The following is a 118,322-nucleotide window of genomic DNA, read 5'->3' as shown; positions in this document are numbered from 1 at the left end:
CCCCATCCCCCTTTGCCACGGCCGCTCTGCTCCTGACGGGCATGAAAGCCAAGGGTGGCAGGAGGGAGCCCAGGGCTTGGCCTCAGGCAGGACACCAGCTGAGCGGAGTCTCCTACCTCTCCACCCTCAGCTTTCTCACCTGTAAGAGGGAAAGAACAATAGTAAACAGCACCTTCCTCAGAGGGGCTTGCAGAGCTCAGAGAGACGATGCATGTGAAGTGCCGGGCAAGGCACCCGGCACAGAGCCGGTGCCCATTCATTGGTTATTCTTTTTGCTGGGAAGCCACTTTACCTCTCTGTCGTGTTACTTTCCTCCTCTGTACAATGCGGAGGCTATAAGGATTAAGTGTGACCGCCAGGTGAAGCCCCCAGCGCAGTGCCTGGAACAGACCCTCCGCGAACTGGAGGATTCCAGCTCCGGGTCTGAATGGATGGATGATGCCCTTTCTCTCTCTGCCGGGGCTCGGCGCGTGCGTGCGGGCCTGTGGTGAGCCCCAGGAAATGGTTGTGGAATTACTGGATATGCCACCTCTCTGTCCTTGTCTCTGCGTGTCTATTGTTTGAGTCTGAAGCAGGAAATCCCCAAGCTCGAGGCCACAGAACCGACACTCTCCCTTTACAGACGAGGTCACGGAAGCCCGGAGAGGGGCAAGCACTTGTCCTGCGCCCCGCAGCCAGGCAGGGTCGGAGCTGGGCTGGGACGGTTTCCTTCCTCCATGCAGTGTCCACAAAACCCCCCTTCTGTCCGCTTTCAAACCTCCGTTCACTCGTGCCCATCTGAACTCCTCTCTCAGTCTCTGCCTCTTTAGCAACCAGAGCCCAGGAACCGGTGACCAGCCCCAGTCCCCCCCAAGCGCACAGACCGCCTACTGGGGGGTGACGGTGGGAGCTGAGAATGCCGGCTGCTCTGGCCCCGGGGCCTGGGTCGGGCTGCCCACAGAAGAGCCAGTGTGCCCAGACATTGGGGCTCTGTGAGCTCAGAGGTCCGTGAGGGGACGTTGTTCTTGTTGACCTGAGATTGTTTCAGGTTGACTGAAGGGCGGCGTCTTAGCGCCCAGGCGCCAGTCCTTTGGAGCTGGTTGGGGTCTTGAGGAGAGGATGGAGGGGGTGCCCTAGTCTGCGGCAAGAAAGGGCAGTGGCTGCCTGGGTGCCGCCCCGCTCCATGAACACCGGTCCCCGCGGGCAAAGCTACAGAAGAAGAGTGAGCGAGTCTCGAGGGGCGGCACCAGGACAGGAGGGAGGAGAGAGCAAGCGCCCGTGCATCTTGGGACCTGAGCAGAGGGGCCTGGCCAGAATGAGGATGGACAGAGGCAGGACAGGAGCATCCAGACGTTGGGACAGACCCGCTGGGAGGCTGGGAGCTCCAAGGACCCAGCCGTCGAATGTTAGTCCACGAAGGAAGACCCGGGAGACTCGTAGGGGACAGGAGGGCCTTGGGAGGCCTTGGAGGCTGGCCATCCGGGGCTGGGTGGGGTGGGCCATGCTCACAGCTGTCCAGATGTGGGTGAGAGATAACTCTGTTTACTGGGCATCCAGCAGGAGCGGGGCAGGGGGGTGGAAGGGGCTCCCAGGGCCCATGGGGCGGGCAGATTAGGAGGCGGGGGCATGAGTCAGGGGTTTGGGAGCTGCCCCAGGGGCGCGGGAGCGAGGACCAAGTGTGGTTAGAGTGGGTGTGAGCTCAGCTGGTCGTAGAGGCCACCGGCGGCTGCAGGAGTTCGCCGAGGGACCTGGAGGCTCGTGAGCAGGTGAGCAGGGCGGGGAGGGGCTGGGGTGCTCCTGAGGTGCCTGTCCTGAGGTTTTCTGCAGGTGCCCAACCTGAATCTGTGCCCGTGGGCATGGGTGCTGGACCTGCGAGAGGGGTGCTGGTGGGTGGGATGAGAACGTTACAACGTGTGTTGTTGCCCCTAAGGGCACAGGCCCGTTGGCCCCTGCAGCTGGGAAGAGTGGGGCGGCAGGTATTGGGAAGAAAAGGCTGGCACGTGGCAACAGACGTGGGTGAGCTGGCCGGGTGAGTGTGTGTGGAGTGGCAAATCTGATTCCCCTCCAGGTGTGGGTCCTTGTCAGGCTCCTATTTACCAGCCCCCGAGTCGAACTGGCTTGGGTCTCACCCCCCAGCCTCCTCTTTCCTCCGCGGCTGGGGATCCCCAGGCCACCCCGTCTCCCTCGTAAGAGGAGAATTGCCAGCTGACACTGCTTCTCATTTTGAAACACTTCCAGGGAATCTAACCAGGGAGACGTGGCACTGTCCCCATCCTTAGGGGGTGTTTGGAGGGAAAGGAGGAGTCCCCCACCACCTGCGGATCTCAAAACACTTAGGTTAATTCCATGGTAATGGAAAGAAAATCAGAGGGGGATGGAGATAGCAAGTCTGTACTTGACCCCCAGTAGCAGTGGTAACGACAGCAAACGTTTACATAGAGCTCTTTTGTGCCAGGCATTCGTCTAAGTGCTTTATATACGTGAACTTACTTAACGCTACAACAGGTCTATGGGGTAGATGTCATTATGATTATCCCCATGTTACAGATGAGAAAACTGAGGCACAGAGAGTTTGAGGCACTTGCCTAAGGTCACACAGTAAGTGGCAGGGCTGGGATTGGAAGCCAGGCAGCCGGATTGCAGGGTCCATGCTCTTAGTCACTGATACTAAACCAGCTAATAGCTATTTTCTCTTCTGGGAGACAACTCAGGGCAATGGTTAGAGGTGTAGCTAGAGTCAGATAGGGCAGGGTTTAATCCTGCCTCTGCTACCTACCTGCTAGGGCACCGAAGCGGGTAAACCTCTCTGAACCTCAGCCTTCTCATCTGTAACGCGAGGCTAATGACGTTACCCTCCTCACAGAGTGGTTTGGGGAGAGATAAAACGGCACAGCCACGTATGGTGTCGGGGTGATTACACAAAGTTGGCGCTATGCCAACTGGTCCACGCCCCCGCCCAGCCTCTTCCAGCTGTGCTCCACTTCCTGGGCTCCAGATGCCCTGCTCCCCCTTATCTGCCTGGCCCTGGCTGGCGGGCTGGCCAGGTGTTTGGTGTGCTTCCAGGTGTTTGGTGCCATCAGGGTCCAGGCTCTTATCAGTGCCAGCAGAGCAGGGCCTGCAGCTGGGGGACGGCTGGGCCTGGTGGCGGCTACAATCTGGGTTACGGGTGCACCCTCTGAGGCCCCAGCAGAGCTCGAGACACCTCTGTTCTCCCCTCTCCTCTCTCACTGATATCTCAGAACCCCAGTAGGAAGGCCTCCCGTTGTACAGACGGGGGGACTGAGCCCTAGAGAGAGGCGGGGAGCTGCCAGTCAGTGGCGGAGAGGCAGCCTGGATGTCTGGGTTCTCAGGCTCTGAAGGGACCCTCTGACCCTCTCCCCTCTCACATGGGAAACTAAGACCACGGCCCCAGTCCCGTGGCGTATGTTTAGCACGTCAGGCAACAAGGCCAGAGAAGGGAGAAAGAATACAAGTGGGAGAAGAGGAAGGCAGGGGAACCTGGGGAGAAGGGGACACGGAGGGACAGAAGAGGGAGAGAAAAAAGGTGCATGACCAGACTCCTCAAAGGGCAAAGTCCCCGGCAGTAGGGACACCCCATCCTCAGGCTTTGGCAACCGCCCTCCCAAGGCCATCACTTGCCCTACAACCCCCCAAGGAAGGAACCCCTGCCTTTCTCAGTGTAGGTCAGGGGCTCACTCATGCCCCTCTCTCTATCTTTAAGGACTTCAGGGCCATCCATTCCTCACAATGGTTCTTTCCGTATATACTCCCTGCCCTGTTCCCTCCCACAGCGCCCAGCCCTGTCTTGCATGGTCCTCTCTCTGCATCTGGCACCCGGGCTAGCCCTCCCCACCTCTCAGCCCTTCACATCCCACCCGTGCTTCTGGACCCCGCACCAGTGTCCCCTCCACCAGAGACACTCCGCTTGCAGCCCCACCGCGAGTCCTACTTCCCCCACGACAGGCATCCTCGGCGCCCAGCATGGTCTGCTCACTGCTTGTGTTTGTCTGGGGCACGTGTTTTCTCCTGAACGCCTTAGCCTGTCACGTGTTCCCAGCTTGTCTTCCCAGTCAGGGTTGCGAGCTTCTGGAGAGTAGAACAAGTGTCTTGTTCATCTCAGCTTCCCAGGCTCCATGCCAGGGACAGAGTGGGCACGTTTGTCAACCTGACCCAAATCCCTGTTGCTACAATGCGCTCTGCTGCCACGGGTAAGGCGGAGAAGGATGTCCCTCCACACCCAGCCTGGGGCCGCGCCAGGGCACCCCTGTGCTCTCCTTGGGCTGGTCCTCACATTCCTGCGGTGGGCATCCTTCCTCCCCACTAGAGACACAACTGAGAAAACGGAGGCGCAGGGCTCCACTGCCTCCTGGCTGGGTCCTAGTCATCCTGGCTCCCCAACCCCAGAGCCCCAAGCCTGCAAGGGGGAGCCATTCTTACATTCTTTCAACACATATTTATTGAGCGCCTACTATGTGGCAACCACTCTGCTAGGAGTGGGAGATCCAGTGAGGATTGAGACGTGCAGGATCTTAGCACACATGTGGTTTCCTTTCTAGAGGCGCCCTCAGACCATATATCCACAAATGAATTAAGAAACCAGAAAATGGGCTTCCCTGGTGGCGCAGTGGTTGAGAGTCCGCCTGCCGATGCAGGGGACGTGGGTTCGTGCCCCGGTCCGGGAATATCCCACATGCCGCGGAGCGGCTGGGTCCGTGAGCCATAGCCACTGAGCTTGCGCGTCCGGAGCCTGTGCTCCGCAACGGCACAGGCCACAACAGTGAGAGGCCCGCGTACCACACACACACACACACACACACACACACACACACACACCACACACAAAGAAACCAGAAAATGACAGATTGGGTTAGTGACTGTTAGGGTGTTCAAGAAGGGAATCTGAAGAGGTAGCATATGAGCTGAGATGTGGGAAGGGCTGAAGTGTGGGAGTAGGGGCATCCAGGATGTGGCCAGCTACATGTGCAAAGGCCCTGGGGCAGGAAAGGGCTTGGTAAGGAGGCCAATGGAATAGGTGGTGAGACAGCAAGAGAGAGGGAGTTCAAGATGGAGTAGGGGAGAGAAGCAAGGCCATATCATCCAGGACCTGTGAGCCACTCCTAAGGATACTGCAGCCCCATGCCCAGGAGGAGGCAGCCATTTCTGGGAGAAGAGGGTATTCTGTGGAGACTCTCAGCTAAGCTCCCTGAAGGAAGGACAGGTCATGTTCCTGGAGCTGGTGATTCCTGGGGATGGGCAGAAAAGGAAGCCAGGTGAGGACTGGTGGATGCAGGAAGGAGTCGGATTGGAAGAACCCCCCCCTCCCATCCTTCCAACATCCTTAGGTTGGTGCCAGCTAAGTTTCATTTCCCCTGCTCTGCCCTGTCTGTCCGGCCCCTGCACACCTGCCCTCAGACCTACAAATCCAACCCCCAACTCCCACTTCTTTCCTCTGACCCCACTGTCTCCCAACACCTGGGATCCCCCTTCACTCAAATACCGCCCCCTGTGGGGACGAATGGGAGACCCCAGGCTGCCCTGTGCCTCACTCGGCCTGTGACTTTTCCCTGCAGGGACCCGCAGTGTGGGTTATGCTGGGGGCTCAGATCACTGCAGACAATTGAACAATCAGGACAGCGCCATGGGGGATTCACAGGTGAGTCTTGGGTGGCAGGTCTCCTAATCCCGGACTCCTACCTTCACGGAGGTCTGTGGAGCCCCCTCCACAGCCCAGCCCTGATGGCAACTTCTCACAGGAGAATGAAGATAAGCTGGAGGAGTTTCTAGAACAGAAGGAATATGAAGACCTTGGATTCCCCACGCTCCAGGAGGAGGAAGCAGAAGGTGAGCCCCAACTCCCTCTCTCCTGCCGGAATGAGCTGCTGAGCCCCATTAGACACAGGTGGGGAACTTGTCCTCCCCTTCTCCCCGCTCCCCACCCGCCCAGCCCCAGGGCCAGTTCTCCCACAATCCTGGCTGATTGAAGGATAAACAGTTTTGTTTGAAATGATCACAGGAGGTGACTGGGGGTGGCGCCTGGAGGCAGGACCAGTCACCCATCACTGTGCCCCTTAGACTTGTAAGAGGGCAGCCAGGCCTGTCGAGGACGAGGGCATGAGCTCTCATGCCACCCGTGCCCATCCAACACCAGCTTCCAGGCCAGGCACTGGGCCTGTTCTGGGAACATCGTTCTGTTTGGGGGTCCAGAAATCCTGAGAAATGGGGGGGGGCCGTGGGGACCCTCAGGGCGGAGAAACATCAGGAAACCTTCCTGGGCCTGCCCAAGGTCTCGGTGGGGGAGCCCCGGGAAGGGACCTGTTTACTGTCAACAGGACTTAAGTGCTGGCAATTGGTATTGGAGATAAGAGGCCCTTCTGGGAAATGAGGGCTGGGGATGTAGGGGCCAATAATATAAGGGCGGACCCCACGGGGCACCCAAGCTCCACTTGGAGGCAGCGAGAAGCTACTGGCTGGTGGGATTGTTGAGGCAGGTGGGAAGAAAGAAGGGAACCTGGTCCCAGAAGGTAGCAGGAGAGGGAAGAGAACTGCCATTCAGGACTCCCCAATCCCCTTGGAGATGACCCTCCTTGTAACCACTGACGATGAGCCCCAGGGGTCCTCCACAGAGCTCAGATGGGGAGTGACAGGGCCAGGCTGGGCGGCCAAGAACAAGCGTGGGGGGCCACAGCCCACTGAGCAGCGGGGGCAGGGTCCCAGCCAGGGGCAAGCGGAGGGAGAGCGGCGTCAGTCCTCCCGTGTGGTGGCCGAGGCTCATGCTGGGTGGTGCAGGAAAGTCTTGCGGGAATTGTCTGGGGCCAGTGCTAACCGGCCTCTTGATTCTCAGCTCAGCTCACAGAGCCCACAGCCACAGACTACCACACCGCGTTGCGCCGCCCCCCAGACATCCTCGAGGTGAGCACCCCAGCCCCCCCCCCCCCGATTCTCTTTCCTGTGCTGCCCTTGGGATCCATCATTCTACCAGGGGAGGGGAGGGGCAGACAGTTTCAGGATGGGGGAGGCCCCACAAACAGGGAGAGAAGCAACGCGCATCCTGGGAAATAGGTGAAGGACATCTCCCGGTGAGGCGGGGGGCCCGGGGCCCCCTTCCACTGATGGGGGAGCTCCCTGGACAGAGATGCAGCTGGAGGTCTGAGCCACCAGGTCCGCTGGCCCTGGCTGGGCTGTCAGTTACTCCCGGGGGAAGCACAGAATTAAATACATGCTCTCCTCAGCCCAGTGACCCCAGGCCCCCCACGTCCTTGCTGGACTCCAGCAAGGTTAGAAAATCGGGTCTGCCCTCAGCTAGGGCCCTGGGACTGGCCATCTGGCCCCACGGAACCTCAAGGGCATGCTGAGCCCACGCGACAATCTTGGAGGCAGGAGGCTGACCCAGTGACCCCAAAGGCTTCCCTCTTCTTTCCTTTCCTGCCCACTCTAGCAGCCCTTTTGGCCCAGAGTTTCTTCAAATGCCTCTGAAATGGGGTGAGGGGCCTGGTCAGGAAGTTGGGGAACAGAGCCAGAGGTGGGGGACCCTCAATCGTCTCCTCACATGTCACAGCTCACTCTGCAGCCTGAGGAGGTAGCTCCTGACGGCCCCTTCTGAGCTCAGGCTCTGCCCTGAGCGCTCCAGGAGCCCTGCGCCTCTGACAGACATCTCTCAGAGCCTGCTAAGTGCCCACCGTGCCCTGGGCTTCCAGCCTCCCCATAGCCCTGCCCGGGGCCAGGGGGACTAACTCAGGCCCGTGGGGCTGCAGGTCCTCGTGGAGCTGCGGGAACTGGTGATGGATGAAAAGAACCAGGAGCTACAATGGATGGAGACGGCGCGCTGGGTGCGGCTAGAGGAGAACCTGGGGAAGGACGGGATCTGGGGCCGCCCACACCTGTCTTACCTCACCTTTTGGAGCCTCTTAGAGCTGCAGAAAGCCTTTGCCAAGGGTGAGTGAGCCGCCCTCTGTGCCCCTCTGCGTGTGACCCCTGCATGGGAAGCTGCTAGGGAGGAGGAGGGCCAGGGCCAGCCAGCCCGTTCACCCCTCCCCTGCCTGCAGGTACTGTCCTCCTGGACCTGCCAGAGAGATCCCTGGCCGGGGTGGCCAGCCAGCTGCTGGACAGGTTTATCTTCGAGGGGCAGATCCAGCCTCAGGACCGAGAAAATCTGTTCCGGGTCCTGCTGCTCAAACACAGGTGCCCCTGCCTGCCAGGCCCTGGATTCCACACCCACAGGGCCCGTCTCCCCGGCCCGCCTGCCCCAAGCTCTCCCTGGGGGTCCAGAGGGCCCCTCTCTACCAGGCTGGGTCCCACTTTTCTTCCACAATGTCTCCTGCTTCCAGCACCTCTCGAGCGGTAACCATGCCTCCATGCTCAGGGCTGGGGGCCACTGGTCCCCGGGAGGGCGGACCCTCAAGCTCCCTCTCTCCGCCCATTCTTCTGGCTCCACCCTAGTCGCCCCAGACAGAGGCCGCCCGCTTCCATCCACAGTGTCCTTCAGAGGAGGCTGATTCTCCTTCCGCCCTGGGCCTCTCTAGTCTGGTCACTGGCAAGTCCCATGTCCCTCCTACCACCGGTCTCCACTCTGCTGGCAGCCCAGGCTGAGAAGCTTACTCAGCCCATGCCTGCTGTGTGTCGTCCTGCAGTCACGCCAGAGATGTGGAGGCCCTGGGGAGTGTGAAGCCTGCAGTCCTGACACGTTCTGGGGACCCTTCACAGCCTCTGCTGCCACAGCATCCCTCGCTGGAGACAGAGCTCTTCTGTGAACAGGTGAGGCTGTACCAGGGGTGTGTGAGGAGAGCCGGAAAGCTCCCAACCTGAACATGGTTCGAAATGAGAGTGGGTAGGGCAGACAGGGTGGGCTACTCCGGTGTCCAGGGTCCAGAGGGGCCGGAGGACTCCCCTCACCACCCTCCTTCCAACAGGGAGAGGGGAGCGCGGAAGGGCACTCGTCATCTGGAATGCTGGGAAAGAGTCCCCAGGACTGGGAGGCCACCCTGGTGCTGGTGGGTAAGTGGGCAGAGCATCCATCCCTCACCCCTTCACGTTCCCTGCTCCTGCCTCCTCCTCTGGCCCGGCCTGCCTCTCCCTATGCCTGGACCCCAACAGCGCGCCCCCCTTGGCCTGGCCCGACCACCTCACTTCGTCTGTCCCCAACAGGCTGTGCCAGGTTCCTGGAGCGGCCAGTGCTGGGCTTTGTGCGACTAAAGGAGCCTATGGAGACGGAGCAAAAGCCACAGGAGCCGGAGGAGCCGGCAGTCCCTGTGCGTTTCCTCATTGTGCTGCTGGGACCTGAGGCCCCCAACATCGACTACACCCAGCTGGGCCGGGCTGCTGCCACCCTCATGTCAGAGAGGGTGAGGAGGGGCCGGCGAGGGCTGGAGGGGGGGGCCCAGGGGGCTGGGTGGCAGCTGAGGCGTCGTCCCCGGCCCCGGTTACTTTAACTTCACTAGTTTGGCCCATTCGGTCTGATCTAGCTGCTTCCGTCCTGTCTGGCCAGGGGGAGTCCAGGCCCGTGTAGTCTGGCCTAGCCCTGCCTGGTCAGGCCTGGTCTAGTCTGGCCCACTCTGCCCTGGTTCTGTCTGGTTAGGTTTGGCCTGGTCTGGCCTGATCTGCTCTCGTTCCATCTGGTCTGCTATAAGCCACCTGGTTCGCTTTAGTTCTTTCTGCTTTCCCGACTCAGGGCCCTGTCTGCCTCCCCAAAGCCCTTTCAGAGTAGAAGGTGGAAGGCCAGCGGGGAAGGAAAAGCAGTTCCCAGCAAGCAGGGGCTGGGGCAGAGGGACCCCAGAGGCCCTGGCTGTGGCCTCTTGGGTCCTTTTGTTGAGCAAGTCCTTGTGGCTCTGACCTTCCTTCCTACTCCCAGGTGTTCCGCACTGATGCATACTTGGCCCAGAACAAGGAGATGCTGGTGCATTCCCTAGAGGGCTTCCTAGACTGCAGTCTGGTGTTGCCTCCCACGGACGCGCCCTCTGAGGATGCCCTGCTCAGTCTGGTGCCTGTGCAGAAAGAGCTGCTGAAAAGACGCTACCTGCCCAGCTCTGCCAAGCCAGATCCCAGCTTCCTCAAGGGCCTAGGTAACTGCCCTGCCCAGCCCTAGGCTTGCTGAGCCCCCAGACCTTCAGACAGCCCAGCACAGCCCTGTGAACCCCTGCCTCCCCTCTTCCCATTAAATCTCCCATGTCCCCTCCCCCTGTCCTCATGCCTCTCAGCCTCCTGTACCACCCCATTCCCATTAGACAATCCCCTTCTCGATTCCCTTTTCCCCACACTTCCCCCTTCCACCCCCCCGTGACCGTGGTCCTGTCCTTCGCTACAGATTTGAATGGGGGTCTAGAGGACACCCAGGATGACCCTCTGCAGCGGACAGGCAGGCTCTTCGGGGGACTGGTACGTGACATCCGGCGCCGCTACCCCCGCTACTTGAGTGACATCACAGACTCATTGAACCCCCAGGTCCTGTCTGCCATCATCTTCATCTACTTTGCCGCCCTGTCACCCGCCATCACCTTCGGTGGCCTCCTGGGTCAGTGCCTCTGTGTGTCCCACTAACCCTCACCTCTGACCCTCTGGCCTCTGTATCAGCCCTGACTTTGCCCCGATCTGACACTCTGGACCCCTACATCATCTGGTCCATGAAATGCTCTATCGGCCTCTGGAAATGATCTTGACCTTGACCGCACTGTCACTTCCATCCACAGGAGAAAAGACCCATAACCTGATGGGTGTGTCGGAACTGCTTATCTCCACCTCGGTGCAGGGCATCCTCTTCTCCCTGCTGGGAGCTCAGCCCCTGCTCGTGGTGGGCTTCTCGGGACCCCTGCTCGTGTTTGAGGAAGCCTTCTTCTCGGTAGCTCTGTTCTGGCCCCGCTGTCACCCTGTAACTGGCCCCTGGCCCAACCTTCTTAATGCACGGGGCCTGGGCCCATTTATCTGACCCCAGCTCCCTCCAACCACCCTACAGTTCTGCACGAGTAACGGCCTGGAGTACATCGTGGGCCGTGTGTGGATCGGCTTCTGGCTCATCCTGCTGGTGGTGCTGGTGGTGGCCTTTGAGGGCAGCTTCCTGGTCCGCTTCATCTCCCGCTACACCCAGGAGATCTTCTCCTTCCTCATCTCCCTCATCTTCATCTATGAGACCTTCTCCAAGCTGGTCATGGTGAGGGCCATGGGAGTGTTAAGAGGCACGTGCGCGTGCACGTGTGTGTGTGACTGTGCACAAGCTGTGCGACTGTGGGTGTCATTGCACGTGTGTCTGTACGGCATTTCTGTGGCCGTGTCTTCACGGTATGTGACTGTGACCACATACGTGTTGATGCCTGCTGTCTGTGGGCCGGTATTCTCACCACGGCTGTGAGGAGTGACGGTGCGTGAGAGCTCCCCTCTGCCTACACAGGTCCCTGTGTATAACCACATGCAGTAACCAGTGGGCACGTGTGAGACTGAATGTGGGAAACTGCAGGCATGGCGGGGTAGCAGGGGTCCTGGAGACTCTGAAGTCCCCCACTCCCTCTCCTGCAGTTGCCCTTAGGAACTGCAGGGCCTGCAGAGGGCAGCTCTGTCACCTTAAACTATGCCTACCTCTGTGTCTGCATTTCATATGGAGGAAGGGTGGATGCTGTACATCTACCCCTGATTCTGTTGGTCGGTGGGTCTTTCTCTGGTTTCCAAGTCTCTGGAGCCTAAGTCTTTTTAGGAACCTCCTTGGCACTTGTTTCCTGCCCTCCAGCCTTCTCGTGGCTCCCAGGCCCGGGATGCTCATGTGCACGCGCGCGCGCACGCACACACACACACTCATTTCCTCCATGGCCTGCCCCGCCCAAGCCTAGCCTGGTCCTCAGTCCTGAAAACCAAGCTGTGGAGCCCCATTGCCTCCCTGTTACTATGTCAGTTGAGGAAGAAGATAGGTAGATGGATGACGCATGGACAGATGGACGGATGGATGGATGATGAATAGAGAGATGGGTAATGGATGGGTGGACGATGGATAGGCAGATGATACATGACGCGTGTATCATGATGGCTGGGGATGGATGGATGCGAGCAAAGAGGATGCCTTGGTTTTCTGCTGCAGATCTTCCAGGACCACCCACTGCTGGAGAACTACGACCACAACGTGACAAGAATACCCAAACCTCAGGCCCCCCTGCCCAACACAGCCCTCCTCTCTCTTGTGCTCATGGCTGGCACCTTCTTGTTCGCCATCATGCTGCGCAAGTTCAAGAACAGCTCCTACTTCCCTGGCAAGGTCAGCACATCCCCCCCACCTGTCCTTGCCTACACTGCCCTATCCCAGTCTACAGCACTCCCCTCAGCTTTCCCAAAGCCATTAGTTCCCCTTCTTACCCTAGATTCCCATTTCCGATTCCAAGCCTCCCTCCCCCCTCATCGTGCAGGATTTTACTCTTGAGACGAGTGCATCTCCCTTTCTCAGCATGTCCAGGCTGAGAACCCAGTGGGGAACCAAGGACAGTTCTTGGAAGGGAGTGGAGAAGCTGTGGGGCCGGGGGTGGGGCTGGGCCAGGTGAACAAGAAAGGAGGCAGGTATGTTGAGAAGCAGGACAGGGCATTCGATGTTCCCCCTGTGGAGAGTGGGACCCCCTGGTGAAGATGGGGCAGGAGCGGGGGCAAGTGGCAGGTGAGAGGTGGGAAGCAACTGGGCACTGACCACTGGTCCCTTCACCTGCCCTCAGCTGCGGCGAGTCATTGGGGACTTTGGGGTTCCCATCTCTATCCTGATCATGGTCATGGTGGATGCCCTCATCCAGGACACCTACACCCAGGTGACCCTCTCCCCCACTCTTATTTCATTCCCCCAGCATGCACCCTCCCCCAAACTGCCTTCCCAAACCTGAAGCCAGCTAGAACTACCCCTTCCCCAGCCCTGTCTCTCCAAGCAGCCCCATGTTCTCCCCGAGGCCTTCAGGACCCCTCTGGCTGAAGAAAGGGCCTGGGTCAGTTTGCCCCCTTTTACTCCTTAATCCAGGGCAGTAGGAAAGAATCCGCTTTGAAGCCAGGTTGATCTGAGTATGAATCTCAGTTTTGCTCTCAAATAGCCGTGCAATGCAGAGCCAGCTACATAACTTCCCTGGTCCTGATTCCTCTTCTATAAAGTAGGGAATGAGAAAATGTATGTAAAGGGCTTAGTGCAGTGACTGAGTACAAAGTAGATGCTCAATATATGTAAGTTCCCAAGTGCCCAGGACCCCGGTTCTCCCTGTCCCCACCTTTCCCCATGCCCCTGCCCCCAGGTGTTCTCACCAGCATCCCCCTCCCACAGAAACTCAGTGTACCTAAAGGCCTCACCGTATCCAACACCTCGGCCCGAGGCTGGCTCATCCACCCGCTGGGCTTATATAAGCCATTTCCCATCTGGATGATGTTTGCCTCCGTCCTGCCTGCCCTGCTGGTCTTCATCCTCATCTTCCTTGAGTCCCAGATCACCACGTAAGAGCCAGGGTGGGACTGGGCCTGGGAGGGTCCGAGGCAGAGAAAGGGACAGGCTCCAGGCAGGCAGGACACCAGGGACTGAGTGCTAGTAGGAATGATGGACGGACAGGAGGTCCAGGTTTTGTGGGACATGACATGGTACTATTTGGGGAGCCCTTTTAAATAAAAAGAATATAAAATGAGAACTATAAAATTAGGTGCTAGATCTTGGAAAGGGCCTGTACCCGTGAGGTTCCCTGAAGCTTATGCTTCTTTAGCTTCAGTGTAGATCTGCTGGTGGGTGTTCTAGGTGATGATGAAGACACTTCTGCTCTTAGAGTCTCGATTCTCAAGATGGTGCAGGAGGGAGGGGAGAAAGGAACTCTAAGGGAGATGGGCAAAGAAGGATAAACTAAAGTACAGAGGGACCCAAGTCTAGGGAAGGAAAGAGAGGGTAAAGGGGGGTGGGGTGAAGGAGAGCCCTGGTTACTCTTGACCTTCCACACCCCCCAGGCTGATCATCAGCAAACCGGAGCGCAAGGTGGTCAAGGGCTCTGGCTTCCACCTGGACCTGCTGCTGGTCATGGGCATGGGCGGGGTGGCCACCCTCTTTGGGATGCCCTGGCTCAGTGCCACCACTGTGCGTTCTGTCACCCACGCCAATGCCCTTACGGTCATGAGCAAGGCCAGCACCCCTGGGGCCGCAGCCCAGATTCAAGAAGTCAAGGAACAGCGGATCAGCGGGCTCCTGGTCTCTGTGCTCGTGGGTGAGTGAGGATTGGCCACACTTTCCAGCACCCTCAGCCCCTGCCCCTTAGGATCCAGTGCCCCTCCAGCCCTGCCCACCCTGCAGCCAGGTCTCCCCAAACACCCACTGCCCACATCTCCCCAGTGTCAGTTATTCACATGAAGGAATTCTGGAGGAAATACCCAAGGCACTGAAATGGGATCTGAGGGGGATGGGGGGGACACTCCATTACTGGAAGCTTCTCTAGACAAGACCCTGTACTCTGAGCTTCTCCAGCAGTTCAGTGAACATTGGGTTCACTGAACTGTTGGAAAACCTGCCCCGCTGCTGACTAGGTATCCCACCTTGTCTCTGGACCTCAAGTTTCTCTCTCTTCACCATTAGAGGGTTCATTAGCTGCCTGAGCTCTCTCTAGCTCAGCTGCTCTGTGACTCATACAAAGGGCGGTGCTCCTAGGTGGGGGTGTGAGGTGAAGACAGGGGGTCACTGATCTGAGTTCCAGAGCAGCTGAGAGTCCAGCTGGGCTTGGTGTGGGCAGCGCCATGGTCACCGATGGAGAGGCCAGGGAAGTTTCCTAAAGGAGGCGAAGCTGATGTTAGCTGGAGGAGGGCTGGGATTTGGGTAGGTGGAGGGTGATGGAGGCATTCTGGACCGGGGTAAGAGGAAAGGTGGGCTTCTCTGCCCTCTGTGACTCCCTAGGTTAAAGGAGTAGGCTTTGAAGTCAGGCAGGCAAGAGTCTGACTCCCTGCTCTGCCACTTACTAGCTGTGTGGCCTTAGGTTAGTTGCTTCACCTCTCTGAGTCTCCTTCCTCATCTGCAAAATGGGTGTAATATCTATTAAGAGGATCCAGGGAATTCCCTGGTGGTCCAGTGGTTAAGACTTGGTGCTTGCACTGCTGTGGGCCCGGGCTCCGTCCCTGTTTGGGGTAATAAGATCCCAGAAGGTTCCCGGCGAGGCCAGAAAAAAAAAAAAAAAGGATCCACAAAAGGGGTTCCATACAGTCCCTGTGCCTTCCTTCCCCAGCCTCTGCTCGTGCCGATCCTCTGGGGCAGCTGGGGCTAAGGCTGCGTGGTTCTCCCCACAGGCCTGTCCATCCTCATGGGGCCCATCCTGTCCCACATCCCGCTGGCTGTGCTGTTTGGCATCTTCCTCTACATGGGAGTCACATCTCTCAGCGGCATCCAGCTTTTTGACCGCATCTTGCTTCTGTTCAAGCCGCGCAAGTACCACCCGGATGTGCCCTACGCCAAGCGGGTACGGGGCCCTCCCGGCTGCCCAGGTCAGGGGCGGGGTGGGGGGCGGGGCTGGGTGCCCGGGCAGGGCAGGCCATGACCCCAGCCTCCGCCCGCAGGTGAGAACCTGGCGAATGCACCTGTTCACGGGCACTCAGATCACCTGCCTGGTAGTGCTGTGGGTGGTGAGGAGCATCAAGACCATCTCGCTGGCCCTGCCGTTCATCCTCATCCTCACGGTGCCCCTACGTCACTTCCTGCTGCCGCTCATCTTCCAGAACCTGGAGCTCCAGTGTGTGAGTTGTTTCTCCCACCGCCCAGCCCGCGCCCCGCCCCCCCCCCCCCCCCCCGCCCCGGTTTCCTATGACCAGAGGGCACAGCTCCAGAGCAGACAGCAGCGAGGCGTCATCAGTGGGGCTCAGAGAATGTGAGAGGCGTGTCTGGGAACTGAGGAAGGCAGAAGAGCAGAAGAGCCTTGTGATTAAGGTCTAGGTTGGGGCCTGCGTCCAAATCCTGGCACTACCGCCCCCCAGCGTGTGACCTGGGGCGAGCGGCCTCGTTTCTCTGTGCCTCAGGTTTCCTCACCTGTACAGAGAGGAATAATGACAGGGTTGGTGAGAGGACTGGGAGGCTCACGAGATGTGTTCCACGTGAGAGGTCCCCACCACTGAGCGGCTAGTCCTGTGGTCTTATAAACCATCCGGAGAGTGGCTCTTCCGGTAGAATTCTTCCACCATGTGACGCAGGTCACTGTGGCGCTGCCCCGCTGAAGGGGTCTCCTGCCTGCCCTCTGGAGGCCCTCCCCTACCAGGGCACCAGATTCCTGGAGGCTCCCCACCCCGAGGAAACCTCTCATCTAGACCAACCCTAGGAGTTGCAGGGACAGGACAAGACTTGTCCAAGGTTCAAAGAGAGACGGGCTCTCCTGACCCTGGAGGTGCCTCAGCGCTGGGGGGAGGGCTCACCTGGGTCCTCAGCCACTCACCCTCTGTCCCTCCTCCCCGCAGCTGGATGCTGACAATACCAAGCTGAACTTTGATGAGGAGAATGGTCAGGATGAATATGATGAGGTGGCCATGCCTGTGTGAGGGGAGGGCCCAGGCCCCAGAGCCCCCTCCGTCATTCCACCTCCCCACTCTCCCAGGAAAAGCAGAAGCTCATGGGCACCCTATGGACCCCCAGGTCCCTCCTGGGACAGCAGTCGAGGCCCCGGGGCCACGGGTGGGGGAAGGAAAGGGTGTCTAGGAAACCTTGCATGAAGCGTAGACTGGCTTTCCTGGATGGAAAAGGCCAGTGGGGCCCACAGTAGGGGATTTGCTGTGCAGTCCCTCCTGTGGCCACACTGCCACCTGGGGGTCCCACCCTGGAAGATTTAGATCCAAGCCCTACCTCCTCATGACACAGACAGGGGAAGTAAAGAGGATGGGAGTTGGGGGTGGGGGGGGATTCAAATTCCTGCTTTCTGTGTGACCTTGGGCAAGTCCCTGGATCTCTCCAGCCTCTGCTTCCTCGTCTGTAAAATGGGTATATTGAGAATCACACCCACATTACAGGATGGTTTCTGAGGACCAAAGATAAATGTGAAAAAAGGGCTTTGTAAAATCTGAAAGGACTCTTATACAGTAGTCACCATTCTTCAAGCCTGCCCAAAGTCACATAGCTCCTGAGCCATACAGCTGGGATTTGACTTCTGAGGCCAGAGTCTACTTCAGTCACCCACCTTTCCATGCTTAGAGATGCCACTGCTGGCCCCTCTCTTCCCCCTCTCTGCTCCCACTGGGGACCCTCTTCTCTGGGGCAGAGGAAGGTGTCCTGGTGAGGGCAAGGTGCAGGTGAGGACAAAATCAGGGCTGGGACTCGGGACTCCTAAGTGCTGCTCCCTCCCCCATGCTCTCATTCATTCACTCATCCATTCATTCCACAAACATTTATCTAAGGCCCTGGACCCCGTGGACACAGAGGTGACTGAGACAAGACCTTGCCCTGGGGTTGGGAGTGGGGGGCAGTGTACAGTCTGTTCTTGATTTGGACGGGGGGGTGGGGGAGGGTGGGAAGGTAAGGAGGAGATGGGGAGGGGCAGGGAGGGAGGTTTGTAATTTATACCTTGTGTATCCTCAGAGCTTTCATTGTACTTCAGCTACACGCAGGCACACTCGCACATGCGAGCCCCAATTAGAGACACACTGTCCTCAACTCCACTTGAACCAAATCTTGGGGAGAACCCAGATTCGACCAATTGGGGTAGGAGACAGTGGGAGCTGCAGAATATGGGCAAAATCTATTTTTTTACAAAAGAAAAATATAAAAAGAGTTGAAAGGACTGGAAGTGGTGAGAGATGGTTCAAACTGAGAATCAGGGTGTGACAGAAAAAAAGGAGGCTGAGAGAGGGCTCTCAGGTACCTCCTGAAGGCTCACAGCTGCTTCCCACCACTTCACTGTTCTATGCCTCAGTTTCCTCATCTGTAAAATGGGGACGATAATGGTACCTACTTCGTAGGTTTGTTATAAGGATTAAAGGAGACATTGCCTCTAAAGTGATTGCTTAGCACAGCGCCTGGCCTCAGACCCCTTCAGAAGAGTTCAATAAAGTTAGCTGCTGGTATTGTTATTCTGACTGGGATGCCCCTGCCCCTTCCTACCCTCTGCTCCTTGAACACTGCCAAGTGGAAAAAGTCACTCACCCTGCTAGCACCCTTCCCCTTGATGCTTGGGAATAGGTTTTACTAATAAATGCATCTGTGGTGGAGTGAGTGCCATGCTGGAATTCCCTTCCCAGGGTCAGGGGTCCAAGGGGTCTGGGCTGGACCAGGTGGAGAAGGAACGTATGGTGTGGAGCTGGTGCCGGGCTGCGGCCCTAGGGGGCAAGAAGGGCCAGGCTGGGGGAGGGGAGGGGCACTAGAGTTGGGGGAGAGGCAGGGCTGGTGGCCCAGAGCCCTAGGGTGGAGAGGGCCAGCACCCAGTGAGGGGGTGGGAGAGCAAGGGAAGACAAGTTTATGCCCCGGACATCCCTCCTCTCCAAAATAAGCAAGACCCATGGAGGTGGGGAGAGGGGCGCCCCCTGCCCCTTGCACAGTGAACCCCACATCCCTTAGGACCAGTTAGCCCCTTGGCCCGGACACATCAGGCTGGGCGGCACCGCTAACAGAAATTGCCAGAGAGAAAAATGCGATTTGCCATCGGTCACACGGGAACAGCATCTCTTGGCCAGCTTTCCACCAGCCCCCACTGTGATGCCCTTGGAGGCCCTGCCCCCCACTCCCACCCCCAGCCACTTCCAGCAACTCTAGGGGACTGCTGGGAAAGGTGTCACCCACCCCTGGTGAGGAAGGTGTCAGGACATCATCCCTCACCACCCCAACCTTCCAAAGAGAGGTCAGTGCAGGGTTGGGCCGCCTGGCTTCCTTCCCTGGATCTATATTTACATGCTGCCTGTCCCCGGCTGACCCCTCCCAGGCTGGCCGGGGCGGCCGCCAACGGGCCAGAGAGCTACTGTCGCCCCACGATACTAGTCTCAGCCACTCACCTCCCACACACAGCAGCTTCATGTCCCACAGAGCTGTCCCAGTCCCCAGGGCTTGACAGAGGGACACCCTAAGCCAGCAGGGAAGGCATTAAGGAAATGTGAAGACCACAAAAATCAATCGGGATCCAGCTTCCTGCCTGGCCCGAGACCTCACTCTCCCGACATTTCCTGCCCCCTCTCCTCGCAGCTGCCCTGCCCCCCACATCCACATTTCCTCCCAGGAGGACTACCTCAGCGTGAATTAACTGCCATAATGAGGTACACCCTTTTGTGTGAACACAAAGTAACCTAACCCTAACCCACTCCTGGTAAGGGAATAATTCAACAGGATGGAAAATCTCTATACCTGAAACTATTTGTTGCAGGACTGTCTATGAAAGCAAAAAGCTAGAAAGAGTCCAAATACTCAGCAATAGGAGAGCAGTTAGTAAATTACAGAGAATTACCCGACGTCAATGTAATGGACCATTAGGCAGGCCCTAAACATAACGATGATGATGAAGAAGTGATTGGATCAGCTTGGTGCAATCACGTGATCCTGGGCATCTGAGGCCGAGATATTTGAAATTCCAGCGGAGAATCACATTGCTGAGCTCAGTTTTCTGCATCTGTAAAATGGAGATCAGGACACGGTACTTACCTCATAATGTTACTGAGAGGACGAACTGAGATCACACACCAGTGGGTCCTAGCCCAGTGCCGGCACTGAGTGAGCAGAAGTGCATTCCTAGGATTTCCCTCGTGGCGCAGTGGTTAAGAATCCGCCTGCCAATGCAGTGGGTATGGGTTTGATCCCCGGTCCGGGAAGATCCCACATGCCGCGGAGCAGCTAAGCCCATGCACCGCAACTACTGAGCCTGCGCGCCACAACTACTGAAGCCTGCACGCCTAGAGCCCGTGCTCCGCAACAAGAGAAGCCACTGCAATGAGAAGCCGGGGCACCACAGTGAAGAGTAGCCCCTGCTCACCGCAACTAGAGAAAGAAAGCCCTTGCGCAGCAACGGGACCCAACACAGCCCCCAAAATTTAAAAATTCATTAATTCATTAATTCATTAAAAAAGAAAAAGTGCATTCCTATTCCTAAGGGAAGCATGCAGTGATGTGACTGTCACGGGGACAGCCTTGTGGAAAAGTATGGTGGGCACAGGAATTCAGGTTAGAGGCTTAAATGGAAAAAATTCAAATGCCACGGTGGTAGACGTATAGGGGATATCAATTTCTTTCCTCCTTCTTTTGGACTTTAGGTGCAAAGTGTTAAGTTAATCATCCTCCTGAGTCCAGAGTGGATTTTCATTGACCATTCTTATTTCCTTCCTTCTGTCCTTCCTTCCCCTTTGTCCTCATTTTCACTTTTTTTTTTTTTTTTTTTTTTTTTTTTGCGGTATGCGGGCCTCTCCCGTTGCGGAGCACAGGCTCTGGACGCGCAGGCCTAGCGGCCATGGCTCACGGGCTTAGTTGCTCCGCGGCATGTGGGATCTTCCCGGACCAGGGCACGAACCCGTGTCTCCTGCATCGGCAGGCGGATTCTCAACCACTGCGCCACCAGGGAAACCCCTGTCCTCATTTTCTATTCCCTCCTATTTTCTTTCCCCTCCACAGGCGGTCACTCTCACATGTTTAATGTGTATCTTTTTGTGTGAACATAGTTTTGAAAATATGTATCACTGATATTGTTTTAAGTTTTATTATGAATTTTAATACATACACAAAAGCAGAGACAATAGTACAACAAACCACCATATACTCATCTCCCAGACACAGAACTTATCAAGATTTTGCCTTAAAATCTTGCTTAAATCTTTGCCTAAAATACGTTTCTCTTTTTTCCCTCTGCTGAACTAAATACTCGAAAGTAAATTTCATACGTCATGCCATTTCACCCTTACACTTTTCAGCTATGTGTCCCCCCCAGCACTGATCACTTTTGAATCCAGCTGCACTGCCACTGTCACATCCAATAAAATTAGCAAAAAAAAAAAACACCTAATATTCAATCCATAACCAAATTTCTCAGAATGTCTCTTTTTGGTTGGTTTCAGGGGGTATGTGTGTGTTGGGCTGTACCCCACAGGCCTCCAAGCCCTGTGCTTGCCCTGCTTCGAGAAAGAGAAGAAAGAGCCCAGAGTCAGCAATAGACACATCAATGGTTTAACGCACGGAGGAGCTTACACGTGTGAAGCAAGGTCCTGGAGTGACACCTCACCATGTACGGCAGACAGGACGTGGTGGCAGTCTTCGCTCCCTAAGGGAACCGGAGACGGCCACATACAGGGTGAAGTGACATCAGCTTGGCTCATTAGTTACCAGGGAAAGCAGCAGAGAGGCGTGCCTCTCAGCACCCTTTGATGAGCTATCACTAGCTGGGCCTGGGGCAAGTACATAGGAAGGTCAGTCATGGGCGTAGGGTATAGGCGAAGCAGGCACTGGTCGGGCAGGGGATGTACACAGAGCAAGAGAACAGCCATCTTGAATGGCCTGACCATACAGCGTGTGTGTATTTCTATACATTACCAGCACTGCGTTCTAGGCCTTGCTCTGTTCATCCTCTTTGCACCCAGCACTGTGGCTTTAAGATCCAGCCAGGTTGCCCTGTGAACACTGAGTTGCTTTAACTGCTGTGGGGTGCTCCACGGGCGCATCCCCCAGCTTTGGCCTCTCCACTCTCCCAGGGAGGGACATCTGACTGCACCCAACTCCCCTCCAGGAAGCAATGCTGCAATGCACATCCTCAGCCTCTCCTCTTATGGATCTAGTGAGAATCTCTCTGGGTTATAAATGTAGAAGCCAGGAGTGGCCTTGCTAGGTCATAGGGTATAAATATATCTGTCTTCATTTGACTAAGTACGGCCATATTTTTCTCCGCAATGTCTGCACCAGGCCACACTCCCACACGCAGAGCAGGAGGTTCCTATATTCCCATATGATTGATATTATCCAGCTGTCTGATTTTTCCTACCCCGACTGAGGTATTATCTCACTGTTGTTTTATTTGCATTTGTCTGATCACCAAAGAGTTTGAGCATCTCTGCACCTGGCGATTGATTAGTCTTTAACGTTTCCTCTTATATAAAGTCTTTTTATATCATTGGATCACATTTCTACTGATGCCTTTTTGGAGGTTGATTTGCAAGAGATCTGGAAGAATCTATGTTGGTTTTGGACCTTGCAAAAATATTCTCCCATTTTGTCATCTCTCTCTTAACTTTGTCCACCTCATTGAACAGAAATCTTTAATGTTGATGTAATTAAATATACACAAGAGGAAGAGTTTGGATTTGATTCAATAGGCACTAGCAAGTCACTGCAGGTTCTAGAATTGGGGATGACATGATTAAAGTGATTCACTTGGGAGCTATATACAGGAGAGGTTGGCTGCAAAGAGGCAAATTGGGAATCTTTCCACGTAGATGAGTCAATAGCAGAGGCAGGTGGACATAGCCCCAGCTCTCATAGGACTTCCAGTCTGCGTGGGAGCCATGCATTCAACAAGAGTGATGTGTATTCTGCAGGGAATTCTGGGAGCAGAGGCCGGCTGAGGTTTGGCAAGGATTCCTGGAGACATTTACTCTGATTCCTGAGGGAAAAGAGCTGGCCCAGTGATGAGAAAGGGGGAATATCTTGAGAGAATAAGAGTCTGGAAAATGGAAAACATTGAGAAATAATCTGAAGATAAAGTGGGTGAAGTTTGCTCAGCAAAGTCAAGTCACATGGTGGAAAGCCTGCTGGGTTGGCAGGCCACATGGTGACCTCAAAAAATTGTTTCTTTCCCAGGCACCTGGGCCCAAAGCCAGATGACAGGAAGTGAGGAAGGAAGGGCTGGTAAGCAAGCAGAAGCAGGAGGTAGAAGCCATGGTCTGGGAGCTTGGCAGGAATGGGACAGAGAGCACCAGGCAACTTTTCTCCAAGATAGCCCAAGTTAGGAGGACACGTTTGCAGGCATGCAATCATCTTTCTCTTTCCCTTAAAACATGTCTCTAAATTGTCAAATTTCAAAAATAATACATGTATACTATAAAACACTTAACATTACAGAACTATTTAACATAGAGAATAAAAGCCTCCAATACCCCCCCACCCCAGTAACCATTTAATAATTTAGAGTGTTTTCCTCCAGGTATATTTATATACGAACACTTGTTTCCACATATATAGTTTTTTAATAGAGCATATATAATTTTTTAACAGAGCTTCAAATACATGAAGCAAAAACTGATGGCACTGAAAGGAGAAATAGATAAATCCGCAGTTACAGTAGGAAACTACAACTTCCTTGACCTAGTTTTCAGTTGTAGAACATTCCAGGCAACAAGAGCAAAATGCACATTCCCTTCAACTGCACATGGATCACTCACCAAAACAGACCATATTCTAGGCCATCAAAAAACCTTAACAAATGTAAAAAAACTGAAATCATAGAGTATAAATTATGTCCGTAACAAAATTAAATAACTTGTATATCAAAGATGAAGTGTACAGTGTAATGATTTGACTTTATATATAAAGTCAAATATATCATTACAGTATAATGATTTGACTTACATGTATCATGAAATGATTACCACAATAAATTTAGTGAGCATCCATCATCTTGTATAGATATTTTTTAAAAAGGGACAATAGAAATTCTCAGTCATTATTGCTTCAAATATTGTTTCTGTTTCCTTCCTCTCTCTCTCTCTCCCTCCCTCCCTCCCTCCCTCTCTCTCTCTGTCTCTCTCTCTCTCTCTCTCTCCTTCTCCTTTTGCTATTCTCATTATGTGTATGTTGCAACTTTTGTAGTTACACTGAATTATTGGATATCCTGTTCTGTTTTCTCTCTCTTTCGCTCGTTATTCTCTTTGCTTTTCAGTTTTGGAAACTTCTATTGTCATATCCTCAAGCTCAGAGATTTTTCCTCAGCTCTGTCCAATCTACTAATGAGCCCATCAAAGGCATTCTACATTTCTGTTACAGTGGGGTTTGTTTGTTTGTTTGTTTGTTTGTTTTTGGCGGTACACGGGCCTCTCACTGTCGTGGCCCCTCTTGTTGCAGAGCAGAATAAATGTCAAAAAACAAAACCTGGGCTTCCCCGGTGGCGCAGTGGTTGAGAGTCCGCCTGCCGATGCAGGGGACGCGGGTTCGTGCCCCGGTCCGGGAAGATCCCACATGCCGCGGAGCGGCTGGGCCCGTGAGCCATGGCCGCTGAGCCTGCGCATCCGGAGCCTGTGCTCCGCAATGGGAGAGGCCACAGCGGTGAGAGGCCCGCGTACCGCAAAAAAAAAAAAAAAAAAAAAAAAAAAACCAACAACAATACACGCACGCGCGCGCGCGCACACACACACACACACACACACACACAAGAACCCTGCAATAGGAATAGGTATATCATATTCAAACTTCAGAAAATTAAAGCTAAAGAAAAATCTTTTGAAAGAAGCCAGAGGGAATAAATTCCTCTTCTACAGAGGAACAAAGATAAGAATTAGATTCGACTTCTCAGAATCTATGCAAGCAAGAAGAGAGGAAGTGAAGTATTTAAAGTGTTGAGAGGGAAAAAACACCAACCTAGAATTCTGTATCCTGCAAAATTATCCTTTAAAAGTGAACAAGAAATAAAGACTTTATCAGACAAACACAAATGGAGGGAATCTGTTGTTAGTAGACCTGCCTTGCAAGAAATGTTAAAAGAAGTTCGACCGAGAGAAGGAAAATGGTAGGTGAGAAACTCAGATCTATGTAAAGAAAGGAAGAGTACTGGAGAAGAAATAAGTGAATGTAAAAGAAAAATATTTATTTTTCTCATTCTTAAATGATCTGATAACAGTTTGTTCAAAATAATAATCACAACAATGTATTTGACTGTATATGCTTTTATATCTATGTATGTATGCCTGTGTATCAGTGAAATGAATAGCAGATATGATACAAGGGACAGGAGGAGGGAGGGAGGAATTAGGAATACTTTGTTATTATAAGTACTTGCACAACCCATGAAGTGGTATAGTGTTATTTGAAAGTGGACTTGGATTAGTTGTAAATATATATTGCAAACTGTAGGTCAACCACTAAAAAACGTGGGGGTGGAAAAGTATAATGAGATGCTAAGAAAGGAGAGAAAATGAATTCACATAAAACACTTAAAACCACAAAAAGCAGAAAAAGTATGGAAGAAAATATTAGGAACAAAGAACAAGGGCAACAAATAGAAAACAGTAACAAATATGGTAGGTATGAATGCAACTATATCAATAATCACCCTAAACATCTATGGTCTAAATACACCAATTAAAGGACTTCCCTGGTGGTCCAGTGGCTAAGACTCCGCGTTCCCAATGCCGCAACTAAAAGATCCCGCATGCGGCAATGAAGATCCCGCGTGCGGCAGTGCCACAAGTAAGACCCGGCACAGCCAAATAAATAAATACACCAATTAAAAGACAAAGATAGTCAGAATGGGTCAAAAAACAAGACCCAAATATATATTACCTACAAGAAACCCACTTTAAATATAAGTACAAATATAGATTCACAGCAAAGGGATGGAGAAAGATATACCATGCTAACACTAATCAAAAGAAAGTGGGGGGAGTTCCCTGGTGATCTAGTGGTTAGGATTCAGTACTTTCACTGCTGTTGCCTGGGTTCAATCCCTGGTCGGGTAACTGAGATTCCACAAGCTATGCAGTACGGCCTCCCCCAAAACAAAGTGGGGATAGATATATTAATTTCAGACAAAGGCAACTTCAGAGCAAGAAAAGTAATCAGGGATAAAAAGGGAATTATTTAATGATAAAGAGGTCAATACTCCAAGAAGACATAACAATCCTTAATGTGTATGGGCCTAGCAACAGAGTGTCAAAGTACATGAGGCAAAAACTGATAGATCTGCAGGGAGAAATAGATGATTCCACTACTACAGTTGGAGACATTTTTCTTTTTTGGTTGTGCCGGGTCTTAGTTGTGGTTCGCTGGCTGCTTAGTTGCTGCACGTGGGCTCCTTAGTTGAGGCTTGAGAGCTCCTTAGTTGCAGCACGCAGCCTCCTTAGTTGTGGCATGCATGTGGGATCTAATTCTCTGACCAGGGATTGAACCCAGGCCCCCTGCACTGGGAGCGCAGAATCTTAACCACTGCGCCACCAGGGAAGTCCCATACAGTGGAGACTTTAACACCTCTCTATCAGAAATGGACAGATCCAGCAGGCAGAAAATCAATAAGAACATGGTTGAACTCGACAGCACTGTGAATAAACTGTAAATGATTGACATCTATAGACTACTCATCCAACAACACATTCTTCTCAAACTCACGTGGTACATTACCAAGATATACCACATTCTGGGCCAGAAAGCACACTTTAACAAATTTAGAGGATTAGAAATCATACAATGGGGCTTCCCTGGTGGCTCAGTGGTTAAGAATCCACCTGCCAATGCAAGGGACACGGGTTCGAGCCCTGGTCCAGGAAGATCCCACATGCCGTGGAGCAACTAAGCCCATGCGCCACAACTACCAAGCCTACACTCTAGAGCCCTTGAGCCACAACTACTGAGCCTGCGTGCCACAACTACTGAAGCCTGCACGCCTAGAGCCCGTGCTCCGCAACAAGAGAAGCCTGCACACCGCAACAAAGAGTAGCCCCCACTTGCCACAACTAAAAAAAGCCCTCACACAGCAACGAAGACCCAATGCATCCAAAAATAAACAAATAAATAAATAAATAAATTTATAATTTTAAAAAACCGGAATCATACAATGTCTACCCTCAGAACACAATGGAATTAAAGTAAAAGTCAACAACAGAAAGATAGCTTGAAAATCCCAAAATACTTGGAGATAAAGCAGCACACTTCTAAATAACACATGGGTCAAAGAAGAAATTTCAAGAGAAATTTAAAAATATTTTGAAATAAATGAAAACAAAAATACAACTTATCAAAATTTGTAAGATGTAGCAAAAACATTGCTTGCAGGGAAATTTATATCACCACGTGCATATAGTATCAGAAGGAAGAAAGATCTAAAATCAATCATCTAAACTTCCACTTTAGGAAACAAGAACAAAAAGAGTAAATTAAATGCAAATTAAACAGAAGAAAAGAAATCATAAAAATCAGAGCTGAAATCAATGAAGTTGAAAACAGGAAATCAATAGAGAAAATCAACAAAACCAAAAGCAGGTTCTTTGAAAAGATCAACAAAATTGATAAGCTTCTAGCCAGGGTAACTAAGAAAAAGAGAGAAGACACAAATTGCTAATATCAGAAATGAAAGACGGGACATCACTATAGCTCTCATATACATTAAAAGGATAATACAGAAATATCATAAACAGCTCTATGCCTCCAAATTTGATAACCTAGATGAAATGGACCAATTCCTTAAAAAAATACAATCTGCCAAAATCCACACAAGAAGAAATCTGGGGCTTCCCTGGTGGCGCAGAGGTTGAGAATCCGCCTGCCAATGCAGGGGTCACGGGTTCGTGCCCCGGTCCGGGAGGATCCCACATGCCGCGGAGCGGCTGGGCCCGTGAGCCATGGCCGCTGAGCCTGCGTGTCCGGAGCCTGTGCTCCGCAACGGGAGAGGCCACGACAGTGAGAGGCCCGCATACCACAAAAAAAAAAAAAAAAGAAGAAGAAGAAATCTGAATGGGTCTTTATCTATTAAAGAAATTGAATCAATAATTAGTAACCTCCCAAAACAAGAAGCACCAGGCCCAGATGGGTCACTGGTGATTTCTATCAAACATTTAAGCAATAAATTATAACAATTCTCTACAATCTCCTCCAGAAGATAGAAGCAGTCAACTCTTTGTATCCTCAGGTTCCACATCTGCAGATTCAACTAACCGTGGATCGAAAATATTCCAAAAAATTTTTTTCCAGAAAGCTCCAAAAACCAAAACTTGAATTTGCTGTGTGCTGGCAAATATTTATGTAGCATTTACATTGTATTTTCAACTATTTACATAGCAGCTACATTGTATGAGGTATTATAAGTAATCTAGAGGTGATTTAAAGTATATGGGAGGATGTACGTAGTATATATGCAAATACTAAGCCATTTTATATAAGGGACTTGAGTAACTGTGGATTTTGGTGTCTGTATGGGTCTTGGAACCAAGCCCCTGTGGTTACCAAGGGATAACTGTACACCCTAACTAATTCTACGAGGCCAGCATTACCCTAATACCAAAACCAAAGACATTACAAGAAAAAAAACCCTACAAATCAATATTTCTCATGAATATAGATGCAAAAATTCTCAACAAAATATTAGCTAATAAAATTCAACAACGTATAAAAAGAACTATACACCACAACCAAGTAGGATTTATTCCAGATATGCAAAGCTGGTTCAATATTTGAAAATCGGGCTTCCCTGGTGGCGCAGTGGTTGAGAATCCGCCTGCCGATGCAGGGGACACGGGTTCGTGCCCCGGTCCGGGATGATCCCACATGCCGCGGAGCGGCTGGGCCTGTGAGCCATGGCCGCTGAGCCTGCGCGTCCGGAGCCTGTGCTCCGCAACGGGAGAGGCCACAACAGTGAGAGGCCCGTGTACCACAAAAAAAAAAAAAAAAAAAAATCAATTAATGTAATCCATCACATCAACTGGCTAAAGAAGAAAAATCACATGATTATATCAATCGAGGCAGAAAAAGCATTTGACAAAACTCAATACCCATTCATCATAAAAACTCTCAATGCTCCTCAATTTGATAAAGAACATCAACAAACAAGGTACAGCTAACATACTTAATGGTGAGTATCTTGACACTTTCCCACTAAGATCAGGAACAAGGTAGGTATGTTCTCTCTCACCACTGCTTTTCAACCTAGTACTGGAAATCCTAGCTAATACAATAAGGAGAAAAGAAAGGAAAAGAAAAGATTAGGAAGAAAGAAACACAGATTAGGAGGAAAGAAATAAGGCTGTCTTTTTTTGCAGATGATGCAATCATCTTTGTAGAAAATCTGAAAGAATCAATCAAAAAACACTCCTGGAATGAATAAATGATTATAGCAAGGTTACAGGACACAAGGTTAATGTACAAAAGTCAATTGCTTTCCTATATATCAGCAATGAACAAGAGGAATTTGAAATAAAAAACAGAGTGTTATTTACATTAGCACTCAAAAAAAAGAAATACTTAAGTATAAATCTAACAAAATATGTATAAGAACTATATGAAGAACATTACAAAACTCTGATGAAAAATATCAAAGAAGAACTAAATAAATGGAGAAATGTCCATGTTCATGAATAGGAAAACTTAATATTTTCAAGACATTAGCTCTGGACTTCCCTGGTGGCGCAGTGGTTAAGAATCCGCCTGCCAATGCAGGGGACACGGGTTCGATCCCTGGGCCAGGAAGATCCCACATGCCAAGGAGCAACTGAGCCCTCATGCCACAACTACTGAAGCCTGCATGCCTAGAGCCCATGCACCACAACAAGAGAAGCCACCGCAATGAGAAGCCCACGCACCGCAACTAGAGAAAGCCCACGTGTAGCAACGGAGACCCAACGCAGCCAAAAAAAAAAAAAGACATCAGTTCTTGTCATTTTGATCTACAGATTCAAAGCAATCCCAATCAAAATTCCATCAAGTTATTTTGTGAATATCAACAAACTGATTCTAAAGTTTACGTGGAGAGGCAAAAGACCCAGAATAGGCAATACAATATTGAAGGAGAAGAACAAAGTTCAAGGAATGACACTACTCAACTTCAAGATGTGTATAAAGCTACAGTAATCAAGACAGTGTGGTATGGGTGAAAGAATAGACAAATAGATCAATGGGATATAATAGAGAGCCCAGAAATAGATCCACATACATATAATAAACTGATCTTCGACAAAGGAGCAAAGGCAATACAATGTGGCAAAGATAGTTTTTTCAACAAATGGTGCTGGGGAATTCCCTAGTGGTCCAGTGGTTAAGACTGGGCACCTTCTCTGCTGTGGGCCCAGGTTCAATGCCTGGTCGGGGGAACTAAGGTCCCACAAGCTGCGTAGCACAGCCAAAAAAAAAAAAGGAAAGTTGCTGGAACAACTGGACATCCACATGCAAAAAATTTAAAAATCAATCTAGATATAAATCTTATATTCTTCACAAAAAATTAACCCCAAATGGATCATATACCTAAATCTAAATCACAAAACTATAAAACTCCCAGAAGATAACACAGGAAAAAACCTAGGTGACCTTGGGTATGGTGGTGGCTTTTTAGATACAACACCAAAGGCATGAAAGACATCACTGATAAACTGGAATTTATTAAAATAAAAAACTTCTGCTCTGAGAAAGACAATGTCAAGAGAATGAGAAAACAAGCCACAAACTGGGAGAAAATATTTGCAAAAGACACCTCTGATAAAGGACTGTTAGCCAAAATATACAAAACAACTCTTAAAACCCAACAATAAGAAAACAAACAAACTCAGGACTTCCCTGGCAGTTCAATCCCTGGTCGGGGAACTAAGGTCCCACATGCTGCATGGCAAGCCAAAAAAAAAAGACAAAGAAAACAACCTGATTGAAAAACTGGGCAAAAGATCTGAACAGACATCTCACCAAAAAAAGATATACAGATGGCAACTAAGCATATGAGAAGATATCCAACATCATATGCCATTAAGGAACTGCAAATTAAAACAATGAGATATCACTACACACTTATTAGAATGACCAAAATCCAAAAACACTACTTGGCCGTATCAAATAATGTCCAATATATTTATATCCTATGACATAGGAATCCACTCCTAGAAATACACCCAGGAGGAATGAATGCATATATCCACCAAAATATAGGCACAAGAAGGTTTGAAGCTGTCTTATTCATAGTAGTCAAAAACTGGCAACAAACCATATGCCCATTAGAAGTAGAAAGAATAAATTGTGGTACATTTATACAGTGGAATACTACATAGCAATGAAAAGGCATGAACCACTATTACGTGCAACGTCATAAATTAATCTTAGACATAATGTCGAGTGAACGAGGTTAGATGTAAAAGAATACACACTGAATGATTCCATGCATATGAACTCCAAAAACAGACTAAACTTATCTTATGGCAATAGCTCAGAATACTAGTGACATTTGGAGGGGAATATTGACTTTGAGTGAGCTTGCTCAATGCTAGAAATATTCACTATCTTGATCAGGGTGGTAGCTACATTATATATATATGTATATGCATGTATGTATACATATACATACATATATGTAACATGTATGCTATGTATACATAAGTAAAAATGCATCAAGCTGTACTCTTAAGATGTGTACACTTTATTATCTGTAAGTTACACCTCAATAAAAAAGAAAAAAATAAATGAGGGACAGTAGCTCCCCCCAAAAAAGAAGCAGGTTTATGTCACTATCTTAAATTTAAAAAAAAAAAAAGCATTTCCAAATACACATTATAATACATGACTTTGAAAACAATATATTCATCTGTACACTATCTAAAATTACTCCATGTACACTAGGAATTTGAGTGCCACACTTTGGTTAATGCATTCCAGGCACAGTAGGGGTTTTATATGAGCTAGTGCTGGGATACTGGCAACCCAAGGAAAGGCTGGGGCCAAATGGAGAATGAGTAACTAGGATTATGCCTTGTCACCAGCCTGGCTAGGGTTGTGGAATGCTGAGGCTCTGCTTCAAGGCACAGGGCAGAAAACTGTGAGGGAGGGGGGAGTGAATTGGGAGAGGCGGCATAGAAAAAAGACCAAGGGTAGGTTCCCTCATGCTCTGGCCCATAGCCCAAGTCCTAGACTCCTAACCTCACCAGAGACACAACAGATGTAAAACAAGCCAATTGGTTTCCAAGTGGGAAAAGTGCCAGCTATGATTTTTGCTGCCCAAGAAATGAAAAATCAATAATTATCATTCTTGGGCTTCCCCGGTGGTGCAGTGGTTAAGAATCCGCCTGCCAATGCAGGGGACACGGGTTCGAGCCCTGGTCCGGGAAGATCCCACATGCCTCAGAGCAACTAAGCCCATGGGCCACAACTACCGAAGCCCGTGTGCCTAAAGCCTGTGCTCTGCGTGCAACAAGAGAAGCCATTGCAATGAGAAGCCCGCGCAACGCAATGAAGAGTAGCCCCCACTCACCGCAACTAGAGAAAGCGCCACGCACAGCAACGAACACCCAATGCAGCCAAAATAAATAAATAAATAAATTAAAAATAATAATTATTATTATTACCATTCTTATTATTCATGTTCATCCTGTTTTATTCCAAATCCCTTTACCGAAAGGCCCCTTCGCCCAGCCAAGAAGTTCAGGGCCAGGAGCCAGGACACCTGGACTGCAGATCTGTGTGTGGAAGACTTGGAACTTTCTTGGGGTCTAAGTCTCATTGTTAAACATCGCAAGTGACATTGTGGAGTATTTTACAGTTTTACGTACATCATCTCACTCGACCCTCCAGCTCCTGGAGAGGAAAGCAGAGAACATAGGATTGCTATTTTAATTGTATAGACAAGGAAACTGGGATCAGATGAGGTTAAGAGATTCAATCAAACTCACACTGTTAAGAAGGTTGGGAAGCTGAGAAGCTCGGAAGCTGGGACTTCTGACTCCAAACCCTTTGCTGTTTCCCAGTCAAAACAAGAAAGTCAGTCCCTGCAGGTTCCAAGTGCAGTGTGAGATGTCTTGGTCCTACACAAAATGTTCTCTATAGGTTCCAAGGGCAGAGCTGGGTTTGTGGGGCTGAAACTTGTACAATTGGAGGGGAGGGGGAGACTCAAAAATAATACCAAATGATGAATCAACATTAAGGACAGGGCCTTGAACAGGCCCTGCAATGAGGAGACCTGAAGCTTAAGCTTCATTAGCATCAAGGTAAATCGGCCCCTCCTACATGCCCTACCCACTGAAAAATCCGGACACACCAGATCTTGACAGGATTTTCCTCCCTGTTTGTGAAACGTGGCAGATGTGGGCTATGGAAGTCCTGGGAAAGGAATCTCATTTCTCCCAGGAGACAAGAGGAATTACAGCAGCAGCGAGACTGTTGTGTGAGGATGGAGAAGGCTGTGTGCCAGGGGAGAGTCCAAAGGGGCCGGTGACCCAGCTGGCCGAGATGTGGGCCGTAGCAGTGTTGGTGTGGTAGACTGGCATTCCGGGACCCGGGAGTAATGGCTCTGCCTCCGTAGCGATGGCCCAAACCGTAGGCTCGCCTATTGGAAGCAGGCGTTCTTCAGACTGGCTTCTGGCTTCCTGCGTCCAGATGAACCTTCCTCGGAGGAGGAGAGACAGAGACAGACAACCACAGCCGACGGCAGTGGGAGGGTAGATGGTGGTCCCGCCCAGGCCTTTCGATCCCCGCCCAGGCCCTAAAATCCCTGGCCCGCGGGATGGTGGAGAGCGGAAACCTACGAGGCGGCTGCCCCGCTGCGGCTCGGGCGGCGAGGCCGGGGTGCAAGGCTCCTCTCGCGGCTCCCCGCCGCCGCCGCCGCCGTGCGGAGGACGGGGGGTAGGGTTGGGGGGGGCAGTGCCCGCGGCCTGTTTTCCCAGGGCTGGCCGAGCCTTTTTGACAAGCTGATTGCGTGGCGGGGATTGGCTAGTCCGGGCGTGACGCCGGTTAACAACAAAGGTGGAGTTGGAAGAAATTAGATTAAAGGAGAGGGGGCAAAAAAAAAAAAAAAAAAAAATTAAACGGGGAGCAGGCAGGGGACAGGAGGCAGAGACCGAAGGGGAGATGCTCGAAGCGCGGTCTCCCGGCTCCGACTTCGCCCCGGAATCCTCTTTGCCTATACCAACCGGGATTTTTGCTCTCAACCCGGACTCCGGCCCAGCTACCGAAGCCGGGGTGGGAGGGATGGTTTTGCTTCTTGAGAAATGCCCCCAACTCTCACCCTGACACCCCCTACGGCCCAGGGGGAGAATTATTTGCTCGGACTCCTCGGACCCTAAACCCGAAGGAGGTGAGGGGCATTGCGAATAGCGAGAGGCTCGCTCTAAAACCCGGAAGGCCCTCGCGGGGCACAGAGATCGGACGAGGCGGGGGTACTCCCCCGGTTTTCCAATGTGTTACAAACCTAAGAGCTTCTTGCTTGTGTTTTTTTTTTTTTTCTTTTTGGTAACCCCCCCCTTTCTATACCCCCCCCCTTGGCTCCAGGGTTGCAAAAGCAAAGAGCAATAAAAAAAAAAAAAAAAAAAAGCGCGCACACACTCAGACACACACCAGTGGCGACAGGGGAGAGTTGGAAAGACGCAGGAGAGAGGCAGGAGGCAGCGGGGAGGGAGCAATGGGACCGGGAAGCCGCAGGTTCCCTCGTAAATCCCCCTCCGTCCCCACGTCGTCTCGCCGGCCGCGGCAGGGGAGCGAGGAGCCGGGAGAGCAGATGGAGGAGTGGAGCTCGCTCTAGGCAGCGGGCTTGGCCGGAGAATGGAGGAGCCGCCAAGCGATCGGCTGATTGGAAGAGAAACGCAGAGCGATGGAGGCGGGGGTAGGAGGACGATTTCTCTGCGGGGACTGGCGGCGGCGTATACGCCCGGGTCGGGCGCTGCAGAGCTTGGCTGGTTTTCAACCCGCGCTCGCCGGCTCCAGCCCCGCGCGCCCCCACCCCCAGCCCTCCCGGCGGCTCCGCAGGTGAGTGCGAGCTGGGGGCAAAAAGACCCGAAAGTCTCAACACGTCCGCCCTACCAAAGGAAAAAAAAAAAAAAAGGCATTTTTCTTTTTCCTTTTTTAATTTTCGTGCAGCCCCCAGCGCGGTGGGAGGGAAGGGGTGAGGCTAAGCCGCCCGGAGGAGGCGGAGGGGCCAGGCGAGGCCCGAGTGGCCCGGGAGGCGGCGGCGGCGCCGAGGCGGCTCTGACGGGCGAGCGCTCGGAGCGGCGCTGCGCTGCGCCGAGGCGGGCGGGCGGGCGGGCGGAGCGGGGCGGGCGGAGCGCGGCGCGTGGGGCTCGCCATTAGCCGTCGCTCCGCTTCGCCATCTCGGGCTTTGTCTGGCGACTTGCTGCCCCGGCGTCGGCTGCGGCGGAGCTGCGGCTCGGCTCTTCGGCCCGCCGCACCCCTAAGGTGCCCCCGGCCCGCATTCCCATTCACACGCTCGGTAAGTGAGCCCCGGCGCCGCCGATTTCGGGGGAGAGGGGTTGCTGAGAGTGGCGGCGGCGCCGATCTCCATGCGCCCGGGCAGGCCTGGGGAGCCATGCCGGGCTGGATTGAACCAGCTCCCAGAGAGACTCCTCCGCCGGAGCCCGTCGCCCCCTCGCCGTTTGCGGGGCTTAAGGAGCAAAGGAGACTTTTTTTTTAATTTGCAAGAAGGATATTTTGTAGGGATAATTTTTTTGAAAGTTTCGTGTGTGTGCTGCTTGGCAGCTAGGCGACCGCGAGGCAGGCGCCGAAGCCTGGCGCCGAGATCGGCGTGCGTGCGCCCCGAGCCGGTGGCTACGCTCCGGGGATAAGGGTGGGCGCGGACCGCCCGCTCACCGAGGCGGGCGAGGGGAGCGTATGAGGGCTCGAGTGGAAGCCCGAATCTGAACTGGGAAGACTGGGGAGAGAGCTCCGGAGCAGGGCTGCAGCCGACCCCTGAGCCTCCACGGCCGCCTGGGGGCCCTCCGGGCACCCTCTCTACGGCCGCACCTCGCGCCCTCCCTCCCGCGCCGGCCGAGCCTGCTAGTTCCCCCGCGGGTCTGGCGAGGTCGCTCTCGGCGCCCGCCCGCCTGCCTCGGCTCCGAGCCCCGCCGCCATCCGGGCGGCTGCGTGTCTCCCTGTCCCGGCCCCCCTCCCTCCCCGGCGGCAGCCGCCGCCGCCGCCACCACCACTACCACCACCACCACCACCACCACCCCCCTCCCCTCCTTCCTTCCCTCCGCCTCGGCCGCCCGGGTCCCCCCAGCTCCCGCCCCTCCTCCCAGCTGCCCCCCGCGGAGCCCGCCCGGGCAGGCTGTGGGAGGGAGCGGAGCCGGCGAGGCGGGCGGGCTGGCGCTCGCTCCCCGGGGGTCGGTGTGCGCTCTACGGGGAAGGACGCGCTCGCTGCCCCGCTTCTCCCGCCCCCCCTCCCGCTCCTCCTCCTTTCTCCCTCCTCCTCCCCGCTCCGGCGGCGGAGGCTGCGGCGGCGGCGGGGGGTGTGCGAGCTGAGGCCGGGGCCGGCGGGCGGGCGGCGGGCGGGCTGCCTGCAGGCGGAGGGCGCTGTGCTTTGTGCTTTTCGCCGCGAGGAGCAGCAGGCAGCAGCCACAGCCGCCGCCGCCACAGCAGCAGCAGCAGCCGCCGCCCCAGCGCCGCCGCCGCCGCCGCCGCCGCCGCGCCCGGAGGAGGAGCCGCTGCCGCCGCGGGAGGGAGCTGCGGCTGTGCCCGGCCGAGCGGGGGAGGGCGCCGCCGCTCAGAGCCGGGGAGGGAGCCGCCGGAGCGGGAAGCCCGGAGGCCGCGCTGCGCCGGGTAACCGAGGCGGCTGAGGACGCGCGCCGGGGTCGGGGCCGGGCGGCGGGGAGCGAACCGTGGGTGCGGTGGACACCCGGAGGAGACCTGGGGCGACCTCCGGGCAGGGGACTGGACGAGAGAGGACCAGGGCACTGGAGAGGACGCCGAGAACCGGGGGAGGGGAGGGCAGGAAGCGAGGCCCGAGCCGAGCCCCGGCCGCAGGCGGAGGAGCCCGCGCTTCTCCGAGCCGGCAGGCGCAGTTCTCTCCGGCCGCCGGAGGGGGCGGCGGGGCCGGTGAGCGCTGCTCCCCCGCCTCCCGGCCGCCGTCCTCCCGCCCTCTCCTTGGCTCGGCTCCCCGGAGGCCGGGGCGGGGGCGCCGGCGGGGCTGGGCCGCAGGCTCGGGGGAGGAGGCGGCGGTTCCCGCCGTGGTCGCGCCTCTGCGCCGGGATCCTCCGTGCGCGTCGGGCTGGCTGGGCGGTGGCGGCGCCTCTGGCCGGGGTGGGTGGCTCGGGGGCGGGGGGCAGGCCAGGCCGCTTCTCTCCGGCTGCTCGCCCGCCCAGGCGGGCGGGGACGGCGTCGGGAGCCCGAGGGGGAGGGCGGCGGGAATCCGGATCCGGTCCCCGGGGGCGATGCGGCCGCTGCGCTCCGGGGCCGGCGGCGGCTGCGCTGCGTCCGGGTCCCCGCCGGGTTGCGGAGGCGGGGGGAACCGGCCGGGGGGGAGCGGGAGGAGGAGACTGCAGCGCGTGCCCGCTCCCGCGGCCGCGCGCGCCCTTTACCCGCCCTTCCTCCTCCCCCGCCCTCAAGCCTGGGGCCTCCCCGGGGCGGGGCGCACAGAAGAGGAGGAGTTTTTTTTTTTTTTTTTTTTTTTTTGGCCGGGGTGGGGGGAGGGCGGAGGGCGGGTGCTATAGCTGCACGCGGGAGCAGGGAGCAGTCTCTCGCGTGGGCAGGGGAGGGCGCACGCCGAGGAGCTGGGCTGTAGGGGCGGGGGGGCGGGGGGTGTGTGGTTAGGAAGTAGAGGAGGAGCGCACTCCCACCCCCACCAACTCATTCAGCCTCCTAGAGTCTTGGCTGGGTCTCTCTGAGAGTGTGGGCTTATATCACCCTCCCCTTTGGGGGAGGGAGGGATAGACAGTCCCCCACCTCTCAGCCCGCCTGAGTGGGGACTGGTGTCTCTTCTAAAGGGTGAGGTGGCTTTGACCCCGGCTTGCCTGGCCAGCACGACCGAGGAGGTGGCTGGACGGCTGGAGAATGAACGGAGAAGCCGACTGCCCCACAGACCTGGAAATGGCCGCCCCCAAAGGCCAAGGTAGGAGCCCCGACCCTCAGCCTTCTTTAACTTAAATCGTCTTTTCTCACGTAGGTCTGCAAGGCCCACTCCCCTTCTAAAGGTTTTCTCCAGTCTGCATTCTCTGAAATGATACGGGAGGGAGCGGCTTGAGTGTCAAACATCCCTCACACTGGGGGTTTGGCTAAACCCAAATTATTTGGCCTTGAACCTATAAACTGTATTTTTCACACTCCATTACCCCCACGTCAGAGGGGGAGAAGGAGGCATATGCAAGTCTTCCTTCTGGGGTTCCCAGTCAGCTCTAGTGTGTCCCCAACAGTGTCCTGGAACGGGAGGGAAGATGAAGAATGTGGAGGAAGGGGGAGATGAGAGGGATTGGGGAGGCTTTTCAGGTGCTTTATTGTTATTTTAAGAGGACAGTTTTTGGTGGGGCAGGTTGGAGGGAAAGGGTGTTTTGATGGCTTGAGGCCTCAAAGATAAATAACTACACTCTACTCCACCCGGTGGGGATCCAGTGTGTAGGGTGGCAGGGGGTAGGATGAATCTGAGCATCTGGCAATTCCTGTGGGACATTGAGAGGAGAGAGGATTATGGGTTCATGTGACCCATCTGTGGAAACCCTGGCCCAGGTTACCAGATGTAAATACAAGAGCCCTTTTGACTCCTAGCCTTGGATAGCTGTCCTCCCAGCTCACTTTCCAGGGTAGCCACCCTCCAGAGAGGCCTCACTGGAGCTACCTTTCAGTGGCTGGAAATAGCTGGTCCAGACTCCGTTTTTTGCCTGCGTGGGGAGTTGGGCTGAGAAGACAACTCAGAATTCTAGGGGAGGGGGCGGAGGGGTGGTGTTTCCCTGGAGCAGGGCCCTGGGAGCGTTTGCCCACCTGTCTGCCTTGCTTCACAGCTGCCCTATATGGTTCTACCATTGTTTTACTTACCCCAAATTCCCCTTTGGTCCTCTTTGAGAGGAGGGGTAGGATGGTGGAATACTCATGCCTCTAATGTTAGTTTCTCGCTGTGCTGGAGAGAAACGTCAGCATGGGTTCTCCTTACTGCCCACACCCCTTCCTCAGTCTGCACATTTAGGGTAGCCATCTAGAACTTGGATTGAATTTAGCTTCACGTTTAGATGTGTTGCCTCCCTCCTTCCCTTCCTTCTCGGATGAGCTAACTGTTCTCCAACGGTGTCCCAAATCACTGTAGCTTCCTTTCCCCCCACTTTGCTACAGTAAATTGTAACCCATGTCAGGCTGGCATGTTAGAAATGATAATAGCTTTGAAGTAAGCCTGACTTGAGTCCAAGTCTGGTTTTCTAGGCCTGATGCTGTCTGGACTGGAGTCCCCGCTCTAATCTGTATGGCCATGGCTTTTCCTTAAGGCCGGGCCATGTCTTGTGTACGCCTTCAGATGGGAAATAATCAGGGTCTGGGATGCTCTGGGAAGGAAGGTTTGAGTGGTTAAGGACCGGGGAGCAGATGGGGGCTGGCATGAGCCAGGCATGATGGCTTTTCTTACCTTCCCCAGACCGCTGGTCCCAGGAAGACATGCTGACTTTGCTGGAATGCATGAAGAACAACCTTCCATCCAATGACAGCTCCAAGTTCAAAACCACCGAGTCACATATGGACTGGGAAAAAGTAGCATTTAAAGACTTTTCTGGAGACATGTGCAAGCTCAAATGGGTGGAGATTTCTAACGAGGTAACGGATCCCCCCACCCCCTTCCTGACACATTCAAATACACATCTACACTTACCCTTGCCTCAGCCTTCCTGGTGGAGGAGATGGAACAGAAGTCTATAAACAGGAAGGAAAGAGACTAGGCAAGGTGCTCTTGTGGTCGCCCTTGTGCATTTCGGGAGGTGGCACGGTTGACGGCACTGGCCAAGACTTCTCAGTTCTGCCACTTTCTAGCTGTGTGGCCTTGAATAGTTACCGTCTTAGAGCGTCTGTTGCCTGAGCTGTTCTGGGGATCGAATGAGGTGCTGACATGGACAACCATTTCGAGGTCAGGTGGTCGCCTTGTTGCTGTCCTGTGCTGTGTACTGACTGCCTGGGCCTCTGCAGTAAGCACAGACCAGTGCCTGGGTGTCTGCCTGGGTGTCAGGGCTGCCTGAGTTGTGTCACTGTCGGCCCCTGCCCTCCTCCTTTGATAACTTCAGTCTGGTGGAAAGTAGAGAAGGCCCGTTGGGAAACAAGGCTTCGTTCCTGGGTGGTGTCCCCCTCTTCGGAACTTCCCCTTCCACTCACCTCCCTTTTTCCTCCAGGTGAGGAAGTTCCGTACGTTGACAGAATTGATCCTTGATGCTCAGGAACATGTTAAAAATCCTTACAAAGGCAAAAAACTCAAGGTGAGTTTCCAGGAGAAGGAACACAAAGGTTTGGAGAGGTAAGGTCCAAAGAACGGACAGTGTCTCACCTTGACCATGTCCTTGTCCCTCCTTCCAGAAACACCCGGACTTCCCAAAGAAGCCCCTGACCCCTTATTTCCGCTTTTTCATGGAGAAGCGGGCCAAGTACGCAAAACTCCACCCCGAGATGAGCAACCTGGACCTGACCAAGATTCTGTCCAAGAAATACAAAGAGCTGCCAGAGAAGAAGAAGGTGGGGGGAGGGGGACTAAGGTGCGGGGAGGGAAAAGGCGGGGAGCAGCTGGTGTGGTGTAGGTCATCTGTCGGGGGTGGTGAGGGCTTAGACCAGGGGACCTGGCATCAGGGACGTGGGTGGGTCAGCTGAGCAGGGTAGGGCCTTGGGCAGCCACACCTGATCACCCTCTCCCAGGCCCACACACTGTCAGGCGTGGGCACCGCTGCAGGTGTAACCCTGACCGAGGCAGGCAAAACCCGTAGTGTTCTTTCACACACATGTCCTCACTGTTAGGCCTGCAGAGCTGTTCACTTCTGATATTTCCCCACATGGTCTCGTTTGATGCTTGTAGTGGTAACCCCGGGGAGACTGGGTTTTCCTGATTTTGTGGGCAGTGAACTGGGGTGCAGGAGGGTATCGTGTCCCAGGACTCCGGTTTAGTGCTCAGACTCCCCGCCTAGTGCTTTTCTCACTGCCACATCCACAGGTCACATGGGTGGGCTTCCCCTTGCACACATTGTCCCTCGCGGCCTCACGCTCTCCCAGACCCTCAAGCCCGTTAACCTTGGGCAGGGGCTGCCCAGCCTCCCAGGCAGGGGTGGACACAGCACAGTGAGATCATGTGGTACCTTGCAGAGATAGACAGCAAAGCATTGCAGCTGGGACACGAGTGAGGTGGGGTGGGGAGAGAGACACACAGAGGAGATGCTACGTGGTGAGATGGAGCCAGGGAAAGATGTTGGCAAGTGGCAGCGGGAGAGAGAAGAGGGCACATTTATTTGCTGGGAGAGGACACAGAGTTGCAGGCAGCCAGCTCTCGGGAGGGCACCAGCACTGGGAGTAGCCCTCTTCCTGGTCTGCACACCCTGGCTTCAGGCTCATGTGGCCTGGTTCTGTACCCAGAAAAGGAGCTAGCTTGGCTGGGTAGATCCAGCTGTCTGCAACTAGTGCTTGAGCCAAGCCGGAGTATGAATCGCTGGAGCTATTCTTGACTCCTACGATGGGGCCGTCACAGAACTGACTGTGCACATAACACCGAGACATTTCCGCGGGGTGGGAGGGAGAGGCAAAGGGTCTCAGGTTCAGGGAGGGATAGAAGAAACTCCATGGTAGAGTGGACAGAGTGCCAGCCTAGGGGACACAGGCCGTGGGCCCGTTCTGGCTACCACTGAATCGCTGTGCATGCGCCCTTCGGTAAGTTATCTCAGTCCTTCGGGCCTGGTCTTGATCTGAGGTGTGGAGAGTGAGCCTGATCTGGGTGGTGCCTTCCAGCTCTAAAAGCTGCGGTTTTGTGTGAGGAGGGCTGCGACTGGGGCAGAGGAGGCTGGGTTCTGCTCCTGGTTTTCTGCGGGAACCTTGGAGGGAAGTGGAGCTGCCTCGCTTCTTGCGCCTGATGAGAGGCAGGGGTTGGGCTCAGTCAGCTTGAGCCCATGGCCTCCTCCAGTGCTAACTCATTTGTGAATCTGGGAAGAAGAGGGATAAAGGAAAGATGGACATTGCAGGGAGCCAGGACAGGATGTAGATGAGGAAGGGAAAGAGACAGGCTGGAAGGGAAATCAGGGTGAGAGGTGTGGAGAGGCAGGAAGGATGGTGGGATGGTGGGAAGGGAGGATCAGGCTGATAGAAGCCGGTGCAGGGGAAGGAAGGGAAGCCAAGCAGCAAAGGAGAATGACAGGGCTGGGGGAGGGAGGGCTCAAGGAGCTAAAGAGCCAAGAGCCTGGAAGAAGGGATCAGAGGCAGGGAAGGTGACAATGACTGAGGAAGGGGGTGGGGGTGGGGATGGTGTCAGGATCGCCAGGGACCCAAAGGTAGCAGATGGAGTGGGCGGGGGGGGGGACATCCAGATACAAGAGACCTATTAAGATGTGATTTGGGCTGCAAGAATTCACTCTGGGTTTCCTTCAATGCGATCTCCCTTTGGAAGCAGGACTTAGCCTGCCACTTGCCCTGTGGGCCACCTCTGAGGGGGCAGATTAGTATTAGCTGCCACAGACACAGGAGGAGAGCGCGACAGGGGCAACGCCTACATCTTCTCCAGGGAGTGTCGTGGCGTTGGGGAAAGGCAGAGGGGTAGTGTTGCGGGGAGTCCCAGCCCTGTCGCTGCTTACTGTGTGACTGGAGAATGCCATGTCCCCTTCCTGGGACTCTTTCCCTTTCTTAAAAAGAGGGGATAGGACGTAGGATATGTTCTGGGACACCCCTGTAGCTCCCACCGTCTGGACTACGGTTGAGTCCCCCGTCCCCAGCCCACTGGAAGGCAGATCGCCATCCCTTTCCTGCTCATGGCATCCTCTGTACACATCACCGAGACGCAAAACAGTTAGCAAGGAGGACTTAGTGGGTTTTGTAGCTCAGGCCTTGGGTTGTGGATGACCCCGTCACCTCCTCCCCCCAGATGAAATATATTCAGGACTTCCAGAGGGAGAAACAGGAGTTTGAGCGAAACCTCGCCCGATTCAGGTAAGGCAGTGGAACCCAGAGGAGGGCCACAGGGCGCTGGGTGCGGCAGGAGAGGGTAGCAGTGACCAGAACCTGGCACTTGAGGCACGGAAGATGGATGGGTCACCTGTAGACCCTAGTGGCTCAGGCTCAAGGGGAGGGACTGGCAGGCAACCGCTGTCCCACTAGGCCCCAGCTGATAGGCCAAGGAGCCTTGGTGGGTGGGGCAGCTAGCTTGGGTCTGCCCTGGCAGGATCCCCCTCCCCCCATTGACTGTTGCTCCCCGTGCCCTGGCTAGGGAGGATCACCCAGACCTAATCCAGAATGCCAAGAAGTCGGACATCCCTGAGAAGCCCAAAACCCCCCAGCAGCTGTGGTACACCCACGAGAAGAAGGTGTACCTCAAAGTGCGGCCAGATGTGAGTGTCCGGCCAAGGGGTGGCAGGGAGGGCGCACGGTAGTGGCAAGGGGGAGCCGCGCCAGGTCGGCCGGGCACGGTGCAGGGGAGCAGGAGAGGAGGCCCCTCCCCAGGGGTGGGCTGCATGGACAGGGCCTGGGCCAGCTGGCGTGCGAGTGTGTGCATGTGTGCGTGTGTGAGCCTGTCCCCTTGCACCCAGGCGGGACCCCCCGCCCCGCCCCCGCCCCCCCTGCCCCCGCCGCCTCTCTGCCTTCCCCTCCTGGCCTGTGGGGGACACTCTCGTGACCTCCTGTGGCCTGAGGGGGCGGGGGCCTCTGTGTCCCCCTCCCCTTCCCCTCCCCCCCCTGCCCCTGGCTGCCTGTGTGTGTCTGACGGCTTTTGGTTTGCAGGCCACTACGAAGGAGGTGAAGGACTCCCTGGGGAAGCAGTGGTCTCAGCTCTCGGACAAAAAGAGGCTGAAATGGATTCATAAGGCCCTGGAGCAGCGGAAGGAGTACGAGGTTAGGCTTCCGCTGCGCTCCTCCCCGCCCGGCTCTTCACGAGCCTCTGCCCTCTGACTCTGCGGCCTCCGCACTCTGCGGCAGGCAGTCTCTCCCCATCCTACCGCTGAGGGAGGGGCCTTCTGGGCCCCTCACCTCTGCCCCTACCTTCCCCGCCCCACCCCCCCATGAGATCTCAGGCTAGGGCAGGGCAGGGCACCACGTCTCGTGTGACACAGCAGACACACGGCCACCCCCCAGCTTTGCTCCCTGCCTCCCCTTCCCAGCGGCTCTCCCCCACCCCCCCGGCCCCGGCTAACCCCACACCCCGTTGCCCTCCATCCCCCCCACCTCACTCTGCAGGAGATTATGCGTGACTATATCCAGAAGCACCCCGAGCTCAACATCAGTGAGGAGGGCATCACCAAGTCCACCCTCACCAAGGCCGAACGCCAGCTCAAGGACAAGTTTGACGGGCGACCCACCAAGCCACCTCCGTGAGCGCTGCCCTGGGGCGGGTGGGCGAGTGGGCAGCTAGGGAGCCGGGCTGGGGAAGGGCCTCAGCCCAGGCTCTGCAAGTGAGGGGGCTGCCGCCCTGGGCCTCCCAGGTCGCTCACAGGGCCGCTCCTCCCTTGCTGCCGGTTGTGACAGGAACAGCTACTCGCTGTACTGCGCAGAGCTGATGGCCAACATGAAGGACGTGCCCAGCACAGAGCGCATGGTGCTGTGCAGCCAGCAGTGGAAGCTGCTCTCCCAGAAGGAGAAGGATGCCTACCACAAGAAGTGCGACCAGGTGAGCCGTGGCAGGAGCCAGCCCTGGAGAGGGAGGACTCCTGGAGAACCTTGGGGTTTTGAAGCATGAGGTCTGACCCCTGGGCACCTGCTTCAGACACGGTGTTGTACTAGGTTTAGCATCTGGGCTGATCCAGGCAGATTCTCGGGCCTCGCGCTTACCATCTGTGGAGGGAGACTAGGCCCTGTCCAGGCTCTGGAAGGTCTGCTGAGGGCTACTGTTTGTCCCCCGAGCATGGGAGGGTCTCCAGTGAGGCTGCCCCCATACTGACCCTGACTCCCCTTCCTTTCCCAGAAAAAGAAAGATTATGAGGTGGAACTGCTCCGTTTTCTAGAGGTGAGTGTTCCTTTCGGGAGGGCAGCGGGCAGAGAGAGGCCAGCGGATTGGTGAGCAACGCCCTTAAGACAGCCAGGAAGCAGCCTGGGGACCAGACATTCAGCCCTGTGCTGCTCCTTCCCCCACCAGAGCCTGCCTGAGGAGGAACAGCAGCGGGTCCTGGGGGAGGAGAAGATGTTGAACATCAACAGGAAGCCAGCCACCAGCCCGGCCTCCAAGAAGCCCTCCCAGGAAGGGGCCAAGGTGGGCAGGGGGCACAACCAAGGAGGTCCTGGTTGGGTGCGGGGTGGCGGGGCTCCCCGTGAGCACCCCGTGGACCCCGACCCTCTTTGCACATCTACAAGGGTGGCTCAGAGAAGCCCAAGAGGCCCGTGTCAGCCATGTTCATCTTCTCGGAAGAAAAGCGGCGGCAGCTGCAGGAGGAGCGGCCTGAGCTTTCAGAGAGCGAGCTGACCCGCCTGCTGGCCCGCATGTGGAATGACCTGTCAGAGAAGAAAAAGGTCAGGCTTGCCAGACTGGAGGGGCTGCCGGGCAAAGAGTCTGGGCTGCTTCTCCCCTGGGGGTAGCTGTACTTCCTCACCCTGTCCCAGGTGTGTGTGGGGTGTGAGCTGCAAGGGTGCCTGAGCGCAGATGGTGGGGCTGGGAACCCAGCGAGCCGGAAGGCGGGAAGCTGTCAGCTGTGGGCTGTGGGCTCCCTGGGGAGCGGGGCCGCCGGGCAGCTTGAGCCCCTGGCAGGAGACATCTGCACGGGCCCACGCCTCTGCTCACCCCACCCTTGCCGGTGGCGGGGAGAGCCTTCAGCTGCTGGACGAGCCACGTGCGCCCCCTGTGGGTGGCCGGAAGGCTGACGCCTCTGCCGCCCCTCCGCAGGCCAAGTACAAGGCCCGGGAGGCAGCACTGAAGGCCCAGTCAGAGAGGAAGCCAGGCAAGCTGCCAGAGTCGCCCAAAAGAGCCGAGGAGATCTGGCAACAGAGTGTCATCGGCGACTACCTGGCCCGCTTCAAGGTGGCAGGCAGTGGGAAGGGGGTTGTTTGGGGTTTTTTTTTTCTTTTCTTTTTCTTTCTTTGGTTTGTGTGCGTGTGTGTGTGTGTGTGTGTGTGTGTGTGTGTGTGTCTGTGTGTGGTGGTGGTGTTTTTCTGCTTTATTTTTCTGTTTTCTTTTTCTTTTTTTTCTGGATAAGTAGTTGCTTTATTATTAATTTCATAGGAAAGGGGTTGTTCTGCCACCGCCCATGCAGACCCGCTCCAGCCCTAGGTGACCCTTCCCACAGCTGACACCCCTGTCTGTCCCCAGAACGACCGGGAGAAGGCCTTGAAAGCCATGGAGATGACTTGGAACAACATGGAAAAGAAGGAGAAACTGATGTGGATTAAGAAGGCGGCCGAAGACCAAAAGCGATATGAGGTAGAAAGAGGGCTTCTGGTTAGCGCGGTGGGGAAGGATGGAGCTGGGGCCACCTCTCTCCACTTAAAACTCAGGAGCACCCTCCTGGGTGGGCAGCTCTCCTCACTGCGTGGGACTTGGAGCCAGAAGTCCCAACTTGGGTTGTGTGACCCTAAGTAAGTCTCTTAACTTCCTTCCGTGAGCCTCGGTGATGCGTCACTAAAACGAGGGCAGTGATACTAGTCGTGTGAGTGCAATTACGGAAGCACTTTCAGACGGCAGTGCCTGCCTCACACAGGTATGAGTTGTTAGGAAGTTGCTCCCTGGCTGTGCCTCAGTTTCCCCTCCCTCCTGGCACATAAAAGGAGAGTCAGCTAAGGACTGATGGCACGGGGCAGGCGGGAGGATGAGTGTGACCTTGCCGGGTGTCCCCATAGAGAGAGCTGAGTGAGAGGCGGGCACCCCCGGCTGCTGCAAACTCATCCAAGAAGATGAAGTTCCAGGGAGAACCCAAGAAGCCTCCCATGTGAGTCTGGGGGCTGGAGTTCACCCTAGGGATGGGGAGGGTCAGGGCAGGACGGCTGCTTGGTGGGTCTCCTGACCTTCCCTGCAACACCCCCGCCTCCCAGGAACGGTTACCAGAAGTTCTCCCAGGAGCTTCTGTCCAACGGGCAGCTGAACCACCTGCCACTGAAGGAGCGCATGGTGGAGATTGGCAGCCGCTGGCAGCGCATCTCCCAGAGCCAGAAGGAGCACTACAAAAAGCAGGCCGAGGAGCAGCAGAAGCAGTACAAAGTGCACCTGGACCTCTGGGTCAAGGTGAGAGGGCCGGGGGACCCTAGGAAGGAAGACGGAAGCATCGTCGTCGTGCTGGCTGGCCTGCATTCAGGATTTCCTTCAGTGTCTTAGCAGTCCTTCAGGGTAATGATTACTATCAGAGATAAGGAAACCAAGGCTCAGAGAGGTTAAGTAACTTAGCCAAGGTCACACAGCTAGTGAGTGGGAAAATCCAACTCAGACTGCCTTTTCCTCCCTCCAGCTGGGACCAGGGCGCCTCTCCTAGACTCTGGCTCAGCCCCTAGCCTCTGAGCTTCCCTTCTGTGCCTTGCCTGAGCAGTCAGATCTGTAAAGCGGGGCGAGTCACTGATGTCCTCCCCGGCCACCCAGGGAGGTTGGCCAAGGACCCAGGGAATTAGCAGGGTTTAAGTGTTTCAGAAGTTTGGTGAGCCCCAGACTGCGTTGCCAGTGGCTCTGGACTTGGCTTCTGGGGAGGAGTGATTGATGCAGCCAGGCTGTGGAAGTCATCGTGTGGGGCTTCTCTGAGTTGAGGAAGGCCCTGAATCTGGAGCCTCCGTTTGGGTAGAGCAACAGGACAGACATGAAAACCAACAGTCGTAGGACAGGGTAGCTTAGAAAAGGCTTCAGGGCACCTTAAGCAGAAACACTGAGCTGTGTTCTCGGGTCCCTGGGGTTCTCTGCAGAGACCCAAGGTATGGGGAGACTGGGACGGGCAAAGGTGGGATGGCGGTCAGTGCTCAGCCCACTGCCTGGCACTCGGCCAGCATACTCGGTCAGCAGTAGTTGGGGTCGTGTTCCAACCCTCACCTCCTTCTCTGTCTCCCCCAGAGTCTGTCTCCCCAGGACCGTGCAGCATATAAAGAGTACATCTCTAATGTGAGTCTGGGAGCGGGCTGGTGTTGGGATAAGGCGGGAACTTGGTGGGGGATGTTTGGAACTCACGGCTGCTCCCTTTGCCCACGTCCCCATCCTCTCCTACAGAAACGTAAGAGCATGACCAAGCTGCGAGGCCCGAACCCCAAGTCCAGCCGGACCACCCTGCAGTCTAAGTCGGTAAGGAGCCCCTCTCAGAAGGGGGACCGGGAGCGGGGGTCCGAGATGCCCGGAGTGGTGTGGCAGGGACCACTGATGTGCTTCCATCCCTCGCAGGAGTCTGAGGATGACGATGAAGAGGATGAAGATGAGGACGATGAGGACGATGAGGAGGAAGATGACGAGAACGGGGACTCCTCCGAGGACGGCGGGGACTCCTCCGAGTCCAGCAGCGAGGACGAGAGCGAGGATGGGGACGAGGTGGGGCGGGTGGGGCACGGTGGGAGGGGGGAGTGGGGCCCTGCCAGGACGGCCACCTGGTGACTGCATGTTCCTTGCCTCGCAGAATGAGGAGGATGACGACGACGAGGATGACGACGAGGACGAGGACGAGGATGAGGACAATGAGTCCGAGGGCAGCAGTTCCAGCTCCTCCTCCTCGGGGGACTCCTCGGACTCGGACTCCAACTGAGGCTCAGCCCCACCGGGGCTCCCCTCCCGACCGACCACCTTTGTTTCTCCCCCATGTCCTGTCCCCTGCCCCTTGGCCTCCCCCACTTTCTTTCTTTCCTTTTTTTTTTTTTTTTTTTTTTTTTTTAAACAAAATACGGTGGGGGGGGAGGCACTGGAGGCGCCCAGGCCAGAACTCTTCGGCCTCAGAGACATCAGCCCTGGGGGGCCCTCCGGGGAGCACAACCATCACACTGAGCCACCACTGGACCGGCCCAGCCCACCCCCCTCTGCACTTGCAGTTCCGGCATGGACAATGGACCTGGGAGTGGGATGGGGGGGCTCCCAAAGAGTTCAGTGAGGCCCCCTACACCTGCAGCCCGACCCAGGGGAGGGTGGAAGCTTGGGGAAGACCCCTTTCTTTCCAGAGGGGCTCGCAGCCTGGACCCCCACGTTGGAACTGGAGGCAGGGAACATGGGAGAGGAGGGCGGGCGCCTATGGGAAAATAGGCACTGCCCCGTGGCCCTCTCCTGCCCCCTGCGGGAAGGAGCTGTCTGGACCCACTCACGGGGGGGAGGGGGCAGAAGTGTTTTTTATATATGTGTATATATTTTTTTTTTTAAGCTCTGAGCTGTCAACGAGACGTTTCCTACCGACCTCGGCTGCCGTCTCTGTTGTCATTTCTGGGAGAGGGAGGGTTTAGAGGGTAGGTTTGGGACTTTTTTAAAACGGTCCTGATGCGTATGGAAAAGTATGTACGCGTGTGTGTGTGTGTGTGTGCGCGTGCGTGCGCGCGTGTGGCCTATACATAGCATGGGTGCACCTGTGGATGTGTGCAAAGGCACATGTGCATTTGTGCGTGTAAGAGAGAAGGGGGCGCCCACCTCAGTTTGCGAAGCTGGTAAAAGGGTTGGTGAGGGCCAGGGAGACATTGATCCTGGTGGGGATAGGCCGGGGTGGCCCCTTTCTCCGTATCTTCTGATTTGCTTGATCTCTAATTCAATTTGGGGGGTGTACTGAAGCCACTCTGATGTTTCCTATATTGGTTTCCCTCTGTCAGGGTCACTGGAGCTACTGCTCGTCTCCAATATCCAGCAGGACTGTGGGGAGGGGGAACGGACCAGGTGAACCTTAAAGCTTTGATTTGGTGGGAAAGGCCCCTGCAGCTCATCTGAGGGGTCACCCAGCCACCCTGGGCTCTGAACCTGGCCTTCAAGAAATGTGTTGGAAGCTCTTAACTTACACATCCTTCCTGTCTCCCCCCCCCCATATCCTCCAGCTACCCCCACGCCTGTTTCCTTTGATTTCTCAGGTGTGCTCCCTTCCCCGCCCCACCTCCCCAAATCCACAGCTGGGGAAGAGGTCTGCAAAAGCTGCTTTTGCAGCTGTGCTCCTAAACCTTCCCAACCATCCCCTTTATTTTGGTACCCTGATTCCTAGATTCTTCATAAGCCAAGCCACCTTGCCCCTGTGGGTTTAATTTTTGTTGGTTTGTTTTTTATTAAATTTTGGCTTCTCTCTTTTTTAAAAAAAACAATCACTTCAGTGACCTATTTAATTGGGGCTTTGTGCATTTCCACCTTCCCCTCTGAATGAAAGCCAGGGGATGGGGAAGAATGGGAGCTCTACCTAGGAGGTGGGATGGGAAAGGTAGGTCCCCTTCCCAGAGGAAGGCAGACCATCTGCTTTGTCTTAGCCATGGTGCTGGGGCGGGGGCGGCTAGGGAGGGACACTCCCCACTCCTACTCCCCTTTGTCCTGATCCTGGAATTAGGTACAGGGGTCCGTAGGTTCTATTTCTTCCCAAGAGCCCCTGCAAAGAACCCCATTACCCTGAGTGCCCCTGCGCTGTTGTGTTTTAGCGGAATGTGTTTTCGTTTAAAAACAACTTTGAATGGGGCACTTTTTTTTTTTTTCCTGTTTTAAAAATTGAAGAATTCTTACAGTACCAACAGGACTGTGGCGGCGGGGGGGAGTTAGTGCTGTGAGAGGTGACTCGGTGCATTTTGGCACTGGGATGCGGCGGCTGGGGTGGGAGGACCCTCACTCCACCCCACCCCCCGTTTTTTTTTTTTTCTGATATTTAAGAAGTGTTTTTGTAGGTTTCAACAACAACTGCAACTTGAGTTTGCATCATGGGAGGTGGGAGGGAATGGCTTAGAGGTGTCTGCCTAAGCTGAAGGCCAACTGTGGAAGTTTTGTTTTCCCTTTTTTTGTACAATAAAGTAAAAAACAAAGGTTTGACTGCTGTCTGATCACTGGACCCAATGAAGGGCGAGTAGAGACGGGCGACCGGACAGTATCGGTGTGGAAAGACCCTCAATTCAGTTTGTTCACCTCGGGTTGTCAGACCACTAAGGCCTGAGAATTTGGGAAACAGATAAATTATTTTCTCCCGGAATGCACTGCCTTGAAAAACGGAGGTGATGAATGAACCATTAGGGTCAGGGGTGTTCACCATGGTCACGCAAGGGCTCATCTTTGGGAGTTGGGGTAACCCTCCCACCTTGAGCCCTCAGCCTCACCAGGGTTAGGAATGACTTTCCTAATGACCCAGACCTCTGATGGGAAGTGGGCTGGGCTGAGATGACTTGCTCTCTGATGTTAAGGAAGACAGCCCTCCCTCCACTAGCCTTGGCTGGGGCCATCTAAGACCTCTCCCTTCACCCCACACCCCTCTCTCACTCTCAGCCAAACTTCTGAAAAGCTCCTTGCCCCTCATGGTCTCCCATTTCCTCATCTCCCACCCACTATTCCCCTGAGGTGACTCGCTGAGGTCACCAACATGTTCATCAATTACACCCAGTGGACACTTGTCTGTCTCTCTTTTTCTTAAATTAATATGGCTGCTCTGGGTCTTAGTTGCGGCACAAGGGATCTTTCAGTTGTGGCACGTGGATTCTTAGTTGCGGCAAGTGGATTCTTAGTCGCGGCATGTGAGATCTATTTCCCTGACCAGGGATTGAACCTGGGCCCCATGCATTGGGAGTGTGGAGTCTTAACCACTGGACCACCAGGGAAGTCCCACTTGTCTGTCTCTTGACTTCTTGGTCTACTCTGCTGGCATCCGCTCCTCCTCCTCATTCTTTTTTTTTTTTTTTAAATAAGGGATTGATTTTATTTCTTTTTTTAAAAATATTTATTTTATTTACTTATTTGGTTGTGTGGGGTCTTAGCTGCGGCAGGTGGGCTCCTTAGTTGCCGCTCATAGGCTGCTTAGTTGCGGCACGTGGGCTCCTTAGTTGTGACACGTGGGCTCCTTAGTTGAGGCCTGTGAACGCTTAGTTGCAGCATGCATGTGGGATCTAGTTCCCTGACCAGGGATCGAACCCAGGCCCCCTGCTTTGGGAGCATGGAGTTTTATCCACTGTGCCACCAGGGGAAGTCCCACCTCCTCCTCATTCTATCCTAGGTGTTCAAGTCACTCTATGAACCCCCAGTTATCACCCATAGTAACCATTCCAAAAGGTGGTCTCTATGGAGACCGCTCTTCCAAGCTGCAGACCCGTACAGACTTCAGTGTATCCTTTGGGATATCTTGCAGGCACCTCATACCTCAAGACCCCAGATGATCACTATCTGGTCATTCAATCTAGAAATCAGGGTATCATCCTTAAGTCCTCGCTCCCTATTTCACCTCTTAGTGAAAGGTGAAATTCGCTCACCTAGACCCGTCCATTCCATTTCCCGTATCTCTCTCAAATCTGTCTACCTGCTTCCATCCCCATCCTCTTCAGGCCATCACCATTGCTCAACTTCTGCAAAGACCTAAAACTGGTCTTCCTGCTTGCTCTCTTGCCCCCTACAGTCCATTCTGCACACAGCAACCAAAACTATCTTTTTAAAACAAACCTGATGACCTTAACACTTACAACTGCTTGTCTTACAATGACCCTAAAAGGCCTAGCCCTTGTTTCCCCTCTCCCTTCTCTCACTCCACTCTTCCTAATCACACACAAGGATCGAGCCAAGGGATCGGTCTTTTGTTCCTCAAACATGCCTACCACAGGACCTTTGCACTTGTTTTCTCTGCCCAAAATGCCATCCCCCCAACACTACAGATAGCTTGTTTTTCCCATTCTTCAGATTTAAGCTCAAATGTCACCTCACAGGCCTTCCCTGACCACCCTCTCTAGAGAGGCCTTCTTCTACATCTCCTTGTTTCTGTATCTGTTTACTTGTTCAGTGTCTATCTCTCCAAGTAGAATGCAACGTATCTGTTCATTCATTACAGTAATCTCAGCACCTAAAAGTGCCTGGCATACATTTTACAGTCAAGAATTCTTTGTTGAGGGACTTCCCCGGCGGTCCAGTGGTTAAGATTCTGTGCTTGCAATGCAGGGGACGCAGGTTCGATCTCTGGTCAGGGAACTAAGATCCCACATGCTGTACAATGCAGCCAAAAGAAAAAAAAAAAAAAAAAGGGAATATTTGTTGAATGAGGGAATAAATAAGGCCCACAATGACCTGGGGGATCTGGTGCCCTTGCGGCCTCTCTGCCCAACTCCAGCTACACAGGCCATCCAAGATTCAAACACACCACACTCTCTTCCCAGGCCTCTACACATTCTGCCTATACACATAACCGTTCCCTCTGCCTAGAATGTTCCTCTTCACCTCTCTTCCTAGTTCATTCAGGGCTCCACTTAAAAGACCACTTCCTCCAGGGAGCCTCCTGACCCCCTGACTAAAAGATCTCTATGCATTTGTTTCTTCGGCAGCCTGGATGCCTTCACATTCAATCTTTCTTCCACATCAGGCTTTGCTGGGCTGTAAGCCCCACTAGGACGAGGTCTGTGTGTCTCTCTGGCTCACTGCACTTCGCCCAGAGCCTGGACCAGTGTAGTCCTTAGTGTTTATTGACTGGTGCTAACTGTGGAGACGGGGCACGTGCCCAAAGAGGTCACCACCACAGACTGCTCAGGCCAAGTGCCAAATGAATAGTACAATCCAGTTTTAAAGGAGTTTCTTGTGAGGGTGGCCAGGGGTGGAGAAGTGAGGAAAGATTTAGGTAGACAGGGGGGAGATAGGGAGGCTTCCTGGGCATATGTAAATTCCTTAGGGCAGGATGTATTGGACATATTCCGAGACTAAGAAACAGATCAGGATCATCAGAGTGGAGAATTCCTGATTCACACTGTAGAGACACCTGAAGTCCTGGCCTCACTACTTTGCTCTAGACTCAAGTTCAAACACCTTCTGAAAGTCTCCACCAGCTGATTCCACAGTAACTCCAACATATCTCAAACTGAACTTTTCATTGTCCTGTATCCTCACATCTCCTCCTCAGAGTTCCCCATCTTGGTTAATGATGTATTCAGGGTGTCTCTCTCCTTTACCCCACACATCTCAAGCTATCACAAAAACCTACTACTTCTAAGCTATCCAGACTCCACATTCCAGAGTGAGCTACTAAAAATGCAAGTCAAACAGTTCCCCTTGAGGACTCCTCACGGCCTGTAGGGTTAAAGCCCGCAGACTCCACAGCACACCCTTAGTCCTGCATGGTCTCCCCTGCTTACTTCCTGCTATTTCCCCATCCATTCCTATGTTCCAGCCAGTGCCCAGACTTCTGGGCACTTCACTTTAAAATATATATATATATATTTACTTATTTTTGGATGCGTTGGGTCTTCATTGCTGCACGCAGGCTTTCTCTAGTTGCAGCAAGCGGGGGCTACTCTTCATTGTGGTGCCCGGGCTTCTCATTGCTGTGGCTTCTCTTGTTGCGGAGCACAGGCTCTAGGCAGGCGGGCTTCAGTAGTTGTGGCTCGCGGGTTCTAGACCACAGGTTCAGTAGTTGTGGCGCACGGGCTTAGTTGCTCCGCAGCATGTGGAATCTTCCCAGACCAGGGCTCAAACCCGTGTCCCCTGCATTGGCAGGCAGATTCTTAACCACTGCGCCACGCAGGGAAGTCCCTGGGCACTTCACTTCTGAAGCTTCTGTGTGACATATCTAGTGCCTTCTTGGCCCGCCTTGACCTGGCTCCTCTCCCACTAAAAGCAGCCTTTCGTGACCAATCCCTTTACATCATTTGATTCCTTCGCCTGGCCACCTCTGTCCCCTATGGTTCGCTCCAACCACGGATGGAACCCGTGCCCCCTGCAGTGGAAGCGCAGAGTCTTAACCACTGGACCGCCAGGGAAGTCCCTAGCTCTCTTATTCTTATTACACTGGCAATTATTTTCCTACAGGTCTGTTTACTCCGCAAATTGTGAACTTCTTGAGGAAGTATAATTGTATTTTTTTTTTTTTTGCATCCCAGCACGGATGCACCATAAGAATTCTTACAGCGCACCGTTAAGAGTAACAGCTAAGATTTATCAAACACACTGAGCTGAGTTTCTCAGGGACTGACTTGTCAATCCCCATAACAACCTAATGAGATAGGTACTATCATTATACCCGGTGACAACAGTGTAAACTGGGGCAACAGAGAACTCGTTTGCTCAAGTTCATTTGTCAAGTCCACAGATTTAAATTCAGATGATTCCTGGTCTTAACCACTTAGGACTACTGCCTCTATAAATGCTTGCTGAAGACTAAAGAATCAGTGATCGTCCCAAGTATATGATTTAAGACTTTCCTCATTTAATCTCATCTTCTGAAGGAAGAGGGCTGTCATATACCCGTTCCAGGACTCCAGACACAGAGAGTTAACTGAGATGGAAGCGCCAGTCTAAGCATCTACTGCGGCTGGGAAAGGCCCTTTGCTCCAGAAGAGGGACTGTGAGAGAGCGCGGATATGGGAACACCCTGGGGAGTAGAACTGGGTGGGAGTGAGGGTCTGGCCACTGACTGGCAAGCTATGGAGAGGAGAGGTGGGGGCGGGGGGTCCAGCGTGGGTTCCGGAAGCAGGAAAGACGAGCAGGTGTGGTATCTAAATTAGGATGAGGGCGGGGAGGGCGCTCCGCTCAGACTGGCACAGCTCGGCCTCCGCCCTCAGCGGAGGACCCTCATCTCGGGCGTCTGTTGGTTCTCAGGCCTGGAGCGGGCTGAGACCCGCCCAGGAACACGGGGAACCGAAGCTCGGACGAGCCCCCTTCAGGTTTTCTGGCCTGAGTTGCTGCGTCCCACTTCAACTCTGGCCTCTTCACAGAAGCGGCTGCACGCTTCGGGGTGAACTCCGGGGTGGGGGCGCTGGGGGGAAAAAGAGCCGGGAGCCCGGAGGGAAGGGCGGGGGAGCATGGGCCGGAAGGCGTCCCAGGCTCGGCTGGGAGCCGGCGCTCTCTTTCGACGCCACCCGCTGCCCCCGCCCCGGAGCCGGCCGGGACGGCACAACGTCTCCGCCCCCAGCGCACCGCGCACCTCACCTTGAACGCAGCTCCACCCACCGCCATCCTATTGGGCCGGCCGGGCCGAGGCGAGACGGCAATTGGCCGAGGTGGCTCCTGAAAGCCCCGCCCATATCCCCGCCCCCGTCCCCGTCCGCCGGTACTTTGGACGGCGGCGTGGCGCCCCTCCTCCCCGCCCGGTCCCCGCCCCCTGGAGCAAATGCTGCCGAGCTGCGGCCGCGGGGCAGATGCACGCGCTCGGGCCCTTCTAGCAGGCGCGAGCAGTCGCTGGGCGCGCGAAAGCGAAAGAAGGAAGAGGAAGGGAGGGCGGGGGCGGGGTGTTGAGGAGGGGCGGGAGGAGGAAGAGGAGGAGGTTGGAGCGCGCTCGCGCTTGGCCTCGCGCCCGCGCGAAGGGAGGGGGGAGAGGGGCGCGCGCGCGCACGCTCGCGTTCTCGCTCGCTCCATCCATCCATCCTCCGGTCGCGGCACGCGCGCGCGCTCCGGGCTCGCGCCGCACCCCCCGCCCGGGAGAGGCGGGCTGGAGTGGGGGGCGGGGGGAGGGGCGCGCGGACGGCGCGCGGATTGCGCGCGGGCGGGGTGAGGTGAGGAGGAGGAGGCGGCGACGGGACGAGAAGGGAGGGGAAGGGGCCATGGCCGCCCGGTGAGGCGGCGAGGCGGGGGGGCGGCCCGACCCCCCGGCCCCGGGCCCTGGGCCCCGGGGAGAGGCGAGGACGGACCGACGGACATGGGGCTCCGGAGCAGCCGCCGCCGCCGCCGCCGCCGGAGGACGCGGCCCTGAGAGGCCGCCGGGCCCCGGCGCGGCCCCCCGGGCGGGGTGAGTACGGGACGGAGACGGGGACGGGGGAGGGGCCTGCGGGGGGCGGGGGGCGGGGCCCGAGGCGGGGCTTGGGCCCCCTCCCCCCAGGTCTGGGTCAGCGCCCCTTCCCCTCCCCCCGGGCCGACGCGGAAACGCCCGGCTTCCCCCGGCTTCCCGGCCCGGCCGGGGCCCCCCGCTCTCCCCCTGTCTGGGTCCCCCCTGGGCGGGGCAGGGCCGGCCGGGGAGGGGGCGCGGGGCCTTTGTTAGGGAGCCAGGCCCCAGCCCCCGGGACAATAGAGACACCCTCCCGGACTCCTCTCCCCGGCCGGCCGGGGCTGTCGGCGGGCGGGGAAGAAGAGGGGCCGGGACGCGTCCCACTCTGCCCACTCTCTAGGGGTCGGTCTGTCCCGGACCGGCGCCGGCCTCCGGCGGCTCGGCTCTCCTCCCCCCAGTTGGTATGATGCAGCAGCAGTGCCGCAGGGACGGGGGAAGAGCCGAGGCCCGGCCTCCTACCCTCCCCAGTGCCCCCGGCTCATTTGTCAGTCCCCACCCCACTGTAGGCCGGCAGCTCCTTAAACTCGTACCCACCGTTCAGAGGGGCCCCGGACTGTGGGCGCTGTTTCTGAATCCTTTGGTGAGGATTCCTGGACTTTGGGGCTCTTGGAGAGACTTCCGGGCTGGTCCTGAGGGAGGGAGGGAGGGTGGTTATCTAAAAGAAGAACAGGTAAGAGGAGTGCCCACTCTTGGCCTGCCATCCCACCGGACTCTACCTCCTCTTGCTCATGGTGGCTAGAAATGCCCCTTTAGCTCTAGATTTCTGTGGGCTCTGCTCCCCTTCTGTAGTGGCAGGCTTATTTCAAGGGAAGATAGAGTGGGGTGAAGGTTGTAGGGTCCTAGGGCCATTCCTACTTCTGGTAGCAGTACCCCCCCAAGTGGACATCCTGGCTGAAAGCAGAGGTGACTGAGGAGAGCCTAGGGAAGGGAGGGGAGTGTATTTAGGAGTCTGTGCAGTTCTTTGCCACACCCTGTGGGTTTGCTTTGAGGCCTTAGAGTTCCTTCTCCTCCCCCTGCTGCATTGCACCATGGGTATCGAAGAGAGGTTTGAGTTTTGGGGACCTGGGGGGAGCTGCTGCCTCCTGTATACCCAGACTCTGATTGGCAGTAGAGTCCAGGGCCTGAGTTCAGGCTTGGGAAGGACTAGGCCGCCCTTGGGTTTCAGGCCCTGAAGGACCATCCAGACTTAGTGAGCCTAGGCTTTAGGGAGAGGTGGATCCTGATGCCACCATTGAGCTCTGGGCAGCGAGGTGCGGAGGAGAGGTGGCAGTCATCAGAGGTGCCTTGGACTCACACCAACACCCCCACCCCCATGTGTGCAGCCGTGTTGCCGCCCGCTGTGCTATGAGCAGTCAGAGCGCCGTCTCCACAAGAGTTTACAAATGAAAATGGAGGAAATGTCTTTGTCTGGCCTGGATAACAGCAAACTAGAGGTGAGGGCTCCCCCACGTGTGCCTCCAGTTCTTTCTCGATGTTTCTTCGTCACTTTATCTGGCATCCACACCAGAGAGGAATTTGGGTAGTCAGCCTTGTTCCTTAAAGGGAATAGCCAGCTACGAAGGCCCGAGTATCCAGAAGAAGAAAGAACTCGAAGTCAAGATGGGGAAAATGGCAAAGAAAGCATTATTTTTGACCAGGGCGAATTGGCAGGAGATTTGGTTGGTGAGAGTTGCTCTCAGTCCATGGGACTATGACTCTTGTGACCCTGGATGTTCTCCCCTGGGCCCAGGCCATCGCTCAGGAGATATACGCGGACCTGGTCGAGGATTCTTGTTTGGGATTCTGCTTTGAGGTACACCGGGCTGTCAAGTGTGGCTATTTCTTCCTGGACGACACGGACCCTGATAGCATGAAGGATTTTGGTGAGCTTCAGGGTTGAAGGAGAGCAGTCTAGCCCTGTCCTGGGAGTGCTTGGAGGGTCCTTCTCTGGCAACCGCACCACATGTAGAACGTGGAGCTCCTGTGAGCTTAGGGGCTTTGAAGAGGCCATGGGGCCATGGGTGGGAACGAGAAGTGAGGGTCCCCTGCCCACCCTGATCGACACGCCTCTCCTGTCCCCAGAGATCGTGGACCAGCCGGGGTTGGACATCTTTGGACAGGTTTTCAACCAGTGGAAGAGCAAGGAGTGTGTTTGCCCCAATTGCAGCCGCAGCATTGCCGCCTCCCGTTTTGCTCCCCATCTGGAGAAGTGCCTGGGAATGGGTCGGAACAGCAGTCGAATCGCCAACCGCCGGTGAGGGCTTCTCCCCCTGCTAGAACCAGAGCGGCTCATCTTTTGCAGCCCATCCCATGGTGTAGCCCCCCAGGGGCATTTGTAGGGCACAGAGGGTGGGTCATGCTTGGGCCCAGATGCTCCACTGTACCTGTGAAGTCGGGGGCAGAGAGGTGGCAGCCTTGACCCTTCCTCTTCCCTACCCTTGGCAGGATTGCCAATAGCAACAACATGAACAAGTCTGAGAGTGACCAAGAGGATAACGACGACATCAATGACAACGACTGGTCCTATGGCTCAGAGAAGAAAGGTGTTTGGGGATCTGGGGAATTTGGGGGCCATTGGGGTGAGGCGGGCACCCAGGAATTGGGTATGCAACGGTCATAAGTTGTTATCCTGAATGGGGGGGCGTGTGGAGAGTGTAGCTTTGTACTTTCCTTTAGGTGCCCTTAGCTTGGGTACTTAATGTGACCCTACCTTTTATCCTTTTGTCCTACACAGCCAAGAAGAGGAAATCAGACAAGGTGAGAGCTGGGGCAAGCATGAGGGAGATTTGGGCGAAGGACACATACCCTCCCCTTTGGGTAGGGAGTCCTCGGGTGTCTTGACTCAAGTCTGAGGTCGTTGGGTACCTCTCTGGGTTCTGGGATGAGGGTGTCTGGTGGGCAGGAGGGCAGCAGAGGCCTTGGGGGAAGGGGGGAGGAGGGGATATGGGTAGACGGGCCTCTTACTGATGGGGAAGACTAGGAATTTGAGGATGTTTCTTTGTCAAATCTTTTTTCCTTCCCTGGGTTCTCGGCTCCCCCTTATCGTTACCCTTTCCCCAAAGCTATGGTATCTCCCATTCCAGAACCCCAATTCCCCTCGAAGATCCAAGTCTTTAAAACACAAAAATGGTAAGTGGGGCTGGAATAACGGGAGTGATTCTAGCTGTGTCTCCTGGGACTCGTTGCTGGAGGGCAGAGGGGGCGCGTGGGGCGGGCCGGGGTATGGAGGGAGGGCCTGTGATCCTTCTATCACCCCCACTTCCTCTCTGGTTATTTTCAGGGTTCTCTGTCTGTACCTCTGCATCAAACACCCTTCCCCTTCTTTTTTCTTCTTCAGGGGAACTTAGCAATTCGGATCCTTTTAAGGTGAGTAGGGGCTGCCCCTTGTAGGTTCCCTCTCATTGTCCTTGTTGTGAGTTGGGTGGGATTGGACAAGTGGGGATCAGAATGCTGACAGCCAGAAGCACTAGATGGGGTGTTTAGGTCTTGCATATGTATGTTCTTTGTAGGTCCCAACCCCTTACCCCTGTGCAGGTGGGGTGGAAGGGATTGTTGGAAAACTGCTGGGCAGTCGTAAGGCCTTCTCACTTAGGAAGGGATTAGAGGGACTGATTCTGCCCCCCACCCCCTTCTTTGGCTGCCCCTTCTCTAACCTGTACCTCTGGTTCTTCTTGCCCAGTATAACAACTCAACTGGGATCAGCTACGAGACCCTGGGGCCGGAGGAGCTGCGTAGCCTGCTCACCACGGTGAGGGACCAGGGAAGGGGGAGGCCCTCGGGAGCGAGCTGAGCCACAGGCAGTAGTTGAGGCCCTGAAAGAGGCTGCTGACATAGCAGTGAGGGCACCTAGGTCCCTCTCTGGAATTAGATTTCCTGGCCATTGGTGGTCTGGGGCCATCTGCCGTGGACACCCTGGGGCCATTTCTGCTTATAGTCTAGCATTTGTACAGAAGAGAATGTCTAGTGTCTAGAGTAGGCTTTCCTCCATCCCTCCTTTCAGCTTATATTCCTCTTCCAGCAATGTGGGGTGATTTCTGAACACACCAAGAAGATGTGCACAAGGTGAGTGAGCTCAGAACCTAGGAACAGGTTCTACACACTCCCCCTGGGCACGGGTCGGGAGTACGCCTGGACTTGAGCGGCAGGACTCCCACCCTTCCCCTCCCCTCTTCTAATGGTCAGGCCTTAGGCCATAATCTGGGGGCTCTCCGTTCATCCCTTCCCTGCCTGTGTCCATCCCTCCCACCTCTGCTGAGGGGAGGGGCTTCACCTGTATTCCTCAGACCCTTCCTGCCTTGTCAGGGTCTGATAATTCTCTCCCCACCAGGTCCCTGCGCTGCCCCCAGCACACGGATGAGCAGCGGCGAGCCGTGCGGATTTACTTCCTCGGACCCTCAGCGTGAGTTACCCTCCAGGAAAGGTGGTGGGTTGTGGAGGATAAGGATGATGATTAGTATCTCTGAAGCCCTTCTCTGGCCTCTTCCCTTTCCAGCGTCCTTCCAGAGGTCGAGAGTTCCCTGGATAATGACAGCTTTGACATGACTGACAGCCAGGCCCTGATCAGCCGGCTTCAGTGGGATGGCTCCTCTGATCTCTCACCCTCTGATTCAGGTTCCTCCAAGACGAGTGAGAATCAGGGATGGGGTCTAGGTAGGTGATACAGCTGGGCCCCAGGGGCTCTCTGCCTGAAGCCAAGGAGGGGGGAGCACCTTGCGTTCCCCTGCCACGACCCTCCCCTCAACCCTCGTGCCTCTTTCTCTTCAGGTACCAACAGCTCCGAGTCACGGAAAACCAAGAAAAAGAAATCCCATCTGAGCCTGGTAGGGACTGCCTCTGGCCTGGGCTCCAACAAGAAGAAAAAGCCAAAGCCTCCGGCACCCCCGACGCCCAGCATCTACGATGACATCAACTGACTTGGGTGCAACGGATAGCCTTTGGCTGAGCAGAGCCCTCCCTCCCGACCCCCACCCAGGTGGCATAGCCTGGCAAATGGACGGCTGCTGGGGGTTTGGGCTTGGGAAGTTTGGTGGGCCAGGCAGGCAGAGGATCCAATTATGCACCCCTGGGGGGTGTCAGGGTCTTCTGCGATGGAGCACGAGCCCTCGGCGTGCAGGACTCAGACCTGGACATATTATGCCTTGGACATAAGTTCGGTGGGGAGGCGGTTTTCCTATTTATTCTGTGAGTTACTGGATGTCCAGCTAGGCCAGGGGCCTGACCTGGGCACTGTGCCAGGGCACTGCCGCCCCCTACCCCAGGAACTGGACTAAGCCCTGCCGAGGAGCATCGTGGCTACCCGGGAGGCGGTGGGTTGGAAGCTGAGCCTGGAGGGGGCCTCCCCCAGCTGCCCTCAGCAATGTGAATGGGTCCGGTGCTTGGAGCTGAGGAGCAGGGCTGGGCGTGTCCTGTCTGTGTGCAGAAGCAGCCTATCAAACGCCCCTGTCCCAGGGGTAGGCAGGCACAGCGAGCTGTCTGCTGAGGTAGGCGTCCAGAACTGCCGCCGCCTTCCCTGCCCCTCACAGGGGCAGCCCTTTCCCCTCAGTCCCCATGGGCCTCCTTGGCAGCAGGAGCTGTCCTTTTGTTGTTGGGTGCCAGGAAAGGGCCTCCAGCCTCTACAGCTTCAAGGGCAGGGGGAGGGTAGGAGGAGGGAGCTGTGTATCAAAATGACTCCCCCCTACCTCTCCTCCCTGACCCAGGGCTGGCGAGGAGTGGGGCCCCAAGGTGAGAGGGAACGGTGCTGCTTTATTTGAAATGTTTTCTTACCTCATTCCCTGCCCCAGGAAGGGGCCCAGCCTCACCCTCCTGGGGTGGCCCCATGTTCCTCCCGCCTACCCTGCCCCACTGCCCTAGCAGGGCAGCCCAAGTTCCCAACTGCTGCTTGCCACCCCCTCTTTCACCTTGACCAGCTCCAGTTCCTCTCTCGATGCTCCTGCCTCTGAAGCCTGCCCTATTTCCCCTTCCTTAGCAGCTTTTAAGTTATTTATTCTGTACTTGTGGTTTGGGGCTCTGAGGAAAATCCTGATCTTTTACTTCTCCCCCCTTGCTAGGAGCGGGGCAGGAAGAGAGGGTGGTCTCTGTGCTCTGGGCTGTCAGCGGAGGGGGAAGGGGCGCCATGCCTAGACAGTGCCCCTCTGTGGGACTGTGGTGCCAGTGTGCCCACCTGCCTGGTCTACATCCTGAAGAGATGTATCGTCCCACCTCCATGCGGGCACCATCGCTCTCAGGAGCTGAGCTGGAGGACTGCAGTCTGGGCAGGGAGCAGAGCTGACTGACACAGGGATGGAGTTGACCCTGAGCCATGTTCTCTGGCACTTGCAGGACGTGTCCCCTGTCCTCCTCCCAGGAGGAGCCATCCCACATTTGGGTAGCTAGTACCCAGGACTGGTTGGACTGATTTGGGTTAGGGACCCTAGAGGGTTAAGGGAACAAGAGATAGGGCTGTAGTACCCTGTCTGGAACCCCAATCTCCCCCTGGGGTGGCTCTGATTGTGGCTGACGCCTGGTTACAAACTGGTTTTTAACCCAAGAATTGTTATTTTTTAAAAAGCCAAATTTTGGCAGGAGTTAGAATAAATCCTGGGGCCTGGGCTCCTCTGTTCTCGCTCTTCCACAGCCTTCTCCCTCTAAGGGGAAGCCAGAGGGAAAGGAGGATCTCAGCCAGCCTCCAGCCTGCTCCCAAATGAAGACTTGGGAGTAGGTTGAAGGTGAAGGGAGGAAGGCCGCAGGCCACTCTTCCTTCTGAGAGGCAGCTGCAGCTCAGGCCCTAATAAATACACCCTTTCACCTCTGGCCTCTCCCATTCCCCCTTCTGGTTGGAGGAGGGAGAAGTGGGAAGTAGTTTGGGAACTGGTTTGTCCACATCCACTTCCCCATTGTTCCCTGGCCCGCCCTCAGGGCAGAGCCCCCTGCCCAGGCTGGGTAAGAGATGGGCTTGGTCCAGCAGAGACCCTGAGGGAGCAAACCCCTTTCCTTCCGGGGAGAGTGTGCCCCCCCCTACCATGTAGTTGAACAGGGGCTAGGAGCTCCCCACTCCCTTCCCTCTAACAGCAGGCTGTGTGGGTTTCAATTCCCATCCTTCCCACCCCGGCTAGGTGTCGTCCACCCTGTATTCTATCATGTGTCTGAGTGTGTGTGGGGGGGTTCTGTACTAATTTCCATGGCCGGTGGCTTTTCCTTCCATGCATCACTCCCCCCCGCATGCCCAGGGGCCACCCGCCTGGCATTACCGCATGCTGGGGTCATTGGGGGAGGGGGGTGGGGCTCACGCTGTCCTGTGGTCTTGAGATTTTTATTTTTGCATATGTAATCCATCCTGTACAGGTAGCTAACTTTGTAAACGCTGTGTATTCCCCCTGCCCCCATGGCTGCTGGTGTAAATAAACTGCATCTCCCGTTGGTAGCCCGGCCTACCCACCCTCATTCCCATGTTGCTGGGGGCAGAGCAACGGCATTCTCTTAATGTCACAGGAGACTCCACGGCCACAAAAATGGAACTTTATTCAGTCACAGATACTGGCCCTCCATCCAAGAGTCCCAGAGGCAAGGGCCTGGGGCCCAGTGCTCCATACCCAGAGCTCGTCCTTGGAGCTGGGCAGAGTAGGACACTGGCTGAGGGCCAGAGCTGCCTCTTGCTTACAGCCTTAGGCCTAGGGTAGCAGCAGCTGTGGCCCGGCCTCTCCCAATGCTGGGGGCTTGGCTTTGTGCCCCAATCCCCTTCCTGACTGAGCTCTATAAGGGACTGTTTTTTTTAAAAAAGAATATAAGCAAAGTGCTTGGAAAAAAAGAACACTGGAAACCATCCAGAACACAGAGAACACCCTATTCCTGCTACAGGGTGGAGGGAGAAAGTAGAGGTGGCCAGGTGCCTATAGGGAAGGCTGACACAAACTTCACTCCTACCCATGTGATTTCAGTCTCAAAAGATGGATATTCGACTAGGGAACCGAAAGATACTCCAGGCTCCCTATAGAAGTATGCTGGGGCCATGCTGAGCTGCCCTGACAGGCAGCCCTGGGGGCTGAGGAGCAGACATGCAGGATAATGGAAAGAGCTAGGGCCACAGCTGGGAGGGAATCCTCAGAGCCCAGGCTCCCCATTGAGCTGGAACACCAGCTCAGCTCTGAACTTCAGGACCTTAAAAGTGAAGGAAGATGACATTCTCATTTCTACCTGAGTTGTGCTTGCAGAGGGGTTGTCTGTACCCTCGTGGACGTGAAGGGGAGGCCCCGTGCCTGCCTCCTGGGTCCTATGGAGGGGGACCCACCACATCCTTTCCACCCGTCCCTCCCAGGCCCTTGGGCCCAGCTCTGGCCAGGAAAGGGGGGAGGCCATAAAGGAGGAAGACCACACCTTTCATTTTCTCCCTACGGTCCTTATCGTCCATACATCCCAAATACTAGGAAGCTGAAGAAGACGGTGACCCCCACCAGGGAGACAGTGGCAGGTGCTGTGAAGAACTGGCGGTAATTGATACGGAAGTACCAGACCACACCCAACAGCACCACAAACACAGGCACCATGAGGCTGCCCACACTGACGCCAAGGCTGGGCGGCTCAGTGGCTGAAGAGGGGGCCAGGGAGGCCGAGGGGCCTGGAACAGCTGACCCAGGGGGTGAGTGGTGACAGTGAATCACACAGTTGTCAGTAATGTTCAGGGAACGCAGTGTGCGGGCTGGGTCCTGCAGCAGGCGGCCCTGGTAGATCAGTTTCATCTGGCTTTCTTGTCCAGGGAAGTATTTACTGTAAGGATGAGAGAGACAGAAGGAAAGACAGAGGGCAAGGAATGAGAAGGCCAAAAGGCCTGGACCAACAAAGCAAGGCACTGGGGGGAAATTGCAGGGTGGCTTTCTAAGGAAGTATTCCCCCACCCACCCTGTAAGGGCCACACCTGACGCTTCCCTGCTGCTCCCACGTCTGTATCAGCCTCCTCCGAGAAGACCAAGGGCTGGGGGCACGGGGTACAAGCAGCCTCCCACTTCCCAGCCCACTTACCTCTTCAGAGCACCCACAGTATCCTCTGGCCTGGCCACAGCCAGCTCCTCGGTGTCATTGAGGAATTTGAGCCGCACATTGATGAGGCAGGTGCTATCCTCAGATCTCTGGGGCACCTCTGGACCGCTGCTCCCCGGGCCCGCTTGTCTTTTGGGCAGGCCTTGGATGTCAAGCAGATGCTCAAGGCTGGGCTCAATACCACCCCCAGCTCCGGGTTCCCCTGTGGAGTCTCCCCCACCTTCGCCAGCCTCTTCAGCCTTCTCATCATTACCCTCTGATGGATGCGGGAGTTCGCTTGGCTCTGGGGTGCCTTGGCCCGCCACCAGATGGTCCACATGCCCAAGGTGGAGGACGGATGTGTCGCCAGCTGACACAATAGTGCCCAGGAGCTGGTTGCTACCGCTGTCGGCTACGTAGGTAGAGAGCCAAGCTAGGACCAAGGCTAGAATCAGCACCACCACACCTGCCACCACAGTCACCTCATTACCCACACCCTCAATAAGGGTGACATCAGAGAGCTCCATGGCCTGGCTGCTGACTGGATCCACACTGCAGGAACAAAGGGGGATAGCATCAGCAGGGCATGAGGGGTTGCAACCAGGTTTCTATTTGTTTAGGCTCTAACTGACCCAGCCCTGAAAGAAAATGGAGTTCAGTGTCCTGTAGAGACACACACCTTCCGAACTCTGGACCCCCAATCTACAGCTAAGGACTTACCCCTTGCCTCTATTGTGAAACACCCTTCCTCTCTCACATTCCAACCCCCCCAGTAAGCATGGATCATCAGGAAAACCTTACAGCTTTGTTGCTGCTGCTGCTGTTACTGTTTGTTGCTTTTTTGACAGGTGGGGAAAACATTTGCTTCTGTGAGCCCTGAGTTTCTCTAGGATTTTTTTTTTTTTGCAGTACACGGGCCTCTCACTGTTGTGGCCTCTCCCCGTTGCAGAGCACAGGCTCCGGATGCGCAGGCTCAGCCGCTCCACGGCATGTGGGATCTTCCCAGACCGGGGCACGAACCCGTGACCCCTGCATCCGCAGGCGGACTCTCAACCACTGCGCCACCAGGAAGCCCAGGATTTTAATCTATTGGTAAAGCAACTATGCCCCCCCTGAGATGCCTCTAAGGTGGCTTCAGAGAAACCAAAAAAGCCAGGAATATTTTATTTGGGGCCCCTTTGGAGGCATAGCACAGCCACTCTTGCCAGATTGTGTCATTTGAACTCAGTCTCATTCATGGTCACAGATCTAGGTCCAGATGTCAAGAGCCAAAGAAAATTAATTTATCAAAAGCAAAGTCAGACCACCCCAAAGGGACAGCTCAGTAGGGGCCATCAACAGACACTATGCAGCGGACATTGTGTCTGCCTCCTCCGAAGTTCTTCTGGCAGCAAAGCAGAACAGACACCAGAAGCACCACCGTGCTGGGTCACTGTAGGCTCACAAATGCAAAACCACTACCTGCATGGAACTGATTCGGACAAGATTCCAAAATGGCTCTCACAATCCATATCGCAATCTCCCCTCTTGTCCTGTGTTCTCCCTCGGCAGTTTCTTAGAAAGGTAGGGAGGAGATCTTCTTGCTCCTTGGAGTACCTACTCTTTCTCTTGGAGAATCTGCTGCTTTCAAAGCTGTCCCTGGGCAAATCCAGTCTGATGATTATCATTACCAGACTATTCTCACAGCACCTATAAAACTTCATTATACTTATCTACCAGTCCTCTCTACTAGACTCCTGGAAGATAAGGTTCACATGTATTTCTCTATGTACCGTAGTGCCCAGCATAACCCCACAGTAGCTGCTCAAAGAATACTGCGAAACATATCAACGTTTGAATACTTTTCACATCCTTATTTAGTACATGGACCCTGGAATCAGGGGAAAAAAAAAAACCCACAAAACCCAAAACTAACTATAACCCCCTCTGCCTCTTACTAGTTCTGTAACCTCAAACAATTTTCTCAGAGCCTCAGCTTTCTCATAAGTAAAATGGGGTTAAAAACAGTACCTACCTCATAAGGTTGTTTTGAAGATGACACGAAATCATCGAAGCAAAATACTTAGCACAATGCCTGGCACATTGCAACTGTTCAGTAAACAAACAGTAGCAGTTATTTATCACTCCCACAACTAACCCCTAATGGTAAGAAGGTTAACGTCATTAACCCTGAATTAAAGAAAAGGAAACTGCGGCGAACGGAGGCAAAAACGACTGGCACAGGCACCGGGAACTTTCCAGGGGAGGGACTGGGCAGGACCCCAGGTCTCCCTCCTCAGAGGCCTTTGCTCGCTCCTCAACCCGTGAGCGACCCTGACGGCGCGGTGAGGAGGGGTCCCCGATCCTGCCTTTTCTGACGCGAAGGCTCCGCGTTTGGGCGGTCCTATTCCCGTGGCGCTGGAGGGGAGTCCGTGGGTCCACCCAAGCCGAAAAGCTGCCTAGTTCCGGCCACCATGGCCAAACCCGCTTCTCCCAGCCCGCGACGGGTAGAGTCAGGTGAGGGGTTCACAAACCATCCACACCCCTCACACTTCGGGGCGGAGCCGGGAGACCGGGGGCGGGGCTTGAGTACGCGGGGGAACATGGGAAATTAAAGGGGATCTGGACCGGTACTGTGCCTGGATAAGGAAGGAGATCCTCACCTGAAACGGCCAGACTAAGTGTTTTGACTTCGCCAAGACGGCCGGGGACTCACCTTTCTATAGGGGCTGGGGGAGGGGCTGGCTAGCCCTGATTCTGTCCAGGGTCCTGTCTCTTCCGGCTTCTCCCGGAAGCTGTTAGAACCAGAGACAGGAAGTTCCGCCTCCGCGCCTTGCACTGATGACGACAAGCTACGTAAAGCGGGCTGACGTAAACGTATTCTTTAAATAAAAGGGACAGGTTTCTCAGCGGAAGGAGGGGCGGAGTTATTGTTGGCGGGATCCTGGCCCTCCCGGGGCAGGGCCACGCCTGGTGGGCGGGGCCTAAGGAGCCCATGGGTGAGGGGCGGGGCCAGGAGGGAGTTAGGGGAGGTGCGTGAGGAAGGGGTGTGACTTCGCCGTCTGGATGTCCGAGCGGGCTGGCACCGCTGGGCAGACCAGAGCGGCGCTTTCCTCTTCGCAGCGTTTTTCTTCCGGCCTTGCTCCCAGCTTCCCGGGCTGACTGGATTTATTACTGCTCTGCAACGCGCACTGAGCTCCAGGTTAGCGGAATCAGCCGGGACTGGTCTTTCTGATCTCAAGGAGTTCAACGCAGGGCTAGTCGAGATGACAGACAGACAAGGAGACAATTTAGTCACCAGCCGGTGCTCCGAGAATGCGGCCCCAGGTAGTGTGGAACCTTGGGAAATAAGGTAAGAAAGCATTTCAAAAGAAGGCACAGATTCATTGCAGGCTTAGGACACAGGAAAAGCAGGAGCCCCAAGAAAGACGGGAAAAAAGGTTCAGCTTACAAGAATTTATCCGGATTTTTGAAATTAAAATTTTTTCTAAAGACGTTCTGGGGTTTTTGGTGTTGTTTTCCGGTGAACTATTGATTGAAGTGTAAATAATGCTGAGGGAAAACTCAAAAGCGAAGAGTTCGTTAGTTTTCACCAACTGAACACATCGGTGGAAACAGGACTCAGATCAAGAAATAGAAAATGAGGGCTTCCCTGGTGCCACAGTCGTTAAGAATCCGCCCGCCAATGCAGGCGACACGGATTCGAGCCCTGGTCCAGGAAGATGCCTCTTGCCGCGGAGCAACTAAGCCCGTGCGCCACAACTACTGAGCCTGTGCTCTAGAGCCCACAAGCGACAACTACTGAGCCCGCGTGCCACAACTACAGAAGCCCGTGCACCTAGAGCCCGTGCTCTCCAACAAGAGAAATCACTGCAATGAGAAGCCCGCACACCGCAACAAATAGTAGCCCCCGCTCGCCACAACTAGAGAAAGCCCGTGCGCAGCAACAAAGACCCAACGCAGCCAAAAATAAAGAAATAGAAAATGACCCCAGAACTGCCCTTCAGTCCTCTTCGCCACTAACTTCCAAAGAGTAGTCACTACTATGATTTCTGTCACCATAGTTTTCTGTTTTTGTATTTTGTATAAGTGGAATCAAACAGTATACACACTGGTGTGCGGCTTCTTTTTTTCTTTTTCAGTCTTTTCTTATTGTAGTAAAATATACATGAAATTTACCATTTTAACCATTTTTCTTTAGTGTTTTTTGTTTGTTTGTTTGTTTGTTTGTTTTCTGGCCTCTCACTGTTGTGGCCTCTCCCGTTGCGGGGCACAGGCTCCGGACGCGCAGGCTCAGCGGCCATGGCTCACGGGCCCAGCCGCTCCGCGGCATGTGGGATCTTCCCGGACCGGGGCACGAACCCGTATCCCCTGCATCGGCAGGCGGATTCTCAACCACTGCGCCACCAGGGAAGCCCTTAACCATTTTTAAGTGGCATTAATTCACAGTGTTGTGCACCCATCATCACTATCCATTTCCTTTATTTATCCATTTCCTTTCCCTCCTCCCCCCTTTGTTTCTACTTTCTGTCTCTATGAATTTGCCTATTCTAGGTATCTCATGTAAGTGGGATCATACAATATTTGTCCTTTTTTGTCTGGTTTAAAACTTAAAACTTAGCATGTTTTCAAGGATCATCCACATTATAGACCATATCATTTCATTCCTTTTTAAGGCTGAGTAATATTCCATTGTATGTATATACCACATTTTCTTTATCCATTTATCTATCAGTAGACATTAGTGTTGTTTCCACCTTTGAGGTATTATAAATAATGTTGCTGTGAGCACTGGTGTACAAGTATCTGTTTGAGTCCCTGCTTTCAATTCTTTTGTCTGACTTCTTTTGATCAACATTATGTTTGTGAGATAGAAGGTACTGTTTCAATTTCTGCATAAATGTACCTTTTGGATTTAAAGTTTAGCGTTTTTATTGTGATGAACACAGGAGAAGGCAGGGCATCGTAGTACAGTTAAAGAAAATTTTGAAGAATGAGTACAGATTTACCAAGTGAAGTTCCAAATAGAGAGAACAGCAGGCTCGAGGGCTCTCAATAAATATTTGACGGAATGAAAAAGCACTGAGTTGAACCACTGTTAATGCTTTTGAGAGTTTATTATATGCCAGGTACTGTGCTAAGCACTTCACGTACATTATCTCATGGAGCCCTATCAAGTACCTCGTATTGTATCCACTTTACAGATTTGGAAACTGAGGCTCAGAGAGACTAAATAATTGTCGAAATTATGCAGTTAGTGGTATAGCTAAAGTTATCCAGTTCTCCCTCCCTCTCTCTCTCCTCTCTCTATATGTGTGTGTGTATGTACTATATATATATATATATATATATATATATATAAAATCTTATTCTCGATATTTGGTCCCTTACTCTTTTCACTTAGCTATTACCATAAAGCATTGCACATGTTGGTGAATATTTTTGTAGCATCAGAGCACAGTTTTAAATAGCTGCTCAACAGTATTACCTTCCATGTTGCACTATACTTTTTAAAATTAATCATCTCACTTGGATAGACATTTAGATTGTTTTCAGTACTTTGTTTTAAAACCGCATTTTAATAAACATCTTTATGACAGTTATTTGTACACATCTATGATTTTTTTTCCCCTAGGGTAAATTCCAGGAACTGGAATTACTGGGTCAAAGGATGTTCACATTTTTAAGATTTTTGATACACGGTGCCCCATTGTCCTCTAGAATGTTGTACTTATTTTCATTCCCATCAGCAGTGTGAAGAGCACCCCTTACTTTTCTCTTCCCAAAATACGGTAGAGGCTAGAGAGGAACAGGGAATATTTGGGGGGGGGGCCCTGCGGCTTGAGAGATGTGAGACTCCTGAGGATGTTTATAAGCCAAGAGGGAAGAGCAGAGGAGAAAGGGAGAAGTGAAGATAAATGCAATGTGAGAAGGGAATAAATGACTAAGCAGTGGCCTCTGGAGCCAGGGAGGGCTGGGCCGATATCCGGGCTTGCCCTGCAGAGGATGTGGGAAACCTGGCTTGCCCCCTGCCCCAGGTACCTGATCCATCCATCTGGGCTTAGGAACATACGCTCTGTGTTCCCAAGGCTGCATGGACTGACTTCTACCATAACATTGACCACATTACACGTCATTTTTCATTTTTCTGTCTTACCAAATTCTTTGAAGGCAGGAACTGTGTTTTGTTTGTTTTTATTCCAGTTTTCCCAAAGTCTATCCAATGCCTGCATGAGGCGAGTACTTGATAAAAATTTATTAAATGAATGATAGATGCATTCAGAGAAGTTGGGGGAAGAGATAGGGAATTTGAGAGAGTTGTCTTCTGGCCAGAGGTGAAGTCTTTTTTTTTTTTAATTGAGATATAGCTGATTTACAATATTATATGTTTCAGGTGTACAACATTGTGACTCACAATTTTTATTTTATTTTTTATTTTTGGCTGCTTTAGGTCTTCATTGCTAGGCACGGGCTTTGTCTAGTTGCAGTGAGCAGGGGCTACACTTTGTTGCAGTGCACAGGCTTCTCAGTGCAGTGGCTTCTCTTGTTGCGGAGCACGAGCTCTAGGCGTGCAGGCTTCAGTAGTTGCAGCACGCAGGCTCAGTAGTTGTGGCATGCAGGCTCAGTAGTTGTGGCTCACAGGGGCTCTAGAGCGCAGGCTAAGTAGCTATGGCTCGCAGGCTGTAGAGCGCAGGCTCAGTTGTGGCGCACAGGCTTAGTTGCTCCGCAGCATGTGGGATCTTCCCAGACCAGGGCTCGAACCCATGTCCCCTGCATTGGCAGGTGGGTTCTTAACAACTGCGCCAGCAGGGAAGCCCCATTTCACAATTTTTAAAGGTTATATTCCATTTATAGTTACTATAAAATATTGGCTATATCCCTGTGCTGTTCAGTATATCCTTGTAACTTTTTTATTTTACACCCAGAAGTTTGTACCTCTTAATCCCCTATCCCTATCTCCCCCCTCCCCCCTCCCCACTGGTGACCACTAGTTTGTTCTCTATATCTGTGAGTCTTTCTTTTTTGCTATATTCACTAGTTTGTTTTATTTTTTAGCTTCCACATATAAATGATATCGTACAGTATTTGTCTTTTTCTGTCTGACTTATTTCACTAAGCATAATACCCTCCAAGTCCATCCATGTTATTGCAAATGACAAAATTTCATTCTTTTTTACAGCTGAATAGTATTCAATTGTATACATGTACAATTGAATATATATATCTGTACAATTGAATATTCAATTGTGTATATATACGATTGAATATATATATACACAATTGAATACTATATATATATATATATATATCACATTTTCTTTATCCATTCATCTATTGATGGACACAGGTTGCTTCCATATCTCGGCTATTGTAAATAATGTTGCTATGAACACTGGGGTGCATGTATCCTCTTGAATTAGTGTTTTCCTTTTCTTTGGATATATACCCAGGAGTGGAATTGCTGGATCATATGGCAGTTCTATATTTAATTTTGAGGACCCTCCATACTGTTTCCCACAGTGGCAGCACCAATTTACATTCCCACCAACAGTGCACAAGGGTTCCCTTTTCTCCAAACCCTCAGCAACATTTATTATTTTGATCTTTTTGATGATGGCCATTCTGACAGGTGTGAGGTGATACCTCACTGTAGTTTTGATTCACATTTCTCTGATTATTAATGATGTTGAGCATCTTTTCATGTGCCTGTTGGCGATCTGTATGTTTTCTTTGGAAAAATGTCTATTCAGGTCTTCTGCCCATTTTTTAATCAGGTTGTTTCTTTTTTTTTTTGATGTTGAGTTATATGAACTGTATATATATTTTGGATATTAACTCCTTATCGGTCGTAATCATTTGCAAATATTTTCTCCCATTCAGTAGCTTGTCTTTTCGTTTTGTCAATGGTTTCCTTTTCTATGCAAAAGCTTTTAAGTTTAGTTAGCTCACCAGAGGTGAAGTCTTAAGATAGCCATGGCAGTGAGGAAAATGGATAGAAGGGAAGAAGGAAGAATTGGCTGGGGATGCGGATATGCTTGGAATATCCTTGGAATGCTCAGCAGCTGGGATGAAGGGGTGGAAAAAGTGGAGGTTGAGTCTGACAAAGATGTGTTTTGTGAGTGTGTACAGCAAAGGACACGATGCAGTTGAGGTCAGGGTGTTTTGGTACGCGGGCCTGTCACTGTTGTGGCCTCTCCCGTTGCGGGGCACAGGCTCCGGACACGCAGACTCAGCGGCCATGGCTCACGGGCCCAGCCGCTTCGCGGCATGTGGGATCTTCCCGGACCGAGGCACGAACCCGCGTCCCCTGCTTCGGCAGGCGGACTCTCAACCACTGCGCCACCAGGGAAGCCCGGTCAGGGTATTTTGAAAGAGGGGCTTTCAGGGTTAGGTGTTTGAGGGTGGAGGAATTATGAGAGGAAAAGAGAGGAAAGAAAGAAGCCTGCAGTTGGGACTATATCACTGCCCAAAGCTGGTCTCTTACATATGATAATAATTTAAAATTAACAGAAGATTTTAAGGGATCTTAGCTCCCTATCTGTTTATTTTTCCTAAACTATTGAACTTGGGTATTTTTATACCTTTATGCGCAATTATGATGGCTATAGAGTGGTGAATGTATCTGTAAATCCTGGATGTTGCCTTAACTAAATGTTTATAGTAAATCCATCCTGTAAAAAATCAAAAAGTGCTCCTTCCCTAACCGCTAGATGCTATTTGTTTCCTGTTTGCCTATTTGCTAGACAAAAAGGTGTCTGTTCCTTTAATTTGCATTCATTGGATTACTAGTGAGTTTTTGCACATCTGTCATGTTCCATCAACCACCTTGTAAATTAATAGTTAGGCCTTTTGCCTTTTCTTCCCTTCATTTTTTTTTTTTCAATTTCACAAGGATCCATGGGGACACCCCTTTGTAAAAAATTCAAATGCAGACCATAAAAAGCCCCACTGGCACAGTCCCTCTCCCCTCCCCAGAGGGGAATATTTGGGAACCTGCCTTCCAGGCCTTTTTCTATTCATCTCTAATCATGGGGCTTGGTTTTGTTTGCTGTACATGTTGTATTCCAACCTTGATAATAGTCTTGGTAATCTTTCTAAGGCAGTACATATGCTGGTCACTTGGAATCCCTCCCCAGTTTTCTCCTGCTGTGGGTACTAACTACCCTTTGTAAGGACTGAATTGTATTCCATAGTGTGGATTTGTTTACCATTCCCCACATGTTGAGTTGTTGCTAGCAAAACTGGGATGAATATTCCTGTGTGTACCAGCCTTTTGGGTAACTGGAGAGCAATTTAGGGGCACTGGTCTTGCCCACTGAAGAGGCAATTTCCTTTCTGACCCACAGGATGAGCAAGAACTTATGTCTCCATATCTTCACAGGCACTGCATATTATCAATCTTTAAAATATCCCCTGGGAATTCCCTGGCAGTCCAGTGGTTAGGACTTGGTGCTTTCACTGCGATGGCCCGGGTTCAATCCCTGGTCAGGGAACTAAGACCCTGCAAGCCGCCAAAAAAGCCCCCCAATCTAGTAGGAGAATTATATCTTACTGTTGTTTTAATTTGCACTTCCCTAATTACTGGTGAGGTTGAGCATGACCATTCATTGCTTTGACAGATATTTGAGTGTCCACTCTCTGCCAGGCATTGTACAAGCACCAAGTCAGCAATGGTGAATAAAACAGATGTCATCCCTGCGCTTACAAATCAAGGAAATGAAATCTTTTAGTGGCGGATACTTTTTCAGCATTTTGCCTTTTACTTGTGTTTTTGATTCGGTGCTTTTATAACCAAATTTAAATTTTTTCTGTATCCAGACCGATGAGTCTTTTCTTTTATGCTTTTATCCTGGAAAATCTTCTCTTATCCCCAAATCAGATACATAAACACATGCATTTTTTGGGTTTTCTTTAAGCAGGTATTTGTCATTGTAAATATAACAGAAAAGGCCATGCTCGCTAGGGTCTGCCTGCTGTACAGGGGGAGACAGCTCGACATCCTCCCCGGAGAGTGAGGCTCCTGGCTTGGCCCCAGGACTAGAGAGGATTTCCCTCTCTTCTCTCAGGCTTTCTGGATCTGTGAAATTAAAGCAAAAGTTTCACCTAGAAAGGAGACGGTGCTGCTCTGCGTAATGAGGTAAAAGACTGTCTTCATGTTGGTGAAAGGAAATACCCGCAGATACAACTTTCCACAGAGGAGGGGAGGCTGGGTAACAACTGCAGGAGGCCGACCCAGGACTCCTGATACATCTCTACCATGTGACTCCAAGTGGTAATTACAGTGGAGAGCCCAGGGTCCCTCACCTCAGCCAAGGGACAGGAGAACAGGCTTCTGGGAGCCACCTCCTCCAGGGGGTACTATAAGCTCAGGGTCTGGGAGAGTTCCTGTGTTGTTCTTAACTCTTTCTCCTATCACGAGAGTAACAACTGCTCAGTGCAGAAAACCTGGGAACCACAGAAGAGTACAAAGAGGAGGAATAAACATGGAGTGATAGGTATCTCGGCCACATTTCAACCTAACAGTCACACTTTGGTTCTGTGCACAAATCATTTATTTGCGTTCATAAAAACTGGCTTGGACTAAAAAGTTCCTTTTTTTTTTTTTTTTTTTTTTTTTTTTTTTGCGGTACGCGGGCCTCTCACTGTTGCGGCCTCTGCCGTTGCGGAGCACAGGCTCCGGACGCGCAGGCTCAGCAGCCACGGCTCACGGGCCCAGCCGCTCTGCAGCACATGGGATCTTCCCGGACCGGGGCACGAACCCGTGTCCCCTGCATCGGCAGGTGGACTCTCAACCACTGTGCCACCAGGGAAGCCCACGCTTCCTCTTAAAGATGAATGGTGGTACTGTTGACTCTGGGACCAGAGGAGGAAGTGAGAGGGAAAGAAAGGAAAGCTGGTGGCTGGTCCTCCTGTCACAGACGCTCAAAGACCATGAGTGCAGTGACCACAGTTTAAGATAGTATGCATCACTGAGGGGTGAGGAACAACCACCCAGTGCAGAGAAGGCTCTGCAGAGAGAGGGCTAGTAGGCCAAGTCTTGAGGATTAAATCAGCTTCAACCAGGGCAAAAAACTGTGGGAAGGGTAGACCAAGCAGAAGGAACAGCACATGCAGATGCCTGGAAGCAAAGGGGAGCAGGTCATACCCAGCAACCGGTAACTAGTTTGCTAAGGCTGAGTTACAGGAATCTTAGAAGGGAGTAGGAGGATCAGGAGGCCAGAGAGCTTGGCGGAGGCAGGGGCTAGAAGGTTTGTCTGCCGTGTTAAGTTTTCATTTTCGCCTGAAGGTGGTGTGGAGCCACTGAAGGGCATGATCAGAGTTCTGATTCCCAAAGATGGTTCCAACATCCTTGCAGGGCATGGGTTTCAAGACCAGTCAGTGAAGTCCTCCCTTGAAGTGCAAAAGCAGGACGGGCATTGGCAGTACAGCTAGAGGCAGAGTCTGTCACTCTTTAGGAGTCTGAACAGGCACATGGGTAGCAGGGGAGAGGGGGCAACAAGGATCACTTCCTCCTGGCTTGGGGCCTGCCTGGATGGAGGGACCATCATCCACTTAGGCAAAGGAGGAGGATGCGGGCAAAGGCTGAGTCTGCAGACCTTCCCATGGGAGAGAGGAGCTGAAGTTCAGGTCGAGCTGGAGGTCAGCAGGTGGCTCAAGAAGCCAGTAGAGGGATGAGCTGGCCCCAGAGGACACGCAGAGTGTGGATAAGAAGCCAGGGACTGGTCCTCCAGGGTTGGGGGGACAAGTGATGGAGGGGGCAGGACAAGCTCTGGGAGCAGCTGGGCACGGGGCTCACTGGATACACCCCTCCACACGCAGCAGCAGGTAGTCCCTGAGGAGCGGGGGCAGGGGGAGGCGGGCGGCAGCCTGTCGGCAGCGGCTACCCAGCTGAGCACGTACGGCCAGCCGGGCCAGGTGCTGCAGCCGCCTCGGCTGATTCACCATGCACAGGGCCGAGCTGTAGAAGGCTTCGTGCTCCTAGATTGGGAGTGGAATGGGGTCAGATGGCCCAACACCCTGACTGTGCCCTTCCATCTGGGGGTGACCTAGTGGTGGGGCCCTGGGATTTTGCAGCCTGCACCCACCTGGGCGTTTGGCTCATCTTGAAGGACTCAGATTCAGAAGCAAAGGCCCTGCAGGGGTCATGGGAGCTGGGACCACACCGCAGAGCAGGGTCTCAGCCATGTCTGCACCCATCCCCACTCCAAAGATACTGGTACAGTGCCCACTCAGTCAGAGAGGCCTGATAAATGTCTATACTGATGCAGGTAAGAGAGAGGCTAGAGAGTTGTGTGCCATTAAAGGTTATTCTGAGCTTCTGAGGGCAGGGGTACCCTGGAACCCAGAGGTTTCACTCTGACCATCCTCCTCCAGTCCAGGGTCCCTCTTGCTCCTGCCTCCAGGAAGCCCATCCTGGAGAGACAGGCCTGGGGCCCATCCTTCCTCTCTATCTCCCCCAGAGCCCAGGAAGGAGCTGTGCTCATGGGGCGGACTTACCTGCCACAGCTCTGGAAGCACTGCCTCAACCCAGGTATCACAGGATGGGACACAAGGGTAGGCATTAAGCAGGACTTCCAGGGCTCGAGGGAAGTTGGCACAGTGTCTCAGCATCTAGAAATCAAAAGAGAGTCTCAGACTAGAACACAAAAGAGGGTCTCAGGGGTACCATGCCTCTACCAGCCAGCCTGGGCCAAAGCCCCACTCACACCCAAATCTGTTCTTTTTTTTACCCGCCCGTGTACCATGCAGGATCTTAGTTCCCCGACCAAGAATCGAACCCGTGACCCCTGTGGTGGATGTGCAGTATCTTAACCACTGGACTCCCAGGGAAGTCCCACATCCAAATTTGAGAGGCCAAGATCTGAGTCCCTCCTCATCCTTTTCTAGCCTCAGTTTACCCCACCTTCAAGTGTGCTCCAACCTCCTGGCCCCAGCCAGTTTCCTTGGGGGCTTTTTTTCCCAAGAGGGGGAGAGATCTCTGGCCCAGAGAGCGGGCTCTCTGTCTCTTGGCGTCTCTTCCCGGAGGCTGGGCAATTCCAGCTCCAGGCATCCCGCCCCCCCCCCCCCGACGTCAGGAGCCTTCTTTCACAGGCCCTCCCTGCGCACCTCAGGGCGCACAGGCTGGGCCCCATAGTCCAGCAGTGCAGCGAAGAGGATCTCGGGCTCCCAGTTGGGGGCGTCCTGGACGGCCTGCAGCGCGCAGTCCATGGGCGTGTGGCCCGCCCCGTTGGGAACTGCAGCGCAGGCCCCGTGGTGCAGCAGCAGCTCGGCTAGGCCCCCGCAGCCATTGGTACAGGCGTTGTGCAGCGGCGTGTGGCGCTTGCGCCCTGCCGCCCGGGCATCTGCCCCAGCTTCCAGGAGCCGGCGCGCGGCTGCCTGGTGCTGCCGACTGCTGCCCGGGCCCTCGGCCCCCGCGCACGCGGCGTTCAGGGCCGTCTCGCCCTGGCTGGTGCGCAGGTTCACGTCGGCGCCGTGCTCCAGGTAGAGAGCCACGTGCTGCTCCAGGCCTCGTGCCGCCGCCACGTGCAGGGGCGTCACCTCGCTGTCCTGCACCGCCAAGTTCACGGTTGCTCCCGCCTCCAGCAGCTGCTTGGCGCACCTGGAGGCAGGGTACAAGGCCCCTGAGGCAAATCCTGAGGGACCAGGCCTGGCCTGGGAACCCCTCAGCCTGCTGTCATCCCTGACCCCTTCTTCCCACCTCTCTTGGCTCAAGCGAGCCTGGCGCCCACCGCTAGACTCACAGAAGCCCCATGACAGACAGCAGGGCTGGAAGGCCCATCCAAGTCACTGGGAGCATTTCAGTTTTCAGCTCAGAAATGTTGTGGTGCAGACCAGGACATACAGCAAGTTAGTGACCGTGGAGGAATTAATACTCACTGCCTCAGACCGTCCCTCCCAGAGTCTAACCTGACTCCCCCATCAGATAGGGACCCCAAGGCCTTGTTCTGAATCACTTGTCAGTGGTCTCCTAACATTTTGATAGCACAAAAAGTTTTGAAAACCCACTAATGTGTACACTGTGAAGCATAGAAAATTAAGGAGTATGACCCCCAAAGAAAACAGAAATAGAAGTCCTAATTAGTAAAAAAAAAAAAAAAAAGTTGTAATTAGCATTTTCTTCCTGTCTCCAAACATGAAGACCATCTTTCTCAGCCAGCCACACCCACTCCAGCAAAGGAAGGCACTTGGGTCCTGCTTACTTCACTTTCCCCTGGAGAAAACAAACAAAACCAAACAACAAAAACCAGATTTTAGGGAGCACGTGTTTCACAGGTGTTTCATAGGTCAGAACACTGTTGAGGCAAATATGCATCATTAACCACCTCGGGGTAAACCAAACACGCTGATGGCACTAAACTAACAGTAATTTAAAAAGCCAGAATGGTAGCCCCTGGAAACTCAGGAGCAGATCCATCAACCCCATCGAAACCCTGATGAAAAAGTATCCTTCCCCCAAATGGCCAGCATTCCAGCTCCCTTCAGTGCGCATGTCCGGTAGGCGCTTTGCTCAGTGGCCAAGCTTTGAGTAGCAGCCAGCCAGTCACAAACGACTTAATTTATTTCCTTGGTAAGTTCTAATCATAGGCTAATTTCTGTTTCTATATACTAAATTTAAATAACTCCAAGAAGCTCGCTCAGTAGGGGTCCAGTAAGTGAAACCGTTCTCAGTTCACTTAAAAGGATCAAGTGTGCTGGAAGGTATACCACATGCCCATAAGACCTCAAGAAAGGACTGGAAATTTTGGATCATTTCTGGGTCCATCACTGGTCTAGATCTACATGGGTAGATGTTCCCAGCACGTGGGCTGTGGAATGCCTTTCAGGAGCCCTTGATTTCTTGCCCCCGCCAGCCTTGTCTGTGGACCTGACTTGTCAAAGTGCAAATACCTTCATGTAGGGGGTGGCCAAGAAACTGTTGACCTTAAAAAGGTGGGAAGAGGAAGTGTGCTTCATACTAAGATTGGGAAACACTGGGCTAGATCTTTCTTGATGCCTACCTCAAAATAGCTAGGAATGTGGCTGCAGAGGGTTCCCAGAGAATAGGAGACTGCAGTTGGGACAGGGTTTTTCCAAAAAGCAACAGGGTTTCTGCCTACTGGGCTTCGCTGATGTGACCTTGGACAAGTCACTAAACCTTTCTGAGTCTCAGTTTTATCACCATAGAATGAGACCTGTCTCAGGATAGAGAGCCCAGAGATAAACCCACGTACCTATGGTCAACTAATCTATGACAAAGGAGGCAAGGATATAAAATGGAGAAAAGACAGTCTCTTCAATAAGTGGTGCTGGGAAAACTGGACAGCTACATGTAAAAGAATGAAATTAGAACACTCCCTAACACCATACACAGAAATAAATTCAAAGTGGATTAGAGACCTAAATGTAAGACCGGATACTATAAAACTCTTAGAGGAAAACATAGGAAGAACACTTTGACATAAATCACAGCAAGATCTTTTTTTTAATCCACCTCCTAGAGTAATGGAAATAAAAATAAAAATAAACAAATGGGACCTAATGAAACTTAAAAGCTTTTGCAAAGCAAAGGAAACTACAAGACAAAAAGACAACCCTCAGAATGGGAGAAAATATTTGTAAACAAATCAATGCACAAAGGATTAATTTCCAAAATATATAAACAGCTCATGCAGCTCAATATCAAAAAAACAAACAACCCAGTCCAAAAATGGGCATAAGACCTAAATAGACATTTCTCCAAAGAAGACATACAGATGGCCAAGAAGCACATGAAAAGCTGTCCTACATCACTAATTATTAGAGAAATGCAAATCTAAACTACAGTGAGGGGCTTCCCTGGTGGCGCAGTGGTTGAGAATCTGCCTGCCAATGCAGGGAACACGGATTCGAGCCCTGGTCTGGGAAGATCCCACATGCCGTGGAGCAACTAGGCCCGTGAGCCACAACTACTGAGCCTGCGCGTCTGGAGCCTGTGCTCCGCAACGGGAGAGGCCACGACAGTGAGAGGCCTGCGCACTGCGATGAAGAGTGGCCCCCACTTGCCACAACTAGAGAAAGCCCTCGCACAGAAACGAAGACCCAACACAGCAAAAATAAATAAATTAATTAATAAACTCCTACCCCCAACATCTTCTTTAAAAAAAAAAAACTACAATGAGGTATCACCTCACACCGGTTAGAATGGGCATCATCAGAAAATCTACAAACAACAAATGCTGGAGAGGGTGTGGAGAAAAGGGAACTCTCTTGCACTGTTGGTGGGAATGTAAATTGATACAGCCACCGTGGAGAACAGTATGGAGGTTCCTTAAATAACTAAAAATAGAATTACCATGTGACCCAGCAATCCCACTACTGGGCATATACCCTGAGAAAAACATAGTTCAAAAAGACGTCCATTGCAGCTCTATTTACAATAGCCAGGTCATGGAAGCAACCTAAATGCCCATCGACAGATAACACAGACGTAGAGAACAAATGTATGGACACCAAGGGGGGAAAGTGGCTGGGAGGGGGGTGGTGGTGGTGGGATGAATTGGGAGATTGGGATTGACATGTATACACTAATATGTATAAAATAGATAACTAATAAGAACCTGCTATATAAAAAATAACTAAAATAAAATTCAAAAATTCAAAGAAAAAAAAATGAGACCTGTCTCCCATGATGTTGTGAGGACATGTGTTTCTGGCATGTGAGCTGGAGACACACACACATACACACACACACACCCTCCCCAAACCATCTCAGCCCCTGGGCACCTACTGTAAGGACTCAGGGGTTGTGCAGAGGTGCAAGGGGGTCGTGCCTTCCTCAGACAACACATTGACCTTGGCGCCAAAGGTCAGCAGCAACTTCACACAGTCGGACTGGGCCCGGGCACAGGCCTCGTGCAAGGCGGCCCGGCCCCCAACCCGGGCATCCAGCTCAGCTCCCTGCCGGATCAGGTAGCGGGCGCAGTCGGTGTAGCCTCGGGCAGCAGCAATGGTGAGGGGTGCCGTATGCTTGGCTTTGGGGGTCAGCACCCAGAACCCTGGGAGGAGCAGGCAGAGTTAAGGGGGGTGGGTATGAGGCTGGCAGGCAGGGCAGGCTGTCATGTACAACTGACACTGCCCTGCCCTCTGTACGCCTGGCTGAGCACAAACCCTGTGCTGGTCTGTACCTGTGGAGAGGGGCTCGCTCAAGCCCCCAGCTGAGAGTGTAAATTGGAACAGCCTTTTAGAACAGTTTGTCAGTCTATAAGAAAACGTAATACGTGAGTCATAGGAAAAACATTTAACTGCTTTTTTTTTTTTTGGCCACACTGAGAGGCTTGTGGGATCTTAGCTCCTCGACCAGGGATCGAACGCTGGCCCCGGAAGTGAGAGCGCCGAGTCGTAGCCACTGGACTGCCAGGGAATTCCCTTAATTGCTCTTTAAAACCACAGGGCAGCTAAGGATGGTGAATCCTGTTAGGGAAACCTCTGGGTCTTTGAGCTGCTGGTGGAGTCCTTTTCTCTTTTTGTTAACTTGGGCGCTCTGGTGTTGGGGAGGGGAGGGAGGTACACACAGGAGGGCCTGGAACTCAGTCAGGGAGTGGCCAGAGCAGAGCTGAAGAAGTCCTAGGATGCTCCTGGGGTGGGGAGGGTGGCATGGAAATGGGGGGAAGGGCGGAGAGGGAGGATGAGAGATGGAGGTAGAGAAAAGAAGAGTGGGAAGAGGGGTCGATCATGGGACTGTTGTTGAATCTGAATTGTAGAAAGAGCCAAGGTCTTGTTCGAAGGACACAGATGGCTAATATCCTGTCAGCTGTTTGCATTGTAGCTAAGTAAATCCCTGGGTTCCCTAAATCTTGGGTAAAGAATGTTTTCGTTTTTGTTTTTGTTTTGCGGTACGCGGGCCTCTCACTGTTGCGGCCTCTCCCGTTGCGGAGCACAGGCTCCGGACGCGCAGGCTCAGCGGCCATGGCTCACGGGCCCAGCCGCTCCGCGGCATGTGGGATCTTCCCGGACCGGGGCACGAACCCGTATCCCCTGCGTCGGCAGGCGGACTCTCAGCCACTGCGCCACCAGGGAAGCCCCATGTTTTGTTTTTTATTAGGATTGAAATTAAGGCCAAGTTCCATTTGGGAGATGGAGATGGTGGACATGCTGGAAGAGGAGACCAGGGTGCCCTGGGTGGGGTCACATCTCTCACAGTTGAAGGAATTTGGCCTGGTGGTGACCGTGAGAGCATAAGCTCTCCAAGGATTTTGAACCCCCATATCCACAGGTGGGGTCTGAGGCAATGTCCTGTCAATCTTTTTTTTTTTTTTGCAGGGCTGGTTTCTTTTCTCCTGCCTAAGAACAGGGCAACCATTTGGTTTACATGGACAAACCTTCTGGTCAGAATAGATCCTAAGGAAGATCATCCAACAAGTACACAAAGATGTTGGTCATACTGTTATTTAAAATAGATTTTTTTAAAAAAGAAATCTAGGGGCTTCCCTGGTGGCGCAGTGGTTGAGAGTCCGCCTGCCGATGCAGGAGACACGGGTTCGTGCCCTGGTCCGGGAAGATCCCACATGCCGCGGAGCAACTAAGCTCGTGAGCCATGGCCGCTAGGCCTGCGCGTCCGGAGCCTGTGCTCCGCAACGGGAGAGGCCACAACAGTGAGAGGCCCGCATATCGCAAAAAAAAAAAAAAAAAAAAAAAGAAATCTAGGGACTTCCCTGGTGGTCCAGGGGGTAAGACTCCATGCTCCCAATGCAGGGGGCCTGGGTTCGATCCCTCGATGGGGAACTAGATCCTGCACGCATGCCGCAACTAAGAGTTCGGATGCCTCAGCTAAGAAGTCCGCATGCCAAAACTAAGACCTGGTGCAGCTTAAATAGATAAATAATAACTAAATAAAACAAAAAAGAAGCTTAATCTAACCAATCGATTTGGGGGCTAGTTATATAAATCATGGCACACCCATACGATAGAATGTATGCACCTATTTAAATTATTACGTGGGGAATTCCCTGGCGGTTCAGTGGTTAGAACTCTGAGCGTCCGGTGCCAAGGGCCCAGGTTCAATCCCTGGTTGGGGAACTAAGGTCCCGCAAGCCGCGCGGCATGGCCAAAAAAAAAAAAAATTATGTGGACTTATGGTTATTGACATCGAAAGATGTTACATGAAAGAAACAGGCTATAAATAGCATCTGGAGTATAATTTCATTCTATGAAAGAAAAAATATTCGCGCGTGGATATACATCCAGAGAAACAATTGCATTCGAATACAGCTGTGTTCCTGTGTAAGTCATATAACATGTTACCATAACTTTAATTCTGAAAAGACATACAAACCACTGAGTATGCCTCATCTCTGTTTAGGAGGGAGCTAGACTCGGCAGTGGGAAGGGCTGGTCTAGTCTGTGATCTGGATGGGGGCGATGGGGCCCAGGCTCCCTCCCCACCTTCCCCTCCTCCCTCTCCCTCCTCTTCTGCCCCCACCGGGTGCTCCCTACCCTGTTCAGCTGACCAGGCCAGCTGGTTGCTCACAGTCTCCACAATCATGTTGGCAGCACCTTCATCTTGGAACAGGGCTTGGATCTGTTGCAGGTCACCGGAGAACAGGGCATTGTGCACAGCTGGGTCCCGGCAGGAGCAGCGCGGCCTAGTGAGTTGGGCCCAGGAACTTGGGGGGCACCTTTGGCTCTGGCATTGCTGGGCTGCAGCCCGCCGCCGGTCCTCCCATTCCAGCCACTCCCGCTGCAGGCGGAGAGAGCGCAGGGCGGAGGAGGTGAAGGGGAAGGTCTCCCCTGCCATGGGGAGGGATCCGGGGGTCTGGGCGGCGGCAGCTGGGCAGAGCAGGTTCCCTCGGCCCGACTGCCACCCTTGCTCTGAGGAGCCACCCTGCCCCCAACCCGTGACCCAGAGAAAGGAGCAGCTGAGCCTATAAATAGGCCCTTTGCTGTTCTGGTAAACACAGTTTGCCCAGAGTCGTGATCTTGGTGCAGAGAAAGTGCTGGGTCAACCCCCAGCCCGCGGCTAGGGACAGCCCCTGCCCCCGCAGATACCCTCCAGTTGGGGACCCGGCCCTCAGCTGAGCTCCACGTCCACATCCTCCCACTTCTCTGGAGCGAGCATCTTGGGTTGGCAGGGTCCGAGGTGAGTGAAACAGTCAGTCAGGGAAATGGACAGGACAGGGTCTCTCTGATGTTGGCTGGAGCGCAGACCCCTGCCCAGGAAATAAGGGCAGGGTCAAGTCAGAGTTTGAACACCTCTTCTTGGCATCTGCACTAACAGCAATAACTCTGCACATATAGGCACAGGGCTTAACAGTACATAAATCACTTTTACATCCATCTTTACTCAGGTGACCATACATATTTTCTGGCTTGCCCGGGTAAACAGCAAGCTTGATTTTGACATTAAATTATACAATCAGGCTAATTATCACAGTTTGAACACCTCTGAGATGGGTGGTCTTATTTCTGTTTTACTGATGAGGAACTTAAGGCTTAGCAAGGTGAAACCACTTGCTCAAGGTCACAGCTTGTGAGGGGGGAGCTGGACTAGGACCACAGTGGGTCTGACTCTGTAGATGGTGCACTTTGGTGAGAGCCTCTCCCCACCTTCCAAGCAGGACAGCATGGTCCCTAACACTGCCTTTAATGAGTCTTGGTTAGGGTTTTTTTTTTTTTTTCCCCTGCAGGTCCTAAAAGGGCTTACATGCCTGCCTGAGGAGGACCAAGGGCTTGATCTCCCAACTCTGGGGACCAAGGAGACCTGCAAGACACAAACCCACTCACTTAAAGTGGCTGTGCTTCCAGGAGCCTCTAGGGGGAAGAATGAGGCCGTGAAACAGCACTAGGTGCTGGCTGCCGAGCAGTGAAGGGGAGGGCAGGAGGGAGGCCAGCCCTGGCCCCAGAAGCTCTCCTCAGCCAGTGGGTGGTGGTGGGTCTGCCTGTCCCCATCCCACCCGCCATGGCTGCCCAGGTACACACACACACGCACACGCACACGCACACGCACACGCACACACACACACACACACACACACACACTTTCCAGCTCCTATTCTTCCATTTTCAGTTACCATCTCAAGGCCTTTAACTTGGACCAGCCCTGCCTCCTACCAGGTGTTCCCTCCTCTGGCCACAACCCCTCTGCTCCACTGCCCAAAGGGAAGGATCTATCTAAACAGTTCATTTCCTAGCTTGAAAACGTCTGCTGACTTCCAAGCCCTGCCCTTTCCCACTAACCCCCATGCCCTGGCTTGGCCTCACATCAGGCAGCTGTCCCCTCACGGATCCTCGCCTTTCCCTACCGTTCCCTCTGCTTGGAATTCCCTTCCGACTCATCCCTCAAAGTCCACCTCAAAGGTCACCTGCGGTGGGAGACACCTGCTCAGGTCACCCACCCCTGCGGTTCCAGCCACTCCCCAATCCGTGCTCCTGGAGGACCTCACGTGTGCTTTGTCAAGCCCCTGTCCCCATGCACCGTGGACCACAGCCTGCTGCGCTGGATATGGGCTCCAGAGCAGGACCTGAACGGATTCAGTTGGGGTTCTGGTACCCAGCAGGGCCTGGCGCACAGTAGATTTTGTCGTGGTGCTGAGGAGCCCTTGGCTTGTCGCGGGCCGGCCTCTTATGTGTAGCCCCTGTTCTCCGCTGGAGCAGACACTCATCTGCCTGCCCAAGTAGGTGGCAGCAGCCTGGGCTGTTTCCAGCTCTGCCCTTACCCTGCTGTTCACCCACTCTGGCCCCAGCCTCTTGGTGGTATTCCAGGGTGCGGGATCCCAGAGGAGGAATGAGATCATGCCCAGCAAGGGCTTGGAGATCCTCAGAGAAAGGCGCCTCTATCCTCAGAGAATGGCACCCATTCAATGTTTTAATTGCCCTGCCAACAGCCCAGCTGAGCACCCACAGCTGGGTTCCCAGGGCTGGGAGCTGGCAAAATGCGATGGGGCCAAGATGGGCCTTCTCCCAAGCACAGCAGTCATGGTCAGTAGGGCCTGAGGCTGTTCTGACCTCCCCAGCCTCTCTGCAGCCTTCTTGTCACAGGCCTGAAGGCGCTCTGACTACAGACCAGTCCTCAGAGATACCATATGTTCTGTCCCCGTCCTTAGCCTTAACTTCCTGAGGGTAGAAAAACTACCCTCAGCATTAACTTCCTGAGGCCCTTACTTCAACCCACACATGAACCCACAGGGAGCCCGGTTTTACTGGCAGGAACAGTGCCAGGCAACTGGATACCCAGCCTGCCTTCTGGGAGCTCAGAGCCTGTGGGGGGGACGAAGCACACAAGAAACCAGGGCATCTGTCAGGGCTGTGAGCAGCAGAGACCAGAGCTCAAGGGGGCTGAGTGCGGATGGGCACCGCAGGCCAGGGGCATGGCTGGTTTAGGTGCGGGAAGACCACCCGGCATAGAGGGGCGGCTCCGGCCCAGATCTAAGCTGCAGAGGCAGAGCTGGGGAGTTAGCAGCACCGGGAAGAGAAAGAAGTGCGTGGTGTGCTCAGGCAGGAAGACCAAGTGAGAGTGTGAAAGGGCAGTGCTGGTGAATTGGCCCCTTCTTGTTCCTGGGCTTGGGCCACAAAAGCCTTCTAGAACAGAGCCCCACTGCCACCAGAAGCCAGCTGAACATGGAATTCCTAAAGTACTTGCTCACTTCAGCTTTGAGACTGGGATCCGTGGGATCAGCTTTTCTTTGCAAAAAGGGAGACTAACACCTTCTCCCGGAGTCGTACCAAGCCCATTGGAGGTCCTGACTCACAGCTGCCTGGTGAAGGCTGAGGCAGAGGCAGGTGAGGCTGGCTGTCAAACTGGGGTCTTTAACCCACACCCCCTCAACCATGTGTTGAGAGAATCTTCCTTTCCTCCCTTCATTCCAGAAAGGAAAACAAGGTTGGTTGGCAACTTGGTATAATTAGACCTTTTACACCCCACCCATGACCCTTGTCCAATTCTTGCCTGAAAAGCGGTACAGAGAAGCTACGGTGGTGAAGAGTTGCTTGGCAACAAAATAAATAAAGTAGTAGTGGACTCTAACCCAAAGTATAAAATAAACATCCATGAGTCCATACTGATAAAAATGGGTGGTTGAACAAAAGATAAGGGAAAACAGACCCATCTCCCATGCAGAAGAATTCCAAATAACCCACGTAGATATTCTGCCCTTAGGAAGGAAGGACATAACTCCTCATTCCTTAAGTGTGGGAAGCAGAGTGAATTCCTTCCAAAGGGTATCGTGCGTAAAGGGAGAAAAAGAGTAACTTGACAGTGGAGAAATCTGGCAAATCTGACAAACCCTACTTCAGCCAGGTGATCAAGGTCAACACCAACCCTTGATATGATGTGATGAGAAAAGCACCTTACCTCTGAGGTCTTCCTCCCCCAAACACATAACCCCAGTCTAATCATGAAGGCACACCAGACAAATTCCCATAAAGGGACATCCGACACCATGCTGGACATGCGCTCCTCGAAGCTGTCAAGGTCATTAAGAAACAAGGCAAGTTGGAGAAACTACCACAGCCAAGAAGAACCTAAAGGGACACGATGACTAAATGTTAACGTGAGATCCTGGGAGAGAAAAAGGACATCAGGGGAAAACCGAGTAATGTGAATAAGGTATGGAATTCAGTTAATAATAATGTATGAATACTGGTTCTTTAGTTGCAACAAATCTACCATACTAATGTAAGATGGCAGCAATAGGAGAGACTGGGTGTGGGGTATATGAGAACTCCCTGTAACATCTTTGCAATAATTCTATAAATCTAAAACTGTCTACAAGATAAAGTTTATAGTAAAAAAAAAAAAAAAAAAGGAGAGAGACGGAGAGAGAGAAAACAAGTGGCTTGGCTCTGCCCTGGCCTAGGTACCACAGGCAGGGCAGACAGAACAAGGAGCAGCGAGGCTGGAAACGAGAGGGAGGCGGGTGAAGCAGGCAGCTGCTTTATTTCAGAATAAGCCACCTCAGCCATCCTCCTGCCCCCGCTCCTGGAAGCCCTGGACACAGGTGAGCTGGCCAGCTACAGGCCTCAAGAGACGAAGCAGAGGGAAGTCTGCGCGTTCCTTCCTTGTCCAGAGGGACAGGTCGCCACTGCTGTGGTGCGGTTCCTCTTAGCTCCTCAGCTGCCCACGGACTAGGGAGTAAAGGGACCAGGCCCAGCATCCTCTAAATTCAAGCTGAGGTGGGAGGATGGCACACCTTCCCTGTTGGAGGAGGAGAAGGAATGTGCATGCGAGGGCTTGGAGGACAGCAGAGCTGGAGAGTTGATCCTGGGCAGAGTTCTGGCTGCCAAAGGAAGACCCAAAGTGACGGCACTGCAGAATCCGAGGGACGAGGGCGTTCTCAGGGTAAGTGTCCAGGGTCGGAGCAGCCAGAGAAGGTCCCAGAACTTTGCTTCCCAATTGTGTTGGTCTTCCTCCCTCCCCGGGACGTGATCAGACACAACCAGAGCTTTGCCTGGGTGCTGAGAGGCTGCCGGCTCATGGGGGGTGCCCTGCCTTGGGGGAGTCCCAACTGCTGGTCCCACGGAAGAAGTCCTCAGGGAGCTCACTCAGGAGTCCATCTAGGTCATCTGCGGTGGGGGAAAGAGAGGGCGGGGAGACTTACGTGATAATATTAGGGCTCCATGTGACTCAGAGCCAAGGCTCCCGCCCCTCGGGAGGGCTGTCAGGAAGGTGGCTCTCCCGGCCAGCACCCACACTGACGGGCCTGAGGCCGGCCCGCCTTCCACCTCCCCTCTGCCCCCCACAGAGCCACACACAACGAAGGGCAGAGGCGAAACGCCCGGGCCGCTTTGCTAAGAAAGAGGCTCCCCCCGGGCCTTCATGGCTCCTCTTTCCATCAGAGGTACAGTGCCTGAGCAGAAAGGCTTCAGAGGTCCCCTAGTGCAACCTTTGCGTTGGACAGACGGAGAAAGAAGGCCAGGAAGAGTCATTAGATGTGTTCAGAATCACACAGTTCATTAACCTGGTTTCTCATCTGCAGAGTGGGAGACATCATCGTCCCCTCCCCCAAAGTGCCTTGTGGGCAGAGGGGACAAAAGTAACTGTCCCCGACTACAGTTCTTGGATGGGGTGCTTCTGTCTGAGAGCTTGGGAACAGAGCTGACCTCAGTAAGCCCTACTGCTACTCTGACTGTTAACAAGGGCAGCTGACACGTACCGGGGGCATGCTGGGTGCCAGCACAGGGCTGCACGTGTTATACTCATCACTTCATTTTGGTCTCACAGGGCCCCTTTAGAGGGCATCTTGTGGTAGTTCGTGTTATAATCCCCGCTTTACCTGAGAGAACAGGGTTTGAAGAGGTCAACGACTTCCCCAAGTAGCATCCCTTTGACACCAGAGCCATAGCTTCCAACTAGAAAACTCCCGCTGGATGGACGGGATCAGGCAGCCCTAGCGTCAGTCAGGCTGGAAACTATACCTGCAGAGGCCAGCTCCCAGTCTGGCACAGAGCACTCCATAAACACTGCTGCTGAAGGACAGAAGTCAGTTTGGGGGCATTCACATTTAATTAGGGTGACCAGCTCTGTACTCAGGGAAGCAGGACTGGAATTTGATTGTAACAAAAAAAGTTGCCCATCACTAGCTACACTGTGACCATCTGAAGAAACACTAGGTTAAATGAAGGGGAGTGAGCCTAGGAAAATGGGAATCATAGTAGGAATCGGCATTTGTGTCTCCTAGCGCTGCCCGGCCACCACCAGTAGCTGCCTGCCCGGCAGGTCTGTCCCTACAGTGGAGGTATGACACCAACCACACATGCTACAGGCAACTCGCCTCACTCTTATACCACGACCACCAGCAACCTTCTGATGATGGCGGCGTGTCATCAAGCTGACTTACAAGGAGGCTGCGCAAGATTCTAGAGAAGATCCCAACGTACAGGGTAGATACTTTTTCATACAATATAAAGAAATGGGCTTTGTGGTTTATCCATTGGTCTACTGTGAATTTGGTTAACGTCAAGACACCTATCCATAATCTCCCATGAACTTTGGGGCCAAACAGGGTTGAATTTATGGAATCAAAGAGCTAAGGACCAGACCTGGACTGTGTTAGCTTCACCTGGGTAAGGCTCCCTCCTGAGGAACAAGTTGGCCCTCCCCTAAAAGGTCTGTATTTGGGCCTCTCAGGTCTGTATCCTGGTCTCTCCCTAACCACATGGATGTTTGACCCCTCAGCACCACCTGGAGGGCCTTGGAGCTTAGTCACTGTGGGGAAATCTGCCTCTGAGGTCTGGCGATCAGCCCACAGAAGACTCAAGGATGGTACCAGTCTATCTCCCCCTGTGGCTAACAGCACATGGCCTGGAAACTGGGGAGCTTCGGTTCACATTCTTTGTGTTAGTTTGTGGCCTGCAGCCTCGCCAGAGAACACACCACATCTGATTTCTGTTAAGTTTCTGTAAGATCCAAAGATTCACAGGAGGAGGAACAAGATGCAGCCAGAACAATCTGGCTGAGCTATTCAAGCGGAAATAGAAGGAGAACCTCTTTTGCTCCTGGGTGGGCTGACGGCCTTACCTGATTCTGGGAGTTCTTTCTCAGGTGATGCCCCTGCCTCTGGGTTCTGTGCTATTCTGAGGCCTTTCCCAGGCTTCCCGGTCTCATGCTGGTGGCTTTCATGGAAGCTTCCTGGATCCTGGGGACAGAGGACTGGTTACCAATACCTGTGCCCCTGAAATCCCTCTGTACAGTTCTGCCCAAACAACCTCAAAGGAATAGGTGGGGGCTCAGGAAAGACAGGAGAGAGGAACGTGGCAGCGGCCAGTCACCCAGGCCCATGCTGTGGGGAGGGAGCTGAAACGTCAAACACCCCAAACAGCAGACAGTTAAAAAAATAAAAGAAAAACAGAAAACTTTTGGCTGATTTTCTTTTCTAATTCTGCTGGTATCTGATGTTTTAGGGAATCTCTGTAACTGGAGCAGAGAGTGAATACGCCATTCAGAATTATGCTGAGGAGTTAGCCTGGAATTTAAAATGAGCTGTTAACAATCCCCAAACTAGCTACTATATGAACAGGTAATTAAAATTAGTAATTAAACCTGTTAACCATGGTTAGCCCTAGGGAATGGAAGTGGAGAAGGGGCAGTTTCACATTGCTTTATTCTGTACCATTTCAATTTTTTTCAACAAGTATGGATGACTTGAATTTTTTTTTTTTTTTTGCCACACCTCATAGCGAGCAGGATCTTAGTTCCCTGACCAGGGATCGAACCCGTGCCCCCTTCAGTGGAAGCACAGAGTCCTAACCACTGGACCACCAGGGAATTCCTGGGATGACTTGAAATTTAAAAGGAAATCAAGATGGGACTTCCCTGGTGGCACAGTGGTTAAGAACCCACCTGCCAATGCAGGGGACACGGGTTCGAGCCCCGGTCTGGGAAGATCCCACATGCCGTGAAGCAACTAAGCCCATGCGCCACAACTACTGAGCCCGCGAGCCACAACTACTGAGCCCACACGCTGCAACTACTGAAGCCCATGCGCCCTAGAGCCCACGCTCCGCAACTAGAAGCCACTGCAATGAGAAGCCTGCGCACTGCAGTGAAGAGTAGCCCCCGCTCGCCGCAACTAGAGAAAGCCACGCACAGCAATGAAGATCCAACGCAGCCAAAAAAATAATTAAAAAAAAAAATGGAAATCAAGATGCTTTTTTTAGAAGTGGGGTGATATTGAGAGAATGAAGAAGGTTAGGGAGAAAGATGAGACACAGCAAGTTAGAACTAAACATGTAACTTGACTAGATGTCATCGAGTCTAACCCACTCTTTATAGACAAAGCAACAGCAGGGGAGGGGACAGGACTTGCCCAAGGTCATGTTACAAATTTCCAGCAGAGCAGGGCCATGACCTAGGTCTCCTGACCCCCAGGCCAGGTCATGACGACAATCCAGGATCCCAGGGAGGTGGGGGTGGCCACAGACGGGGACACTGTGTGTCAAATCAAGGCCGGGCCCTGCACCCTCACCCTGGAGTGGAGCTGCCTGGAACCCAGCCTCCTTTGGTTCCCAAAGGAGTTCTGGGCCAGTGCCCCCTCACCTAGCAGAGGTGGAAACCAGGAGGGAAGATGCAGAGCAAGTGCTGGCTCACCCGACAGACCATCTGTAGCTGTCTGTTCTCTGTACCGCCACCTGCAGCAAATCCAACCCTCAGTCACTCACTGAGGGCCCCACCCCGTCATGGACCCTCATCAACTCGGTTAGTTCTCAAGTGACTCCCATGCTCTCTGACGTTCAGGTCTGCCATCAGACACTCAGGGATCCACCCAGAAGCCAGCTGCTCCTCTAGGTCCTGTTACTGTACCATCTGGCAGGTGGCTGGACCAGGGACAGGAGGAGATGGCCCTGTCCCCAAAGGGCATCTTTTCACCTCAGGGCAACTGTCCACTTCACATCCCTGCTCCCCAGGATAGAGAAGGGGAAGAAATCAGAAGACCCCGGCGGAAAGTGGCTCTACCCATCCCCACTCCATCTTGCTCCTCTTACCTCGGGGAAGGGCTGAGATGGCTTGAGGAAGTTCCCATCCCCAGGATCTGGGCTATAAACGTGGACCAGGTTGTTGGGCGTCACGTTGAGGTAGTGATTTCGGAGTGAAGGAGAGAACACTCCGATCTGGAGTAGAGAAAGGGGGGGAACGTGTCCAATGTCCTGACAGAGCGCTAGGTGCTGCCAGACGGCCACCCAGTCCCGCCTGCCTCACCCTTGCTAGCCTCTGCACCAGAGTCACAGAAATCACTCCTGCCGCAGCCCTGCTGCCAGAATAGAACCGCGTACCCCATTCTCGGCCCCTCACAGCATCTGCCCCCTGAAGGATGGCAGTCAGGCCTTTACTCGGCTCCAGTGACCCAGGGTCTTGCACTAGGGCAGCCACTCTCTGCCTGGGCCCTGGGAGGGCAGGGAGCCAAAGAGACAACCCGGGGCTTTCTCCAGGGCGGGAAGCGGGAGAGCAGGTCCCCACCTGGAGCTCCCATACCTGCTTTAGCAGCAGCACTGAGCCAGGCTTCAGCTCATTCTGGCGTGTCTCCAGCAGCAACCTGTGCACCGTGCCCTGCATCTCTCCTGCAAACACCACACCGCCCATCAGTATCGGGGTCAAGGGCAGCACAGCGACGGGTTTGGGCCCTGGCTGGGAAGGGGGTTGCAGACTGCCTCAATTTTCCTAACTGCAAATGGAGAGGGTGGCTCCTCCTCACCTCCTGACCTCAATGAGGCCACTCGTCAGACACTCCCAGGACTTAACTCCTCACCCGTGGGGTCCTTGAAAACTGCACTGGCGTCCACTGTGCTCCGAGTCAGGGACTTGATCATCACTGCCATGCTGGGGACTTTGTTCCTGGGCAGCTGCTTCAGGGCTGCCTGGTTACAAGGAGAGGCATTTGCTGAGCCAGCCATGTCCCACCTGTAAGGTTCCCAAGCGTGCCAGGGCAACCCCGGGAGGGAGGTGGGGTGGGAGGGGGACAGAGCACTGGTGTGGTGATGATGTTCCTTTTCAGAGGGCAAAGGGGCAGTCTAAAGGGCTCATCCCATCTCCCTCTGGCAGACCCAAAGCTGGCGGGCCTTTCATTTGTCTGCCCTGCCTCCTTTCTTTTGTTTGTTTATGTGTATGTATTCATATAGAGCTCCATCACACAGGCCACAGGCGGGAATACGTCAGCACTTGTACTAACAGGAGTCTGCACGTGACCTTTGACCTCTGGGGAGCTCTAGGGGTAGCAGTGTGCTTACCCTACCCCATTCAGGGCCCAGATGTGCAGAGACATGCCCATAACCCACCTCCACCTATGCCAGATACTGTGAAAAGGAAGGTGGGTGGAAGATACAACCAAAGGGACTTCATGTTGCCACTCAGAGACAGGCCTGGGGTAGCAGGGAGCAAACAGAGAGCCCCCTTCCTAAGGTGGAGCAGGGCAGGAGGTTGGTGAAAGGGATAAAAATGGTCTTCCCTTTGGGTCTCAGCACCCAGGACACTTACCTTCCGCAGCACCATGATGATGCTGTAGGTACAGAGGAAACAGGTAGGGTCTCTCTCATCCAGGCCCAGAGCAGATTTCATGGTCAGCCAGGGCCCTCGCCCAAAGTCCTCCTCCACCGATGCCTGGGAACTAGTAACAATCTGGCACGACAGAGCAGAAGGGGAGCCTGCATGAACAGGTCCGCTTTGCCAGAGGCCTTGACTGAGCTGGCAAGGAGGGGTGGGAGAGCAAGGGTGAATTCCCTGCAGCACGGTGGCCACACTCTCTCCCTTCATGTATCTCCAAGTTCAGAAAATGGTGTGTGAAACCTTGTGGCATATCACGTCTCTCACTGAGAAGCAATAGCAAAGGTACTCTTAACTCAGTTTATTTTAAATCAGGCCCTGACTTTAATTACATTAATGCAAAAGGCTATCTATGCTTGTCTCTTACAATGGACTTGCAAAGTCTTAGGGCTAGGGAGCCCCCACATACATTTATAGGCTTCCAGGCAATTTTGAAACCAATTATATTTTATTTGGGATGCCTCTGGCTTTAACTATTCACCTTCTTATATTAAAAAATGCTTTGAATCCAGGTGAGTATTTATTGCTTTGGAGCTGAAATAGACTGGTTGATCTGCAGAGCTACAGCAAAGAGAAAAACTTCTAGAGAGAATTAAAAGCAAAAGTGGGTCTGGGAGCAGAGCAGGTCAACCAGAATCCCAGGGAGGAGGGAGGCTGGGTCTCACCCACCAAGAGGGAACCCACCAGAGGAAGATGAAGCCAGATCCTTCCCAGCTTGATCCCCAGAAACCTGAAAGGCAGGGTTCCTGAGATACAATTTCCTGACAGCTATTACACTCTCCTCCTCTGAGGGAAGATGGAGTTAGCTGGGCCTTTCTTTCTTAGCTGGGAAAGAAGGCTGGACTCATGGTATCAGTTCACACCCCTATGGCATCAGGATAGCCTTTACTTTATGCCAGGAAAATTGCCACCTCCCCACATGCCCTGTGGTGTGTGACCCCAGCGAACAGGCCGAGCAGCACAGACTCTGATTCTCAGCTACTGAAACATGTAGGGATGTCCCTCACTCTTAAATGATCCCCAGGAAGTTAACATTTGCATGGAATTAGTTACCTCTGTCCGGAATTTAGCCAGAGCACCATGAGTCGGAGTCTGGGGCGTGGAAACCATGATGTCGTCCAGATTTTTCCCACTGTGCTACAAGGGGAGAGAGGAGGAGAAGGCAAGAGCAAGCTCAGCAGCTGTTATTTACAAGTACAGCTTCTTGTCTGGGTTACATAATGAGTTCAGGAAACTATCAGGGACAGTTAACACATAGAACGTCTCTCCTAACGAAGTCTCAGGAGCCTCGTTGGCAGCTCAAAAAAGATGCTTTGGCCATCGTTTTGGGAGTGTGAGGAAGCTAGAGCTGGCCCAGGAACAAACCCCAGGGCTTCCTGAAGGGGGCGATGACTTGAATAGAGAGGCCTGAGGTGAGTAAAAGGGCAGCTTTCCCCAAACCCCTTCTCGGGGACCTCATCCTTCCCTACAGAGATCCATCCCAGGAGGAATGTACATGGTCTCCTTGGATTTCTCTTAAAGTGCCAGGGAAGAGCAAGTTAACAGGTAGGAATCGTTTCAAACACCCTTCAAATGTGAGGAAAGGGGGTAACCTATCACAACCAGACCAGATCCTCGGAGTCCAATTATCTGGGATCTGATCCAAGAGTAGTTTGATGAACCCTGTCTCTCCACTGCTGCTGAAATCTACACACGCAGCTCAACCCCAACTCCCCCACGTTGACCCCACACACCAGCTACCAGTGATTCTGTGGATCTCCCAGAGCATCTGTGCCTTTGCACACGCTCTCCCGTCTTTCCACTGCTGAAATGTCCTCCAGGACACAGCCTTCTGACACACACCTCCGTAAACCTCCTACTCATCCCTCCAGAGCCCACGCAGCAAGCCCAAGGAGCCCAGCGTCTCCCCAGCACCCAGGGAATGACCTCTACTCTCCCTGTGCGTTTTATGTGTAATCGTTTGTTTGTGTCTGCTTCTTCCACTCTCCTGGAAGCTCCTTAGGACGGGAATTATTTCTATGTTAATCTCTGTATTCTCAGGTCCAAGCAAAGTGCCCAACACATACCAGTCCTTAGCAAATATAAGTGAATGAATCTTCCTGCCCTGGTGCTAGGAAACAGTAGATGTTCAACAAACTTATGGAAATTGTGACACTCTCAAGCCTTAAGCATCTGTCTCACATGTGGGTTTTCAAGCATTCAATTCTTCCCACTTCTTCTGACTTTCTCCACAGCTTTGGAAACGCTCCCTCTCAGCACTTCCTTCCTCCCCTTCCTGGGGGGCGTGAAGATCCTCTGGGACTCTGCTGCTCTCCTGGGTCCCCAGCAGCCTGGGGAGCTCCAGCTCTGGCCAGAGAGAAGCTGTCACTCACCTGGTGAGGCAGGAGCCCCGCTGGGCCGGGGAAGCGGCGCATTTTGGCGCGGATGGAGGTGCAGGTGGGCTGCTGGGGTGTCCGGTTGGCAGCAGTGACCAGCCGCACCAGGTGGTTCGTGACAATGGGTGTCTGCAGAGCTGCTCGAGGGACTGGGGAAGAACGGGGGCCCTTCAGGGTGCTGACAGGAGACTCGACAGAAGATGCTGGAGCTCGGAGCCGCAAGGGCCCCCGAGGAAATAATCCAGAGATAGTCCTTGAGGGAGTAGCACAGCTTGAGTTGGGAGTTCGTGGTATAAGAAAATGAGGTTTGCCAGTTAAGCAGGCATTTGGAGACTGGAATGGCTGACCAGGGAAATGATTTTGAGGGTTGCTCTGAAGGAGCCTGCCAGCAGCTTGGAGAGGCTGGGGTGCTTGAGGAGGGGGACCGTTGGGAGAGACTTCCCAATGGGGTTGCTGACCGTGAACCACTGAGGCAGTTGGGACAGGAAGGTTACCCGTGGCACCAGGCCTCAGGTGGGACTGTGGAGTCCCACAGTGGACAACAGGATCTGGGGGCACATCCCGGGCTGACGGGATACCAATTATGTGGGTTGCAGGCATGGGCCCCTTTTGGCAAGGTCTGCTCAGATCAGCTGCCCGGGCCTTTTTAGCCAATGTTGAGTCCTCCCGCCGACAGGTGGGCAGGATTCCTGTGGCCTCATCGCTAACTCCAAGTTCCAGGTCCATGCCGGGGCCCTCCAGCTCCATGCTTGCCAGGACCTTATCAAATTCATCTTGTTCAGGCCCCTCAAAGCCACCAATCACCTGCTGTTTGCTCTTGAAGGTGAGCTGGGGGTGGGAGACTGAGGACTGGGGTCTTACTGGGGTCTCACGGAGCACTTCTGTCAGTGTCACTCTTCCCCGATTGCCAGGCCAGCTGCTGGACACTGAGACAGGCCTTAGGGGAGCTGTTTCTGTGGATGGTGGACCTCCAACGGCCCTGGGCATGCTGGAGGTAGAAAGGCGGAGTCCCAGGGCTGGCAGGCCCGCAGCCTCTGAAGGAGCAGTCGGGCATGGCAGTAGCTGGGCATCCTGTGGCCGGGAAGAGACAGGTCTCAGGCACCCAGCATTCACAGGCCGTGAGCCAGCAAACTGGTTCTCTGCATCCTCCACAGCCAACAAGAAATCCTACAAAGAAGCAGAGACAGCAGGTCTTGGCATCTGGAAATCAAGAAACACTCTGCTTTTACTGTTTCAGGCATGTGGTGTGTCTGTGTGTGCAGATACTCGCAAACAAGAAACCAAGGTGTGAAAGGCAGTGGTGGACTCTCTCACCACCTTTGACCTTGCCCAGGAGCCCACAACAAGGCTTCTACCAGACGCATTCTAAGTCTTCAGGTAGCTTCTCTCTTTCTTCAGTCTCAGGTGGGGGGTGGGGAGGGGTGGTGGTGGCAGTTGGCGGAGCAGTAGGAGAAGCAAAGGAACCAGGTCACCCAGGAGTCACACAAATCATCCAAGGTCACACACACATCTCAAGGAAATTAGCTTTGTGGTGTCGAGCCTGTGCACTAGGGATCTATCCATCTGGTCCTGCTGCCTGTCCTCCACCCACTCCTCACCCCCACCACACACACACACACACACACACATGCATACACTTAGTCTTCAGTAAGCCAGAGAGTCCTTGGAGCCTGCAAAATAGACAGAAGTTAAATATAGCTTTTCAAGCAAGGTAAATTAAGTATGGATTCCAGTTGGGAAGCAAGGTGAGATTGACACCTTCAAGAGCAACAGACCAGTTCCGAAGGTGTCAGAACTGCTGATTTAACTGACAGGAAGGTGCCCTCCAGCCCCACCCCCTGCTGCTGCACTGGACTGACCAGGCTAGAGAAAGGATCTTTCTTGCTTCTGTATTATCAGGAGAGTACCATACTCTAACAGGACTACCTTAGGACTTAGTAACAATAATATTATAATTACAGCAGAAATAAAATCCTGATGACCCTGGGAGTTGATGGAGCCCTTTTCCGCTGAAGAGCTCACTCTCAGACATGATGTCATCTGTCTTGGGAAGGGGGAAAGGGACTGGTCATGGAACAGAAACTTGAGCTGTCAGAGTCCTTCACTCTTAATTCCATTACTAGCCTAGCAGTCCTACCATGACCTGGTAAGACCCAGGAGGGTCATTTTTTTCAGCCCATAATTACACATCTCCAAAGCTGAAAGACAAAGATAAGGACGCATACCTCCTTGACAAAGCTGGCAATTTTGAATTATTTGTAAAAACAAAAATCAAGTCCCCAAGTGATAATAAAACATCTAACATTTGAAAAACCTCACTGGGTGCCAGGTACCACGTAAACATTTTACCAGCATTCTCTCCATGAGTTCTCATGATGACCCTATGAATAGGTACTATTGTTGTCCGTTTTATGGATACAGGAACGGAGGCTCAGAGAGGTTAAGTAACTTCACAGAACCAGGACTGGAACCCATAAGTGCCTTTGTCACTATGTCTTGCGGCCTCAATGAATGAGACAAGCCAGAGATGGAATTTTAAGAGGTCTGAGGAAGGTCTGTTTTTCCCTTCAAACCTCAGGTTCCAAAAGCCTCAAAGGAAGGGAAGCGTGGGACTGTGGCTGCCAGAAGGGTCCCTGGTGCAGCATTCACCATCTCACTAGGCACCAATTAGGCATCTGGACAAATTCTAAATGTGATTTTTAAAGCAAATCACTGGGAGACAAAAAAGTAGGTTTGAATGGCTTGTCATTGATAAACTAGAGCAACTCTATTCTATAAATGTAGTTTAATAGTTTCCATGTACATTAGACTGGAGTCAGGAGGCCATCCTGGCTGTTGGTGTTGTATTCTTATTTATTTATTTATTTATTTATTTGGCTGTGTTCAGTCTTCGTTGCTGCACACGGGCTTTCTCTGGTTGAGTCGAGCAGGGGCTACTCTTCGTTGCAGTGCACGGGCTTCTCATTGCAGTGGTTTCTCTTGTTGCAGAGCTCGGGCTTTAGGCATGCGGGCTTCAGTATTTGTGGCACGCGGGCTTCAGTAGTGGTGGCTCGTGGGCTCCAGAGAGCAGGCTCAGTAGTTGTGGTGCATGGGCTTAGTTGCTCTGCAGCATGTGGGATCTTCCTGCATCAGGGATGGAACCCGTGTCCCCTGCATTGGCAGGCGGGTTCTTAACCACTGCACCACCAGGGAAGTCCCTGGTGCTGTATTCTTAAGCAATTTAATTTACCTTTTGGAGATTTACTCACTTAAATCCTGTTTCTTTCTGAAAAGGATTTGAGATAGCAATTTTGGGCCTCCTAGATGAAACTATATCTGTTAGATCTGAGTGAGAAGACAGCTGTGCAGATCACTAGTTCAGTGGTCTCTGGCTGTACCCAGAGACTAGAAATACCCCTGCCTGGGCCCAATCCCAGAAATTCTGATGTAACTGGTGTGTGGTAGGGCCTTGGCAGAGGTGATTCTAACATGCCAGCTTCAGATCTAGTCTAATGTGTCATCTTCTGAGGAGACAGGGGGAAGGGAAGAATGTTTATGGCAGAAGAATGGCCATAATGTGATAGGAGAGATAATGGAAGGCCACAGAATGCAGTACTTTCCCTGGCTCAGGTAGCCAGTTGGTGACCCCGGGCCTCCTGCTGTCCAGTAACTGTGCTGTCGCTAACTCTCCCTAAACTTTCTTCCCACATCAAGTACGTCATCGTGGGGCTTCCCTGGTGGCTCAGTGGTTAAGAATCCACCTGCCAATGCAGGGGACACGGGTTTGAGCCCTGGTCCAGGAAGATTCCACATGCAGCAGAGCAACTAAGAGCCCGCGAGCCACCACTACTGAGCCCGTGTGCCACAACTACTGCAGCCCGCATGCCTAGAGCCTGTGCTCCACAACAAAGAGAAGCAACCGCAATGAGAAGCCCACACACCCCAACAAAGAGCAGCCCCCGCGCGCTGCAACTAGAGAAAGCCCGCCTGCAGCAACGAAGTCCCAACGCAGCCAAAAAATAAATGAATAAATAAAGAAATTTATATATATATAAAAAAGTATGTCATCGTGAAGGTGAATCCAATCATCCATGTGACACAGCTTCCAGGCAAGGGCCCTTATAATTTAAAGGTATGACAATTAAGCAGCTCATCTTTCTGGTTTTTCATTTGTTTCTAAGACAGTTAAGTGGGTTGTTTACATTTCTCATCATTTCTCAACCTCTCACAGACAAAAAAAGATACACATGTCAAGGGAAAGGAAACTTGGGTTCTGGGCCTGGGTGTTTACATCTTAAGACCTTCTCTGCCATCTCTGTTCACTAACACTTCCTTACCTCATCTTCAAACTCCTCTTCCACAGCAAACAGCTTCTGCAGACTGCATGCCTGAAAGGAAAACAAAGCAAATGAGGTTGGAGGAGAAATACCATTTGCAAGTACATTCTGTCCTCACTCTACTTTTTCCCAATTCTTTTTTTTGGGCCTCTCTCGTCGCGGAGCACAGGCTCCGGATGCGCAGGCTCAGCGGCCATGGCTCACGGGCCCAGCCACTCAGCAGCATGTGGGATCTTCCCAGACCAGGGCACGAACCCGTGTCCCCTACATCGGCAGGTGGACTCTCAACCACTGCGCCACCAGGGAAGCCCTAATTTTTCCCAATTCTAACAAGACCATCAGGTTTACTGTTTTCTGTTTGTTTGTTTCTCTGCTAGTGTTGCGGGGAGGAATAAGGGATGAGGAGAGAAGAGATGGGATTTACTTAAAGACTTAGATGACTTAAAATCCTTTCTTGTAAAATAATTCACTCAGGTCCATTTGCATTAATCTTGTAATAAGAGGGAGGAAGCAAAGAGAAGACTGCCCACGGAAGCCTGCGTCATTCTTTAGACCCAGCACTGTGCAGTGGGCCTAAGGATTTTGCACCATCCCAAAGGTTTGCTGTTTGGAACCTTTGTCAAACATAAGGGACACTCCCATAAATCCAAGCATGCCCAGCCTAGTGGCCTTGATTCTGAAAGTCAAGCCAGTGGTTTTTATCTAATCCAACACCCAAAAGCTAGGGTCCCAGGAGGGTGGGATGCCTCTCAGTCCACAGTTCAGTTCCTTCTTTCTGGGCAGCAGGGCTGCTGTGGCCAACATTAAAAGTGTGTCACTCCTAGAGTCAAGGGCTGTGCCTAACCCCAGACGCCAGAGCAGCAAGAGCTATAGTTAGGGAGACCTATCCCGGAATGTCAAGGATCAGACTGGACGGGTTAGGGGGAGGGGGAGGGCCCAAGAGGCGTGACGTTTGAGCACATCGGGAAGGATGAACAGGAGTCCTCCAAGATGAAATGGAAGGCAAGAGGCAGGAAACTGAGGCCCAGAGGGAGGTGAGTGGAGAGACCTTCCCTGGGGGTCCGGGTGTGTCCATGACGAGCCCTGACTAGGGCCCAGGTCTCCCGACCCCACCGAGCTCTCCCCTAAACCCTAACCCGACCCCGCAGCTCGCACGGGGGAGGGGCTGGAACCCGGAAGGCAGGTCCTTGCGGCCTGGAGACCGGGCGGCCGGGTGGTCCCAGGCAAGGCATTACCATGGCGACGGCCGGTAGTCTCCGGCCGCGGCTTGGCCGGGTAGATCCCGACTCTAGGGGTCACCGGGGCCTCGGCCTTGGCCCAGGTGGCAGGGTCAGAGTCCGGGCGACAGAGTCTCTGGGGCGAGCTCGGAGAGAGGCGTCTTTGCAACCCAGGTGGCGGCCGAAGGTGGGTGGTCTGGAAGCTGACTGCTGGCGTCCTAGGCCGCGTTCGAAGCCGCCGCCACTCAGCGTCTCCGCCCTCTTAAAGGGGCGGGCCTATTTCTATCCCGCCGACACAAAGGCCCTTCACCGCAGTCTTCCTCCCCGGCCTTAAAGGGAATCTGATGAGCTCTCGGTCGCCCCCCAGCGGCCCCTAGGACTCAATCCGCTTGTTCAATGCGCGCTCAGGTGAGAGCAAGGTTGGGAATTTGGGGCCCAATGCGTCCCATCCTGCCCACCCTCCTCTCTTGTGTTAAGCATACTAGGGACTGAGTACTACAGCGTGACTCTTATTCACACCAGAATCTACCCTGTTGGTTTGTCTGTCTGTTCATCTCTCCATCCATCCATCCATCTATTCTTGCCACGTATATATTAAGCAAGGTATTCTCCGTCGGGCTCTTTTCATCCTTCATGTTTCAGCTTAGATATCAGATCTTCCCTGTCACCTTATCTCTCAAGTAACATGCCTCTCCCCATCAATTTCCTTCACAGCATTTTTCATTATTTATAATTGTCATGGTTTACATCTTTTAAAAAATATTTAGTTTTTCATTTTTGGCTGCATTGGGTCTTAGTTGCGGCACACGGGATTTTTCGCTGTGGTGTAATGGGCTTCAATGCGTCGCACGGGCTTCTCTCTCGAGTTGTGGTGCAGGCTCAGTAGTTGCCGCGCACAAGCTTAGTTGCCCCGCGGCATGTGGAATCTTAGTTCCCCAACCAGGGATAGAACCGGCGTCCCCTGCATTACAGGGCAGAGTCTTAACCCCTGGACCACCAGGGAAGTCCCATGATTTACATCTTTACTGTCTGTCTTCCTCACTAGCATATGAGCTCCATGAGGGTAGGGACCTTGTGTGGCTTGTTCAACTTTGTATCCCAGCACTTAGAACAATGACCATAGAGTTATTGAATGAATGACACAGCGACTACTATTTAACAGGCACAGTGCTTGACACTGGAGATAAAGAAATGAATGACTCCTTGTGCTCTCAAGTTCATGAACAAGTCAGGGAGGGAATTCCCTGGCGGTCCAGTGGTTAGGACTATGGGCTTTCACTGCCGTGGGCATGGGTTCAGTCCCTGGTTCGGGAGCTAAGATCCCACAAGCCGCGCGGTAGCCAAAAAATATATAAAATAAATAAAATATGAACAAGTCAGGGAGATACAGATCAAAAGATAGAGTCCAGGAGAGCTGTGCAGACAGATGGGCAGGGGCCCAGAGATTTGGCAAGGCCAGCTCTTATCACTAAAGCCTACTGTGGTTACTGATTCAGCCCAACCTCAGTTTCCCTTTTTGATTGTCACAAGAGAGATAGAGAGACAAGGGTTGCATAGTTTTGAGGACTCAAAAGGCAGGTGGAAGGTAGCTGACTCGAGTTCTTAACAATCTGATCTGAACCAGCCATGGATCTTCCCTAGGGTAGCCTGCTTGGTCTGGCCTGACCTCTGGGCAGCCTATGGCTTCCGTCATTACTCCATGTGGACCAGCTAACCTGTCATATGTCAGAATGGAGGCCAGAATGGTGATGAGAGAGGAAACCTGGACCTCTAATTCTCATTCAAGTTAGGAATTCCTTCAAGGTCTCTGTGCTTCTGAACTAGAGGACAAAACCCCAACCCTCCCATTTACAGGCCCCCTCTCCTCCCAGGAATCCCAGGCACAGCTCACCCTGTGCCCAACTGTGGATAGTCCTAGAGACCCAGTTACAGAGCTCCCTGTGGATCTGGGCTCTGTCAGCTGCAGTTGAAGGGACACCACAGAGCCCAGAAAGCCAAAAGGAATAATATCAACTCCTACTAACACTGTAATTTCCATCTTCCAATTTTATTTTATTTATTTATTTATTTATTTTAATTAATTTATTTTTGGCTGCGTTGGGTCTCCGTTGCTGCGCGGGCTTTCTCTAGTTGTGGCGAGCGGGGGCTACTCTTCGTTGCGGTGTGCGGGCTTCTCATTGCAGTGGCTTCTCTTGTTGCGGAGCATGGGCTCTAGGCGCGCGGGCTTCGGTAGTCGTGGCATGTGGGCTCAGTAGTTGTGGCTCGTGGGCTCTAGAGTGCAAGCTCAGTAGTTGTGGCGCATGGACTTTATTGCTCCACAGCATGTGGGATCTTCCTGGACCAGGGCTGGAACCTGTGCCCTCTGCATTGGCAGGCGGATTCTTAACCACTGCTCCACCAGGGAAGCCCCTGATTTTATTTTTTTAAATTTATTTGGCTGCACTGGATCTTAGTTGCAGCATGCGGGATCTTTGCTGCGGCATGTGCAGTCTTTTGTTGCCGCGCAGGGGCTTCTCTCTAGTTGTGGCCTACAGGCTCTAGAACACACAGGCTCAGTAGTTGCAGTGCGTGGGCTAAGTTGCCCTGAGGCATGTGGGATCTTATTTCCCCCCCCCGACCAGGAATGAATCCACATCCCCTGCACTGGAAGGTGAATTCTTTACCACTGGACCACCAGGGAAGTCCCCACTGTGTTGTTTTGCCTTTTAGAATTCCAACGAACTAGGTTCTTAACCTGGGGATTCAGAGAATATGAATCCCTTATAATTGCCCAAAACATCATGCACCTATGCACATATGCCTTGTTCTAAAAGAAAATCATCGCTTTTATTACATTTTCATGGGTCAGAAGGCTTTGCCTTGCACTGTCTCAGGACCAGGATACACCCTAACCCCTCATCCCCCTACATTCCTTATCTTGTCTGGATGCCTTACACTCTACATCAGGCCTTACCATCTCCTGCCTGGACTATCGCCATAGCCTCCTGCATGGTCTCCCTAGTCCAAGCTCTCCTCATTTCTGTCCACTCTTTGAACATGCAAATGGCATACTATTTTTCCACCGTAAAAATTCTTCAATCCCTCCCAGTCACCTGAGGATGACATATAAAATCCCCAGGGACTGAAATGCCCTGGCATCTGATTCCCTGCCCTATCTCATCTCTCAACCAATATCCCAATCAATACCAATCCCTCTCCACCCCACTCATTCTTCATGCCTCATGTCACATGCTGCCTCCTCCAAGAAGCCTTCCTTGACTGCCCCAGGCAGACCCAGGTTTCCTTCTTGGTTCCCTGCACTTGGGGGCTACCTCCATGATTGCTTAGGTCCCTTGTATGCCCTGTATTGCTTTCAAATTTCCCTGACACCTCCCTGCTGTCCTTTGAACTCTTTCAGGGCCATTGACCGTAGGGTTTCATTTTTGTGAGCCAGCACTTGGCATGGGACCTGGCGCACAGAAGACACTCAGTAAGCGTTTGTTGAATGACCTAATGCCCTTTGTCAGAAGGGAGTGCAAAGGAGTCTAGGTAACTCCATGCTCACTTCCATGTACAATACCTGTACTTATTGGAAGAGGAGCCTCAACTTCTTAGACACAAGAGCGAGAACACCTGTATTTGTGTGTGTGTGGTGTGGTGTGTATGTGTGTGTTTAGAGACAGCATGTTGCACTGCCTATGGAGTTAGACAAATGTTGGTTCATATTTGACCCTGCTGCTAACTGGCTGTGTGACATTGACTAAGTTGCTTTCCCTCTCTGAACCTTAGCTGTCGCCTCTATGAAAATGGAATAATGCATCTTCCTCACAGGGTGCTGTGAGATTAAAGGAATTAATGCACTGAAATGGCTAACTCCATGCCTGGCACATTGGCAGGGGCTAAACAATGTGGGTTCCCTTCCCCCCCCCACTTGAGTTTGCAAACCTGTGCTGAGATTTGTTATGGGAACCACATGGATTGAGTTTGTATCTATTTCAGCATATTTGCAAATGCATTTCTTCCTAATTTGTATTTTGATCGTATGAACAGTTGTATGCAATTCAGGGTGATGATGCGTGGTTATGTGTTTACGTTTGTCTTGGTATGGACAGTGGCATACACTGGAAGTGTGTACACACACTGAGAGTTTTGCATGGCTGTGTTGGTGGGTGGGTGTTGCATGTTGAATGAGTGTGTGGAATGTGTGTGGAATTAAGTGTGTGTTGTGTGCTACCTACGAGGGTGGGGGTCTGAGTGTATGGGAGTGGGGGAAGGGCTGGTCTGTTTGTGTGGCATGTGTGTGAAGGCTGTGTAGACCAGCACTGTCGCATAGAACTTTCTGCCTTGTCCAATAGAGTAGCTGTTAATAAGAGCACATGTGGCTATTGAACACTTGAAGTGTGGCTGGTGAGATTGAGGAACTGAAGCTTTAACTGGATTTAATTTTAATTAATTTAAATGTAAATAGTCACAGGTAGACTATTGACAGAAACCTCAGACTTGTTCTCCACAGACCAAGTGATGTGGTTCCCCCTCCCTCTTATCATGGAAACCCATCCACCGCCTCCCGACCCCAGCAGGGAAATAGACCCGCTGGAGCCCCGCCCGCGCGTGTATGCGCGTGTGCGCGCGTGTGAGACGTACAGAGGGGGCTGCTACCGCCTCCCCCCAACCAGCTCTCCCCTCCACCCCCCGCAAGTCCCCAGGCGAGCAGTGAATCAGCCTGACAATGAGGTGAGTCATTCATGAACTGCTCTGGCCGACCCAGCAGGCGGGAAGCTAACGTCAGCCAGCCTCCCAGTCCTACCCCCCAACCCCCCGGTGGGATCGCTCAACCCCACGCACTGCAGATGTTGAAGAAACTGACGCGGGCGGATCAACGCACTAAAGCTCATCTCCTTGGCCCCTCCCTTTGGTTTGCAATCCATTCATCCTCCAGCCCCTTTCTCCGCCCCCCCCGGTGGCATGTGAATCATCACAAGATCTACGCCTCCAGTCCAACACCCACCTCCCCAAGCCTCTCGCGCACGGTCTTCTTCCAAGGTTGGGAGGTGGGAGCAAGGAGGCTGGACACCTGATGGGGAGCCAAGGTCTGGCTTTGGACGGGAGGCTGACTCTCTCCGAACCGTGCGGGTGGGCGGGGCTCAGGGCAGGCTGCAGCCGGCTGGATCTCTGCGAGCCGACATCCAGCTTGCCTGGAGCACCAAGACCAACAGGGGTCAGCAGGGAAGGAGTTGGTGAAGTTTGCTACCTGGAGCACCTGTGGCTGGTGGTGAGGGGATGGGGCAGGGGCAGCAGCATTCCTCTGGTTTCCAGGGAGGTCCCACACAGTGTCTCCCCAGGACCTGGCAATCTTCAGAACCTGGTGGATTCTCTCATCTGCCCTCCTCTACCTGTTCCCGCAACCCCCAGCCTGAACCCCACCACCCAGCATCAATCAGCCTTCTTCTCTTGGACTGAATGTCACCTGGGCTTGGACAACTTGGTCCCACGGTGGTGTACCTTACAGTGTCGGAAATAAATCATCAAACACCTTAAAAATGTGTAGACCCTTTGACAAAACAGCTCTACCTCTAAGAATTTATCCTAAGAAAATAAAAACGGATGTGTGCAAGGATTTAGCTACAAGAAGATGCATCACAGCATTATTTAAAATGGTGAAAAATTTGAAACAACCCAAATTTCCATCAAAAAGGGATTGAATAAAGAAACTGGTAAAACAACACAATGGAATGCTGTGCAACCTTTAAAAATGATGTTGTGGAAGAAGATTTGATGCCATGGGAATATTTTCATGATGTATTACATTAAAAAATTAGATAGTAAGATATTGTATACTGTGTGATACAATTTTTCTTTTTCTTTTTTGAATTTATTTATTTACTTTATTTATTTTTGGCTGCATTGGGTCTTCGTTGCTATGCGCCGGCTTTCTGAAGTTGCGGCGAGAGGGGACTATTCTTCGTTGCGGTCCGCAGGTTTCTCATTGCGGTGGCTTCTCTTGTTGCGGGAGCACGGGCTCTAGGCGCGCGGGCTTCAGTAGTTGTGGCTCGCGGGCTCTAGAGGGCAGGCTCAGTAGTTGTGGCGCACGGGCTTAGTTGCTTGGCGCCATGTGGGATCTTCTCGAACTCATGTCCCCTGCATTGGCAGGTGGATTCTTAACCACTGTGCCACCAGGGAAGCCCATTTCTTGAAAAAATATGAACATAGGAAAAAGATTAGAAAAGCATTTACCCAGTTACTAATAATTGTTCTCATTGTATTATGCACTTAGGAGTGATTTTATTTTCTTCTTTGTACTTCTCTAATCTCCCTCTACATTAAGAGTTTGTAATTTTGGGGACCTCCCTGGCGGTCCGGTGGTTAAAACTCTGCGCTTCCACTGCAAGGGGACATGGGTTCGATCCCTGGTCAGGGAACTAAGATCTGGCATACTGCTCCACGCGGCCAAAAAAAAAAAAAAAAATGTTAAAAAAGAAAAACAGTTTGTGACATTTTACAACAGAAAAAAATAATTATTCAATATTTTAAAAAGCCATTTGTGAGGGTGGTAATGGGAATTAACTGTAAGTGGGCATTTTATTGAGTGATGAAAATGTTTTAAAATTGGACTATGTGATGGTTGTACAAATTGGTAAATTTACTAAAAAAAATGTTGAATTGTATACTTAAAATGGGTAACTTTTTGTTTAAAAACTCTTAACAAAAGCCATTTGCTGGGCTGTCTTCCAACCTGAACTTGAGGTCTAGGAGTAGGGATGCCAGATAAAATATAGGACACCCACTTAAATTTGAGTTTCAGATAAGGAATAATTTTAAAATATAAGTATAAAAATAAATAAGTTTAAAAAAGTGAAGAGCTCTTTATGTAAGTGTACAAAATTATTCCTTGTTTATCTGAAATGTAAATTTAACTGGGAATCCTGCCCCCCCCCACCCCCAATTCTGGCAACCCTAGTCTGGAATCCTTGTTCCTACAGCATCCCTGGGGCAGAGAAACAGACCTGGGGGTGGACATCTGGGCTTGCACCTCCACCCACCCCTGGGGCAATTCTATAGATACTAAGTCTGGGAGAGTGGGATGGGGATCTCAGGAGTTGGAAACGCAAGGTGAGAGAGGGTGGGGCAGAGGTCATTCTCAGTGTAGAAGTTGAGTTCCTTGCTCAGGGAATGGGAGTGGCGGTAGCATTACAGCTGGCCCTGAATCCAGGGGTGGTAACACCAAGGCTGGAGGTGAGGGTCGGGCTTACCCTTTGCCATGCCCTGTGCTAGCTCTTCACACACGTACCCCGCGTCCTGCTCTAGCAACCCAGGGGGGAGGTCATTGTCCTTCCTTATGAGTGAGGAAATTCTAAGAGATAAAGTAAATTTCCAAGTTCACATAGCTGGTAAGTGGCAGAGCGTCAGTTCAGGTCTAGGATTTTACCCTTTTATTGGGGTTGGGTCCAGTGGTTAAACTGATTGTGCTCTGGGCTCTGATAACCTGGGGTCAGATCCCTGTATCCTTACTTACTGTGTCTGTCGCTTTCAGCAAGTTCCTTAAGTCTCCTGAGCCTCAGATCCTTCATCTTTAAAGTGGGGGCAATAATAATAATAGCAACACGACACTCATCTTGTGGAGTTGGGAGGATGAAGTGAAATGGTGCAGGTAAAGTCTGTTACCTGCTGCTCTGTCTGTCTGCTGGGCAGGACGAGTCCTCAGTGGGTGTGCTAGAGAGGCCCTACTGCTTGAGGATGATGGAATATCCTTTCCAGACATGTAAATCAAGGCCTTCTCATTGGGGTGTCATTGGAGAAAGATGACGCCAGGATGTCTCTGCGTATACAGGGGAGACCCTTCAAAGCTGGGGAGACCTCATCTGGCACTGTACCCACAGAGCCTGGGTTCTGCCCTGGTCCTGACACTTACTGATTGCTTAACCTCACTGGGCCTCTGTCTCCTTGTCTATAAGATGGAATACATAGCATCTACCTTGTAGAATTGTGAGAATGGTAATACATGTGACGGGGCTTTTCAAAAGGAAGTTGCTCAATAAATGTTTAGCAGAAAGGGGGCAAAATGTATGTCAGGACTTCCCTGGTGGCTCAGTGGTTAAGAATCCGCCTGCGAATGCAGGGGACACGGGTTTGATCCCTGGTCCAGGAAGATCCCACGTGCCGCGGAGCAGCTTAGCCTGCGTGAGACAACTCCTGAGCCTGCGCTGTAGAGCCCACGTGCCACAACTACTGAAGCCCGCGTACCTAGAGCCCATGCTCCGCAACAAGAGAAGTCACCTCAATGAGAAGTCCGTGCACCACAACGAAGAGTAGCCCCTGTTCACCGCAGCTAGAGAAGGCCTGTGTGCAGCAGCAAAGACCCAATGCAGCCAAAAAAAAAAAAAAAAAAAAGTTTGTCAACCGAAGACGAGACGACTTGCTGGAGGGACACAAATTGGGCCAGTTTGGTGTGGCTGTGGCCCGTGCCCCTCCGTGTAGCATCAGTCTACTGTGTCTTGTTCTCTATGGTTTCATGACCTCAGGGCCAAGAGGGCCTTCCAGAATCACAGTGTCCAATCCTCCGATCACAGAGGGGAAACTGAGGCTCAGAGAGGGCAAATGATTTGCCTGAGCTTCTATAGGCAGATCTGGCCTGTGTCTCCCAGGTTCCCTCCTTCACCACTGCTTCACTCTGCTTCTTGGGGCTCTGTTGTTTCCACAGGATCATAAGCTCCCAGAGGGCAGGCACATTTGCACCCTCTGTCCCCTCCCCGACATGCACGCCCTGCCCAGAGAAGATACCCTGGAGGGACCTGCAGGCATTCGGAATGTGACTGGCCATAACCGCCCTTGCACTGCTGTGCTCCTGTGGCCTTGACTCCTGAGCGGGCAGGCAGGAACCTCATATAGTCCAGGAAATCCTGGGCCTCAACGCCAGGTCCCAGCAGGGCTGTGGGAGAGAGGGTAGGTTTCCTTTTCAGCTACAGTCCCCTGGGCCTCCTGCTCTTCTTGCTGCTAGAGGGGTAAGAAACCTCAGTGTGGGTCACTCTGGGTCCTGGCGGGTGGGGGGGTGGAGTTGGGCTGAGAAGCTTTTTCCCACCTCTGTCCCAGGCCTCCTGGTCACCTGCTGTCCTTTAGCAGGTAGCTAGTTGCTATGCGAGGCTCTCGGTTGATATACTGTCAGCTTTTTTCTGCTTTCTCTCTCTACATAACATATATGTTAAAGGTACCATGACAAATGGTGGTAGCTGCACCCAGAATTGTCTTTATTTTTAAACAAATTCACAGCTTATTCCAGGAGTCACAGTGCTGGCTTTCTCAGGGCTTGGCCATTGCCGAGTGAAGAGACAGTGACCTGCTTCCAATCTCTGGGCCAGGAAGGTAGGAGGTAGGAGGCCTGGGAAAGGACAGAAAGTGTCAAGGGCTAGGTAAGGCTTTCAAGTGAGGAATGACTGAGGCCCTCACCTCTAGCCACTTGTTTTGTTTTTGGTTTTTTAGAGCTACAGCTGTAGAACTGTTAGCTCACAGAGGTGGAAAAATCCTCAGAAGTCATCCGTTCAATTATGCCATTTTACAGATGAGGAAAGTGAGGTCCAGGGGGTAGCAGCCTTCCCAGGCACCTGTCTGTTGCTCTTCCTCCAAACATCTCAAATAGTCAAGCATGACTGTATCCTGGTTGCTGGCCTGAAACAGGTTTCCTTCTGCCCCAAGCCTGGAGGAGGGGGTCCTGGGAGAAAGGCAGGATACGGAGGGGAGGAGGAAACTCTTTTTCCATTGTTCCTTTTCAACTTCACCTGTTGGACCCTCCAGAAATGTCTCCAGCTGGAAGGAAGAAAATCCAGTCCAGCTCTCTCACCCTACAGGTAAAGAAAGAGGCCCACAGAGAGGAAGGGACTTGTCCAGGGTCACGCTGGGAGGCCGGGCCAAACTCAGGCATCCTGGGGGCAGTTTTCATTACACTCTGCATAGCTCAGTCCTCAGTGACACTCCTTTGCTTTGTGCCTGAATTGTTTGCCCTGAAATAAACTCTCTTGAATGTATTGTAAACCGCCCATGGGCAGGACTGGACCTTAAAGCAGGCTGAAGGAATGAAAGTCCGGCCTAAACTTTGAAGCCTAGCACTACGCTGGATGTTGTCATCACATCTAATTTGGGATTCTCAGAGGGTCAGAGCTGAAAGGAACCTTGGAGAACAGAAGTCCAGTCCTGTTCCCCAGATAAGTACACCAAGGCCCAGGTGGACTCATCCAATAGCACACTGGGATGGAGCTGATCTTAGGACCGAGGTTTTCTCATCTCCTGTCCTGTTTTCTTATTTTATTTATTTATTTATTTATTTATTTAATTTATTTATTTTGCAGTCCCCAAAGTACCTAGTATTGTGCTAGCCTGATAATTTTTTTTTTTTTTTTTTTTTTTTTTTGCGGTACGCGGGCCTCTCACGGTTGTGGCCTCTCCCGTTGCGGAGCACAGGCTCCCGACGCGCAGGCTCAGCGGCCATGGCTCACGGGCCCAGCCGCTCCGCAGCATGCGGGATCTTCCCGGACCGGGGCACGAACCCGTGTCTCCTGCATCGGCAGGCGGACTCCCAACCACTGCGCCACCAGGGAAGCCCTAGCCTGATAATTTTTCAATGAGCTCAATACATTCTTGCTGAATGGACTAGAAGCAACATGCCTCCATGTACAAGTTGCCCTTGGTAATTGATAAAAGCTTTAAAGAATGCGTATTTCCTCTGATAAATATCCAGTAAATCCGTGTTGCATGAGTTTGTCAGCTCAGTTCTTCCTTGTTCTATATTAAACATTTTCCACCTGAGGCTGTATTTAGGCACAGCTGGACTATTTCCACACCAGGCACCCTTTGGGGGCCGGCAGGGCCACCTAAAAAGTGTTACTCCACCAGGGACCAGAGCTGTGGGCTGGACCACTCTGACAAGGGCCACCCCAGAGCCTCTGGAATTCTATCCATGGATCTGAGTCTTTCTACCCCAGGACAGATTCTGGGTGAGAGTTTGCAAGTGAGGGCACATTGGCACTGGGTGCCCGGCCTGTTCCCCAGGTAATGCTAACTTTAGATGCTGTGTGAGTGAGAGGGATGTGGAGGAGATGGGTGTAGCTGTTAGTTCCGCAGCATCCACCGAGCAGGGAGGAAGGTTGCTCTCTGTCCTGCTTCAGGAACTGGCCAGGACATTTCTCATGATTTCAGACAGGAGTAGCTGCCCTCAGAGCCCCTGGCAGTGCTGCCCACCACTCCTCATTTTTCTCCCCAGCCCTGATGCCTCCTTCTCAAAGTCCAATGGTGCTGCTACTAGAGGTCATCAGCCTCTCAGCCTATAGGTTAAACACCTGGCTCTCCTCCGAGATTGATTTCCTTCTACCAAGGGGCCATATTCACCACTGAGTCCCAGGGTCAGAAGTTTTCCCATCAGCTACTAGATCCCATCTGCCCGATCGTTCTACATTGGGAAACTGAGGCACTGGTTAAGGACACAACCCCATGACTCCTGTTTCCATGGTGAATGGTCCTGGCAATGGCCCACTCTAGGGACTCATAACAAAAGATAGTTTTATTCTCTGTGAGAGACCCTAAGATCCTTAAAGGCAGTTTCATCTCTATATCTCCAGCACCTACCGTTTGTGCTCAGGAAACGTAAGAAGAATTCATGTGGAATTATTTAACCCCACTTACCAGAGAAGGAAAAATCTAAACGCTCATCAGGGCCCCATATGGTGAATTCTCCTAACTTCTGGGGCATTTGGCCATGGCGAGGACAAGGTGTTGATCTCAGAAATCTACAGAGAACAGGGCTGGAGTGCTGGGCTTGGGAGCCCAGCTCCCCCAGGCCCTTTTCCTAGTATTTGGTGGGACAGCCAGAGAGCCATGGGTCTCAATCCTAGTTCTTGCTTGCATGAACTATGTGACTGGGCAAGTTATTTAGCTTCTCTGAGCCTCAGTCCCTTCATCTGTGGAATGGAAAGGGCCTGGCCATAAGACAGTTATTGACATCTTTCATACCACATGGGGAGATTCTTCCCCATGTTCTGAGATCTTGAGAGAAGAAATTCCAGAGTCTTCAGTGTCCCCGAAACTTTATCTGCTATATGTCAGGTGATGTGCTAGGCGCTGGAAAGGCAACAAAATATATATGATCTTACGCCTTTTCTCAAGTGGCTCATACTCTGCTTGGGGAGGTAAAATATAAGCACTGAAAAAGCAAAATCCCAACCCAACCTAACCACCCAAGAGACATCTTAAGATTGCACAAGAATAACAGGGGCTTCCCGGGTGGCGCAGTGGTTGGGAGTCCTCCTGCCAATGCAGGGGACGCGGGTTCGTGCCCCGGTCCGGGAAGATCCCACATGCCGCGGAGCGGCTGGGCCCGTGAGCCATGGCCCCTGAGCCTGTGCGTCTGGAGCCTGCGCTCTGCAGCGGGAGAGGCCACAACAGTGAGAGGCCCGCGTACCGCAAAAAAAAAAAAAAAAAAAAAAAAAAAAAAGAATAACAGCAAATGGATGGCACCATCATTACAGGATAGAGGCAAGAAGACCCCTGTGTTAGAGTGACACAGGATGACTTTGTTGGGGTGGCCTTTCTGCTTAGAGTCCACTGTCAAAAAGTGCTTATCCTGGCTAAGTCATTTAACACTCATTAGAGGAAGAGATGCCATATGCCATAAATAGATGTATAGTTACAAATTGTTATCAGCATCAGTGAAAGCATATGTGGGCTTCCCTGGTGGCGCAGTGGATAAGAATCTGCCTGCCAATGCAGGGGGCACGGGTTTGATCCCTGGTCTGGGAAGATCCCACAGGCCGCGGATCAACTAAGTCTGTGAGCCACAACTACTGAGCCCACGTGCCACAACTACTGAAGCCCGCGTGCCTAGAGCCCATGCTCCACAACAAGAGAAGCCACCGCAATGAGAAGCCCACGCATCACAATAAAGAATAGCCCCCACTCTCCACAGCTAGAGAAAGCCCACACAGCAATGAAGACCCAGTGCAGCCAAAAATAAATAAATAAATATTAAGAAAGAAAGGAAAGCACATGTAACAAGAGGATCTTATTTAATCAAAGGACCAAGGAATACCTCTTACAGAAAGTGATTTTTTGTTTTGGACCACACCCTCGCAGCTTGTGGGATCTTGGTTCCCTGACCAGGGATTGAACCCAGGCTCTTGGCAGTGAAAGTGCAGAGTCCTAAGAAGTGATATTTAATTGAGCTCTATGGATGAGTAAGAGTTAGCTAGGCAAAGAGAGGAGGGGAAGGGAGCATTCCAGAAAGAAAAAACAGCCTGTGCAAAGGTCCTGGGGAGCCAGGGACACACTATTCAAGGACATGAGAGAAAGCCACAATGGCTGGAGTATAGAGAGCTAAGGGAAGTGAGGTGAGGTGGAACCAGATCATGTAGAAGCTTCTAGGCTGTTTTTTATTCAAGTATGAGGAGAAGTATGACCAGCTGCAGCAAAATTCCCTGTGGTACTTAATAAAAATTAAGATTCTAGGCCCATCCCCATCCCCACCTCTGTCAGTGGGGTTCTGGAATCAGCATTTTGAACATGTTCCTTAGGTAATTTGTGAATACCCTGAAGTTTGAAAACCACTCTTCTGGGCCAGATACAGCTTTCTGTGACAAAATTGGAAAGGTTTTAAGCCCTCCCTTGATTAGATTTGTGTTCTAAAAAGGTCATTCTGGCTTTGGGAGAAGGCTGGGATGGATGCAAGAAGTGGACTGGTTGGGGAGGCAGCTATAATATCTCAGGTGAGGCATGATTTGGCTTCAGAAAAGGGGTGGGGATGAAGATGGGTGGGACCTATTCATGAGATACTTTGCAGGAAGAACCTTTATCATTTATTACAGAAACTTTGGGCTTCCCTGGTGGTGCAGTGGTTAAGAATCCGCCTGCCAGTGCAGGGGACACGGGTTCAAGTCCTGGTCCGGGAGGATCCCACATGCTGTGGAACAACTGAGTCCTTGCACCGCAATTACTGAGCCTGCACTCTAGAGCCTGCGAGACACAACTACTGAGCCTGTGTGCCGCAGCTACTGAAGTCCGCAAGTCTAGAGCCTGTGCTCTGCAACAAGAGAAGCCACCGCAGTGAGAAGCCCGCAGTGAGAAGCCCGCGCACCACAACGAAGAGTAGCCCCCACTTACCGCTACCAGAGGAAGACCCAATGCAGCTAAAAATAAATAAATAAATAAATTTACTACAGAAACATTTATATATTCACTTTTTCCGATCAGATAAGTAACACATGATAGTTGCAAAATTTCAGATATACAGAAAAAGATAAAGAGGAAAGCAAAGGTAAATATTTTGCCTATATTCTTATAGGCTTCTTTTTTTTTTTTTTTGCATTACGCGGGCCTCTCACTGTTGTGGCCTCTACCGTTGCGGAGCACAGACTCTGGACGCGCAGGGTCATTGGCCATGGCTCACGGGCCCAGCCGCTCCGCGGCACGTGGGACCTTCCCGGACCGGGGCACGAACCCGTGTCCCCTGCACCGGCAGGTGGATTCTCAACCACTGCGCCACCAGGGAAGCCCCTAGGCTTTTTGATATACAAACATATTCAGACATATGGATCTAGTTTTTTGTTGTTTATAATAATGGAACAGTTCTGTAGTACTTATTTGATTTCTGATTTTCAAGAAAACCGTATATCTTGAGCACCTTTTCAGGTCAATATAGACATATTTTAAATGTCTGGATCTGGATGGTATTCCACTGAATGGATGTGCCTTAGTTTATTTGCCAATCCCTTACTGATGGATATTTAGGTTGTTTCCAACTTTTCACATCATTAGAAGCAATCTCTTTCCTTCTATACTCATTTTTGAACACAACAATTTTTATTTCCTTAGAATACATTTTCGTTAGTGGAATTACCAAGTCACTGACAAACCACCTAGGTTCTATCACACATACTCATATTGTGTTCTAAGGGGAGTTGTAGAAGAGGATAGCACCGAAGCCAGGGACCGGAAGTCTTCCCTTTGAAGGTCTTGGACTATTACTACATTACAACTCTAACATGGCCTTTCCCATTTTTTTCTTTTTTTTTTTGCTTGGCACACATTTAGCGTGTGCGGTCGGAACTGGCGGGTCGAGACTTGTCCC

At 52.8% G+C, this 118,322-nt stretch overlaps 6 protein-coding genes and 2 long non-coding RNA genes across 25 annotated transcripts; 3 read left to right on the top strand and 5 right to left on the bottom strand.

The window, feature by feature from the left end:
- The first annotated feature begins 1,645 nt into the window (after positions 1 to 1,645).
- On the top strand, positions 1,646 to 17,973 carry SLC4A1 (solute carrier family 4 member 1 (Diego blood group)). Of its 2 annotated transcripts, XM_059046341.2 has the most exons (20): positions 1,646 to 1,745; positions 5,550 to 5,632; positions 5,733 to 5,820; positions 6,821 to 6,888; positions 7,731 to 7,911; positions 8,022 to 8,157; positions 8,607 to 8,730; positions 8,886 to 8,970; positions 9,121 to 9,317; positions 9,824 to 10,034; positions 10,277 to 10,483; positions 10,659 to 10,807; positions 10,922 to 11,116; positions 12,032 to 12,205; positions 12,651 to 12,740; positions 13,238 to 13,404; positions 13,900 to 14,153; positions 15,220 to 15,389; positions 15,487 to 15,663; positions 16,375 to 17,973. In XM_059046341.2, the coding sequence occupies exons 2-20, from the start codon at positions 5,618 to 5,620 to the stop codon at positions 16,453 to 16,455; spliced, it is 2,769 nt and encodes a 922-aa protein (XP_058902324.2). In that variant the 5' UTR covers positions 1,646 to 1,745; positions 5,550 to 5,617; the 3' UTR covers positions 16,456 to 17,973. The 2 variants fall into 2 exon arrangements, with proteins under 2 accessions (XP_058902324.2, XP_066878185.1); XM_067022084.1 differs by lacking the exons at positions 1,646 to 1,745; positions 5,550 to 5,632; positions 5,733 to 5,820; positions 12,651 to 12,740 and having other exon boundaries at positions 6,874 to 6,888.
- A 1,259-nt stretch (positions 17,974 to 19,232) lies between these two features.
- Positions 19,233 to 33,372, bottom strand: LOC131745782 (uncharacterized). Its single transcript, XR_010838070.1, has 3 exons — positions 32,422 to 33,372; positions 32,098 to 32,326; positions 19,233 to 19,499 (listed from the first exon to the last, which is right to left on the bottom strand). It is a non-coding gene; the product is annotated as an uncharacterized lncRNA (long non-coding RNA).
- A 170-nt stretch (positions 33,373 to 33,542) lies between these two features.
- On the top strand, positions 33,543 to 48,911 carry UBTF (upstream binding transcription factor). 7 transcript variants are annotated; one of them, XM_059046345.2, is made up of 21 exons: positions 33,543 to 34,489; positions 37,438 to 37,562; positions 39,066 to 39,241; positions 39,808 to 39,891; positions 39,989 to 40,144; positions 42,522 to 42,586; positions 42,864 to 42,984; positions 43,373 to 43,483; positions 43,826 to 43,959; positions 44,114 to 44,255; positions 44,550 to 44,591; positions 44,721 to 44,834; positions 44,936 to 45,091; positions 45,462 to 45,596; positions 45,885 to 45,995; positions 46,412 to 46,500; positions 46,604 to 46,793; positions 47,601 to 47,648; positions 47,754 to 47,825; positions 47,922 to 48,065; positions 48,151 to 48,911. In XM_059046345.2, the coding sequence occupies exons 2-21, from the start codon at positions 37,505 to 37,507 to the stop codon at positions 48,274 to 48,276; spliced, it is 2,274 nt and encodes a 757-aa protein (XP_058902328.1). In that variant the 5' UTR covers positions 33,543 to 34,489; positions 37,438 to 37,504; the 3' UTR covers positions 48,277 to 48,911. The 7 variants fall into 7 exon arrangements, with proteins under 7 accessions (XP_058902328.1, XP_066876879.1, XP_058902331.1 ...); XM_059046342.2 differs by lacking the exon at positions 33,543 to 34,489 and adding an exon at positions 34,764 to 34,949; XM_059046343.2 differs by lacking the exon at positions 33,543 to 34,489 and adding an exon at positions 36,189 to 36,274.
- A 6,000-nt stretch (positions 48,912 to 54,911) lies between these two features.
- Positions 54,912 to 57,298, bottom strand: LOC136793213 (uncharacterized). The gene is made up of 3 exons (XR_010838195.1): positions 57,117 to 57,298; positions 56,935 to 57,029; positions 54,912 to 55,395 (listed from the first exon to the last, which is right to left on the bottom strand). It is a non-coding gene; the product is annotated as an uncharacterized lncRNA (long non-coding RNA).
- On the top strand, positions 56,141 to 63,778 carry ATXN7L3 (ataxin 7 like 3). 10 transcript variants are annotated; one of them, XM_067021267.1, is made up of 13 exons: positions 56,141 to 56,364; positions 57,723 to 57,833; positions 58,130 to 58,262; positions 58,462 to 58,633; positions 58,825 to 58,922; positions 59,114 to 59,136; positions 59,442 to 59,508; positions 59,660 to 59,745; positions 60,059 to 60,127; positions 60,380 to 60,441; positions 60,707 to 60,778; positions 60,872 to 61,029; positions 61,144 to 63,778. In XM_067021267.1, exons 2-13 carry the CDS (start codon positions 57,783 to 57,785, stop codon positions 61,290 to 61,292), a joined length of 1,140 nt encoding a protein of 379 aa, XP_066877368.1. In that variant the 5' UTR covers positions 56,141 to 56,364; positions 57,723 to 57,782; the 3' UTR covers positions 61,293 to 63,778. The 10 variants fall into 10 exon arrangements, with proteins under 10 accessions (XP_066877368.1, XP_066877369.1, XP_066877364.1 ...); XM_067021263.1 differs by lacking the exon at positions 56,141 to 56,364 and adding an exon at positions 56,682 to 56,980; XM_067021264.1 differs by lacking the exon at positions 56,141 to 56,364 and adding an exon at positions 56,684 to 56,980 and having other exon boundaries at positions 59,463 to 59,508.
- A 78-nt stretch (positions 63,779 to 63,856) lies between these two features.
- Positions 63,857 to 68,188, bottom strand: TMUB2 (transmembrane and ubiquitin like domain containing 2). 2 transcript variants are annotated; one of them, XM_059046358.2, is made up of 4 exons: positions 68,063 to 68,188; positions 67,382 to 67,455; positions 65,371 to 65,919; positions 63,857 to 65,118 (listed from the first exon to the last, which is right to left on the bottom strand). In XM_059046358.2, exons 2-4 carry the CDS (start codon positions 67,414 to 67,416, stop codon positions 64,752 to 64,754), a joined length of 951 nt encoding a protein of 316 aa, XP_058902341.1. In that variant the 5' UTR covers positions 67,417 to 67,455; positions 68,063 to 68,188; the 3' UTR covers positions 63,857 to 64,751. The 2 variants fall into 2 exon arrangements, with proteins under 2 accessions (XP_058902341.1, XP_058902340.1); XM_059046357.2 differs by having other exon boundaries at positions 68,010 to 68,141.
- Positions 68,189 to 75,876: 7,688 nt separating this feature from the next.
- ASB16 (ankyrin repeat and SOCS box containing 16) lies at positions 75,877 to 85,219 on the bottom strand. Its single transcript, XM_059046350.2, has 5 exons — positions 84,799 to 85,219; positions 82,094 to 82,361; positions 78,454 to 78,946; positions 77,845 to 77,958; positions 75,877 to 77,325 (listed from the first exon to the last, which is right to left on the bottom strand). The coding sequence occupies exons 1-5, from the start codon at positions 85,097 to 85,099 to the stop codon at positions 77,140 to 77,142; spliced, it is 1,362 nt and encodes a 453-aa protein (XP_058902333.1). The 5' UTR covers positions 85,100 to 85,219; the 3' UTR covers positions 75,877 to 77,139.
- A 3,999-nt stretch (positions 85,220 to 89,218) lies between these two features.
- HROB (homologous recombination factor with OB-fold) lies at positions 89,219 to 103,261 on the bottom strand. Its single transcript, XM_067020471.1, has 10 exons — positions 103,160 to 103,261; positions 102,024 to 102,074; positions 97,705 to 98,874; positions 96,386 to 96,469; positions 95,267 to 95,407; positions 94,542 to 94,650; positions 94,268 to 94,353; positions 93,781 to 93,906; positions 91,817 to 91,934; positions 89,219 to 89,862 (listed from the first exon to the last, which is right to left on the bottom strand). The coding sequence occupies exons 1-10, from the start codon at positions 103,259 to 103,261 to the stop codon at positions 89,771 to 89,773; spliced, it is 2,079 nt and encodes a 692-aa protein (XP_066876572.1). The 3' UTR covers positions 89,219 to 89,770.
- Positions 103,262 to 118,322: the final 15,061 nt, after the last annotated feature.

Source organism: Kogia breviceps, chromosome 19 (assembly GCF_026419965.1).
Source record: "Kogia breviceps isolate mKogBre1 chromosome 19, mKogBre1 haplotype 1, whole genome shotgun sequence".
Taxonomy (NCBI): Eukaryota; Metazoa; Chordata; class Mammalia; order Artiodactyla; family Physeteridae; genus Kogia; species Kogia breviceps.
This window is presented reverse-complemented; position numbering and strand designations above follow the sequence as displayed.

Bases quoted from the DNA above. Each gene is read 5' to 3' on its own strand.
- SLC4A1 (XM_059046341.2), top strand. The intron at 8,158-8,606 runs GTGCCCCTGCCT...GTCGTCCTGCAG, and splicing joins GTCCTGCTGCTCAAACACAG to TCACGCCAGAGATGTGGAGG. The intron at 12,206-12,650 runs GTCAGCACATCC...ACCTGCCCTCAG, and splicing joins GCTCCTACTTCCCTGGCAAG to CTGCGGCGAGTCATTGGGGA.
- UBTF (XM_059046345.2), top strand. From the start codon at position 37,505: ATGAACGGAGAAGCCGACTGCCCCACAGACCTGGAAATGGCCGCCCCC. The intron at 39,892-39,988 runs GTGAGTTTCCAG...CCCTCCTTCCAG, and splicing joins ACAAAGGCAAAAAACTCAAG to AAACACCCGGACTTCCCAAA. The intron at 44,256-44,549 runs GTGAGCCGTGGC...TTCCTTTCCCAG, and splicing joins ACCACAAGAAGTGCGACCAG to AAAAAGAAAGATTATGAGGT.
- ATXN7L3 (XM_067021263.1), top strand. From the start codon at position 56,804: ATGATGCAGCAGCAGTGCCGCAGGGACGGGGGAAGAGCCGAGGCCCGG. The intron at 59,746-60,058 runs GTGAGTAGGGGC...CTTCTTGCCCAG, and splicing joins GCAATTCGGATCCTTTTAAG to TATAACAACTCAACTGGGAT. The intron at 60,779-60,871 runs GTGAGTTACCCT...TTCCCTTTCCAG, and splicing joins TACTTCCTCGGACCCTCAGC to CGTCCTTCCAGAGGTCGAGA.
- TMUB2 (XM_059046358.2), bottom strand. From the start codon at position 67,416: ATGATTTCGTGTCATCTTCAAAACAACCTTATGAG. The intron at 65,920-67,381 runs GTAGGTACTGTT...TTGTTCCTGCAG, and splicing joins CTTCAAAACAACCTTATGAG to TGTGGATCCAGTCAGCAGCC. The intron at 65,119-65,370 runs GTAAGTGGGCTG...TCATCCTTACAG, and splicing joins ACTGTGGGTGCTCTGAAGAG to TAAATACTTCCCTGGACAAG.
- ASB16 (XM_059046350.2), bottom strand. From the start codon at position 85,099: ATGGCAGGGGAGACCTTCCCCTTCACCTCCTCCGCCCTGCGCTCTCTC. The intron at 78,947-82,093 runs GTAGGTGCCCAG...CCCTGCCTCCAG, and splicing joins ACAACCCCTGAGTCCTTACA to GTGCGCCAAGCAGCTGCTGG. The intron at 77,326-77,844 runs GTAAGTCCGCCC...CTCCCAATCTAG, and splicing joins TGCTTCCAGAGCTGTGGCAG to GAGCACGAAGCCTTCTACAG.
- HROB (XM_067020471.1), bottom strand. From the start codon at position 103,261: ATGGTAATGCCTTGCCTGGGACCACCCGGCCGCCCGGTCTCCAGGCCG. The intron at 96,470-97,704 runs GTGAGTGACAGC...CTCCCCTTGTAG, and splicing joins CGGGGCTCCTGCCTCACCAG to CACAGTGGGAAAAATCTGGA. The intron at 94,651-95,266 runs GTAAGTGTCCTG...CCTTGTAACCAG, and splicing joins TCATCATGGTGCTGCGGAAG to GCAGCCCTGAAGCAGCTGCC.